This window comes from Amyelois transitella, chromosome 11 (assembly GCF_032362555.1).
Source record: "Amyelois transitella isolate CPQ chromosome 11, ilAmyTran1.1, whole genome shotgun sequence".
NCBI lineage: Eukaryota > Metazoa > Arthropoda > Insecta > Lepidoptera > Pyralidae > Amyelois > Amyelois transitella.
Genome location: NC_083514.1, coordinates 2,587,075 through 2,731,253, shown reverse-complemented (window position 1 = coordinate 2,731,253; position 144,179 = coordinate 2,587,075). Strand labels below are relative to the sequence as shown.

Here is a 144,179-nt window from a genome sequence, read left to right as displayed (position 1 = left end):
CTAGAGGAACTTATTTTAGGGCTACAATACACATACCACTTAATTATTTTCTGTAAAAGATTATTCAGTCATTTTGTTTATCATGTATATAAAAAATCGGGGTCATCTTTGATATGTACCTCTAGTTAATAATTAAATTGGTAATAGTATGCTTCTTTATTATTTATCAATGCTTCTGCTAAGTGAATCGCTGATAAGCGTAAAACTCAAGAACGGCTCAGCCAATTCGGTTAATTTATTTTTAACGTTTTTATTGCGTTTGCTTTAAGTGAAAATAGGACAGAACAATGTCTACCAGGAAGTTAAGTCATAAATATAAATTCGTTTGAATAAACTTCTCGTTGCTTGCCCTTAAGTCAAGCATGCGCGACGCCGTATTCATCTCGCGAAAAACTATCGATGTCCCTATTCACATCATAATAAAAAGCGAAATAGCGATAGCTTTTCTCGTGACAAAAATGGCGTCGCGGCGTGCCATTCTACGGGGCTGGAGTTTCCAGTCGCAGTAACCTAAATCCGGCCCTGATTCTAATAGTATCGTGTGTGCTATAGCCCTAAAGCTACGTCTTGACCTAACTGACCTCGGTTTCTGGGCCGTGGGTGTAAGGTATTTTGGGCATACTTGTTTGGACGATTGAATAGCTTTTGTTATACGATAGACCTCGTGTGTATAGTCAACGACAGAGAAATTTGATCTGTAAAGGTTTTGATTTGTATAACCAGAGGATACTTTCCTTTGCCGTCAACTGTACGCTTGTTTGTAAGGAAGTGCTTTCGCATTAATCATCCCATTATTATCAATTCACATCCAAATTAATAATAATGGGAACAGATTTGTATTTTTGTATGTTTGTAACGAATGAACTCAAAACTACTGAACAGATTTTTATGAAAGTTGACATAGATATAGAATAGACATTCGGTAGTATCTTAGGCGCTGGCATTTCCCACGGGAGCGAAGCCCCACGCAACAGCTTGTCAAAAATATATCAGTATGCCCATTTTCATAAGAGGAAAAAGAATTTCACGCATAAGGCGAGTATAATATTAGATAGAAGGGACATCAATTTGTTTGTTTGTTTGTAAACTCTTTATTGCACATAAAATAAATGAAACTAAAATAAAACGGTTATTGGATATAGAAGAATATGTACAATGGCGGACTTATCCCAATCGGGATATCTTCCAGTCAACCAAAGTAAAAATAAAAATATATTTATCAATTTGTATTGAAAATCCGGAATTTCAGAACGATTGTCTTCCAAAACTGTTTAGTTATCAACTTTTACTATATATCTTTTATTTAGATATTTTGAACTGTAAACTGCAACAGCTGCAGAATCATATGTATTTATTACATTATTATTTCACTCCCGTTATCCCACAGTAGTCTGACGACCAATCAGATCCTATTAAGATCCCAATTAAAGGTACGATTTCCATCATTTCTACAATAAAACAGCCAAAGCCGGTAATTTTGCGCTATTGAGTTAATTTACTGCTTTCGCGTTGAATGTATACGCTTAATAATTGTTTATACCTGCATGGACGCAATTAATGTGCTTATAAACCTACTTATTGTATAAATATTATTAATAAAACTTGGCTGTTAGTTGTAAACATAAATATTATTGTTAAAATAAACAATAAAATGTTTATATATACGGCCTCTGTGGCGCAGCGGTAGTAAACTTGTCTCTGACACTGGAGGTCCCGGGTTCGAATCCCGGCAGGGCATAATGAGAAAAGAACTTTTTCTGATTGGCCTGGGTCTTAGATGTTTATCTATATAAGTATTTTTTATGGAACAGGCTAAGATAGACTTTTTCATTAGCTCAATACATTCATATATATATATATATATATATATATATATATATATATATTTATGTAGCTGTATGATATGGCTAAATGATGGAATTGAGATTCAAATAGTGGCAGGTTGCTAGCTCACCCTAAGAAGAATCCTAAGTTTATAAGCCATAGGTAATCCCTTAGGTGCCATTTACCACACCCATGGGAAAGATATGGAGTGGTCCTTCTCTCGAGGGCCGGGAACCACACGGCACTATTCCGAATTTAAAGTCTGTAGACCCAGCGGTTTAGTCAGTTAGTCATCAGTAACGAATGAGTTTGAAATATATACATAACACAGATTTACTATGCAACTTTGTATATGTTTATTTGCAATTTGTAAATCGTAATGTTATGCGCAATATCTCATAGTAAACGTGTTAGTGGAAGGCACAGGACAAATAAATAATTATTTACACGGTAGATATTATACAACCAGTATTTATAAGGTAGTACCTACTCTCCGTAAATATTAATCATTGTAATTATAAAGAGCTGGAACTTACACGATTTGTTCACGCGTGTACACTCGGTGGCAGATTAACCTGGCCCTCTTCCCGTGGGAATTTCGGTTAATCATTTCTTACATCCCTCTTTATTTTCTAAAGAAATTACATGTCAAAATGCAACTTTATTCTTCCAGTAGTTTCGGCTGATGTCTCTTATGTACGGGATAGGTAGAGTTTATAGAGCCAATACCTACTTACAAGGCTAAAATTGGTGGTATTCCAACGTGGTATATTAGCAAAATGAACATAGTACATGGCAATTGTCTCTCTCAGCTGTTTGAAATCAAAAATTACACACACTCTTCCTCCACTCAATCCCAACTAATTATATAAATGCGAAAGAAAGTTTGTAAGATAGTTTGTGTTTCTCTTCACGCGATAGTTGCTAAACCAATTTTCCTGAAATTTTCCGTGTATTTATTTAAGAGTCTGGAGAAGTTTTGTCTGTCTGTTTCATCTTGCCGAAAACTATAGTTCCCGTAGGATTTACTAAAACCTGTATTATCTTGTAGGCGGCGCTAAATAAGCGCGGGCGTAGCCGCGAATAAAAACTAGTCAGATATATTGTCATTACAAATTCAAACAACAAAATTCACCAAGTCTAGCAGTTATTAATTAATGTTATTATATACCTACTAGAGAGCAGAGAAAATTACAAAATATTACACGAACTAGAGAAATTGATTTGAATGATGTCCTGTCTAGTTGATTTATAATGTTTTATTATTTTAATTGGATATAATCGCTAGTTAGTTGTACATTAGTCCCTCAGAACATAAATAATTCTATGAAATACTTTGCTAGGAAATCTTAACGGTTACTAGATTTTGCGGACATTGCTTAAGCGAGAGTTTCCAATGTTTAAGGTGTCAGACCAATGGCTTATTCTTTTTTTTCTTATATACTTATGTACATCAAGGAAAAAGTTATCTGTCAGACCCAATGGTTGACTGGTAGATAATGCTTCCAGCATTAAGTCCGCCAATTGTGCTATTCATTTGTATTTTGTGCAATGAAGTTTAAATAAATAAATAAAAAGTAAGAATAGTACTTAAACTAAAGAGAAATTTAGTACAAGGGCACTACTTATTTTAAGAGAAATTTCTTCCTATAGTTCTTGTAACTTCAACAAATATTTGCCAAAAGTTGGGAAATTCTTTAAATTTATAAGTCTTTTATTGGCTGATCATAAAGAGAACAAATAAAGTACAAAAGAATGCCTTAAGACATACATACAGTCATGTCTATATTCCTTGTAGGGTAGACAAAGCCAAGAGCCTTGTAAAGACTGACAGGCCACGTTTAGCTGTTTGGCTTAATGATAGAATTGAGATTCAAATAGTGACAGTTTGCTAGTCCATTGCCTAAAAAGGAATATCATTTTTTTTTTTTATTTAGGTATACATACATACATACATATGGTCACGTCTATATCCCTTGTGGGGTAGACAGAGCCACCAGTCTTGAAAAGACTGATAGGCCACGTTCAGCTATTTGGCTTATTGATAGTATTGAGATGCAAATAGTGACAGGTTGCTAGCCCATCGCCTAAAAAAAGAATCCCAAGTTTGTAAGCCTATCCTTTAGTCGCCTTTTACGACATCCACGAGAAAAAGATGGAGTGGTTCAATCCTTTTTTCAATTGGGGCCGGATACCACACGGCTTTAAGACATCCTTAATATAAACCGAAGAAGGCAGGTCAAAACTCTTGCCCCTGAAAGTTCTAACTGTAACTCCTTGCATTGCAATGCACGGATTTAGAAGTTATAATCAAAAATATTCAGCTCATTAAGCAAACACCTTAACTGCTATAGTGGTGTTAAGTCATAAATTCATTCAACAACTTGCACATTCAACAACAGTTATAAGCTCACCAATTTATGACCGCACATTCTGCATTCAAGTTCAACGGTTCCCAATAAAACAGGCGATAATCCAAAGACATCATTTATCAGCTCTCCATCTGTGAATATAGAGCCATTACAAACCATACAGCGTCGTGTTATCTCTTATTTAGTGGCGTATAAACTATGACAACACGAGGCCTTTATAGAGTTAACTATTTATCCCCCATAAATGTTGGCGAAGCAATCTCTATACATTTCCATGATAATTAGATTCTTAATAGCATACACTTCTTGGGCGGTAGAAAGGTAAAAAGGGGTTTTCATCAATGTAAATGCATTCGAGTACAATCTAGACCGTGTGGTTCCCGGCACCAAAAGAAAAAAGAATTGGACTAGGTACTCCATCTCTTTTTCTCACGGATGTCGTAAAAGGCGACTAAGGGATTGGTATATAAACTTGGGATTCTTATTTTAGGCGATGGGCTAGCAACCTGTTACTATTTGAATCTCTATTCTAAAAATAAGCCAAACAGCTGAACGTGGCCTTTCAGTCTTTTCAAGACTGTTGGCTCTGTTTACCCCGCAAGGGATATAGACGTGATGATATGTATGTATGTACAATCTAGACGATTTAACCGAAGTTTTTTGACGGTAAGAAACAGTGGCAGAAAGTAAATAGCAATAAAGTTATGATTTTGCGACTCATTGGCCTAAAAAAGCACTAGAAAAATGATACATCATTTCGTGATATATATGTTATTTTCACGTAATTACACACATAAAGACTCGTGTTTTACTTTATCGTGATAAAAATAAATATCATTTGGTGTAAGTATTTATTTCTAAGGTTGGTGAATAGTAAATCCTTCATCAATGTAAGTATTGGGTAAAACATATGTACTTTATAACTACTATTATAATTTTCTATGCTTGGACTTATCAGTAACATACTGGAGAAACATGGTCAAATATGCTGATGAATGAGTCTTCATACAAAAACAAAACTAAGCGTATAAAAAAACACAGGCAATCGAAAAGAAACGTTGTTCCCAAGCGAAAATTGATCGTGGCGCGTTCACACTGGACTTAATTACAAGATTTCCCGACAAAAGCGTACTACAGGAGCTTTTCACCTTAATTGATGTGAGCGTAACACCACACGCTTATTCTGATGAGGAAGTGAACTGAGCGGGGAATGCTACGTCGATGTGAAAAGAGGCTTTTTCTTTCTTGTATCGGACATTCTTGAACTGTTTCAGTACGGCTTAGAACACTAAAGATCTCTCAAATTCCAAATACGTACGCGACTTTTAACGCGAAGTGCGTAGATTTTCTCTGATCTGTAAAGGTTACTGACTTATTTGGCGAAGCACTGTGAATGGTATAAAGTTTAGATAAAGGCCACTTTAAGAATGGATGCCATTAAGTGCTATAGTGCCTGTTAATTAGATAGTTATGGTTACAAAGCTTATATCCAGTAATGTCACTACTTGAAATTTAAGTAAAGATTTCATAAATACACGGCTAATCAGCTTTGTTTATACGTATATGTCTTTAAAGGAATCATAGGGTATTAATGTAATGGTAATCATTTGGTTATGTGAAAATAAAATTTAAAAAAAAAGTCTATTTTTTACAAGATCTTTAAACCTTCCGCTAAAAACGAACCTAGCAAAAGCTAAAGATTTTTTTCACAAACTTTCATAACAGTGAATCTTTTTGACCTTTGAAAGCTAGTATAATATAAATTAGCACCCAAATTATCTTTTTATTTTGAAAACTGTTGTAATACTTAAATGCACCCTTCAGTGGTGATGAGGAAGCGCCAGTCATTCATGCGCAGGCGCAGCATGGCAATTAAAACCAATAATTGCTATCGTGTGATGGACAGTTTAAGAGCAAGTTTACTAGTTGAGACGGTTAGAGAGTCGTGGTTGATTTAAGCAATTATTATTGCATTGATATTAATATTACCTTATTACTTTTAATAGAGTACGCTCGTTCCTTTTTAAAATCCTGTTTTATTTCCGTCTCGCGGGAATTTTGGTAGTCTTCTCCTGTTGATCCCAAGTTTGTAAGCCCATCCCTTATTCACCTTTTACGACATCCATTGGAAAGATATGAAGTGGTCCTATTCTTTTTTCTATTGGCACCGGGAACCACACGGCACAAACTAAATACACTTAGTAAGTATAAATAGTTAACGTCAAAATGTTAACTGGGAATCTAAAGTGGGCGTTTGACGAGTAAATCATTTTGTTTATTTGAAAGTATTTGCATTTAACCAGACAATAGAAAACACGAAGCTTTCTTTCAACAAAATAAAAGTTCGTTAGCAAACATACAGTGTTACTACAACACTATTTGTCTGTTTGTCCGTTCGTGGGCTTAATGAAAGAGTCTCTCACGTCATGGGCATTGAGTCTTACATGTAGTTATTCTTTGACAAAATAAATTTTCAACCATATGCCCTGTGTAATAAAGTTCATGAAAACAAATGCGATTGGGTATAGGCAATATTGGAATGATGTTTGCCATCCAAGTTTCAAGTCAATTGACTGTACAAATAGAAAGGTTCTGAGTAGTGATGTGCCACATTAGGGAAGTTACGATTGTCATACGATCTTTCTAGGGATTGGAAACCAAGGAGAAAGCGTATAAGAAAGACTTGAATCAGTCGATTCAAGTCTTTCAAAATTCAGTTATTGTTTCCAAGATAATATAATAATTTGATAATTGAAATATAAATATGCAGTTACTGGGATGCTTGGTTGGTTAGAATAGGCCCACTCCATATCTTTCCTACGGATGTCGTAAAAGGCGACTAAGGGATAGGCTTATAAACTTGGGATTCCCCTTGTAGGCTATGGGCTAGCAACCAGTCACTATTTGAATCTCAATTCCATCTTAAAGCCGTACAGCTGAACGTGGCCTTTCAGAATGTTGGCTCTGTCTACCCCGCAAGGGATATAGACGTGACTGTATGTATATATGAATGTTATTGTATCTATTACTATAAACATATTCTCTTTATGTATTATGTAGTTAGAAGGTTTTGGTTCTACCTGACCTTCCACCAAAACATCCCCGATTTGATTAAGGTACGTTTGTCTAGACCTTCCCATTCCAACGTTTGCATTCAAGCAATGACAACACACACATAAATACTGGTTCCAACACTAGTGATGTGTCGTGGGCGCGACCTTTACGAGTGATTTTGAGCCCTTCAAAGTTGTGAAACCAGTGCCGTGAATGTTCCATAGTAACCTAATAGTGCAGTATGATTCAGTTATGTAGGGCTTGGAACGATTAGTGTTACGCTCATGGGGTTTTTACGATTGGCGACTCGCATATGTGTTATTCTTTTTTCAAATTTGAGGTAAATAGATAAAGGGTACTTGTTATTGAATGCCTTATCACCGTTTGTGAAAGACCTTAATATTGGTAAGAATAAGGCTGCTTAGGACTCTTATCTGGGAACACCACACTTTGGTTCAACTGTTATTTTTATAAATATAGAAAAATCTAAAAAATCTACACTAACACAATATACATACTAACATACATATAATAAAATAGGTCGCATTACTGAATAAAGATTTAAATAGTAGTAGGGTTTCTAGTTCAAATTCCAAGTGTTTACATTACTTGATTTAAAAAAAAAATCCATTTGAATGGTCCTAAATATTTTATTATGCGATGATACGGGTCTTTCAGAAAAGGTTGAAGCGGTTCTAACCCTAACAATACAGTGCAATCTAACACACAAATAGGTTGACGGATCTGAATGTATGTAACGTAATGTTTCAATTGAGGTCTCAAGGTTTTCTGCGGATGTGGTATAGCAGTAATGTTTCGCAATTAGAATTATTATAGTTCCTTGAAATGTTAACTGTTATTTTGTAGGTTCGCGTGTTATAAAGTGCTGTTCTGTGGATATAATACCTCTATGTATGCCATTAGGACTTGGTGCCTTATCTTTGTAGAGATAATTTAGAAGTAAAACTAATGATTAATTAGCATGATATGTAACTTCTTTTTAAAAGTCGGTTATAATAAATGGGTAATTCCTCCTAGCTCAAAATTTATAATATATTTATTTGATAAATTATTACCTACGATGCATTCGTATACATAAGGTATACGAATTCTGTGTTACAATGTGATTTCTATAAGTATAATATAGGTACTATACTTATTAATTTAACTCTTAAAGAAAATGATAAAAATGGCCTAGACTAGAACAATAACGGCTTTTCATTACCATTTAATAACACGAGTCTGTTATTAAATGGTAACAAACAATCTATAAATAATCGTACTAACTATACATGAATACGTAATTTTATGAGATACATTGCAAAAACAAATATAAACCGACAAGCTGCCTTCATGTTAAAATCATTCGTCAGTTTATGTCAAATTAAGGTGATAGTATAGCGGCTATAGCTAACAAGCCAGGGTTGAGAAGGGCCCCTTAAATGGACGAACTAGTGGGTAATTGCAAAAACTTTGCCGCCATTAACATACGATCGTTTCATATCATTATCTATGATGTTTCATAAATATAGATACGTTGACATAATAATATAATCTTGTCTTTAGACAATTTAGTAGTAAGTTTACCTGTTGAATGAGTAAAAGGCTCAATAAAGTTTTAAATAAATTCATTTATCTCTTATTTAAAGAACGTATATAAGAGTCATCCATAATTTTATTATAAAGAGGAAATAATTGTATTCTTGCATTTTTGTATTTTTGTTTGTAACGAAATAACTCACAAACTAGTTTACTGACTTTGAAGTAAATTTGGCAAAGATAAGTATATATTAGACTTTCAGAAGTAACATCAGCTACTTTTACTCCAGGAAATTTCTAAGCTTCCGAAGGCTCGAGTCGAGGCTTGCCTTCGTCTTCTTTTTTACTTACTTTTTCTCTACCTTCGCATTTTATTAAAAATGTTTTGCTGACGGTACGTGTCATTGGAGTTAACAGCGTATCTAAAGTAAAAACATCTCTCTTTCCTTTGTTTTGGCACGGCGAAAATAATATTGAAGAAAGGGCTAATAGTGTATTGATAGGAGTGCTATTATAGACTTGGCTGATTAAGTGGTAGCATTTTGATGACTTTATTTTTGTAATTCAAGGCTGTAGCTTACAGAAACTACAGTTACAATGTATAAAATTATATTCTTGACATCTTTGTCATTCAAGGCATAGACAAAGTCTACTTTAATCAAGAAGGCACATACCTAAATCCGTGAAATACCAGCATCAAAATTACGTTATGCCTGGTTTGCTAACCAATGCAATGCTCTCACAGTGAGGATAATCATCGTGAGGAAACCTAAACATTCAGACAACTGAATGTGTAAACATAATACAATACGGGTTAGGTTCCCATGCAAAGGAGCTGATGTCAGATGGGAGTCGCTTCGTGTAAAAACTGACTCACTCAAATGTCACCTCTTCTAGAGAGTTGAGTATAATGCGAGGAGGAAGAAGAATCACAGAGATCGTGGCAAATGGAAATATCTCCCTGCTTGCCCCTCTAGGTCTACTCGGCTACATATACATACGTATGTTGTTCTATAAAATAACACGTTTTTTCGCGTACGGCAGAATGGCATAAATGTGCGATACATCGCAAGTAGCGGTGTAAGGGCCGAGTCTATAATTGGTCACTTGACGGAGGTTTGACTGCGACTGATGGGTTAAACCCCCCATTTGCCGGTTGATTGCAATGCTCTGTAGCCTTTTTGTTCAATTAGCAATATTTGTTTGTCCATTTTAGTAATTATGGCGGGGCAGTGGCCATAATACAGTTATGATAATTGCCGGTCTAGTGGGGCGTGAATAATTTAAAGTATCGCATCGTTTATTCCATTGTTTCAGGTTTTTTATGGAAGCTTCTGGTATATTTACTTTTGTCTTGGTAGATATTAAAAGCATTGTACACTTCTCTCGTTATATCGCGGTCATGTGCCTACCAATGTCTGTTTTCTGAGTTCTGTTTTATAGTGTGATTGCTAGCCGCTGCTCTCATAGTGAGGGAAAGCATCGTGAGGAAACCCACACATTCAGGAAACTGGATATGTCTTCAGGATCCATCATGGGTTTAGTATGGGTTATGTTTCCCTGCAGCAAGGTTGCGAAGGTCAGACGGGACGGGAGTCGCTTCTAATAAAAACCTGTCTTACCCAATCCAGGATCGAAGTTCTGGCCAGTCCACTCCAGGTCCCTCTCCAGGGAAGCGTGAATGTAATCAGGACTACGTCAGACGGATGAGAGTAAACTTAGTAAAATGTATAATACACTTTATACAGTTATAACAAAGAACACTGCGTACGTAAACAAATTCGTTATTAAAAAATAACATAATTATAAAACAGCACCTGTGCATGTTTGCAAAAACGGTGCAAAACAAAATTGATGGTACACAGAATGGGCCGCGCCGCCTCTATTTTATGAATAACCCGCGTTGTCACTGGTGCATTTTAATTAACCATTAAAGAATACCGTTCCCGCATAAAGAATACTTGACGTGGAAATATTTCGTGATGATTGATAACACACATTGTCCTGTGGTCATTAGGCAGCCATCTCACACGAATTTGATAGAATCCACTTGGGACCGAATGAAAAATAGAGAGAGACACGAATGACAAATAGAGGATGAGGTAAATGTCATCTTCTTTTTCTTTTGCTCCCGTTGCTAAAAGGCAAAGTCCGTGCCGATAATTGTATTAAAGTATTATTCTTTTTATAACAATAAGTTCATTATTCGAAATTATAAAAAAAGGAAAAAAAATGTTATGTCCTTTTTGTTTCGCGTAAGCAGGGACATTAATTAATTAGCGGACCTGAAAGAGATTCATTAATAAGATAAGCCTTTAATTACCTTGTAACTGCAATCTCTTTTCGGTGGAACACGGATTTTTGAGTTAGCTATAGTATTCTTTCATATTTTTTTTCATATTTTGTTAATGTTTTGCAAAGACAAATTATATTTACTTTAAACTGATATAAATCATTTATTTGATTGACAAATTTATCATAACTTTCGTCTTTGATTTTTTTTACTTGCCAAACAAAGGAATCTGATAATTACAGTACTGTGGATCCAACGTACAAACTCCAAGTGGAATAAACCGCGAATTCCTCAATGAATACATTAGGGCTGTGCCTAAATGGGCATTATTCGCTAACGGGTCGTAATACAGCCTTATCTAGGATCTGAAGGTATGACCACATCTTCCCATAATGAGCGGACGGTATAGCCGCACCCCGAGGTTAAAAGTTAAGCGAAACACTAGCTGATAGAAAATTATGTGTTGAGATAAAGCAAATTGCGTTTGGCGGTAATCTCTCGGTTGTACGTTTATTATGCGAATTATTGGTTTTTGATAATTTTTAGAAGTTATGTAGTCTGCGTACGGGAATTTTAGAACAAAATGTTTTATATTTATGTCTACGGCAATTTTGTAACCTTTAATGCATTTCCTGTGGCCACGGCGTTCGCCTGTGACTGATCCAAGAATCGGGTTTTCTAGTTGCTGGTACAGATATAAAAATTCCATCTAGTAGAAAACATATAAATCTTCTTTTATTTATCCTAGTGGGAAAGCGTCATGGTTGAAGCATGAAGATACTTACGATTCTGAATGCAGCGAAAGAATTATGCAGGTATTGTGTGACAAGTGGAAAGACGTAGTCTCTAATCTATCCCAAAAAAGGTGTGATTTTATGTATGTATTTCTGATTCTAAATTCTATCATAAATCACTCAGAGAGTATAAGAGACATACATACATAAAGTCACGTCTATATCTGTCCCTTGCGGGATAAACACAGCCAACAGTCTTGAAAAGACTGATAGGCCACGTTAAGCTTTTTAGCTTGATGATAGAATTGAGATTCAAATATTGACAGGTTGCTAACCCATCACCTAAAAGAAGAATCCCAAGTTTATAAGCCTATCCCTTAGTCGCCTTTTACGACATCCATGGGAACGAGATGGAGTGGTCTTGGTCTTTTTTTTAATTGGTGCCGGGAACCACACGGCACCGATATAAGAGACAGCCGGACAGAACCGCGGGCTTATTCTAGTTTAAAATAGTTCACATCACATGCATTATCATCGTCTATAGGTTCCAATTCTGAAACAGGTTTAAATTGCGGAGTCAATCAAAGTGACGGTCTATTAAAGTTCATATTAACCCTTCAATGTCTGTCTTTGTGAGCAGGACTTTGAGACCTATCATACATATTGCTGTATCAGCCTGGAACTTAATTATTATCTATGTTGCCAGCTGAAGACAACATGTTATTTAGTTTTTTATTATGACGGGTGATGGTGATGCATAAGAATGAATTTAGTGATAATAAAGGCATTATTTTTTTCCAGAAGAATTAAGTATTTTTTTTTTATTTACATCTTGAATGTGTACTGTGTAAGTTCGCATTTTCAAAAACAGCGATTGGCTAAGTCAACTTTTTTGTTATCTTTTAAATTTTACGTTTATAAATCACTGCAAAAATCGTGTTCAAACACAGTTTTTTCTTCCGACGAAATTAAAAAAAAAAATTATGTAAATTTACATTTATATAACGTTCACTTTTTGTTTAAAACCGGGACGATAATCTCCGTGTGGTTCCCGGCACCAATACAAAAAAAAAGGATCAATCCATCTCTTTCCCATGGATTTCGTAAAAGGCGACTAAGGGATAGGCTTACATACTTGGGATTCTTTTTTAGGCGATGGTTAGCAACCTGTCACTATTTGAATCTCAATTCTATCATCACGCAAAAAGGCTGAACGTGGCCTATCAGTCTTTTCAAGACTGTTGGCCCTGTCTACCCCACAAGGGATATAGACGTGACCATATGTATGTATGTACGATAATCTCGTATAATCACAGAATATAATTGGCTTATTATCGCGTCTAGAGAAGAGTTAGTACTTACATTCAGGGACCTTTACCACTACATGTATACAATTTCCACTCGGCATAACTCATTCACTGGTCCACTCATAAAGTTGTAACCTCTGACCGAGAGGTCCCGGGTTCGATGCTCGTCACATAAAATACTTACAAATGAACTTGCTCAGCATCATTAAAGAACAAGTATTGAATAAGTTTAGATTTTCTTGTTGATGGTAGAGCGCGCTTTACATGAATGTTTCAATCATACATACATATAATCACGCGGGGTAGACAGATCCAGCGGTCTTGAAAATATTGATAAGCCTCGTTCAGCTGTTTGGCTTAATGATAGAATTGAGATTTAAATAGTGACAAGTTACTAGCCCTTTACCTAAAATAAGAATCCCAAGTTAATGAGCCTTTCTCTTAGTCGCCTTTTACGACATCCATAGGAAAGACATGGAGTGATCCTATTCTTTTTTCTATTGATGCCGGGAACCACACGGCACGTTTCAATTATTTTAATGCAATCAGCACGTTTATGTTATATTGGTGTGTTTATTATGATAATTAGTTAATTAATTAATCTTATTACGAGTATTATCCCACCCATGAGATCTTTCAGTGTTTTAAGTCTCTTTATGTTCATAAAACTAATATCGAAGAATTTTTTGTCTTTAAATAACTCCTAATCTTCACACAAACTGTAGGTAATTTTTTTCTCTACGTGTGCACTTATTTAAGGCAAATTAAATAAATAAAATATTATTTTCTTGAGTGCTTTTATGAGACGTGCAATATGCGCTCTATAAACAATTGTTCCTCTAAGGGTTTTACGTTTCGTTTATTATTTATCTTTGACTATAGTTTCGCTAGACATAGTAAGTAGGTATATGTTCACGTTGTGAATTATGATATTGTCATACTTAGTTTTGTAGCCATTAGTTATTTTTACGATAGTTGAAATAAACATAAATGGCCATAATGAAAAGTAATGATACAACATACATGATTAATTATTATTTATGCCTCATGGTAGGCGGTTACCGTTGTCTATGGATTCTCGCCACATAGGTATATGTTGTATAAAAGCTATATGTAAAACAGAAGGTCTCGTATGTAATGCTAGTATATTTTATTTAGAAATATAAATTAAAAAAATAGTAGATAGTGTTACTAGATCAATACCGAATGTGATATTTTTTTTGTCTGTGTGTATTGTATACTCAAGCATTACGCAAGAACTACATACATGCATATAGTCACGTCCATATCCCTTGCGGGGTGGACAGAGCCCACAGTCTTGAAAAAACTGGAAAGACACGTTCAGCTGTATAGCTGAATGCTGTAATTGAGATTAAAATAGTGACAGGTCGCTAGTCCGTCGCCTAGAAGAAGAATCCCAAGTTTATAAGCCTATCCGTTAGTCGCCTTTTATACGACATCCATGGGAAAGAAATGGAGTGGTCCAATTCTTTTTTTTTAATTGGTGCCGGGAACCATACGGCACTAATACCAGAAGGATTACGATTTAACTTGGTAAATTTATACTTTAGCATCCTGGGCCCAAAAAAGTAATGTCACTGCGGTATTTGCCATAAAAGAATGGAGTCGCGGGTGAAATATAGTCATCCTATTATCTTACTAACATTATAATTGCTAAAGTTTGTTACGATATGTGTATTTTTATTATTTTTTCACGCAAAAACTACATAACACTTTTCACGAAACTTTGCAGCAAAGGCATTAGAATAACATAAGTAATAAGATAAAATTTAAAGTTAGGCGAAGAAGTCGCGGCATCAGCTAGTAATAAAGCTTTTTATAGTTTACGATGATGGAAACTGCAGTAAATTCGTGTTAAATTACACGGTATTATTCTTACCGCACCATTTTTAGGTGTAACTAGTAGCCGTGGCTGGTAAAATTGCTTGTAATAGGGTCCCGAGTGTTAATGCTAGACTTTGTTCGTTGAAGAATTAATTTATAGTTTGGAGCCGTGGCGAATTGATAACTCTATGGTTTTATGTCGCTCTAGGAATATCTTTGTTTATGGTCTTCTACGTATGTTATTAGCGGAGTCTTGATGCGATATAGTCTATAGATTTTTAAATTTAATAAATTAAATAATGTATAATTAATTAATTTTTTTAACATTAAATACTTCATTATTTATTCACTTGGGATTCTTTTTTTAGGCGACAGGCTTACAACCTGTCACTATTTGAATCTCAATTTTATCATTAAGCCAAACAGCTGAACGGCTTAACGGAACTGGCCTATCAGTCTATCTAAGACTGTTGGATCTGTCTACCCCGCAAGGGATATAGACGTGACGTGATATGTATGTATTATTTATTTTGAATTAAGGGTAATTTTGAAATTGCGCTTTCTTTTTATAGAAAAAATTATAGTTAATTGGTAACAAGATCACTTCGGTAATTCATAAAAACTTATAAACTTATGGTACATATTGTAAACATAAACTGTAAGTGTTTAATCAATTTCTAAGGTGCAATAATTGATATCCACCATCATTTCATTTTCACAGTAATGATAACGGTATGTTTTTGCTATTAAATTTACCTGGCAATGTAGTTGTAAACTAATGTTTATATTACACTATAATTGCATGGTATTAAGCATACTGTCTGGCAGAATAAATAAAGTGTTAGCCTGTTACTTCTCTTCCCGCGCAGAATGTAAAAGTCATATACACATACTTACATACACATTATCACGTCTATATAGACGCCCTGTCTACCCCGTAAGGGATATCCCTTACGGGGTAGACAGGGCCAACAGTCTTGGAAAGACTGATAGGCCACCTTCAGCTGTATAGCTTTATTAAAGAATTGAGATTTAAATTGGGACAGGTTGCTAGCCTATCGCCTTAAAGAAGAATACCGCAATTTTATAAGTCCATCCTAAGGGATCGCCTTTTACGAAATCGTCATATAAATTAATGCAAAACGTGGCTGATGAGTTTTATCTATTGAATACTACGTATACGTTATGTGTGTATGTTATGAATGTTAACTATTCAAACTAAAATACATAACTTCCCGAAACTAATGCATTGATATGTCGAGCCATTTCTAAACGTAAAAATGAAATTGAAATTTTAGGTCAGTTTTACACACAGCCCTGTATTTTTTTTTGTTAAAAATACGTTCGTTTTCAACGCTGACGATGACTGCAAATCGCTTTAGAAAGTGAAAGTGTGGTGCATTTTCACGCCGTTATAGATTTATAAGAATTGATCTGATTTATGTGGTAGAAGATTTCAAAAAATCCTGTAGGTCGTCTTGGTTCATCTTTATGTAGAAATGGAGTGATCCTATGAGACGACTAAATCACACATACAAAAACACTCGTCTTTATCCCTTAAGGGGTACAGGATAGAGTCAACAATCTTGAAGAGACTGAAAGACCACGTTCTGCCGTATGGCCTAATACTGAAATTGAGATTCAAATAGTGACAAGTTGCTAGCCCATTGCCTAAATAAGAAACCCAAGTTTATATGCCCTTCCCTTGACGAGCTTGAGAAGTTTCGTAATGTGATCCTTAATAGATATGTAGATAGACAAAATGTTTATTCGACAATGCTACAAACATAAAGAAATATAACAATAACAAATCCTTATAACTAGCACAGGTGTGCTGTAGCAAGTCGAAATGGTCATAACTCAGTGACTTTTTTGCACTGAAAGAGTACAAATATGCTGATTTTCAGTTATTACAAATTGATGTAGATGCGGGTACTAAAACAAATATGTGCCGTGTGGTTCCCGGCACCAATACAAAAAATAATGGGACCAATCCACCTCTTTCCCATGGATGTCGTAAAAGGCGACTAAGGGATAGGCTTATTAACTTGGGATTCCTTTTCAGGCGATGGGCTAGCAACCTGTCACTATTTGAATCTCAATTATATCTTAAAGCCAAATAGCTGAACGTGGCCTATCAGTCTTTACAAGACTGTTTTCTCTGTCTACCCCGCAAGGGATATAGACGTGATTATATGTATGCATGTATGTACTAAAACAAATAGTAACTTAGTGCACAATGCAATCCTCGAATGATGATACACAACAGGAACACACCGTAGAGCACGACAGCTACGCTCACGAGAAGAAGCCCCGCTGGTAACATTTCGTTATGCCGATATTCTGATTTTCAAGTAGCAAGAATTTTAGGTGCTTTTTGAAGGTGTGGCGCAAACTAAGCAATCTTATCGGCGGTGGCATATTGTTCCAGCATTTCTCGCCTGGAAGCTGAAACTTCCCTTGAATGCTACCGTCTTATGCATCTTAATCATTAATGGATCGGGAGATGCTAGTTAAACGAATAAGACACGTTGTTTTGTTCAATAATTTCTCGCCTGCCTTTGTTAGCAGTCATCGTTAAATGTCGCCATTATTAAAATAATTATGCACACCTCATTTGCCCCGGGGGGAAATAAGGTGCGACTTAATATCATTTTGTACTAATAACTACATTTCGCCCGCGGCGTCGCCCGCGTGTTATGGATGTAAGTTTAACATTGTAAATAGGTTATGTTAAGCAACCGCGCATTTTTTTACAACCTATTTTGAATACGTTTGAAGGAATATTAATTTTTAATTTTATTTTTCAGTTATCCCATTTTGCTCCCATTTTTTCTTTACTCTAATCGCGACAAGCATGGATTTTTATTATGGGATTTTTCTCAGAGTTTTTGATTCATATTCATATGATCACGCCTCTTTCTGGAGGGATAGGCAGATATTTAACTTGCCACGATCCTAGTATAAATATTTGGCGTTATCAAGATTCATCTACCTTCTCTCACAGGTTTGTCGATTTTGTTAACTTTTACCAGACTGTCTCTTATTTGATCAAGGTTTCGTCCCTTCAACGTTCCCATCTATCCTTTTATTTACTTGCCTTGTACTTATCTGCTTAGATAGATAGATAAAGCTTAATTCACTATCGTAATTCATTTGTTGATGTGTACATACACAATTAACAGTAATACATATGTTCATACACAATTAACAGTAATAACAAAGTTGAATGTGTAATGTCTATGTATGTACCATGAACAGTGAAAAGGCCCTTAGTTAATACATTTAAATAAATAAATATATACGGGACAAATTACACTGATTGAGTTAGCCTTGAAGTAAGTTCGAGACTTGTGTTACGAGATACTAACTCAACGATACTATATTTTATAATAAATACTTATATATAATACATTTTACTATATTTTATATACTATTTACTATATTTTATATGTATATAATACATTTTCATTCATCCTATCGATATGACATCTAATCATTTTGGGACATTAAACTTGATTATTGTCGTAAAATGCCAGTCATCTAGGGTAAGATTCTGTGCCGGTCTGGAAAAAAAAGATAGTGTGAGCCAGCTGCTTCGCTTTCCGTGCAGATTGTAAAGACAATCAAGGGAAATTCTTATAAACTGCGGCGGGGAAGAAGCAGCCTGTCACTATTATCACCTTTCAGTATTTTCGAGACAGTTGTCTACGCCTTAAGAGATAAAAATTACATGTAAGTATGTAAACTTGAGTAAATCCTCACTATTAATACGCGGCAGCCTACAAAAGTATTGTTAATACTTGACGCCTTACAAAATAACTTTGATGAATAGTGCGAGCCCTAGGCCCGGCCTCCAGGGGACTGTGTCCAGCTGAGTATTATAAATTAGTCTGAACAGAGCCCCATAAACCAGCTGCCGCCGCCGGCTACATTCCGTTTGTAACAAACATTTACAAACTAACATCATATTCACATAATTTACTATTAACACTAACAGTGGTTCCTGAAATGCATTAGATGTTTTCTGAACGTTAAATTTTTAGACATAGAAACATATAATGTCGTTTTGGTTAATCTCTTACGGGGTAGATAGAGCCAGCATGATGTTGAGATTTGAATAGTATAAGGTTGCTAGCCCATCGCTAAAAATTGAAATTTCAAAGGCAAATCGTATGAGAGTTTTCTAAGATTGATCAATTTAATCAAATTACCTACAAAATTTGAATATTGTTTGTAAATTAACTCAATATTATCCTAGCATTTTCTCGATACGCAAGAAAGTTTTATAACTTTTGAACTGGGCTTCGCTTTCGTGGGAATTTCCAGACAAAATAGGCCTTCATTACTTGTAAACCTTTTGTTTCTGGTACCAAATACCTAAAATCGAATCGCTCTAGCATTTTTTCAGTTTATTCGTTACAAACTTTTAATAACAAAAAACCACGAGAATAATAATATATCTTAATTTGTTATCGATGTAAAAATATTTTTTTATTCATATTAGCTCTGTTAATATGCATAAGGACTTAAAAGTCAAGTTACGCCAAGAGCCAAAGTTAGCATGTCAATTCCCTACTATTATTTAAAAAAAAACCATGAAAATGTTATCTGCAATTACTGACAACCGCGTATTAAACCGAGTTACAAATTAATAATAAGTATAATCGTAGGTACAGAAAAGTGCATAAAACTTTCTTTGTCGTGGATTGAAAGGTGCGTATGCGTCGCTCTTAGGGCTGTGAGAGGCGTAAAAATAACTGCGAGCACATATTATAACAATAGTTGAGTTGGACAAATCACGAACGAGGAAACTAAATAAGTACATATATCTTTTAGCAAACGATAGGAAATTGATTTACAAACATTATTCCACATTTCAACTAATGCATATAACATATGTATCTTTGTCAATATTTATGGCGTTTATTTTCAGAAAAAATGTCACTAAGTTTGTGAAGCAGCTGTTGTTTTATGAATTACAATTTTTAAACCATATAGCTTCTATTCAAAAACCCTTTGAAGGTGAAGTTTTGCCTTTGGAAAGTTAAAGTAGGTACTTTTATTAAGGCTGGAACCGCCTAGCCTAAAAATTACCAGTATAATTATGTTTTTTTTTGTTTGTGTTTTGTAGGAGATTAATAACTTTGTCGTGTCAGGTTTGAATCAATGCCAAACATATTCTTGTGTTGCTTGATACAAATTGTCGATTTAAAACAAATTTACAGACGAAAAAATGAAGAGAGTGACGAAAACTTTGGTGATTTTTTAAATGCCTGTATTAAATTTAAATTCATATATATTATAGTTTCTGGTTTTTGACTTAAAGTTATGCGCGCCTTTATTATTTATAGGCTGACCGCTCCGAACAATAGACACATTTATTTAAAATCATAGTAGCACTGCTCTAATATTTTATCACAATAGTCAGCGCCAACCATTGTTTTTGCGCGTCAATTTCATAAATACCAAAATGGCGGCAATAAAGAAAAGTACCGTCCATTGCAAGTCACACGTCCATGCTATCAGTCAAGCAACGCAGCTGCAAGGCACCGAGTTTGTGACAACCCTATCTCACTTAAGCCTACTATAAACAGAAAAGGAATTCTTACATTATTCCAATAGAAATAAGACTTAATTTCGTTTAACATCATAATGGTTTATAAGCTGTTTTTTATCAATGGTTGCCAATATTTTATAGCTACATAGACTCCGCAATTGCGGTAGTCACTACCGATAGTAAAGAATACTAAACCGGTGAGTATTTTATATAATTAACCGCTAAACAGTGGCTAACTATGACAGTAGCATCCTGCGCATATTCAATATACGGCTTTGATGCTTATCGATGCAAATCACTCTTTTGTATGCAGTGTTTTGTTTTTTTTTTATGTGTTGTTAGAAGTATGGTTTTATTATCTTATTGTAGGTGAATAGGTAGTGATAAAAACATTAATTTGCTATTTAAATATGCAATATTCAGTATAAAAACTTGCTTGCTTTGTTGCATTATGTCTGAAGTTAGAATAATTTTGTATTTTGTTAAAATTTCTTATGAACAACATGACAATTTTTTACACAGATTTTGGGTATTGTTTTGTATGAATAGACTTAAATTGATTAGATACACAATAAATACGTGTAATAACCCTTACGGTGGCGAAGAGGGCCACATTAAGGTGGACCGTTTAATTATTATGCATTTGATATTCAGATAAAACACTTTTCATAATACGGGTTGGTTTCAGGTTCAGACAGGCTCCTAAACATAAATCCTGTGACAGCATGTAAAGATACAAAATTACACATGCCTATTGATATGATAATTCGCAATCACTTGATGTTAAAGAATACTACTAGATAATAATTAGTTAAACTCGACCTGACTTATCCTCAGATCTACTATGTTCCAAGTATGCATTGTTTGGATAGGACCAAAATCAATTTATACATACATACATATAATCACGGCTATATCCCTTGCGGGGTAGACAGAGCCAACAGTCTTGTAAAGACTTATAGGCCACGTTCAGCTGTTTGGCTTTAAGATAAAATCAATTTATATTAACATCATACTATCTAACGCTAAAACAAGAAATACGTACTTGGCTACTTTTGTTATTAAAATTGCTAAACCATTCCGAAACGAGACAGTTGCGTTATTAAATTTAACAATAAATCTATGTTGCTATTCTGGTACTAAATTAGTGCTATCTACTAAATTGGTACTACCTCTTGTACGTAATTATTTTGAGTATGCCAGAAATGCGGAACAATTGTGTTGTAGAAATGGCCAACTAGTTTTGGCATCGTTACTGTCAGTTTCGTAAGATCCGATACACAGACAAAGATTTACCTAGACCTAACTCCACCTAGACTAAAGTGACTTAGCTCGAAAACAATGTAAAGGATGGGATATCGAATGGTGTTCAACATTGTCGTGAGTTTCCAATAAATAATTGCTAGCTCAAGTATTAAATTTGCTTGTTCTTACTTAAATTGCACACTTTTTAAGAATATCAAAAATATCCAAGTCATGATCCAGAACTTTCTTGCTGTCGGTGCGATATGTTTTACAAAACCTCATTCGTCATTTGTTAAATGCATTTTCGTCCTTTTTCTGCAGCAGATAAATCCATCAAAAAGTGTTCGAAATGAAAGACTTTGTCCTTTTTTTCGTCCTGTTGCCAGTAGGCAGAATTAATTTTATTTCCAGAAAAATTGGTTCAATGGTGGTATCTAGCTTGATATATGTCTATTATCCGATCATTATCCTTATATCCCATTGACGTGAAGTAATGTATACCCTAGTGATCTAGCATTTGCCTGTAACTTCGTCTGAATTCTTAGTTTTCACTAATGTTAGTTTGTAGTTTTGTTATTTCGTTCGTTTAATGCAATAAATTACTTTTTTATTTTATGAATTTTTTTTATTTGATTTTCTTTGCTATTTTTGTTATTCGTTGGTACATATGTTGATTCGTTTATTTTTCCTTTATTTGATCTCAATATTAAATTTTTAGTCTTCCTCTTCCTCTCTTTCCATTAATTAATTTCACTATGTTCCAGAAAATTAAAAAAATAAAGTTCGTTAGAAACACGAGTAAAATAAATTAGTAAGATCCTGTGTCATTGCAATGATCCCTGGATCCGGCCCTGCCGTGCACGCCATCTACCGACGATTTCCATACGTAATTGCGGTGGCCCTGTGCGCCCGCGCCGATCGTCTGCGTAACTTATTTAGTGTGAAATGAGAACGAATTCACTCGGCCAAGATTTACGGCCTGAGATAATGATTCACAAACTCCAAATTGTTTTGTTTATTACGCTGGAATTACGTGTGGTAACCGGTATACTTTGTATCCTTATTAACTTTTATATTGTTTTGATCGCCCGTTGAATTATTTATGCGGTTAATTAGTAATTCAATTATTACTCTGAGCCGTTAAAACTTTGATGGGTAATTTGGCATACATTTGGTAAATGTTTTGCAATAAAATTGCTAACTTTTGGAGTAATTTGCATGGAGGCGATTCTTAGGACTGAATTATTTACTTTTTATGGAACTAAGTGTATTTGTTCATAAAATGAGTACTTGTATGCAGATAAGAATAATTGGGTTTATTTATTTTTGTTAAACAGACAGTAATTTAGGCATTATATGAATTCCAGCCCAACTGTCGTGGGGATCACTGTATATATAAAATTTTTATCTTTTCTTTTTCTACAGTAAGTAAAAAAGTAGTCTGTATTTAGCCTAGGTTTGTTTGTATTTGTGCCAAGATATAAAAATCGGTCTAGTAGTTTTTATACATAACAAACGAGTGATTAGTTTCTCTTATAACTATGTACTATTTTCTTGTTAATGTGTTAATTTCTATGCAATAAAGATATTACAAACAAACAAAACAAAAACCCGACTCACCCAATTCAAGATCCATGGCTGAATGCATACCCCGGGCTCTTCTCCAGAGTGATGAGGATGCAACCGGGACTAAAGCCATGAGGAGGAAGACAAATAAAAAGAAAATTAAACATATTTTCTGTTAATATGGAGGAATGGATTTTACCCATATTCTGAGTTACTGCATTAATTCTAAGTATAGCCATAAACCGATATACTCAGGTATCAACATCAGGCGTATCACTCTGACATATTTATTGGCCATTACTAATTCACTGCGCTAAGTTGCAAATGGCCGTGTATAAATGGTAACATTACAATATTGATACAATTAGTGCTTGCCGTCCTCTCGCTGTTAACACGAGTGCATCCGGCTTCTTGAATAATAAACAGATGCAATAAATAATACATAGATATGTTATCATTATGCCGTGTGATTAATATCTTTCCCATGGGTGTCGTAAAAGGTGACTAAGGGATAGTATTATTAACTTGGGATACTTCTTTAAGCGATGGACTAGCAACCTGTCACTATTTGAATCTCACTTCTATCATTAAGCCTAACAGCTGAACGTGGCCTATCAGTCTTTTGAAGACAGCTCGGTAAAGCCCGCCAGGGAAACAGACGTGACTATATTAACGAATGAACAATTCGTATTTAAACACAATAACGATTTGTAATAATACCAATTGAACAAACATACAATGATGAGAATTTTCAAGGTAATAAACTGTGATATTTACAAAAGCATCTGAATATTGTATTGATTGAAGTGTGCACGCCCTATGACAGACTGACACGAGTACAATCAGTTCGTGAGGTACATACATACATATCACGTCACGTGATCACGTCTTTATCCCTTACGGGGTAGACAGAGCCAACAGTCTTGAAAAGACTGAATGGCCACGTTCAGCTATTTGGCTTAATGATAGAATTGAGATTCAAATAGTGACGGGTTGCTAGCCCATCGCCTAAAAGAAGAATCCCAAGTTTATGAGCCTATCCCTTAGTCGCCTTTTACGACATCCATGGGAACGAGATGGAGTGGTCCTATTCTTTTTTTTTTATTATTGGTGCCAGAAACCACACGGCACTGAGTGAGGTATCATAAAGTTAATTGTATGGTTATCATACATAAGTATATATATATATGAATGATCAAATCTGGGACGTCCTAGCGATAGGTTAGGTCTTGAGTTGTCTAAACCGACGAGCTTGCATGAAGATAGATTATGACTGTGAATGAAGCGAATGAAGTATGAAGGGATCTCGTGGCAAGTGGAAAGATGTGATTTTATCCTGGAAACGAGAAATGTTCCTATGGGATTAATGATGATAATAAGACGAAACGAATAACGGATGATAAAAATATATATTCTAACTTAAAATTTTGCAAAGAATATTACAACGTCCATACTAACTTTATGAATGTGAAAGTGTGTTTGTTTGTCTGTCTATCACGTCAAAACCACTAAACCGATCTCCATGAAATTCATGACACTTTTAACGCGAAAGCTAGAACGTAATACAAAACAGATGAAGAATCCTGTCACTATTTGAATATCAATATCATCATTGGGCCATACAGCTGATCGTGGCTTTCCAGTCTCTTCCAGACTTTTGTCTAGTCCACAATGGATAAAGACGTGATAACATATATGTATGTAAGAAAAGTTCCAAATTACCACTATGATGATGGACGCCTATAACCATTCAATTTTCTAATAACACAACATCTACACACGACTGCAGCCGGCAAACCCTTCATTCTATTGATTCCCGTGGTTCAGCTGTAATCAGCAAAGTGAAAGCAAAAATTGAAGTGTCGAAAGCAGCGACCTTTGCTCCTAAAGGTACAAGAGACACCATTGTAGATGTGTTCCTTTTGGTTCCAATTAGAAATACTACTTAAGGTCTATTCGAGAAGTGTGAAGTGTAAGAGAGAGCCGTGTTTAGAATAGGATCACTTTATATCTATTTCCCATGGATGTCGTAAAACGTGACTAAGGGAATAGGCACATTCACCTAGAGCAGCTTTTACCATCAACCATGTGGGTTAGCTGCAAAGGTTGCGGAGGTCAGTCGGAAATCGCTTCGTGTTAAAACCTGACTTATCCAATCCAGGATCATGTTCAAATGGCGCACCCTGGGCTCTTCCCTGCATAGGTAAGGATTAGTGCCGTGTGGTTCCCGGCACCAACACAAAAAAGAATAGGACCACTCCATCTCTTTCCCATGGATGTCGTCAAAGCCGACTAACGGATAGGCTTATAAAATTGCGATCCTTTTTTAGGCGATGGGCTAGCAACCTGTCACTGTTTGGATCTCAATTCCATCATCAAGCCGAGCAGCTAAACGTGGTCATTCAGTCTTTTCGGGACTGTTGGCTCTGTCTACCCCGTAAGGGATATAGACGTGACTATATGTATGTATTTAAGGATAAGATCAAGCTTGCAATATGTGGGGCCACGTTAGAGCGTCAAACAGGTACACAGCACAGAATTATCTGATTTCCCATTTATTTTAACCTATCATTGACCAGCGGGTCAGCGGTAATAGTGCATTAGGGAACGGCTGTTTACACAACGCCCGACAGAATTGTGTGTTGCGTTCAGGGTTGCCAGGTGCAAAATAAAATGAATACCAGGAAAAAAGAAAAAGCAAAATTATATTATTTAGTTTTACATACATATAATCACGTCTATATCCCTTGCGGGGTAGACAGGCCAACAGTCTTGTAAAGACTGATAGGCCACGTTCAGCTATTTGGCTTTAAGATAGAATTGAGATTCAAATAGTGACAGGTTGCTAGCCCATCGCCTAAAAAAGAATCCCAAGTATGTAAGCCTATCCCTTAGTCGCCTTTTACGACATCAATCGGAAAGAGATGGAGTGGTCACATTCTTTTTTGTGTTGGTGCCGGGAACCACACGGCACTTAATTTTCACTTTTATTTTTCTAAGAAATTATAATTTAGTAACTTTTTGACGACTAAAATTTACATGTGCGCACCAACTGCGTCGGCATTTTTTTTATGTATATTTAAGCTTTTCTGTGTATTTCTTTTATTTTTGCAAATGAATAATAAACAATTCATACCTATTTCGAACAATTATCAGATTCCTCGTACTTTTCTTAAATACAGAAAGTAAAACATTGACTTACCTAAGTACAATTTCTACAAAAAATCATCGTAATAATCGCGGAATGCAAGGAATTAAAAACAAATGGAAGTGTGTAATTTCATTTGTCATATCTCGAAGCAGATTTATTCTTATTATTAAGGGTAACCAATAAAGCGTTTTTCTAAAATGTTTTTATTATTATTTTTGTTTAAATCCGCCCCTGTTTGATACTTTTTCTCTAGGTTGTCCTTTTAAAACTCGCAAATCTTTGTTTGTCTAACCCTAGTTGTAGGCCGTTCTGCGTTTAAGGGTTACTGGATAATTTCCTGACGTTCTATCTAAAGATTTGAATTAAGTTTAATGCTACTTAATGTTTATCTTGTGCTGCATCTATCGAGGAGAGGATCCTGTATTTTAGTTGTGTTTCAAGCGTTAATGAAGTTTATATCTAATGCCTATTTTCTACATCGCAACGTTAACTGTTATCGTATGTCAATCGTATGTTTATTATTTAAAATAATTGCAAGAATTTAATATTTATGCCAAGAAAATAGACATATTTTGAAGTTATTTTAAAAAAAGTTAAAAATATTTAAAATAAACAAATCATTATAAGAATTTTACTGAAATCTGGCAGAGAGGGTTTTTGAAAGTTCAGTAAAAAGTTTTTTTTTTTTAACTTTTTCGAGACTGTTGGTACTGTTTAACCCGTAAGGAATGAAGACGTATTACACGTATTCTTCTGAAATTTCTATTGCATGCCTAACTTGGCTCAATCATAACTTCTTTGTGAACTGTTAATCATGCGTTACTATCTAAATATACAACACCATACATCAACCATTTGAATGGTATTAATATTTAGCGTGATCTTGCATCCAATTCACGGATCATCTAGCAAGGATGGTGACGGCGCTAGCAAGAAGTCGCTACTTTGGGCAGCATATATTCCTCTTATGTACTTAAATCTTGTAGTTTTAGAAACTATTATATCTATCATAAATAAATAAACTCTGGTGTATATAACGTTTACTTGTGATTTGGTGTCGTAATTTGAAAAAGAATGTTTGCCTAAATTTCTACAATTTGGTTAAATGTGTAACAATATGCACAAAATGGGTTTCAATGATTCACTTCACATGAAAGTAATTTTGTTTTCGTTATTCATATATTCAAAATATTTGTATTTTTGTTTGTAACGAAAAAACTTGCACGAACGGGAGCCAAGTCCCACGCGCAATCTATTACATAATGCTGTAGCTACATAATGTCTAGGTCCGGCACTTCAGAGTCATTTGTGTCGAGCAACGCAAGACCAACGGAATAAACAATACACCTCTATGTTCAAATGGGACTGAAGCTAATGATGGCAAAATGGAACATGAAATGGACTGGTGCGAGCGAAATTATTGGTTCCAACACGTGCTCGTGATCGCTCAAAGTAGGCCTTCCTACTGCGAGATACTTTTAGACTAGAGACATAAACCTAGCTAGACCCTGCTAGTGTTTTATCTAATTTGCGTGCCATATTTGTATCGCGATGCACTAGCAACCCCAAAACTCAATTTTTCCAAACTTGTATCGTGCAAATGTGTTACTGTCTATACGGTATAAACACTTTTTAAAATCGATTGCACATACATTTACAAAAACACGTGCAATGAGCAGATACACTAGCATTAAGCTGCTAGCGTATTGTTTATAGTGCAATACATAGTAAATCAAGTATTGATGTATACATATATCGCTTACGAAGATAACAGGCTATTTTAAGCTGTATCGGAAAAAAATCATAAAAGCTAACAAAAATCAAAATCAGTGTAAAAATTATTTCGTCAAGTCTTTTCAGTTCTGACATGATAAGTATCCATCGTGTCAAGTTTTCGTCTGATTGATAAATTGGTGGTATCTAGCTAGATCTATGTCTGTGTTGTTTATTTGGAATGCCAGTTCCATCAGCTTATTAGCTCGCTGGCTCTTCAGCTCTAAAATTTTATGACGAATTCGGACCGATATTTTCAACGATGCAAACACATTCGATAAACGTGCTGACGCGAAATCGAATTTACGTTTCGTGTTCATATGATTTGCAGCATTCACAACTATATTTTCCCGCCGAACTAACCATAAATTTTGAACATTAGCGCAGCAGGGCCGGTGTGCAATAATTTAAATACATATCCATCCATACATACAATATAATAGTAGCAGACCGATGTCTGTACTTGAAAGATATTGGCAAAAAATCAATATGTGAGATCTATTTAAAACCAACAGAAGCAAAAAATTTGATTTTTGGAATTTCTGTCTGTCCGTATGTCAAATATATTTATTGTGCAACACAGGTTAAAGGCTGTTACATATTTGTGATTATATGTGTATGTTTGCAGTCGTATCACGTGAAAACTATTGCTCCGATTTGGATGCGGTTTTCTGAGATGTATTAGGATTGGTTCAACTTAAAAACTGGTACCCGATATTTTTTTCCCCCACACGATACGGGGCATCGCAGGGGATCAGCTTTCTCAGTGAACTTTTACGGCGAACAAAGATGCGGGCAATAGCTAGTCTACAATAAGACGTCAAAACACGTTACTGTACATGGTAGTTACTGCGTGTCTGTACATCTGGTCGCAGGTGATAAAATGATTTATGGTAATATAATCGCTGATACATTGTGTTAATATTGTTTTAATTGCGTTTGCTTATTAAATAGAAAGTCGTGATTATAATGGGGTTTATCTTTTTAAACATATTTAAGAGGACACTGACTGACATATCATCGCACAGTTTAATCCAAACTGCCTATGAGTGATTTTAAATTTGAGACGCAGGTTCAAGGGTTGCTATAAGAGAGATTTACTCAATGTTTCCGTGAGAACAAAGCTAACAGAATTAAATGTTTTACTGATTTCCTCTAGTTGCGCATAAACTTACTTGTTATTGGTAAGTAATAATCAAAGATAGGTCGCCAAAGCGACTGTCATCGCGCATGACATTTAAATTTAACCCTTCCTGATTTCATAGAAAACGTATTAACTAAGAACAAATCTTTATTCCTTTATACTCTAGGTGTTTAGATTCATTATTACGCGGCCCTTTACTAAAAGAGTACCGCCGTCGAGTACAAGGGAACGCAGCACGAAACTTCGTGTTGTAAAATACCAATTTAGTTTAACAATATAGCGATTTACTTGTAGCCTTTTAAGGCGTTTGCTTTTAAGGCCAGCGTCTCTGGTAATGCCCTAGGCAGTTACTATGAGTTGCGAGTTACTTTCGTACGCAGCTACGTTTTAAATTACATACATACATACAAATAATCACGTCCATATCCCTCGCTGGGTAGACTGAGCCAACAGCCTTGAAAAGACTGAAATACCACGTTCAGCTGTTTGGCTTAATGATAGAATTGAGATTCAAATAGTGACAGGTTGCTAGCCTGTCGCTTAAACGAAGAATCCCAAATTTATAATCCTATCAATTAGCCTTTCAAATAACGATTAACATTATTCTGTCGTTAGCCCTGTTTACATCCTCACCTCTCTAGGGAGTAGTGCCAATGTTTTAGGATTGGGTAAGTCAGGTGATTATGCGAAGCGACTCCCGTCTGACCTTTGTCACATTTGTAAGAACTCAAATACCTGCAGGTTTCCTTACTGATGTAGACCGCCGCGGTATCAAAGTAACTTTACCTTACCTTCTACATACATAAAATGACGCTTCTTTCTCTGAAGAATAGACAGATCAGACACTACATATATCCGTTTGCCGATCCCTGCATACTTATTTTGCTTCATTTACATTTATACAAACTCATCGGTTTTAAGTTCTTTTGACCTGACCTGACCAATTATTTAAATTTGAAATTCAGAGTCTATTTTCTCTTTACGACGTAAGTGATTAACTTTCGTACGAAGATCGTTAAGAGCCCATAGTAAGGGCCTGGTCTGGTTGAAATTAACAATATCAGGGGTCAAGCCAAGTGTTGACCTGGCTATTTGTCTAATACTTCGTTAGGTATAATATAAGGTACGATAAACTATTTTCCATATTGACTTTTAAACTTGTGCAACGGTAAATAGGGTTTAAAATCTTTATTACATTTTTTTTACCTATGAGTCACACTCTTGAAGATTTACCTGGTGTTTCTCTGCGTGATTGTATCATGAATGAGCATTCCATAGCAAGTATAGTTTCACTAAGTCATGCTGCCTTTAACGGATCTTTTGAACTGAATATAAATTTGAACCTAGGACTTATAGATTTGTAATGAATACAAATTTGTAGTAACAATTGGCACTAAGCCAGTAGCGGTCACATTACATATTGTTGTATCGGTGATGCATCTTTCCGACGTATAATTTGCGAGTATGAACCAAACGATGTTTATTCTTGACGCAAATAAAAACCCTGCTGGTTGAATACAGTTTCTTATCTGCTTATTATTCTTCTCGGGATTCTTCTTGTAGGCTATAGGCTAGCAACATGTAACTATTTGAATTTCGATACCATTTTGAAGCCAAACAGCTAGACTTGGCCTTTACTTTTAGAATTGAGTGACAGGTTGTTAGCCCATCGTCTAAAAAAGAATGCCAAGTTTATAATCTTAGTTGTCTTTTACAACATCCATGGGGAAGATATAGAGTCGTCCTTTTATTTTTCTATTGGTGCCGGGAACCACACGGCAATTACTTTACAACCATTATTAAACTCCAATTGTATAATTAACATCCCTATTATATCTTTTTCTATTGGTGCCGGGAACCACACGGCAATTACTTTACAACCATTATTAAACTCCAATTGTATAATTAACATCCCTATTCTAATATAAGATAGAGTAAAACTTTACAGTTGAGCAAGATGATGATCCGTGATTGGTGACACATAACGTTTAATGTTGACGCACGCATATTTATCATTTCATTGGTCAGATGTTTGCAATACTGAGGCGTATTTTCCACAATTTGCATCATGTAATGTAGAATATTCTACCATCAAGTGATCACTTAATGTTAGTCACATTATCCAATTTCTAGGCGCCGATTTAAGTAGGAAGACGATTTGTTTGATATGTTGAAATTTACGAAAGTATTTTTTTTGCCTATAGGCTTGTGATTGAAGTTTTGGTTATGGTGATAAGTTTAGGTAAATATATTCTTTCTTTTATTTAAGACAAATATCATTTATATATAACAATAGCGATCCGCCCCGTCACATAAAACCTCCCCTTGAATTTAAAAAAAAAAAACTTCATTTATATCCGTCTCGTTGCTTAAAGACCTAAGTATACAAACATATAGAGGAACATACGAGGGAAGCGACTTTATACTATGTAATGATATTTTTACTGCAATATTATATGTATTGATGATCATGAAAACTCTTTATATAAATAAAACTTGAATTAATAAATTGGGGAGAAGCCTATATAAACCAATATCCAAAAACAAATAAACCGATATTTCATTCAGTTACGAGTACATCAAATCGATTAGTTAAAGTATGTTCTCACTTTGCACACTCATTACAAAAATCGACGCTCTTAAATTGGATAGTGTAATCACTGTTTCTATGTGAAAGATATTTTTAGCAAACACGATATTAAAATCGATTATTTATGCCGAGGTATCGGATGAATCGGATGGTTATGGTGCATCAAGAACGTAAGATGATACTTTAATATATTCTGATCTTGTTCAGATTTTAATAGATAGGTGTAAATAATTCCAATTTATTTTCTTAATATGATATTAAAACAGTGGTCGATCGCAGCTATTAAAGCTTTTATAAGTCAAAAGTTATGGACAGTTAAAACACTTATTGGGTGTTCAAACTGAACTATTTTACTTCTTAATAGTGCCTCACATTTTGTAAGACCATTATATTCAAACTGATTATTATGAAAGTGACTTAATTAGTCTGAATGTAAGTAAATAAGTAATATAAGTAAGTAATAAAAGTTAAAGAAATACATTTAATAAGTTATGTTAAATTATTGAATTGATTGCGATTTCGTATATAAAATCACGTCTTTACCCTTAACGGGGAAGACTTTGCCAACAGTCTCGAAAATACTGAAAGACCACTTTAGCTGGACAGCATTATGATGAAATCGAGATTCAGATAGAAAATATAGCACATTGCCTTAAAAGAGAAGAGAAAATAAATTGTTGATTAATGATAAAGTTCATTGCGATTACTTACATGTCAGAGAATTACTCACTATTCATTATTTTTTTAAAAATTTAAATAAAACTGGCAAATAAAAATAAACTCTCTACAACTCGATATTCGTATTTCGATCACCTCATTAAATTAATTTTATGATACAAAATTGAAAGAACCTAAATTATTTAGTCACTTTTTATGACGAGAAAATGGCAATGAAATGGATCATTAATACGTTAGTTGCTAGTTTGCTGCTCAAGTTAAACAGTATTACAGACGACAAATTAATTATGAGAACTGTGAAAGGGTATCTTTGATGTCCCCGTATGAGATATCATGTGGAACTTCAAAGTAGTTTCGCCTGGACTCGTTTTAGTACGTCGCTGGCTTTTGATCGCATTGTAACTGAAAATGGATATCTATCAATCAAATAATTTATATGTCAATTAGATTACAACGAATTAATTTTATCGGCTAAAATGCTATGCCGTAAGTAAGTACTTATAAAATTGTAAATTTCAAAGAGGCCTATAAAGTACAGTCACGTGCAGAGTCACGACTGCATTATCTCACTACATTCATATGCGTCACGGAGCTCCAACAGTTATTGATATTCAAAATCAGAATAAACAATACTATCGCCTTTGCATTCGATATAACTTTAACGAGTTACTATTCAGCGCGCAATCGAACCGAATCTGCTATACAATCGATAATCGCCAGCACTGATACAAAGCATCGAGATATCGATCTCAATCGTCCGATGCATCGGTACGCATTGCGAGCTGACATTGACAAATTGCATCTTTAAGCATTTTATGGCCGACAAATTGTGGCTACCCGTATTTGTGGAAGAACATCCTACTATAAATTAAAGAGACTATAAATTGCGCACTTGGTATTGTACTAAAATTACGGCAATTAATGAACGCGCAAAAATAATTATCCCGAGAGTTTTACCCATCTTTAACTAAAAAAAAATGTAGGAGTAAGAGGAAAGCTCTTTCTCTAATCTTAGCGTTTTCCCAGATGCACTCTCCCTACAGTTAATTCAGGGCCTGGGGTCCGCTTTAAGAAACTCTTCTCTCCTCTTGTATATATATGCTCACGCCATTTCTTTCGCGACGACGAATTTTTGAATTTCTCGGCCTGCCCCTTCTGCCTGTGCCCTGGCGCAGGCTGTACGATGCCCACATAGTTTACAGAGATGAAAATTAGACATTAATTGTTGAAGAAATAAAATAAATTCAACTGAGTTCTGAAGATTTGTTATTCATATTTCTTATTGATTTTTAAACACAAAAATATGTCAGATTACAACATTTACACATAGCCAGTAATTCTAACATGAATAAACCTAGAAAAAAACTAAACTGTTGGCTTTTTTCTAGGTTTATTCATGTTAGTTTGAAAATCTGTCACTATTGGTTTTACTTCTCTAAAGTAAAACAAAAAAAAAAAATTATGAACACAAACACACTCCTACTCATTACAAAAGCTATCCTTCTGCAACCTCGTCAAACCAACTTATAGCGAATTAATTCCACAGACAAGGCGAGCTTTTAATCGATAACCTTTTTAGAACACACCAGAGTAATCGATTATAAACTTTATGGTTTAAATTAACGCACATAAAACGTCTGTGGTTGAAACTAATTAGGCAAAATTCTCTGCGATAATTGTAGAACTTGAATATTCCGAAGGCAGGTTTCCGTTTTATCTATCTGTCAGATGGATCTTTGATTGTTTAATTTTACAGTTTATATCTGCGGAGAGAATAAAGTTAAACTTATTTTAAAGAGGATTATTTTCATCAGGTAGTACTAAAATTGTCTAAATCAGCAGCAGGGAATTTTGTGAATTTTTTTGATGATTAACATAAATCTCCGAGTTTATCATTCCAATACAGCTTAAACATTTGTGAAATTTTGCAGCAAAATAAAAAAAAAATCACCTCTGGTTTTGTAATGTTTGTAATAAATTACCGCCATCTGTAAAAGTAAAGACGTTATAGGTAAAATTTTAACCAGTCCCATAAACTTCCTTAAAAGTTTATTTAAAGATAGTTATTGGCCTTTTAGCTATAAGGTGAAAAGTGACGTAAACATCAGATATTGTCCCGGGACGAATGCGTTATGTGAAAAAACTCTAAAAGTGGTTAGACTAGTGTCAACAACACCGTCTTTAGGCTTCCTATATACTTTAAGTCGTACAATTTAGAATCGAGTCACTGATGTGATGTGCCATACACCAGATACCGTCAGATGATCATTTAAGTTTATAGATTTAAAAAATCATGATGCAGTCTTTAGGATCCGTTCATATATATGACTACTAACCGATGCTCACTTGAATCACGCAACTGTGATGTGATCTAATACAGGTGAGGTGAGGTTTTGCATAACCTGGAACTAATATTTTGTTTTTCTTTTCGCTTTCAGACCAGCATTTTGCGAATCCGTGTGTTAATATGTTACAGTCACATGCAATATATACTACGAAGTACGCCCCCGGGTTTTGCTCTCGTGAGAATTTCGTGATACAACATACCCTATATGTTATTCTATTATACCCTATCCGCGTACTACTGACAGAGTAGAAAACTCACGTCCTTACAAACTTTTCGTAACAATCTTTCGGATACTCTACACTTTTCGAATTTCTACTTTATTATTATGTTCAAACATAGCTCGCCAACGCGTTTCAATTGCTCAGTGTGTGAACCGCCTTATTCACACCGTCGGACTGGTTAAGAGACTCCTATCCGCCGCGTTTGGAGCGTGCGGACTACACAGAGCCCGCTATCTCACATCAAAGAAGCCGCCTTCTTTTGCTCGCCGCTGAAGAGGCTAGAATAGTGTTGTTGAATTATCGATAGTTTGACTATCGCTATATTGGGAGGGCAATGATAGTATCACGGTTTGAAACTATACATATCTTATATTGTTTATTTTTTATTCGTTATTGTAATAATTACAATTTGTAAAGTACAATAGGCGGACTTAATGTTTACAGCATTATCTGTCAACAAACCATTCAACCAACAGTCAACCATTGGTTAAGCTGAGAACCTTTGTGTGGGTGATAATAATTTGCAGCAGATTACATACAGAGATAATTTACTCTGTAATAACTCTGAAAAGTTGTAGTCTCTGCCTACTCCTCCGGTGAAAAGGCGTGATTTTATGTATGTATGTATTATTTACTCTCTAATAATAATATAATAAAAATAAAAAATAATAACTCTCTCATGACTAAGAGAAGAGAACTCTCTCAGAAACAACTGGACCACATGCGACTTAAAACTTGTTCTTACCGAATAGTATTGTATCTAGTAATAGTACGGATATTCGGTTCATAGTTTGTCATGCCATTGTTTCTCCACAATCTGTCGATAGTTGACTATCGATAGTTTGACCAGCGGCAACACTAGTCGAGAAACAGCCGCACTGCTTTATTGGCGATGTAACTTAATCGTGCTGAAATGTTGATTTGAAGATATAATAAAGTTAGCTTGGTTTACTTGCAGGCTTCTTGTAGTAAGATGATAACTCATAAATTGATTGGTGCTATCTCGATTTGTTCCGTTAAGTTGTCAAGCACGAAAACACAAATTGTACGGAATTGTAAGAATTTTGAATTTACTGCGGGACAAGATGATTTCGTAGTATTTAATATGGAGAAATTTAATTTAATAAGTACCAACGGAGAAGTTAACATAATTCTACCAAAGAAAAAGTACAATTTGAGGTGCGTGAATAGGTACCTACTAATCTCTGCAGATGTCATCGTTATCCTATGTTATTTAAATTGTACTTGTTCTTGCTTCCAAATAAAATATTTTTCATTTACATTTTCAATTAATGTACAGTTAAACTTGGAATTCTTCTTTTAGGCGATGGGCGAGCAACCTGTCATCATGTATTTAAATCCGAATTCCATCATAAAAACCATACATGTGAATGTGACCTGTCAGCCTTTTTGAGACTTTTGCCTCTGACTACCCCGTAAGGGTTAATCTATACTAATATTATAAAGCTGAAGAGTTTGTTTTGTTTGTTTGTTTGTTTAAACGCGGTAATCTCAGAAACTACTGAACCGATTTGAATAATTCTTTCACTGTTAGATAGTCTATTTATCGAGGAAGGCTATAGGCTACATTTTATCCCGGATTTCCTACGGGAAACGTCAACAATGCAGGTGAAAGTTGAATGAGTCAGCCATCTGCGAGCTTTCCACGCGAACGCTGCGCAAACCAACAAAGATATAGTAAAACAATGTACTAAAGATGTGAAGTACTCATTTTTTTCCACAAAAAAGTCCGCGAGAGCATATATCTATCTCTTAAGGTTTACTTACAATAACCACTTTTATGTTCATTTTTTAAGATTATTTTTTCATTATAAACATAAGTTATTTTGAAACCAATTTTCTTTAATTCAGTATTAATCCTTATCCAAATAAATATGTTTATTACTTTCGGCTTTTCATGTAGACTAAAATTGCCATTTACAGTATATAAATCAGACGAATAGGTTTTGAGATATAGTCGTTATAAGCAATTTGCAGCGAAACATTTAATACGGCGAACCAGCGTTCTTTCTAATACGCGTGACCGCCTGACCGCCAAGTCGCATAACAATTAGCAGCTATAATTGATAAAGCCGAGGAGGATGTTTGCAAAAATAAATATGATACCCAAAATAACTATTCCACGCGGACGAAGTCGCGGGCACAGCTAGTGACATTATATGTATCTACTCATGTTTCCGTATTATGCGGGCAGAGTCGCGGACGTAGATATAGTTTTTGTTTTGAACAATTTCACACAGCTCGTTTCAAATCACACGATTCAAGATTCAAGGAATATGTTTCAAGGAACGGCTAATGTTGAGTTCTCAACGGTAATAGTTCGTAGAAGTTGTGGCCAATTGACTCCTTGCCGGTTCATTATAAATAGACACGGCGAGGGAACAAACGTGTTCTTTCTTGACTATTTAATTAACCAATTCTATACGAGTACAAGAAACTACAGACTTAGAACAACGGAAAAAAATGATGCTGAGCGAATAATAAATAAATAGGGATAAGAGGGAACAACAATATTTATTTTTTATCAAAAAAGAAAAACAGTAGTTAAAACTGTCATGGCTTTGAAAACCAAAAGAATAAACTTAAAAATTAATTTAAAAAAATTCAGATTTAAGTTCCCCTTAAAAATTAACTTGCACATTCAACTGAATGTGCAGGTTAATTTTTAAGGGTTGTTGTGTGCTTTACGACGTTTTCTCTCACCGTAAGAGCATCGCAAAATTCAAAACTAACTTATATTATTGTATACAAGTCATATAATCCAAAAAATAGGGTGTTTTATTTATTTTAAGATAATTATTATCATCTAAGAGCAAATGCATAAAATATTCAACCATTTTAACATAATCTCACTGAAAACTATTTATTTGATATATTTTACTATTCTTTTATTACTTAAGCGACTATCACGTTAAAATTTATGGTTTACTAACAAAATAAAATCAGTGAAGTATGAGAAGAGTAGATACCTGGTGACTTGACTTGTAACCCCTTTTATGGGATCAGGCTAGGTCCACCAATATAGATTAGAAGGCTGTAAACACTGTAATTATCGTTTTATGAGCAAACATGAGCATCTAAATATTAAAATTAACCTTAAGACTTCCCATATTCATTTAAGTAAATGAACATTTTACGGTAAATACTAAACATACATACATAAAACATACATAAAATCACGCCTCTTTCCCGGAGGGGTAGGCAGAGACTACCTCTTTCCACTTGCCACGATCTCTGCATACTTCTTTCGCTTCGTCCACATTCATAACTCTCTTCATACAAGCTCGGCGGTTTCGGGTACTTTTGACCTGACCCTTTACCAGGACGTCCTTAATTTGATCAAGATACGTTCGTCTAGGTCTTCCCACTCCGACCTTTCCCTCCACACTCTCCTTGTATATCTGCTTAGTCAACCTGCTTTCATTCATCCTCTCCACATGACCGAACCATCTTAACATACCCTTTTCTATTCCTGTAACTACATCTTCTTTCACATCACAACATTCCCTTATCACGCTGTTCCTTATCCTGTCACTCAATTTCACACCCATCATACTCCTTAACGCTCTCATTTCCACTGCATTTATTCTGCTTTCATGCTTCTTTTGCCATACCCAACTTTCACTCCCATACATTAATGTCGGGACCAACACGCCCCTGTGCACAGCCAGTCGAGCCTTTTTGGATAGTTTCTGACTGCTCATAAAGGCATGCAAAGCTCCATTCACCATGTTCCCCGCGTTCACTCTCCTTTCAATATCACTATCATACTTGCCATCTGATGTAAACTTTGATCCTAGATATACAAACTCTTTCACTTGCTCCACTTTTTCTCCTCCAATCAAAATATTACATGCTGTCATTTCTTTCTCCATTTCAAAAACCAGTGTTTTAGTTTTACTTACGTTCACTTTCATTCCTTTCTCTTTTAAAGCTTCATGCATACAGTTTACCATCTCCTGTAACTCCTCCTCTGATGACGCCAGTATAACCTGATCGTCGGCATAGAGCAGACATTTGACGAGTAACTCATTCATCCTTAATCCACTTTTAGACTCTTTCAAATCTGTCAAACAGCTATCCATAAATAGGTTGAACAGCCACTAGTAAATACTAAACAATAATTATAAATAAAATTTTATAAAAATTTAAGTTTTATTTCCTTCACATAAAGGGTAAATGAAATCAATAGGAAAATAACACGCACATTACGTCTTCATCCGTGACAGGGTAAACAGAGCCAATAAAAGTCTTCAGTCAGCAGCAGAATAAAAAAAATCTGATATATTGTCATGATACTAACTATCGTCTACAAGACCAATGAATGAAGTTTATAACCCTTTCATTCGATTCAATTTTTACAATCTTGAAATGGTTCACATTAATTAGGTTGATAAAAAAACAGACTGTTATTTTAGTAAGGCAGCACCTATTTTAGAAAGGATTTTATGGATATGAACATAACACGGTCTATAACGCATCAAATTCCCATTCGGATACATTTATAAGCGTCTTATTAGTCTAAAAGTATTCACCGGGTTTATGACATCACATCTTAAGCTTAACTTGGTCTTACCACTATAAAAATAAAGTTCAAAATTATCAAGTTAAAGATAAAATAAATAACCCTTAATGGACAACAATTCGTTTCGGAAAGCAAATGACATAATAAACAACGCGAGTGCGTTCCAAAAATATCCGAATGTAAGTGTGCGCTGGCAACACTCTGGGGAAATAACTCGAGTGTTGCCAGTCGCCACACCTTGGGTGGCGGCTATCTGTAATTTATTAGCAGGTTAAATTTCTAATTAAGCCCCGCCTATGTTTTTAATATCTAGCCTCGGATCCGCTAATGTTCCGGTTGATATTCTGTACTGTCGGCATAAATTATAGAGATTTCAGAGTTAACCCGATTGGATAAGTTTGACATTTTCTATATATAATCGAAGTTGAGATGTATGGACAGTCATGGTAACTGCAACTATGTGGTCAACATTTCTTCTGCCACCTCGCGCAAATTTTACTTAACCGGTGACCAGTGCGACTTTGACCATGATCATGGATTGGGTTAGTTAAATTTTTACGCCGAGTGACTCCCGTCTGAACTCCGTAAACTTGTGCACTAATCTAATCATATTGGATCACGGTTACACATCGAGTTCTCTGAAGGAGCAGATTACATCGTGATATTTTCCACCGCTATATGAAAGTCGCATCGGTATGTTTTCTAATCTTATTACGCACACTATAGTGTGCTTGCGCACTTCGAGCTCCACTGCAGAGAGTTGAGGACGCAACCGGGACGCAAACGCCAAGAAGATACATACATACATATTATGGTCACGTCTATATCCCTTGTGGGGTAGACAGAGCCAACAAAGTCATTAAGCCAACAAAGTCATTAAGCCAAATAGCTGAACGTGGCCAAACAGTCTTGAAAAGATGGAATGGCCACGTTCAGCTATTTGGCTTAATGATAGAATTGAGATTCAAATAGTGACAGGTTGCTAGCCCATCGCCTAAAAAAGAAGGCTATATCCCTTGCGGGGTAGGCAGAGCTAGCAGTCTTGAAAGACTGACAGGCCACGTTCAGCTATTAGGGTTAATAATAGAATTGCGATTGCTCAATCATGCTCAAAAACTTTTAGTCATAGGTTCATAGTCTGCCGTATAAAACACTTATTGAATCGGCATACTTTCTGACTGTGTGTATGTCACAGAAATGTGCAACTTGCCCGTTTCTCTTCTGTGACCCTCGTTATTTTGTGTTGCCAGGCAGTATGAGGGTTGGTAATTGGACGTTATTATTTGACTTAGTCGTGTTTGTTTGATGTCTCGCATTTGGATTCCTTTTGGAAATGGACTGTTATTAATTTTCGCTTCTGTTATTTCATATTGTTTGGACTAGAGAAATTAAAATAGCTATTTTTAATCGCTGTACCGCATTTTGTCAAGTACTTAGTTGTCTGACGAGGTGGCTTTCATATTAATATTATAAAAGCGAAAGTGTGTCTGTTAAATGAATAAATATAGTACATTCGAGGTCAAACAAAGGCAACTTTTAAAAATATTTAACAGGAAATCAGTTTCTTCAGATTCACTAGATTTTTTTTTACTTTTGCGCGATTTGGCACATTGCCACATTGCTAGATTTTCAAAAAAGTGAACTTTTCTTTTATAGTAAATTTTCACTTGAACGAAACACTAGTCAGATATCTAGTACTGTATAATAAAATAGTTTCGTTGCAAGGAGTTTTCTTAGATCTTCAATTTATTTGTAGTCCCAGCCTTTGAGTTTTATTTATACTTTTTTGCTGGCGGTACCCAAGCCCAGTACTCACACGGTCTGTTATCGCATCATTATCTAGCGTGGTGTGTAATTACCTTTATAGCTGAATTGTCCACGGAGAGGAGCCATAAGATCTACGTGTGAAACTATCTTTAAATATTTATCTACGAGTATAGCTTCTCATAATGTGAAAAAAATGGAGGCGAAAGGTAACGGTTGTGGGAAAGTTAATTATTTTTTAAAAGCTTTTATCTAATGAAATATAGTGCGTGGGCGGGTTTACCTAACCGATATTAATAGAATCATTTAAATTTATTTTTGATTTAAAATTGCTTCGAGTAAGAGGTCCATGTTGATCTGGTGGTGAAGTGTGAAGAAACTGTGTGCCAGCTGCTTCTCATCCTTTGTAGATAAAGCTAACCAAGGGAAATGTTTATATACTTGGAATTCTTTTTTGTATAATGTCTCAATGCCGAGTGGTTCCCAGCACCAATAAAAAAAAGAATAGGAGCACTCCATCTCTTTCCCATGGAAAAGGCTTACAAACTTGGGATTCTTTTTTAGGCGATGGGTTAGCAACCTGCCACTATTTGAATCTCAATTCTATCATTAAGCCAAATAGCTGAACGTGGCCATTCAGTCTTTTCAAGACTGTTGGCTCTGTTTACCCTGCAAAGGGATATAGACGTGATCATATGTATGTATGTATGTCTCAATTGTATCTCTCGTCTTTGCGTGTTTTGAGTTTCACACTAACTAGTGTTTCTGGGCATTGGGGTCCGCTTTCATTTATTCATTCATAAGACGTGACTGTATCTCTTACAGGGCAGACAGGACCAACAGTCTTAAAAGACTGAAGAGCTACATTCAGCTCTTTGACTGAGTGATGGAATTGAGATTTAAATAGTGACAGGTTTATAGCCATGCCTATAAGAAGAATGACAAACTTACTAGCTAATCTCTTAGTTGCTTCAAACGACATCCAAGCGAAAGAGATAGAGTGGTCCTATACTAAACAGCGAGAAACCTTACGACACCGTTTTCCTACAATCATCTCCATATGTGGAAGAGGTAGTCTCTGCCTACCCCTCCGGAAAGAGGCGTGATTTTATGTATGTATCTCCATATGATCCGTCCAGAAATATATGACTTTTTACAGGCTGTGACGCAATCATGTCGCTAAACTTCCGCAGCCGGTCGATGGCATAACCTCAATAAAGTAATTCCTATTCCGTCAAATGCCCATCCCACACAAATATACGATTTTCAATGAATTGAAATTGATATTTGTAGATACCCTGGCTGCCTAGCTGCAATCAGAGTATGCAAATCGACCAGAGACAATAAAGATAATGCTTACCATAGACACGTATTGGAGTCGTTTGTATGCGTTTGAACTAGATAGTATTTTTGAATTTAGATGTTGGTGGGTGGGTGGTAAGCATAGATAGGAATTATTATTTTCTAAGAACTTCAGAGATTTTAACCAGAGATTTTTAACCAAACTGGAAAAACTATTAAAAGAGATAACAAGTCAAAATGAAAAAAATATATAAATTAAAAATTAATTCACCGCTATAGAAGTGTTGAAGAACCTTACAATTATTAAGGGACACAAGATATCGCTTATAAATGCCACATCGCTTCCTTAATTAGCACTAGATGGGTGGCCGGGGCTTGTTCGCCGTCACAACTATTATCTTTAGTCACGGAAGAGGACCATCGCACGATATGTTTTGAAACGAGGAGAAAATAACCAAGAGTGGTCCAACATTTATTTTATGATTAAGGAGAGTTTTGGTAAGTTAATTTAGAAATCGTATTACATTTTGGTTGACTGGCAGAAATCCCGATTGGGATAAGTCCGCCCTTGTTCATATTCTTCTAAAACCAATGACTATTTTTAAATTTCTTATATTTATTTTTATGTACAATAAACAGTTTACAAACAAACATTTAAGACTGACTAGTTCACCATAAGTTCTTCAATGTACTCCACACTATTCTCATGAAGATCTGTTAAGTGGATTTGACATTAAACAGGAAAAACTAAAACACTTTTACAATAATTTTATTAGTGTACTACTAGATACAGAGGTACCAAATAATTAGGAATCTATAATTTTGTTAGCAAGGAAATCAGGTACTGATTTATTTTGTAAATTAACTTAAAAATACAATGATGATAATGACAAAAAGGCATGCTATACGTTAATGTTTTAATGTCAAAATATCACGTGAAACCGTATTATCATTTAAACTTAAATTAGAAGGAAAAAGGGTAGTACCAAAGAAAAGGTGCTTTAAAAAATTTTGACATACTCGTACTAATAACTTCTTAATATCTATGAAAAATTTAAATAAATGTATATATTATAACTCTCTTTACGTTTTCTTTGAAAACTTCGTGATTAAAAAAAAACATATTCTTGTTTACAAAAATATTTTATAGATTTCACTCTGAAATAAAGACAGTCTATGTATATTAAGAAATTAAATGAGGAAGTTATGTAGTACACTTATTGAAGGTCACTATAAAGCTCATATTATTCAAATTACCTTCTGTAATAGCTTTCGTATTAAATCATCTAATCCAGTTCAGATGACTGGTCGTAAACGGTGCTAAATTATAGTTTACATCCAAGACATGTTCAAATTGGTCAAATCATTCAGAGTCTCCATGTAAATTAGATTAATATAGAGTATAATTTATAGAGAATTAAATATAATTATCAGAGAAATGCTCAGTGGAACATGGCGCTTAATTGAAAAAATGTGGCCGTAATAATATTAAATTGCCGCAATGAAATAGTGAAATAGCAATTTCTGTCAGTCATTTATAGATCAGTTGGATTTGCGGCAAAGAGGAAGGTGCAGAAGGGAAGAAGGCGAACGATTTGATCATTTTGTATATTCGTATGATAATTATAATAGAACTACCAAGTTATTATTTGCGCGAATATACCTAGCTCCACTTACAAAAAGCGACGAATTTATAAAGTTGAGCTTATAAACTTGAGATTCAACTTTTAGGCGACTTTATACACTTTAAATGATTCTCAATTCTATCAGTAAGCCTAAAACAGGGATATAGACGTGATTATATGTATGTTTTATATGTAAGCAGTATGTAGCCTTACAATAATAAAATTGTAATAAAAAAAATTCTTTAACTAATAACAAAACTTAACCGCTTAGTCTATGAACAGAAGTTAGTTTAAAATATGATGGTCTTAATTGTACAAAAAGTGCGTCGGCGCAGCTTAAAGCCTATACTAATGGCGGTACATTCTAGCCGGTGCGTGCAAACGGTAAGCGCAATGTCAAAAATGTACTCGGCCCCAGAGCCAACAGATTTTATGGACTTTAATTGCACAATAAAATTGAATGGTGGTTTGGAATGAAAGGAGGTGGTGTTGTTACTAATTGTGAGCCTGTGTAAATTAAGATTAGTCTGCAAGCGTAAATTTTCATATGTTTATTTATTTAAAACTAGTTACAACCGCGACTTCGTGCTCGTGGAGTAGTTATTTTGGGCATCATTGAAGCCCTCAAGGAAGGACAAAAAGATTTTTTTAATTCGAACTAGTAGTTCCTGAGATTAGCGCGTTCAAACAAACAAACAAACTCTTCGGCTTTATAAGATTAGTATAGATTTATTTTACAAACAATGTTGATATAATGGGCGGACTTAATGCTAAATGCATTATCAGCAATGTAATATAAACCTTTGGGTTAAGCAGAGTAATTCAGCGTGAAAATAGTGTAAGAGTTAAATATTGGAATTCTTCTATATGGCCATATAATAAAGCAAGTGATTTGTTTATTTTATAACTATGTACTTACTATTTTCTTGTTACTGTGTAAATTTCTATGCAATAAAGATATAACAAACAAACAGACAAAGCTATCTGCCATTGAGTAAATTCCAATTTTAAGCCATTCAGTTGGACGTGGCCTTCCAGGCATTCGAGTCTGTTGTCTCCAGTCTACCCCGTAAGTAATACGTCCATACTTGAGCCTTCGAGGGTAATAACGATTGCCGTAAACCAGCATTAAGTCGTATTTTAAAGTTTTAAAACTTACTTTGTAAAGACCAACAAATATTAAATTTACGTTAATGCGCGAATTTGATGGTTTTAGGGTTCGCAATAACAGAGAAGTCTTATTTTCGTTTACTTTGTTGTTTTAATAATACTAAGATGTGTTCAAAATGGGTGACTAAGGGATAAGCGTGGTCACATCGAGCTTTTGCGGCTTAAAATTTGAGAGTTGACGTTATGTTATACATACATACATACATATGGTCACGTCTATATCCCTTGCGGGGTAGACAGAGCCAACAGTCCCGAAAATACTGAATGACCACGTTTAGCTGCTCGGCTTGATGATGGAATTCAGATTCAAATAGTGACAGGTTGCTAGCCCATCGGCTAAAAAATAATCCCAAGTTTGTAAGCCTATCCCTTAGTCGCCTTTTACGACATCCATGGGAACGAGATGGAGTGGTCCCGAGCTGAGAGCTGTCCCGTTTCGCGACGTAATAAAAAGTAGTTTGGATCGTCGATAGTTTATCGCGCGATAAAAACGGCGTAGTGCGTGCAATTCATCCTCAGCTTTAATTCATCCTCCCAACATTAAAACCATCTAATCATTCCCTTCTAAATAATTTAATACAGTCTAAATAATAGCTATAAACTGCGGGCTAATCACGAGTTATCATCAAAGATAAATTAAGCTGCGTTGCATGTCGCAATGCAGTCGCAGTCAGTGGTTCCTCCATTAATATTAATTACAAGCTATTCTGAATATTCTCTGGCATTACTAACATTTCATATTACTACGACATTTTGTTAAATCATTAAACTTCGATAGGTACATTTTTGGGAATGTTCAAGCAAGTCGTTTTTGAACGCTTTTGTAGTAATAAAAACTTCTACAAATTCGTATCTTTATAATTATGTAATTTTTGACGTTTTATAATTCGATTGAGCCGGCTGCACGCACGAAAAACATGACTCATGCGGCGTTACCTCGCTCTGAGGCGTTCCATGTAAGGCTTGAAGTGCAAGCGAGAGCGCGGAACGAGCGACAAAGAGGCACAATCGGCCGTCGCGTTCGGCCGCGTATACCTCCTTCTTTATACACATACAAATCTATTAAACAAATGAAATTAAAATTTTCTTTTGCAAAATGCTACCATTCCATCAGTATTTTCTTAAGACGTTGTCACGTTCAACTATCGTCAGTAAACCGACTTTATAGACCACCGATTTTTTATCTGGGTATTGAACCCAGAATCTTCAGTTTGTGAGGCTGCCGTGTCAAGTATTTGGCCACGGATTTCATCAAATTCGGGATCATTAGGAGAACATCAAATTTTGAAATAACATACATACATACATAAAATCACGCCTCTTTCCCGGAGGGGTAGGCAGAGACTACCTCTTTCCACTTGCCACGATCTCTGCATACTTCCTTCGCTACATCCACATTCATAACTCTCTTCATACAAGCTCGGCGGTTTCGGGTACTTTTGACCTGACCCTTTACCAGGACGTCCTTAATTTGATCAAGATACGTTCGTCTAGGTCTTCCCACTCCGACCTTTCCCTCCACACTCTCCTTGTATATTTGAAATAACATGTTCTTTATTTATCGTGGCGTGTAAGTAGAATAGCGAATTATCGCTAAAAGGATGATTCTGTAACCAGGGGGTTTATGCAGGCGTAAAGATCGCTTACATGGAGGGCGGAAATAAAATTACTAGGCCTACCTCTGACCATTGAACTTTGCTTGTTCATGGTCGTTCAGAGAGGGTGCACTCATGAGTATCGGCGTAACTTACTCGTAGGAACATCGAAGAAATATATATGTGGGAGAAGTTTTGTTTTTGTTTTTATTTAAATCCTTTTTGTTAGCTAACCTCTTACTTATTTTTACGTTGGTAACATTAAGATATAGAATAGAGAGTCTGTGGTACGATGTAAGACGTTATAAGATGTGTTTTTAAGAAGTCCAATAAAATAAGAAGATTAACGATATAATTCCGCACTGTTTTACTTTCATTCTCACATATATGGTTGGACTTGTGTGTGTTTATTTATTAATTTTAATGCACCGTGTGGTTCCCGGCACCAATATAAAAAATAATAGAACCACTCCATCTCTTTCCAATGGATTTCGTTAAAGGCGCCTAAGAGATTATAAACTTGGGATTCTTCTTTTAGGCGATAAGCTAGCAATCTGTTACTATTTGAATCTAGATTCCATCATTTATTAGCCTTTTCTTAGTACTCTTTTATGACATCCATGGGTAAAATATGGAGTGGTCCTATTCTAAAGTCCTGGGAACCGGGAAATGACAACAGGTGGACTTAATGCCACAAGGCATTCTCTGCCAGTCAAACCTTTGGAATTAATTTGATATAACGCAGTAAGTATGAAGTGGAGTGTTAGTGACAATGCAGGAATCTTGGCTTGGTATCGCTTAGAAGGTTATGTGAGCCAATAGACTTAAAACTAAGGAGCCCGAATATCGGACATATTTGAGTTAAAAATTCAGTTTCAATTAGAAAAGATTCATATAGCTATAGTTAAATAACAAAGTAACTGTCTCAGACAATGTTAAACACAATTCGTATCAATCACACAACATTCGTAGCTACCTACGAGTACGAGTTAAAATTAATTTGTATCACTAATCTACCATCGATGGCATATAAATCATACAACAATGAGCTCGGGAGTGCTATAACACACGTTCGGACTGTGGTGTTACATTGTTTCTACTATTATTAATGTTCGCATTAACGATGGCTGCGATCTGAGGAGGTGCGGACCTCCCTGGAGCGACCACGACCCGACCATGTGGGCACAGGGACGTATCAGGGCATGGAACTTGGAAATGACTATTTAAAATTAATAGAATGAGAAGCGTTTAAGAATAGAATGAGAAGGGCCGTGTGGTTCCCGGCACCAATACAAAAAAGAAAAGGACCACTCCATCTCTTTCCCATGGATGTCGTAAAAGGCGACTAAGGGATAGGCTTACAAACTTGGGATTCTTAGGCGATAAACTAGCAACCTGTCACTATTTGAATCTCAATTCTATCATTAGGCCAAATAGCTGAAGGTGGCCATTCAGTCTTTTCAAGACTGTTGGCTCTGTCTACCCCGCCAGGGATATAGACGTGATCAAATGTATGTATGAGAAGCGTTTTGTGGAGTTGTATGTGGGAAGGCTCTTTGGTTAAATGTAGCGGGAGAAGTACGTGCCGCGGTTTGATTTGACCATTTGGATTAGAGCGAACTGAAAAAAAATTACTATTTTGGTCATACCGCTGTGGCAAAGGAATATTAAAAAGTAGGCTTTTGGCTCTATTCGGTTAAGGTGTCATCAAAATGGGCTCTCTTAACCCTATTTGCCTTTGAAATAATATGCAAGCATAATTGTAGATATAAAAAATAATAGTTTAGGATTATTTTGATGTCAAACGAAATGGAAAGACGCTCACTTTATTCCAAAAACGTTATGTCTATACAAGACTTAAATTAAATGGTTACTTTTTCTCAGTAAAGAATAAGTAAATTACCTGAAAATCGCGCTACTTAAATATATGCAGAATTTATTAAAATTGTTACCTGGCTTTTTTAATTAAGTTCGCATAACTGAATAATTTAGCGCGAACAAACCTTTCTTTTTATTTTTTATAACCTCAAAAATTGATGTTCATGAAGGCATAACGCAAGTTAGTACTTAAACAATAATCAATTTCTAAATTGCCGTCATCAATCATTCCTTGCTCACCTGTCATAAATATGGAATATTTAAATAAAACGCCTGCAGCCGGCCCTGTGCGATCTTTATCAGTGCAGCGAAAATCAAAAAGCATAGTCTGGAAAATAATTTGCAAAGGTATTATAATAATTTATAGCTTCATTTTTATGCGTTCCGCAAATATTCATTTCGACATTAAAGTTGTAATGCGATCACGTATAGATTCTGGCCAATGAGTGTTCTTAACGGGGTATAATTGTATGCTTTATTAATTTACTCGATGCTAAGTTATTGGAGATCCATTAAGGTAAGTATATACCTAAGGAGACGAGGCCAGAGATACGCAAAAGATTAATTGAAGTTACATGGCGCTTCAATAAGAACAAAGTATTGTTTGCCGAAGATTAATTAAGAGTTTCGACGGTGTTATTACGAGTAACCAGTTTTTTTTATATTCACTTCTCAAATGTACCTATGTAATTATTGTCTACGTTTTTATAAAATGCACGTTATTTATGTCCCATCTAGATATTGTAGTCGTTTATATAGATTATGGCTTGGCTTCGATGTAGGTTTAATATACCTACTAATTATAAGATGGAACTTGAAAACATTCCACGTCAAAATGAATTATAGGTCTCTCTCATCAAAGCGCATTACCGATTAGCACTTGAATTCAAATAACGTAAAAAAGATTTTTGTTATTTCATAGATCCCATCTCTTGTTTTGGGGGGTAGGCAAGGACTTACATCTTCCACTTGCCAGAATCCCTACATAATTCACATTCATTCATAACTCTCTTCATGAAAGCTCATCTGTTTTTGGTACCCTTGACCCGACTTTTTGCCAGGATGTTCTAGATTTGATCAAGATACGTTCGATTTATGAATTAATTATTAGGATACCAATACACCAATTTTGAAATGTTTATATACATGCTTTTTTAGTGTTTTTGTCAATAAACTACCTTTATAGAGTCAGGAGTTGATAATCTCAAATAGATAGATTTATACCTACATACACTAACATAATTATTAAGTCTTTATTACGAGGTAGACAGGGCCAATTAAGATCACAGATGCAGATAGCTAGCCTGTCGCTTAAAAGAGTGACCTCACTTGAAAGCCATATTCCTTTGATGACTTATACGGGAGAGACCTGGTGACTCGTATTACGAATTATCCGGACACCTAGTATGCGCACCAGTTCTTCAATTACTAAAGAAAGTATAGCAGGTACCAAATAATGTTTTTTAGGGGAAAAAGAATGAATTTTTGTTATAGCTGGCGTGCTGGAACAGAGATTCAGAGATAGTGATAGGCCATACTATCGCTTACAAGAATATCCTAAGCCTTTCCTTGATGACTACTTTCGTTAATCGAATCAAAAAGTCCAAACAAACTCGATTCAGCAAACGAGTCGACGCTATAAATCAGAGGATTCGCTTCAGGCGCCCTAACCGATTAGTAGGTGCGCCGGTTATCTACCGCGAGAAACAATTTCCAAAGCATTGTATAATTTATGACTTCATCGGCGAAGCGAGGTCACGATTCGAGACGAGCGTGAACCGAGAATCGATAGTATGGGCGAGGTGATCGAACTTGTTTGTTGTGGACGCGGGAATATACGGGAACTTTGAGTGGGGAAATTACATTTCTGCCGACAGAGAAAAGAGTCTACAAGTGTTTAAATACTCGTAGGACTCCATTTATTAAAATTAGGTAAACCATAAGTTTATCACCCAATCTTTATTTCTTGTGCCGTGTGGTTCCCGGCACCAATGAAAAAAGAATAGGACCACTTCATCTCGCTCCCATTGGTGTCGTAAAAGGCGACTAAGGGATAGGCTTACAAACTTGGGATCCTTCTTTAGGCGATGGGCTAGCAACCTGCCACTATTTGAATCTCAATTCTATCATCAAACCAAAAAGCTGAACATGGCCGATAGGCCAGAACTGATAAGTCTTTTCAAGACTGTTGGCTCTGTCTACCCCGCAAGGGATATAGACGTGACCATATGTATGTATGTATGTTTATTTCTTCTAAACCCATCACAAGACTTGAAAATTAGTGAAGAGTTTAATTAGAACGAATCTAAACAACGGCTTCTTATATGTCTAATTGCGTTTAGTTAATAGCTCTCATGGCTAATGGGCCGTCTGCGGTGTCGTGGGACGGGAAGCTAGCCATATTTTTGTCTTCAAATGGTGATGGATCGTATCCTCATGTTGCAACGCATTTTTATAGGCTATTATTGTAGTAACAAAGTAATTTAGTGCAGATGTTTGGGATTAAATATGGCGTTAATATTTAGGTTTCTTCTTCTTCAAAGTCAGAGTGTTGTTTTGAATGTGATAAAAAGATTTTAATTTTTTTCTGACAATGCCCATTTAATCACTAACTATTAGTAACAACAAATCTAAGCATTTGTTCATTAGTCGCGTTCTACAACATCCGCATGAAGAGTAAGAGTCGTATTATACTTCTGTTTGGGAAAATAAATTGTAAATATGTTGGAATTTGTAATATAAATCTAGTTATAAATATATCACAAACAAAACAATAAATAAATCTAAAGCAGGAAAAAAATTACATCGTGGTTGTTTTGAAAAAATTAGTCTAAATATTTACTTTTATCCCTTACGGGGTATATAATATGCATTAAACGTTGCCTTGCGGAAATACCAGAAAACAATGAGGCGTCACGTTATTACCAAAATTTTATTATTTTTTATCACGTAGATTCAGATGCGAGTGCAAGTGCTAAGCATTGAGTAAGAGTAGAGAGAAACATCATATAGAGTGCGTACGACTCAAAGCCCAAACGAGTAGGTATTTTAAGTAATATTCAATATTCAAGAGTCTGAACAGAATTGAGTCGGAACTGTAGGAGTTCAAAATTATACGCAACATATACATACATATAATCACGTCTATATCCCTTGCGGGATAGATAGAGCCTACAGTCTTACAAAGACTGACAGGCCACGTTCAGCTATTTGGCCTTAAGATAGGATTGAGATTCAAATAGTGACAGGTTGCTAGCCCATCGCCTAAAAGAAGAATCCCAAGTTTATAAGCCTACCCCTTAGTCGCCTTTTACGACATCCATGGGAAAGAGATGGAGTGGTCCTATTCTTTTTTTGTATTGGTGCCGGGAACCACACGGCACGCTTTATACGCAACTCAAAACAAAATTATCTACTTAACTCATTTGTAACTCTCACTAAGATGTAAGCCCCTTATACAATAAAATAACTCTTAATGACACCATAATAATTTAAACTCTTTCCCATGGATGTCATAAAACGCGACTAAAGGATATAAATTTGCGATTAATTTACGCAACAGGCTAGCAACATGTCACTATTTGAATCTCAATTCTTTCATTAAGCCAAACAGTTGAACGTGGTCTATCAATTTTTTAAGACTGTTGGCTCTGTCTATCCAAGGGATATAGACGTGCCTATATGTATGTACGTACAACACATTGCAGCAATAGGCGACCTGATCACAAAAAATGATCTCTTACAAAACTCTCCAATACTCGTAGTTACAAATAAAATATTTATATTTAAACAGTCTTCCACAGTCTCGATTTTACAGGATTTTCTGCGTTTTTCTTTTCTACAGATCCTCCAGTTCTTTTCCTAGATACCTTGCAGGACTCCAAAAAATTTCCGTATCATGTGAGCGTAGGCGGTTATTTGTATTTTATAACTGAATGATTTTTGTGCCGTGTGGTTCCCGGCACCAATAAAAAAAAAAGAACAGGACCACTCCATCTCGTTCCCATGGATGTCGTAAAAGGCGACTAAGGGATAGGCTTATAAACACGGGATTCTTCTTTTAGGCGATGGGCTAGCAACCTGTCACTATTTGAATCTCAATACCATCATAAAGCCAAACAGCTGAACGTGGCCTATCAGTCTTTTCAAGACTGTTGGCTCTGTCTACCCCGCAAGGGATATAGACGTGATTATATGTATGTATGTATGTAATGATTTTTGCAATAGCGAACCGCGAACAACGCGAGCGCGCACTCTCGTTGATAAAATAGTCTACCATTACAATTCTGACTTCTGACCCATGAAAATTAATGACCCAGTTCTGCCCAATTTGTGAAATACACACAAATATGTGTAACGCGTCATGTCGTTAACTAGACGTATGATAATATAATTGTAAAGAACTAATTAATGGACAAATGGGGCGAGTTGGTAATAACTCGTGGTTTTATGTACTCGAAAACTATTTTAATTCGGTTTAATAGTTGATGGTGGTCAGTGGTTCTTAAACTTTTAGAACTTTATATTAAATAATACGGTAAGTGTCCTGTCTGTGCATACATTTATCATACTAACTAATATGGCATAAAATATTTCTTTTTATGGGTCGTAGCTATCAAAAACCCTTTTAAAAAATATATGCATGGTTGAGATTCTAGAAGAAGATATACTCTAATCTTTTGATCCTATACAGTTTATGAAACGGTGACCAAGGTATGATAAGAGAGGTCGTAGATTAAAAGTAACGTACGCATAATAACAGGTATGGTTTGACGTGCATGCAAGCTGCCGAACAATGTGAAGTTTCGTAAAAACGGTCAAGCATGATATTGATCAGTTGATTAAACATACATACATATGGTCACGTCTATATCCCTTGCGGAGTAGACAGACCCAACAGTCTTGAAAAGACCGAATGGCATGGAATTGAGGTTCAAATAGTGACAGGTTGCTAGCCCATCGCCTAGAAAAGAATCCCAAGTTTGTAAGCCTATCGCTTAGCCGCCTTTTACGACATCCATGGGAAAGAGATCGAGTGGTCCAATTCTTTTTTGTATTGGTGCCGGGAACCACACGGCACACATTATTGATTAAACATTATTTATTAAATCCTTACTGTGCTGTACTTTGGGCATCAACGAGTTTTTTTAACTGTTTTAGATACATGAACACATTCTGTCGCTATAATCACATCCGATATTAGGAAAAGTAATCCTCAACTGTGGTCCATATTGTATCGGAGACCATTAAAATACTATCACTATTTTGTTGACCTTAAGTTTTGCAAATAAGAAATGAAAGTGAAATCTGAACCATATCAATACGTACATGTTTTTACATCGGATTTTTACCGGAGAGGTAGACAGTGACTAAATATTTCCATTTAACAACATCGTCAAAAATTTCAAGCCGGAAACCCTAAAAAGACCTAATTTGTTTCAAATTAGTTTGTAAGTGCGTCGCGGCCGCAGTAATAAACTCCAATAAGTCATTATTACAAATTTTGCACCTTGCGGCGAATAAAAACCTAAAGTGTTTAATAGGCGGGCTCACTTCACACAGGGCGAGTAACTTCGCGAGTTGATTTCCTTAAGACACAGCTCGATAGGTATGGATCTATCTCGCTTTGTTGAAGCCACATGCGTTTTGTCCGTGGTTGAGCACACACCTTTATTGTTCCTCGGATGTAGTCAATTCGCAACTCACTCTTTTCTCTACGGCGGCCTGGTGCCGGCTGAAAAGAAGTTAGTGTTCACCAAACTGTTCAACATACATACATACATACATATGGTCACGTCAATATCCATTGTGGTGTAGGCCAAGCCAATAGTCTTGAGAAGGCTGATTGGCCACGTTCAGCTATTTGGCTTCATGATAGAATTTATATTCAAGCAGGTTTAATAAAGGCAAGAAAACTTGAGGCAGGCGATCGCGTTGCCGCGGACGATCCATCGTAACTAACCGAGCAGTAATTTACACCCGAGTTTGCTCGCACAGTGTGAACCCGAGTAATGACGCGCTTTTACGACCTCAAAATAACACTTTTTCGTCCCATTTCGTTGGATGTGCTGGGATAGTGTCGTACGCACGTAACTACAATAAATAAAGCGGTTCCCTTTGAGGTGCCGAAACTTGCAAAGTAAATTGAATTGAAGACTTCGTTTCTAAGAAAAAATCTGTCGATGAGACGTTTTGCACCTGAAAATGTTTGTTTGACAAATTCGTTGAAGTACTATTATATGATTGGAATGTGTTTTATGCGTATATAATTGCACAGTTCTGTGGTCAACACATACAACTAACGTTTTCAGTACGAGTATTATATACCAATATTTTCAATAACAGTTTTCATTGGAAAAATTGCAGTCTAGACGACAATTGGTATCATTTGGAATCCGAGAGAGGTCGAAGTGTCCTCAGGGTGGGTGCGAAAGAGACAGCACTACTGTGCAATGTTCATTAGAAAGGGTCAGCGTAGGCATTGGGGGGACCCCCGCACCCCGGGCGATCTGTGGTCGTCTTTTTAATTTGCTCTTAAATTTTAGGGTTGCGGATTTTTAAGAACGGCTACTGTTTTTTACGCGAAAAATATAATATTGTACTTATCCTCTCTTCCAGCTGTCTGTTCGTCCGTCTGGGAACGAAGAACATAGTGGGGTCAGCTGCTTCTATTTCCGCGGAGATTGTAGTGTACAAGACAATTAAGGAAAACGCTGAACTTTGTATACTTATTATTAGTTAATAAGCAACGTGCCATTATTTTTGAATTTTAATTCAATCTAAGGCATCTTACTAAAAGTGACTTCCGAGTTGTGTAGAAAGAAGGATGGTTAATGAAATAGAAGATAAAACATTAAAAAAATGGCTAGGTGTTATGCCTTCCCCAGGCACCGCGGCTGCAAAGGTTTTATTTATACTTCTTTGCGTGGAAACTTTGTTTGCGTAGTTTCACACACTCGTTTTTATTGGCTAATGGCGTAGCATACTTCGTTGTTATTGGCTTATGTCGTGTGACGTAGATATGTCAATAGCATAGAAACAAAGATTTAATAAGACCGAGACCAACAGAGAGAGTTGGCTGGTGAAAAATAAATTTCCACAATTTAGAAAAATTGTCAACCCTGGCATCTCAAGACGTAGCCGGGAGGCGCGGCGTCTTATCAACGAATTAATTCTAGACTAACGAAGACCGGGGCGGCCCCGCGATTAACACAACCACCCCTTGGACGTAGAGTTGGGAAGATAACAGAAGTGGTTGAAGTTAATATTACAAGCACTTATCTTTTGAATGTTAGAAACAGATGGCCAAATGAGTGGAGAAATGACTCAATAGAAAGACAGAACATATTGAAGCAAGAGAATGTCAGGGAAAAATATCAATAATAATATGTACGTATACATACATAACATCACGCATCTTTCCTGGAGAAGCAAACAATAATAGGTGTGTAAACTTTTCTTCTTAAAGGATAAATTTTGAAAATTTACTACGAACGTCATATGATATTTTGTAGGTGCTGCTCATAAGGTAACAACAACAACAACTGTATGTTACTGTAAAGTACAGCATGACGCGCGTAAAGCTAGCTTTTTTATTAACTTAGCAAATTAGGAGGCTACAAAAAAAAAAAAATTGTAGATAACAGGTTATTAACATCTCAAAATTTAAATAAAATCAAATGTCAAGAAAAAATGTCTTAAAGTATTTAAGTAAAAAAAATAATAATTATGTAATGAGCTGTGCCGCTTCTGCGAGACTCCAACGCCGCTGTCGCAAGGTCCGAGCGGGTGGCATATTAAGACGAAGTTGGAAGTAAAAAAAGGCGAAAAAGAGTTTTATATTCTCTCTCGAATGGGAAGAAATAGGAGAAATCTTTCTCATTTAGCCCACCAGTCCCGGCTGGGGTGCTGCCGGGGACAGACAGCTAGGCGATTTAATTACATTACCTGTGATATATTTAGGCAAATTACTAATATCATTACGAAGATTGTGAAGTTTAATGTTGCTTTACTAAGTGCAAGTGGAAATTGTTGTTGTCAGTGTCCAATCAGTATAGTGACAGTGCCTATTTGGGAAGTGATAAAAGTGACGAAAGGATAAACGGTGCTGCGTAAAACGGAATAAAGAAACTAAAATGTATAACGATTCTGGGCTAGAGAGGTAGGTTTCTAATTTGTTTTTCTTTTTATATTTCCTGTCATTACGAAATGTAATTACTATAATTTAGAAAAAGGTCTCTCCATTGATTTAATTTATATTTGTAAGTTATGGATTTAAAATGTATATGGATAATAATCTTCACAAAGTAGGACTCTCCCACAAAGTAGGACCTCTTTCCAATGTCAAGTCGTAAATAAAATTGCTATCAGGTTGAGATTCTTCTTGTAGGCTAGCAACCACTATTTAAATCTCAATTCTATCATTGAGCCATATAGCTGAACGTGGTTTTCAGTCTTCAAGGTTGTGGGCACTGCATACCCCGTGAGGGATAAAGTCGTGATTATATCTATGTATGTGTATGTTCACATATATTAAATATGGTTTTGGTAGTTTTATGCTCCTTAATTTGTGATAATGTGCATAGGACGTGTGACATAGATTTCTTTGGGTATTGTATGAGAAATTAATTTTGATTTTATGTTTTAAACGTTCACTTAGACAACATACACATTCTCGACTGTATCTCTTGCGGAGTAGACGGAATCAACAGTCTTGAAATGACTGGAAGGGTAATGCAGCTGTATGGCTTAATTTTGTATTGAGATTAAAATCGTGACATGTTGCAAGCCGTGCGGTTCCCGGCACCAATACAAAAAAGAATTGGACCACTCCATCTCTTTCCCATGGATGTCGTAAAAGGCGACTAAGGACTAAATTCTTTTTAGGCAATGGGCTAGCAACCTCTCATTATTTGGATCTCAATTCCATCATTAAGCCGAGCAGCTGAACGTGGCCATTCAGTCTTTATTGGCTCTGTCTATCCAGTAAGGGATATAGACGTGTCTATATGTATGTATGTATGTACATGTTGCTAGCCTATCCCCTACAAGAAGAATTCCAAACTTATTAGCCTCTCCCAGTTAATCATAAAAAATGATTTATATAATGTGTGATTAAACTCAGCCTTAACTTACTGATCTTCTAATTTATCTCTTCAGGATATGTTTAATGAGTTTCTAAGTCACAAACAAGTTTACGCGCAACTTTGTTTGAATGATAGACTTATATGATATAGGTCTAGTGGAACGTACTTTGATCAATTCGAGAACGTTCTAGTGAAAGGTCAGGTCAAGGATGCTCTTGCGTAAAGCGAGTGATGGATGTGGATGAAGCGAAAGATGTATGCAAGGATCGTGACAAGTGCAAAGATGTTCTCTCGGCGTGATGTATATTTTTTGTTAGATTTGAAGTTTTAAATAAAAAATATTTACGGGAAAAATTACACAGATTTAGTTAGCCTCGAAGTAAGTTCAGGACTTGTGTTACGAGATACTACCTCAGCGATTTTATAATAAGTAATTATTAAAGATGAACATCCAAGACCCAGGCAAATCCGAAAAAGTTCGTTTCTCTTCATAACTGGCCGGGAATCAAACTTGAGACCTACTGTGTCACAGACAAGCAAACTACCGTAGCACCAAAGGCCGTCAAACAAAGTGGGGTTTAATTTTTTTTGCAGAATTGACGGACTAGAACTTTGACAGACAAACACTTTAAAACTAAACTGTAAATGACAACCAGTTGTGAAACCGCATCGTAACTATAAAGCGTTAACTGCTGTTACTTACGGTAACCACAGTACAGTACCGGTAATAACTCGAAAACATCATTTTAGGTGAGTATCGAAAACATCGCTGGGAAATCTTCACATTCAGGTAAATAAAATTACTTACATACAAACATATGTAATCACGTCTCTACGGGGTAGACAGCAACAACAAGCCATTCGGTCTTTTCGAGGTCGTGTTCATTTAAATGGTTGGCATAATGGTACAATAGTATTAATTCAAATAGTGACAGGTTTTTAGGCAAGTCAATAAAACTGATAAGGCATTGTTCTACAAGTTGACTATTGAATCACTAATCAATTTTTATTTTATGTTGCTGCCTAGCTGATCTGTCATAAGGCCCCGTTTATCCCGTAAGGCATGAAGACGTGATATGTTTGTATGATATATTAACTTTTAGTATGAAATCCGGCCATATTGTTGTGTAAACAATTGCATTTTATTATTAAATATAAATTTAATAATGAAATGATTATTTGGCCAACATGTTCGCCCGCATTCAAAACAGTCGATGAGAAAGAACATTATTAAAAAGTACTAGAAATAATCCCGAAACTCGGAAGGGTCACATTTTTATCCAACAGCGATCCGAGGGTTATAAAGTACAAACATGGGTCTACATTATCCGAAAACTCCGTATAGCGGAAAATTTCATTTCAATACCAATAGCTACCTCTTTGCAAATACCTCTGGACCCGGCTTAATATGCATTAAGGGTAGTCCCGAATTTTCTTCAGTAAAAATGTATGAGAGTAACCCGACCGTGGCGTATAAGTGGATTATGGTTCGCTGTCTCGCTCTTACTCAGACTTCTGTTTCAGTTGCGCGCGGTCCGATGAAAATTGCTCAGTTGTTGTGGAGTCGGATTTTTCTATAAAATGAGGTTCGTTACAGATTTTTAATACATTAAAATCTATGTTTTCCTAAAAATAATTCTTCCGTTTGGTAGCGATGAAATCGTTATCATCGACTCTTCCTGTGCAGATTGTCGAAATCAATACAGGGGTTATAATGTTGAGATTTCTACCAACTGCGTAGCTACATTCTTCTATTAAGCCATTAAACTTAACATGGCATCCAAATCGTGACTATTACTGACTCAGTTCATGTACACATATATAAATTCAGTCCTCTATTCCCGGAGGCGTAGGCAGAATCTACATCGGGCCATTTGTCACGATCCCTGCATACTTCCCTCGCTACATCCACATTCATACAAACTCTTCGGTATGAGGTACTCTTGACCTGACTTACAATTACAATAATATGTCCCAAATGTACAAATTTTAATGCTGTGTGTATTCCAGCACTTTATAATAGGACCACTAAGCCATTAGCGACTAAGGGATAGGCTAATAAACTTGGCATTCTTCTTTTAGGCGATAGGCTAGCAACCTATCACTATTTGAAACCATTAAACCATACAGCTGAATGTGGACTTCCAGTTTTTTCAATACTTGGCTTCCCCGTAAGGGATGAAGACGTGGTATGTATGTATTTATCATTTTAATCTATTATGTACAGTTTTTAGTTAATATTTTAGGAGGCTGTAAATGATTACCTTCGACTATTGGATTTAGGTTTAGCTACGCGTGTGATTATTGCAGATTTTATAATGCTATTACCGTAAAAGTGATTGTTAATCTAATCATTATAATTTTAAATTTATTGCGACAAGTCACGTTTTCATCTTGATTCTGATTTTATTTCGTCATAATTTTCATTGAACCAATAAATGTCTTAGATTTTAACGCCAATAATGCCGGATTATGCATTTAATATGTCAATAAATTTTAATTATTTGTGTATTGCCACAGCTGAGTATTAAATAAAATTAATAGAACCTTTTCTTCTTTTGTTTTATTTTTATATACATGTTTCTGATATGTTCTTAGATGAAATATATATTTTTTCTTTATCTTTTAACGTCTTCCTTTTGCGTAACAAATTTTTAAAATACTTTAGGTTAGAATGAGGTATTATTTCTATCTCTTTTCCATCATCGCCCTACAGCTTAACGTGGCTTTTCCGTCTTTTCAAGACTGCAGGCTCTGTCTGCCCCGCAAGGGATACAGGCACGATGTAGGTTCGTATGTATTTATATAATTAATAATCCTCTCTTGGAATCCGTTCCATACTTGCCCAACCTTTAGCCATCGCGAGACAAAAGCAGTGTGATGTAAGCATATTTTTCTGCGACAGTTTCCCCGAATCAATACTTTCTGTCGGCAAAATTCACACTTTAATAAATATCGTGATAGTCTAGCCTTCTTTTGTTTTCATGAAAAAAATTTCAACAGACCTCATATACCTATAGGTGGGGAAAGGTAAAATTGTAGTGTCAATGTATCACTTTTATGAACACCCACAAAAAAGGGTGATATTATAACATACTCGTATTTATACTTACATAAATGGTCTATTCAACGCAAAAAGAATTGTTCAATTCGAACCAGTAGTGTCTGAGATTAGCGCGTTCAAACAAACAAACAAACTCTTCAGCTTTATAATATTAGTATAGATATCATAGCACTGATTTTGGCAAAGATAATAACATAACCAGCTGTTTCTAAAATTTGAAAGTACAATCAAGGGAAAGGCTCGTAAATATGTTTTTTTTTACATACATACATATAATCACGTCTATATGCCTTGCGGGGTAGACAGACCCAACAATCTTGATAAGACTGATAGGCCACGATTAGCTGTGTGACTGAATGATAGAATTGAGATTCAAATAGTGACAGGTTGCTAGCCCATCGCCTAAAAAATAATCTCAAGTTTGTAAGCCTATCCCTTAGTCGCCTTTTGTCGTAAAAGGTGACTAAGGGATAGGCTTATCCATGGGAAAGAGATGGAGTGGTCCTATTCTCTGTTGTATTGATGCCGGGAACCACACGGTATTATTTAAAAATAGCGAAAACGCGAAAGTTTAAAATCAATCATGTCGCTAACTGTACTTCACAGTACTAACAGCATTTAAAATTTTATTTCGTATCGTTTTTGTACCTCGATTTTATTGACAAGCATCGAAGAAGTTACATCAAAAGCGAGAAAATACTGTAATCTGGTTATAGGAAATTTCAGTTTCAGCGAGTTAGGATTGGATAAATTTAACTGGTTGAAAATAGTCGGGACTTATATTCTATTTTATTATTTATTTATTATATATATTTTAGAACGATTAAAACTAAAGAAAAATGAAAATTCTCGCTCTCGTGGGAATCTCAGGATATCTCATTTTGATTCCTTACACTTCCAAGGAAAATACATGCAAAATTTCAGCTTTCTACAGTCAGTAGTCGAGACTTGGATTTTCCTTCTCTACCAGATTAGCTTAGAACGTTGCACTAGAATATTTATTCCCTTTTACCACATCTAAGGTATAGAGCTTGAGTGGTCCTATTCTAATGTGCCGGGAACCACAAGGCATTGTTGGTTATGATTATTAAATTATTTTTCTCAAAATACTCTTGATTGCTAAGCGGATCCCCGACTCACGAAATATGAAATCTCGCAGTCCTTTCTAATTTTCCTGAATGTGGCGAAATTATCAAGTTTGCCGCGAGCGAAGAAGGGGTATTGTGCTAGCGAGCGCCGTATATTTCCCTAGAGTGGTTGTGTCGCGGAATATAAAGAAATATCTCTCCAAGTGCGTTTCGCTCGTCTTGAAATATACTGACTGACAGATTTTGATACTTTTCTGTTTTTAAAGATTAAGTATAAAAAGTAAAACTACGTTGAAGAGAACATGAGAATCTTTATTGTAAGATCCTCTTTATTATTAGTGTGGATAACACGTGAGTGGCAGATTCTGATGCTTTAACTTTTTTAAATGTTAAGTTAATAGCTGAATGAAGCGTTTCGAGACTTTTAGTTTTGTCTACTGTGAAAGGGATAACGATGTTATATTTGGATGTTCTGTAGCACAAAAAAGGCGTTAAGGGAGTAGGAAGACCAAAGAATATATTAACCGTGTAAAAGCAAAGGACAGGGAAGCCAAAAAAACCACACAATAATAAAACGATGTTTCTATATATCTGACACTGCAAACAGTGAGTATTAAATAAGTACGTCCATTGGCATTCAAGAATACATTTCAATACATTGGGACAACCGTGAACGTTTTAACTCCATAAACGTCAGAAATCAGGTGGTCAGTGTTAACTTTTTTTGGAACATGTACAAAAATAGTTGGTAATATCCCCTTTTAGAGTAAAGTATCAGTTTCAGATTCTTGGGGAATAAACATTTTTAAACAAAAAGGTGAATAATTGTTTGAAAAAAGGTAGCTGCGAGTTGTTTATGGAAATCGGTTGAACAATGTCTGTTTTTATTGACTTCTCAAAAGGAGAGTAGAGTTATGTTTTTTGTATTTTTTTGGCATGCTTCGTGGCCTTTTGCTATTTATAAACGGTGACGGATTTCAGTTTCTAGTCAATTTAAATTAAAATAATTATATGTACTTGTACCTATACTTACAAACGAATTATACATAATGTAACGTAATTTAACCCATAATATCCATATTATTATTTAGTTTGTTTTCAACTTTGTTTTCGTCTTCCATCCTAGGTTGCACACTTATTGCATTTTAAGTTAATTAAATAAATAGACAATTGTTTGGAGTTTAGAAGACTTCATAGCTTTAGCGGTATAACATATTTATTTGAGTCACACATGAAAAAAATTGAAATGATCAAAACCGGTTGAGCAACACACATTAGAAAAAATCCATTTCAGCTGAGCCACGACTCGCTATAAGTAGGATTTGGCGCTTGGAAATCCAAAGAAAGAGTGCGCAAATGTGCTAGACAGAGAAAGGAGATCGAGTAAATGGAATGCATGTACATAAAGACTATGTATATAGATTGAGCATTAAATAGAAATGGGCCACAGATAAGATTTAGTCGAGAGATGAAAATGAGCGGGAAAAAATAACCGAAGGAAGGCTGTCTATGAATACAAATGCGTTTGGAGCACGTTGGATTTGCCTTGTTTATTTTTATTTGGATTCGCTTAAGTGGATTGGAACTACTGGCTTCGGAAATGTCTGTCGATGAGTTCGATAAGTGACTTTTTAGTGAAGCGGTTTGGTTTTTCTACTGTAGATAAACCAAATGATTAATATTATCTTTTTCTGACTGACTTAAGTTTTGGTTGAGCCCACCCCTGAAGAGCCTGGGGTCTGACTTAGACCATGATCAGTAAGTCAAGTTTTTACACGAAAAGACACGGCTACAATCATGCTGGGAAATCTGACCTAGCTTGGTTTATGGTAGCACATCCAATCGCTTCAATGTGCAGGTCAGGAATGCCTATTATCGACTATTCTCCTGTACAAATCGATAATCGATATGGGTTTTACCAAGATTTAACAGAGTTTGCCATGTTGATAATATCACAAAATATCACACACATACCTATGCTATGAATTGAACTTTTATAAGAATTAGCTTATAAGTGCAACCAAAATACGGTTTGCTTAATACTTTTGCTCTTAAGAAATTAAAAGTAACATACATTTGTAATAAAAGTCTAAGTTCTTTAATAAACGAAAACACCGGTTATAATTCCTTAAGAGCAAACTTATTTAGCAAGCACTATGAAGTAGTTTCCCGAGGTTCGCGCACACAAACAGTTTCAGAAAGGAGTGGCGATGTAACAAAGAAGATCCTTTGCCATAAATAAAAAGTTCAGGGAACTTTAGCAATATTGCTGTAGCCTCAACCCCCATTCATACGAAGTCACGGAACTAAGTTTTACTTTTTTTTTTTACTTTTACACTTTTTTCTTGCCATTTTATGAGAGCTCCCTCGAACCTGTGTACCCGTGTTTTAGCTGCTGCCTTTTAACTATATCGCACCCATACACCTTTAAGAACGTTTATCTTTTAAACATGAAAGATACCATATAAATTATTTTGCTTTAATTACTTTAAATTTCAAAACGAGTTTGTGACCATATTATAATACATTAAAAAAAATATTTGCATCAATTGTGTCGTACATAACAAGCCTCATGGCAATGGCGCTGTGTCAATATGTAAAAGAGTACATTTATTGCCAAAAATAATATATTGACAAAAGGATAACTTACAAAATGTACTTATATAAATAATTATCTACGATGATGAAGACGTACCTAAAACAATTAGAAATGGTAACTAGATTGATATATGGTAACAAATTGATTCTTAAAAATTTAATCAATTGTAGCTTTAAAATTTCTAAAGCTAGCTCAAATTTGAATTTTGTATTTTACAGCGATGAGTTCCAAAGAGCTCATGGGTGCGCGCCCTTTTCCCTTGAGTTGTAATCGAGGATCGCGCGATATTAAAAATGTTGCATGCACTGACTTTTAAGTCTGAAGCCTTTTTGAACTTTTCTAGATCACTCATATTTTGTTTAGAAAAAAATGTACAAAATTTGAAGGACGGTATAACTTTTAAAAGTATTTTATTATGAGAGCTTATTCTTCTATTAAATTGAACGAATTTAGAAAAGTAATAATATTATGTCTCTGTCAAGATCGATGAAAGTAAAGTTTAAACACAAAAACTGTTGACTTTGTTTATATTTTTTGCGCAGATTATATACATTTGTTTTAAACAATTGTAAAGTTCAAGTTTTGTTATCCAAATAAAAATCATTTTTATCATAGTATGATTCAAAGGTTTACAATAGTGTGATAATAAATCATGATTTCGGAAAAAATACTGTAATATCAGCCAGTATTTTATGATTTAAGTTATCAAAAAGAAGAATAACAATGTATCAAGAATAATAATCTCAATTAGTGTACGTCACAAAGACAATGCAAGTAAACTATAAGAAATTCCTTAACCATCTTCACAATTGCCGTCTCGAGTTCATCCAATCGCGTCCTACCCTTACTCACATACGCCCAACTCTTTTCCCTCAGGATTATGTATCCCATTTTCACATTTTTCCTATACGCCAATGGTACATAAGCATGTGTGGGGGCGTGGGGCGTTTTATTAAGAATTCTTTGCCGATTTCTCCTTAAACGTATCACGTTCTTACAAGCGTTAGTGCCTTTTTGTTCAGGTTTAAATTAACTTTTAATTCGTCGGTATGTCTCTTCGTTGTTTGAATCTAAATTATTAGTTGAGAGGTGTTCACATAGAAATAAAGTATTAATTATTATGAATTCTTGTATCTTTAACATTTATTTAAAACTTTATTCAACCTTTTAACTTCAAAAGAAGTTGATGTTTACATATCTTCATATTAGTACTTAAAAGTGACTCTTTACATAATGTTACAATATTTGGTAAAGTTTTGAAGGTCTGTAGCCTACTGGAGGTCTTGGAAATCTTCTGATGTGTTTTTGTTCATTATCATGATGTAGTGATTATAATTTCTGCGATTATTTTTTCGGTCGTACGGTCATAATAAAAGTCTTGATAAAAGCTATGTGGTTAATTATTTCTATAGTGACGGCTAAGCTAAAAGCTGGAACAGATGTAAGACTTTGAGTTTAGTACACATGTCTTTACAGTTTTCTTCTGTGAATTCATTTTAAAATATAAAACAAGTGACTAATTAGGCCTAATATGTTTTAATGTGACAATATATTATCTGTATAATAATTTATGCAGCTAAGTTTATCAATAAAAAAAAATAAGAAACATTAAATTTTTAACTTGTATAGTCTTTGTAAATAGTTCGCCCACGGCAACGTGCTCAGAAGGCTGGTAGCATTGCCATGTTTAAATGCAATGCTTATTCTTTGACCTGAAAGAAAAAAGCCACGGGATACCTCTATCAGCCTCTTTGAGAGCACGATAAATAAATATTTTCAAACTATAAAATTCCAGTGTAAACCCACCTTTACTCCGTCGTGTTTTCTTTACGTTTTCTCACAACCCCGAAGGCGAACTTATGAGAAATTCTTTCTTTGAGCTCGTCAGTGCGCGTATCGATTTTGGCGCCAACTTTACTGATATTAGAATTGGCTGGATATCTTTCCAGTCTGAAGCTAAATTAGAAATATATGTATATCTTTCTGTTTTTTGTAAGATTTAAATAGGAAGTCGCAACTTCTAGTGTTTTGTAGGTTTTTATAAGGTTACAAATGAATCTATGTCTCTGACTAAATACTATTTCTACGTATGATACCTGCACAGACGGTCACCATTACAGGAACCAAATTTTTACTGCAATTGGCAGTCTGACAAACTTGTGTTTCTTTTTTTAGTTGATGGGTTAGTACTGTCACTATCTCATTCCATTCTATCATTATTGGTGAAAGTCTGTGTCTAGTGGCACTGTCTACCCTTTCTTCTCACCTCTCTAGGGAGGAGTCCATGGTTGGATATGTCAGGTTTTTCACGAAGCGATTCAAGGCTGATCGCCGCAATGTTTTTCAAGACAACCTAACATCAGGACTAGTTGAATGTGCTTGTTCCCTTAGTCGCTTTTTTGACATACATGGGAAAGGGATGCAGTGAACCACTCCAAATTACACGGAACATACACAATTACGTGTTATGTGGGTTGGGAGTCTTACTACCAGTAATGCAATACGTAGGTCGGAAGTCAAATGGATTTCAATAAATCCGATACGACTGCACAATTATGGCGGAACACCATTACAAATAGCAGTTAATTATCTAGCATTATACCATAGAAGCCTTGTATGGTTAATGAGCTGGCATGCAAACGCGTGGACAATATGCTTCTGAACTTAAGGCTAAGTGACTTCTGATTTGCAATTACTCAAAGAGCGTTGCCAAGAATGGCTCAGAAGTTAGAGGTTACCTAATGCGGTCGATTCGAGCCTTTCGGGTCAAAATTGGTTTCTCATAGCTAATAAAGGTAATATTTATTCAAACTTCAGTCTCAATAGACTGAAGGTGGTCGGTTCGAGTTCCAGATTAAAGCGCGATTGTGACCAATGACTATACTTCTTTCTCTTAGAGTGAGAAAACACAATGCGGCCATTAATTTTGACGGCCTCTGTGGCGCAGCGGTAGTGCGCTTATCTGTGACCCCGGAGGACCCGGGTTCGAATCCCGGTCAGGGCATGATGAGAAAATAACTTTTTCTGATTGGCCTGGGTCTTGGATGATTATCTTTATAAGTATTTATTATAAAATATAGTATCGTTGAGTAAGTATATCGTAACACAAGTCTCGAACTTACTTGGAGGCTAACTCAATCTGTGTAATTTGTCTAGTAGGTATATATTTATTTATTTATTTTGAAAATTTACTCTTGCAGACTAATCTTAATTCACACAGGCTCACAATTAGTAACAGCAGCACCTCCTTTCATGCCCAATTAATTATTATTAATGCACATTTCAGCAACTCCAATTGAAACCATAACTTCGGAGGTCAGACGGGAGTCGCTTCGTGTAAAGACTTAACTCATACAAGATCCTGATCATAGTTGTACACCGGATACATTTTTCGAAAGGATATTCTGATGATTTTATATCTACGATTCGATCAAAACAAGGCAAATATCTATGGATGATTTCTCACCGGTATCTGATTAACTGACCAAACAGTGGGTCAATTCAATAAACATAGCTGTCCCGAGTCATTATCGGCTAACCGATTGATTGCGTATATCGTAATCATTTGCGTGATGTCGAGTAGGGAATTTTGAGGTAATAATATACGGTCTGCAAAAAAAGAAAAAAAAATATAATATAAAGACTTACGATTAACTATTATATTTAGGTACTTACCTACTTACTTGACGTGTTTTTTTTTGTTTTATTAGGTATGCAGTTGTTACACTTATTGTGGACTTTTTTTTTCAAATTGTCACTCACTTTTGCAATTTTTTCTCATGAAGCTCATGAAACAACATCAATGATTTTGTGTGTAAGCATTATCATTTCGGCAGTTTCTACGATTACAGTCAATTGATGCAGGCACACTACCGCTAAGCTGCAGAAGTCAACATTTTTTTTTAAATGCCCATCCTTTAAATTTTTCTGTTAATCAAAAATTTTCGATGAAAAATTATTCAATTAATCAATTCTGTTGACGGTACCATCGAAACACGGGGCTTCACGCGGTGTTTGACCCGAGTATTTGCGCAGCTACCGCATTCCGCCTCGAGCAAACAGCGTGAGTGCGCTTCTGCTTACGCTTTTTTGCTGGCCGTACACGGTTGGCGTACGAGTGGATAAACGACAAGAGGAACTGTCAATAGTGGAATTCTTTAATGTGGGATTATCGACTGGGTGTACTAGACATCACGATTTCTATTTATTTATTAGAGTTTATTACGAAACATGTGAACGGCGGATTTATTACTAGTCAACCGAGCCGGTGATGTAAATTCGGGTACAAGGAAAATCTATTGCACATCTGAAATTACTTCTTGTAAGTCATCTGGGGGTATAAGTTTAGAACATAAGTAATAAGGATTATAGGTATGTATCTGAAAACAAAGTCGCTTTAAAATACTAAGTACTAACTCTAGTTCTAATAACACCTCATTTTGTAACCATATTTTTGCGAGTAAACTTTATTTAGAAACCTTCGAATCTTTGCATTACCTATTCCAGTAAGACTCATCTATTTGTCATCCAAAGATATGAAGAGTTCATTCACCTCCGAAAACCACGACTGAAAACGTCGAATCATCCTCATTCCCTAATTACAATGCCGTGCAATCGATTCAGCCCGAACCTACCCCAAAATCGATACCCCAAATATAATTACGCCAGGCGTAAATTTAAAGTATTGATTACTCCGACCTTGTTGAAAATATTAAGTCGCCTGACCCAATTTCGCCCCCCATTGCCAAGTTTAAAGAAAGCGGCCATTAACAGTGGGACCAGCGTCGCTTAGTTGAGAAAAAGGTCTTTAATGAGTTGAGGAAGCTGGAGCGTTTAAGATTTGTAGCGCGGTCAAGTATTTTGATACTTGTATGGATTTTGATTTATTATAATGATAAAGTTATTTTTATTTGAAATCGTGAACAGATTTAGAATTTATGGGACCATAGAAGAAAACTTTTGAAAACTAAGATTTATATGGATACTAAATAAAACTAACATTTAGAAATGACTTTTCAAGTGACATCTTAAGTTTGTGAACCATTTTCTCGATTGATGCTGAAATTGATTTCAGTTAAAATCTATTCCTCTTGATAAGGAAATACTTATGAGGAGAATTGGGCAAGTGGAAAGCGAAAGAAGCATGCTAGGATCGTGGTAAATGGAAAGATGTAGTGTTTTTCTAATCCTCCGGGAAAGTGGCGTGATTTTATTTATGTATATTCTGTATGTTTATGAATATCTTAAACACAAGTCGTGAACTCCCATTAGGGCTACCTTATTTTTTTTATTAATTATCATCTATTAACAGGCTGCCTTAGGCATAACGGTTTGATTATCAGGAATACATCATTGTAAGAGAGAAATTTCATGTCCAAAGTTCGAGATGACTCGGTCGCAGTATAATTAATAAAAAAGAATTAAAAGGAGTTTGAATCAACGGTCGCGTGCCCCGGAGGCCAATGTCCTTTAGACAAGATCGCCCCCTTGATCTTCCCTCTCGCTCTCTTTAAGTATTTAATCCATTTCACTGTCCTTTTCCAATTGAGGGATGCTAATATCGTGTTACTTAATATCCCACTGGGACATTGTTCGTTTAATAATTTGGGGAATATTCAGATAGCCGATTTTTGGCAATTCTTCTACATTTCTTCATATTGTAGTTTTAGTACAAGCTAGAGGACTAATTCCTTCTACTTTAAATATAGAATCAATAAAACGTTTTCCTTGAGATATTCCTACGTAGGTTTTTTTTAAATACGTGCCGAATGCCGGAATCGCGTTCTTTTTTTGATATACGACAAACGGGTATCCGATATCAGAGCCGTGAGCTGGCAATAAAAGTAAAGCATGTCGAAAAATATCATTAAGTAGCACACGCCCCCCTTAATATCTTCCACGCGGGCACACCCGGCGCCGTATCGGAGAATTTTCATCTGAATATTTTCCTTTCTCATTGTCGTTATCTAAAAAATATGTTTTTCGTACAGTCCACGCTCGCTCGGGAGATTCGCTAAACGACGTTTCCGAACGTACCAACTACCATAGACACAACTCTTCCAAATTCAAATGTGTTCCTTTGAATTCAAAGTTCGAATTCTTTCCCGAGCGAGAAAGTGTCATGTCGCCGTCGGAAAAATAATGTGATTACTAGCATTGGAATTTAATACTTAGTTGTTTATTTTAGGGTTGCGTTTTGTTTGTGATATTTGGGCGGTCGCGACGGGGGGTAGGCGGAATATGGAAACCGGAAGCGGGAGAGGGTGGAGGGGTAAATGGACGGAAGAGAAGCGAAGGCAAATAAGTTCGCCCTACTCTACATGTATAGGGCCTTGCTAAGGGCGCACAAAAATGCTCGAAGCGCCGTTCCCAAGTTTCACAATGAAACGTTGAGTATTTTTGTCATTTGTCGTCATAAAATCTCTCATCTAAAGAAAAATTCTCCGTGAAATGTTTTCGCGTACTTCAGTTACGGGGGATATGTTAAAAACTCAACAGCAAATGATGGAAGTAGCATTTAGCTTGTTACAGTTTGTATGTATCTTCTAAGTATAAAGTCAAAATGGTTTTTAAGTTTAGGTGCATTTTGTCTGGAGATTCTATAGAATGATATAAACAATAATTATTATAAGATAGAAACTTTTTGATAAACAAAATTTAAGTGAAAAATAACAAAAATAAATGCCAATAAATTATAAGTCACCTGTATATTTTAGTTTTAGTTTAGAAATTTTGGGGCAATATCAAGTAAACTAATCCAGTATCGAAATACTGCCACCACCAACCAGATAATAATAATAATTTAAAAAAAAAAACATTATTCTCATATTCCCGCCAAAAAGTCTTGACTTAATTGGTACGCTTCCAACAACTCATTCTTGAAATCAATTGCCAGCATTTACGATTAAAAAGTTACAAATGAGTTCGCATGTTACCAACCTTAATTTGTAAACAGCAAATCGAACCAATTTACCTTATAAGGCGCCTACGTTGTTTTATCGCCAGCAAAATCTCCATTTGACATTGTATTGGAAACACAATATTGTAAGTGACAAGAAAAGTGAGTTTTTACGGCATTTAAGGTACATGCTGTCATTTAGATTTGAACCAAAAAGGCGAAAATACATACAGATATTATATCTTTATCTATTGCGGGGTAGAGAGAGCCGGCAGTCTTGAAAATACGGCTGGATGACTTGAAATTGGACGTTTTGTATCATGTTACAATGTTACGTCCGAGTTAAAATAAAGGTACGTTACGTGCGCGTTGAATACTTACCTGTATATATAATATATATGTTATACAACGTGTAAGTTTAAAATCAGTTATTGCTTCGTAACTGTGTCATCAAGGTAACCTTTTGTAACCACGGAAATTCCTTTACGTTCGCGAAAATCAAAGCTTAGTGAAAGTTAGGCGTCCTTTGAGCTTTCCTGTTATTATTTTCTTGAGATCCTCTTCTATATAAAAGAACGCTTGAGATGGCGAGGGTGGTAAAGGGAAAATATGAGTGCTTGGGTACTTCTCTTTCTTTTTTTGCGGGGGGAAGCGAGAGGGGTGAAGTCGAGGGCTTTCGTTCTAAGGGCCCCCATACACGGCACTCGTTACGGCGTGGCCCGCGGCTCGTGGGTGGTATTTCGTACAAGTATTCTATAAAAAATGTAGCTTTGTGAGATTGCTTGAAGCGTGAGGCCGTATGTGCAGGATTGCGGTGGCATTCTGTTTTTAAAATCAGTATCGTGATCCAATTGAAGATTCTTGGTAATAAATAGTACGTTTTGTGTAATAGATCTGTGAGAAAACATATTACGAATAAGGACATAAAAATCCACGAGAAAAATGCAAAAGCCTGATGCCTTTCCCTTAATTAACTTTTTTACTTGAACGGGAAAGGTCGCAGTCACTATGTTTTTACTTCGCTTCACCAGACCAGCATAGAAGCTGAAAATATATGTTAGAAAATTGAAAAAGAGATAATATATTACCTACTTGTTACTCATAAAAACTATTAGTAAGTAACTAGTTATTCTTCAGACTGATCACTCTCTCTTAAGCAATATGTTTGTACAATAACGACATGAAAGTTGCCACTGGTTTTCTGATGTAACTGTGTGGGCTCTGTTTGTGGGACAACCCACGTGATGGCGTACCGGAAAGTGCCCAATGGGCTGAAACCTGTTTTTGGAAGCTTCCCATTCTCACTAGTTTGAGGTTATCTCCTCAATTCGTAATAAATACGTTGCATTTGTCCCCTACGACCTATCCAATAGAATGTTTCCAACATGAGGTTTTTTCCCTAAATTTAGGGACTAGAAAAGTCAAAAAAGACATTTTTAGTTGCCATTGTTACAGCACAGACTTTAACTTATCACAAATTTATACAATTATTACTAAAACTATCGCCTTTTTGCGGCTGGGACTTAACAATTTCTACCCGGACCAGCCCCAGTAACAGCGAATGGGCGACGCCAGTTTTATCACGCTAAGAACTAATGCTGTCCCGTTTCACGTCATAATAAAAAGCGAAATAGCTATAGTTTTCAAGCGATAAAAGCCGCGTCTCGCGTGCCATGCTACGCGTCTCGGCTGCACATATCAGGTATATCTTTTGTATAAGCGCATATAATCAGTTTGTCATAAAATTTCTAAGTAATATAAATGTTCTTTTAAATGAATTCGAACATGCGAGTAATATAATATAAAGTAAGGCAAAGAAATCTGTTTGACGTATGGAAGCAATAATAGCAATAATAAACTCCGGAAGGACGATGTTTTCCTCTACATAGATGTAGCTTTTTCTAGATGATCTTATCTGTTTTGATCTATGTACAATTTCCACTCGGTTTCCATTTCATGCTATCAGAACACGAAAAACTTTCGTGATCTGATAGCATTAAAAACATAGTATATGTCAGCTGTTTTTTTTCCGCGACTGTGGAAGTAAATACCGAGAAATACTCACAAAATTGGGGACTTTTTAGACGACGGGTTTGACCTTGCCACTATTTATTTATATCAATTCTATCAATGAATAAAAATACAAGACAATTCCATCATACACACATTTATACAACATTACACTTCACAACACACACATTTATTCTTTGCTACTTGCTACTAGACTAGAGCATGAAAACTATGACAATCCTAATTTCCTTAGTCGCCTTTAAAACTATTAGTGGGAATGGGATAAAGTGGCTCTATTACAAAGTGCTTTTATAAATCACACAGGCGATTAGCTAGCAACCTGCCACCATTTAAATATCAATTCCATCATTAAGGCATACATCTGAACATTGCCAATCTTTACAAGACTGTTAGCTTTGTTTACCCCGTAGGGGATAAAGACGTGATTACATGTATGTCTTTAATCATATCTAGAAAAGTTTTGTCCACGGTTTTCCTCTCAGAATATTACTCGCGCGACTCTCATTATGGGCAAATCATTACAGAGTGAAATCGTACGGAATCGTACCGGGGGATTGTTACCACCCACGACCTCTTATACACCTTAACGCCACGCCGTAAGACATAAATTTGTACATCATCAAACTTAGATACGATTCGTTATATGATATCAGCGGTATGAAAATATGGAACATTGAAAATAAAATCAGTGAGAGGTTTTTAATATCGTTCGGATGTTGGGAGATTATAGCCATGCGTATGATTCCTGTTTTTTTTTTCAGGGAAAAAGTTGAATTCTGCGAATGTGTTCCGGGATTATAAAAAAAAATGTGTTATTATAAAATTTTTAATAGAATTAAATTTTGTTAAAATATTTCAATTTAAAAAGAAGAATATTTTTTTGGGGTAAAATGTTTACTTAACATACCATGTATGGCATGCGGTTTCCAGCATTTGGAATAGGGACGTTCCATCTTTCGTAATATACATACATTCTGTCAGAAAAGTATCGGGAATGGATTATTTATTTATGGTTCCAAATTCAAATTTTTGTTTTTTTTGTTGTTGTTAGATTGGCACAACTGTTTTCCATTTTGGCGCGGAGTTTGAGTTGCATCTGTTGTTTACATTAAATACAGTGCTATTTTTAGTTATATCATATCTAGTGTGTATTGCTAATTTCATAATGGATAAAAACATCGAACAAAGAGTTTGTCTTAAATTTTGCATTGCCAATGGAATATCGTGTTCGGAGTCACTGAAAATGTTACAGAAGGCTTACGGTGAATCGACTTTATCAAAAACTCGTGCTTATGAGTGGTACAAAGCGTTCAAAAGCGGTCGAGATGTGATGGAAGATTTGCCTCGCTCTGGTAGGCCATCAACGTCTGCAACTGAAGTTAACATCGCAAAAGTGAAGGAAATAGTGACTGAAAATCCTCATTCAACTTTGAGAGAGATAGCCACCGAACTTTCTGTATCTCACGAGTCGATCCGTACCATTTTAACTAATAATTTGGGTATGAAACATGTTGCCGCTCGGCTAGTCCCAAAAGACCTGAATTTTTTTCAAAAACTCAATCGCATGAGAGTCGCTGAGGACATGCTAGAACGAGTCAATTCCGACCCAACATTCATGAAACGCATTGTTACTGGTGATGAGACGTGGGTTTACGAGTTTGACATGCAAACTAGTCAACAAGCTTCGGAGTGGCGCCTTCCAACTGAACCGAAACCGAAAAAACCACGCCAAAGTCGTTCAAAAGTCAAAGTCATGTTGACTGTTTTCTTTGACTATCGCGGTGTTGTGCACTCGGAATTCTTGCCGGAAGGTCAAACGGTAAATAAGGAATATTATTTGAGTGTTATGCGGCGTTTAAGAGAGCAAATCCGACGAAAAAGGCCAGATTTGTGGAAAGAAAATTCTTGGATTTTGCACCATGATAATGCACCTTCGCACAAGGCCATCATTGTGAACGAATTTTTAACCAAACACTCAACAAATACCATCGAGCAACCACCATATTCACCAGATATGGCTCCAGCCGACTTTTTTCTTTTTCCTAAACTCAAATTACCACTTCGTGGCACCCGTTTTCAATCGGTAGAAGACATAAAAGAGAATTCGCGGCGAGAACTGACCTCAATTCCGGAAACAGCGTTTAAAAAATGTTTTGATGATTGGATTATTCGTTGGCGTAAGTGTATCGTTTCTAAAGGAGCATATTTTGAAGGTGATAAAATAAATTTGGATGAATAACAAACAGTTTGTGTATTATTGATCTTTTCCTGCTACTTTCTTGACAGAGTAGTATATAGGACCCAGGTTCGAATCTCGGCCAATGAACGATGAGAAACGAACTTTTTCAATAGGCCTTGGTCTTGAATGTATCCCATTACTCAAGTCTCGAACCTACTTCGAGGCTATCTTAATCTGGGTAAACTGGGTAAACGTGTATTTATTTATTGGCTAGGTTCCTGATAGTTTATTAATTATTCCTGACAATTTGGTCTGTTCAAGATTGTTGGCTCTGTTTACTCCGCTTAATGATAGAATTGTGATTAAAATAGTGACAGGTTGCTAGCCCTTTGTAAGCCTATCCCTTATTCGCCTTTTACGACATCCATGAAAAAGAGATGGATTTGTCCTATTCTTTTTCCTATTAGTGCCGGGAACCACACGGTACCAATATTACATAGAATTTATTTTTATCGCTAAATATTGTACAAAATCAGGCGAAAAATACTCTTCTGAGACGCACCGAATTTCACCAATAGTGAGCCGCGAAAAATCGCGACTTTTCTTTATTCCCGCCTCCTTCAAACCCTTATCACATATGTTCCCCTGTCTCGTATCCTTTGCTGATGAAAAATATATCAAAATAAGTATCATGCAAATCTGTGTCGCAAACACTTAACGATAGGGTTCGAATTCCTTTGTAGAATTAATCTTGACATTTACAAGTACAGTCAATAGCACGTCAACCTGTCCAAATTTACAGCAGGTTAACTCGACGGGCAACGTGATATGCGGTTGACTGTACATGTTTTTCGTAAGATTTAGTACGTGACTAAATATTTTTACGATGTAACGTATAAATGTCGCTCGGGAGAGGTCAGATTACCACTGAATGGGTACGTGGTGTTGTAGAAATGTATTGTGTGACTTGTAAGTACCTGTACCTTCTAGGCGTGTCATAAACATTAAGTTGTTCGTACTTTTTAGGGTACCGTTTCTAAAAGAAAAAACCATGAATTATTTAAAAATGAAAAGTTTATTTGTTTCAAAATAAAATTGTACAGTCAACAGCATAGTGACAGGCGAAGTTGTAGTGAATTTGGGTAGGTTGATGTACTGTAGACTGTCTTAGTGGTGGTTAGTGGAACTAGGTATTCCCACGTCCATCGACGACCTATGAGTGCACACACATACCGTATAATTTAATTCCTCGAAAACTATAATTTCACGACATAACCTATTCTAATTACTGAATGATACTTAGTATTCTATGATACTGTGATCAATTTAATACAAAGTGCAACTGTCCTACCGCTCTAATTATTGTATGTCACGGCAACTTCGCCATTTGTCGGTGTTGCCATAAAAAGGATCGATTGCTTTTGTTGCTACCTATTGATTGGCCATTTAAAATATTTTAGAAGTAATTTATCCAATTGCATTGTCACGAAGTCACGAGTTGTGAATACACAGAGGTTCAATTCATTTTTCTGTCTGAGTCTGTGCGGGGCAGACAGAGCCTCAAAAAGACTGATAGGCCACATTCAGCTGTTTGGCTTAATGATAGAATTGGGACTCATATACTGACTGACAGGTTGTTAGCACGTCGCCTAAAAGAATCCCAAGTTTACAAACCGATCCCTTAGTCGCCTTTTACGTCATCCATGGGAAAGAGATGGTCCTATTCTTTTTTCTACTGGTGCCGAGAACCACACGGCACATAAATACGGTGTACATAAATTTTAAAGATCAAATCGATTGCAGCTGCCTATCGTTTAATTTTTATGGCCAACAAATGTGCTAGTTGTTGCCTTTGGCGCCTCTCGTGTGCTCATTTGTAAGCGAAACATCAAATTATTTTAGAAATTTATAGCGGCTATTATAACACTAATATTTTGCCTTAAGGCTCTATTACTAATTCATACCATAAAGTCGTAGGCAACGAGTAAAGAACAAAGGCATTAAAACCTAGAGCAATAATAAACCTTTAGTTCTCGTTCGAAGCTGATCTTTGACAACCAGATACGAATATGATTTTTTTTTCTTGTTTGAAAATAAACGTGTTTTTTCTTGTGAGGACCCCAGAGTCTCTCTATGACCACGATTCTGGAGTAAGTAAGTCAGTAAGAGGCTCTCGTTTGAGGTGCGCAATCGCACAGAAATTAATTCATCTTTGATCATTGTACAGTGGGCCACATAATAACGTCTTTTTCCCTAACGGAGTAGACATAGCTGAAAGTAGTAGACACATAGACATAGAAATAGTCTCGCAATGACTGGAAGGCCACGTTCAGCTATTTGGCTTAATGATAGAATTGAGATTCAAATAGTGACAGGTTGTTAGCCCATCGCCTTAAAAAGAATCCCAAGTTTGTAAGCCTATCCCTTTAGTCGCCTTTTACGACGTCCATGGGAAATAGATGGAGTGGTCCTATTCTTTTTTGTAGTGGTTCTGGGTACCACACGGCACTGTATTGGTACCGGGAACCACACGGCAAACCTTTCCTTGACACGAGGAGCTAAATACAGTTGTTATAAACAAGTAATAAATTGCAGATTTCCCTAATGAAGTAATCTAGGTAACTTGTCTTGAACCTTTGTTGTTAAAACCATAAACTTTATAACTACTAGACTGGAGGTTATCCGTTATATTTCCCTTTCTCTTAGTATATTCATTATTTCTATACTAGCAACACTACCCGGCTTCGCACGGGTAGCATTTATAGATACATACATAAAGAAATAAAACCTTCATACATATAAACGTTGGTGTTGTTCTCGTGTGGATCCCAGCACCAATACAAAAAAGTCCATTTCTTTCCCATGGATGTCGTAAAAGGCGACTAAGGGATAGGCTTACTTACATACTTGGGATTCTTTTTTAGGTGATAGGCTAGCAACCTGTCACTATTTGAATCTCAATTCTATCTTAAAGCCAAATAGCTGAACGTGGCCTATCAGTCTTTACAAGACTGTTGGCTCTGTCTACCCCGCAAGGGATATAGACGTGATTATATGTACATACATACATATGTATGTACATATAAATAACACACTTCCTCACTATGTCATTTTAGAAGATTTTGAATAAAAGTCTATAGACAGTTTTCTGCTCAGGTTCAGTCGAAACGGTAGTATTTTTTTTGAAGACGCGAACAAAACCAACTCAAGAGTGCCAATATAAGGGGGTAGAACATAATCAACGGTTTTATGATGCTGAGTTGCGACCTTAAGACCTTTGGACCTAACTGGAACCTTGCTATGAAAACTAGCAACCATTTGTTTGAGATAGTGCGAGTTTATAACCAGTCATATCGCTTTACTGTTATTATCGATTAGAGTTCATTTTATTGCATTCATCTAAGTAGGTTTTGAGATTTCCTGATCAGTGAGTGAAATAATGAATGAGTGTTTTTCGGTTTTTATATACTTAGTCCATTTTTTTCATATAAACTTGAGATTCTTCTTTAAGGCGATGGGCTAGCAAACTGTCACTGTTTGAATCTCAATTCCATTTTAAAGCCAAATAGCTGAACGTAACCTATCAGTCTTTTCAAGACTTTTGGCTCTGTCTAACCCGCACGGGAAATAGACGTGATATGTATGTATGTTTGTTTCATCTTGGAAAGTAGTGGATGGATTAAGTTTTTATTTGAAATGTTGGAAAGAGGGTTTTCTGAGGAAGGTTTATATCTATATATGCAACTCATGCAATGTTAATATTTAAAGATTGTGTCCTTTTCTCCTGTAGTACAAATTGTAACAGGGAACGTTTTCCTATTTATCCGATTCAGAGAGGATGGGGTAAATCGTAAAAACTGCTATTGGTAGAAAGGGTGCCTCACATGTCAATGCGATGTGTGGGCGGGGTGCACCCCGACCTACCCCTTGTGGAGTCTCAAGACATGCGCGAAAAGAAATCTTTCTTTTCTTAGCTACATGTATTATATCCATACTACCATACACAGCTTATATCATAAATAAAAAGTCTGAATATCTATTGGTAACGTTTTAACAGTTCCTTTAAAACAATATGAAAATGGCTGCAACGCAGGCCGCTAAGAAAAAAAAAAAGAAACAAAAATAGAATTGTGAAAAAACTTATTTAAAAACATGTCAACGCGCATGTTATAATGTTGAATGTATCTGATTTAGTTACACTTTGTATAACGTCACGGATGTTAATAGATACCTAATGTATACCAAGTGAGTTATTTCAGAAAGTGCAGTTTTAATTTCTATCAAATCAAGTTCCAACAAACATCAACAAATAGTTCCTGTATTAAACAGTTCCACTGCACCAGAAATTATAAAATTTTGTATGTTGGTTAGGGTGTCCCAAAAAAATCAAAGTTGTTTTTTTATAACGCATACCATCTAATTTTGTTCGAATGATGTCAAAACTACCGTATATAAAATTTCATCTCCTTAGAACCACGGCAACCCGTGCCGACTTACATCCGGACATGTGGGTACTGGTTTACTAGGCGCGCGGCAGCGAGCGTACCGACATTCATGCAATTACTTGTTTGTTTTATGAGTGAACGCATTGTTTTCTTTTAATCAAGATGTCGGTGGAGTAACGCAGTTCAAAAAAGGATATTTTCTTAATAGGGAACGTAAAACATCAAATTACTGGTTCAAAACTTCCCTCAAATGGACAAATACAAATACTCGCAGTTCTATTCTACAATATTCGTGAAGTGAATTTAAGTGTAAATGAAAGTGCAAATTTAGCTATTTCTAACTGCGTTAAGAAATTAGTTAATTTATACCAAATTTGGAGGGATTTACAAAAAAAATCTAAAAAGACGCAAAATGTGTTTCAGCAGCGTTGACAAGATTTTGTTACGAACTTAGACAACTTATTTGATATTGCACATGCCGATGCGCTTCAATTAATAAAGATTGACGAAGATAGGATCTTCTTACAGCGACAGAGAGATCCAGGTCGGCCTGGTCACTTAACTGGAGTAGACAAAAAACTGGCCGAAGAAAAGGCTCGAGTCCTGCATTGCAGAGCAAAAACGGCGTGCTAAACACTTTTCAACTCTGTTGCCTTCAACTTCATCTCATGTTCCTCTAGAAGATTCATCATCTGATTCTGAAAAAAAAACAGTACCTACACAAGAAATAATTCCTATATCCGTTGAGAGCACACGACCCGAGTCTAATATTTCTGTAAGGACAAGTTTCATAACTCCAAAATTGGTTGCTGCATTAGATCGGTGTCAGATAAGTATGAGGAATTTCTGTTTTTATAATACAAGCAACAATTGAAGCTCTTGGGCATAACATTGACGAATTTCTAATAAGTAAGTCAACAATTCAAAGAGTTCGTACGGAAAAGCGAACAGAGCGCGCAGAAGCAATTGAAGTTGATTTCCAGAACAAGGTACCAGATACTGTAACCGTCCACTGGGATGGGAAGCTGTTGCCCGCTTTAGATTCACGCAAATGTAAAGAAGAACGTCTTCCGATACTTATTACATATGATGGTAAAGAACAACTACTTGCTGTACCTAAATAGGACAACTCTTCAGGTCGTGAACAGGCAGAAGCTGTTTGGAATGCTCTTTTAGACGGAAATCTTGAAGACAAAGTGCAGATGCTGTGCTGTGATACTACTGCTTCAAACACAGGTCGCATTAATGGCGTCTGTATGCTCCTGGAACAGAAATAAGACAGGGAAATGCTTATATTTGCATGTCGCCATCATGTATACGAATTAGTATTGAAAGGTGTATTCGAAACTAAAATCAACCAAATTACGACGAGCCCTGACATCAAATTGTTCAAAAAATTCCAAGAAAACTGGAAAAACATAAACTCTGAGAAAATAGAGAATCATAAAGAAAAGCTTTCTTGTCTGAGTGATGATAATATTAATGAACTGCTAGAGTTTTACCGGAGTGAGTTAACTAAAGATATTGTTAGAGACGACTATCGCGAATTAATAGAGCTTTCAATAAAGTTTCTTGGCGGTGATACAGAAAATAAATTTGCTGCAATGTATTTTGGCAGTGAATGCTCCTTACCAGGACCTGCTTTTTAAAAGCCATGAAGGCTTACGAGGCAATTGACAAAAGTATCTCAAAGGCAGCTTTACAGAAATTCTGTCAGCACTTGTGGTATTTGACCGACGAGGTGTCTATCTTGTCTCTCTTTGATGATAGTGTAGACCAAGAGCCTAATCTAGGTTACTAACTTGTCCAAAACGATTCCATCAGCTCTTGGGAAACGGTACATGCCATCAAAAGAAGAACTGTGGCCCACTCTATGAAAAAAAAACTCGAAGACTTCGTTTCCGCCAAAAGCAAATCTTTGTTCACTCGGCTGAAACTTGACGACAGCTTTCTCAACGAGTCTCCTTCTTTGTGGTCAAATAATGCTTCATTTCAACAAGCTAAAATGAAGGTACAGAACTTAAGAGCAGTAAACGATACCGCCGAAAGAGCAGTCAAGTTGATGCAAGACTTTCATGGCTTGATCACTGTCGAAGAGGAACAGAAACAATTTTTATTACGTTGCATACAAGAACACAGGCAGATATATCCAGACTGTAAAAAGCAAACTCTGAAAAGGAAATATGAAAAATAAAGCCCTTATTACTATTTACTGATGTTACTATGTTTTATTTATTGAATTGAAATTAAGTTCTTAAATCTCCCTTATGGGGATAAGGGAGATTTTTATTTCTCCATACTAGCTTTCAGATTCAAACTTTGAAGCTAAGTCGGCACGGGTTACTATTATCAGATTGCAATAATACTTCATATTTAAGACTTATTGGTCAAATCGAAAAAAAATAGAGGGTATGCGTACCCAAATTCCCAAAAAAAAAAATCGCCCTTATAGCCTGGGACACCCTAATTGGTCCATTAAGACCACATAAGGACCTACATGTCATATATCAATTTAAAAGATCCAGCGGTTTGTTTATAAAAAAATTACAACAACCAAACAAAGACTCGACTGACTGACCAACTTAAGGCTGTACATTGATATGTCAATCAGTCAGTCTCTGTCAGTATTTTTAGATTATCCGTCCGGTCAAATTGTCTACTTTCTGGAAATTACTTCAGGACCAAAGTCCTAGGGAGAAGCTAGTTATATTAGCAATTGAACTGACTCTTAGATCAAATCTTAGACAAAAGGATGGAAAGTACTCTAAAAAAATATCAACATTATCATTTAAAAGCATTACCGTTGCTTTTCCATTAATACGATGTTAATGCTACTTACAAAACTATTATCAATCAATTTCAACAATGGCCACAAAACTCAGTATTGTGCAACGTTTTATCATCTGCGTTTACGACTGGACACTATTTGGGCCCACGCGTGTTTTGTACTGAGATGGAGCGTTTGAACGGTCACTGGGGCTTAGTCTAAGTATTTAGTTAGATACAACTTTTATTAGCAGCTCAAGTTTAGGAATGCACTTAGATTTAGTTGAAAGGGTAAGATGAGACTAAAATTCATTCCAAAAAGTTAAATGAAGTAAAAAGGTTTTGCCCTTATTTGAGCTTTGTATTTAGAGAACTAATAAGGTCTTATTATTTTTAAACAGCCATATTGGATTATATTAGACAAGCGACCTGCCCCGGCTTCGCACGGGCATCATTTATAGATATAAATCTTCCTGATAAAACCCTCTTTGCAACATTTTAAACAGCAACAAAATCCATCCACATCTTTCCGAGATTAGCACATACATATATTACAGAGAAAATAGGGAGACTTTTCTTTATAATATGAAATGATAGTGATGTAATAGTAAACAAAATTGTTAATATCGTTATTTACGTGGAAGACACTGAATAATTAAATTGATATATCACGACTTTATTTAGTAGTCTCGTAGTCTCTAAAAATGTCTAAAAATGTTATTAGCCCATCGCCTAAAGAATATTAATTACTTGCATCTAATACTTAGTTCATCGAGCAATTTCAAACGAGGCTCGAGAAGTGCGAAGAGAGACGGCTTTCCTACCGATTATCGCTAAATGTGGGCGAAACCTCATCCAATATGCTTATCGATGTTCCAAACATTCACACCTTAGGTGAGTCGTTTCGTAATATGTATCTTTAGAAGGAGTTTGTATGCCATTTATGAATAAGTCAGTGTAAAAGTCAAGGCTTTAAGGGGCCGGCACAAGTGACTTTCTGTATATGCGTTAATATTCGTTAAGAAAGCTGAAAAATATTAGAGAAACCTCTAATTAATGGCTGAGTTTGTGAAAATGATAATTTTAGAAGGAATTTTAAGTACAGATATTTTGTAAAAGGAACATTATTTATTTTTGTGAACCACACCAATTAGTTAGTTAGTCGATTTTAGCGTTATCTTTGTAACTAGGCTAGGATAAACATTATCTGCAGGGCCCGAGCAAGCCATATTATTACGAGTATTATCATTAGAAGCTAATGTCAAATAATATTTTCGTAAGTTTCACGTGTTTTTGTCTCTTTTTGGTATAGTGTGGTCTATAATCGAGACGATTTGAAACGTGTTCCCGATTTGTCTAAGATCACATCTCAATTTCTAACTACATAGCTTATAGTGTAATTATGTTTTATGACGTTCTGTGGTGAATATGTACAGGTTCGAATGTACATTTTTAAAGTTACGTACAATCGCCTGTCGAGAAATATAGGTCCAGTTTCCTTGCAGGCGTCTGTACATTAGTTTGACTGCTAACCAAATGACGCGATTTCGACATCCTATCTGGTTCAAATTATCTAAATCTACAGAACTCGGTGAAGTCATAATTTTAGGCTAAATTATAGTTTCCATTGTTTGCAGCTCAAACTGGCGGTGACAAGGATTGCCGCCCACGCACACAGCAACAGTGGCCCTCCATTAAATTTAATTGATAAATATATTTTATATATATTTTATATATATACATGCTTATATGTATGCTTATACTTATGCAGGCGATGGGCTAGCAACCTGACACTATTTGAATCTCAATTCTATCACTAAGCCAACAGCTGAGCGTGGCCTATTAGACTTTTCAAGACTGGTGACTCTGTCTACCCCGCTGGGGATATAGACGTGATTATATGTATGACTATATATTCTTACTATTCAAACATATTCTAGTAAACATTTTACACTTTATAACTAATGCATTGCCCTGGTGTTTTTTTCTGATTGAAAATATATATTCCTGAAATGGTTAATCAAGTCAAGTAAAAGAAATGATGAGATTATAAGTAGTTTTCTTCATTTTGTTTTATTTAATTTATACAAAAGTAATTTGTAAACTTTATTTAGTAACAGTAAGCCAGACCATTTTTAGCCCACATTGGCATAAAATTTCTTTAATTATTCCACACTTTGTCCAAATATATGTGAATCTTGTACATAAAATATACAGAATCGTAAAGTAACCCTTACAAGTAAGCTCACTGAACTTAATCAGTATTAAACATCACCGTTCACTGGTCATCATCTAGCCTGTAAATTCCATAAATATGGTCAAAGACCTACCCCGGGCTCTTCTCCAGAGAAGTGAGGATGCAACCGGGACTAAAGCCAGGATTAAGAAGTAGGTTCGATAAATAAGAGAGCTTAAAAGAGAAGAAACTAAAGCCACAGCTATTACTCGACCATTAAAAGGTGTTCTGTTAACTGTTTGACCATTATAAAATACTAGAGGCCGCCCGCGACTTCGTCCGCATGGAAACCCTATCAATACTGCGGGAACTCCGGGATAAAAAGTAGCATAGGTATATATATTCTGGGTCTTCAGCTACCTACATACCAAATTTCATCGTAGTCGGTCAGTAGTTTTTGTGTGGAAGAGTAACAAACATCCATACTGACATCCAGACAAACTCAACTTTCGCATTTATAATATTAGTAGGATAGGATATATAGAGAAGATTGACTGACTTATCGTTACATCTCTTTCCCATGGATATCGTTAAAGACGACTAAAGGACAGGCTTATAAATTTAATTTATTTATGGGAATTTCTTGAAATTGACTTTGTTATTGAGTGAAAACATACCGAGTTATTTAACAGTTTTAACTCGTATATAAAAAAAATGAATTAATAATAGACATTTTTCTTAAGTTTAATCTGTATGCGTTCACCTTTATACCATAGAGTAGTAACGAGTGTTGTCTCCACCCACGTGGTACATGCAAACTCGATAAATCACGAAACCGTGAGAACCTGGTAACTACCAATCGGGAACATTCATTAGCTTGTAACACACTATACTGATGTAGGGGAATATTGTAGAGTGTTTGTTTGGTCATGAACTCTTTATACATATAATCATGTATTTATACCTTCCGGGGTAGACAGAGCCAACAGTCTTGAAAGACTGATAAGCCACGTTCAGCTGTTTGGCTTAATGATAGAATTGAGATTGTAATAGTGACAGGTTGCTAGCCCATCGCCTAAAAGAAAAATCCCGAGTTAACGTGTAAATTTATGTATGTATATGTTCTAGCGGTACTGGACTTTTTGAAATTCCTGCGGGAACATAATTTCATTTTAAGCGGGTGGAGCCACTAACGTACGATTAACATTTATAATCCTAACTAATTTTATGAATGTGAATGAAAGTTTGTGTGAGTCTCTTGAACCAATACAACAGAATATAATAAATTATTTTTCAAAATTGGATACAAGGTATCATTTATTGACGTCACATTACTTAAATTTAATTTTATCTTCTACCGCTTCCAAAGCGTATGTGCAAAAGATGCTGCGGAACAAACTACACTGCAGCATTATTTTCTTGAAATTTCGCGTATACATAGAGAATTAATACTCTGGAGAAGGACATAGGGTACAACATCCCAGTAAAAAATATAATTCCCGTGGGATTTGCGAATCTGCATTCTTTTGTATGAAGCGCGAAATTAGCGCGGGCGAAGCTGCGGACAAAAGCTAGTAGCGCATAAATGTATATATGTATGATGTATGTATGATGTACGTATGATGTATGTATGTATGATGTACTGAGAAACTTATAACGAGACAAACTTGCTAATGTCATAAAATACAGTAATTGTAAATTCGTGGCAACGACACTACGGGGGGTCTGCTATTCTAATAATATTTCCCACAATAATCGATACACCCGTCGATTGATTTATTTCTCGACGTTACGAAAACTCGATTTTTAGGAATATTGACGTTAATCGATTTGGGAAACTATCACTTTATCGTTTCAATGTCGCCTTTTACTTTTGTACAAGTACTTACATAATTTTAACAAGCCGTTATTAAATTTTCTTTATTATTACAATAGTATTCATCTATTTTTTCTGCCAGTGATTTTATTCTACTTACGTCTTCCCTTGATAAAGTTCCAAAATTTTATGCATACATTATTATTTAGTCTTTATCCCTTGCAGAGCTAATAGTCTTGATAAAACTGAATGGAAATTTTGCATGGTTTATACAATACCTAATGATATTGAAAAAATATCAAACCAAACAGAATTGCTTTCATGAATTTATCTCACAACTATCATGCAAAGAGATGACTACTTTCTAAACTTTTTTTTATTGACGGGTGAACCTACTTACTAAGTCAGCAAACAGCCAAAAATCAATGCAGACTAATTACGTTCAAATTTAGAACAAAAAAGACTCCTTACACCCACTTTATATCTGAAGTGAAGGCGGGAAATTGGGAACATGCACTATCTTCGGATCTCGGAGCCTAGCACCGGATTCGCTGTCACCTCGAGAGGCGGTGAGAACCGGGCGAGTACCGCGTGAGTATTGCGCATTGAGTTTAACGTACTAGAGAAGGCAACCAAATAAAAAAATAAAAAAAGATTTCAGGCAGATAATTAGATTATGGGTTCATGTAGGTTATATCGCAGAAGTGTGGTGTGGCGGCGTTGTACTAAAATTTTTCATAATCAGAACTATAAGTTGCTAGCTACATGCTGTTGTAGTGGCGTAAACAACATTGTGTGTACCAGCTGCTTACCTTCCAGTGCAAAATGTGAAAGTTAATCAAGAGAATGGCCTATAATTTCTTTGGCATTTGGCTCTGTCTAGTTCACCCCATGATTTGTACATGTCTTTGTTTACATCATCTTGTTAGTTATGATATCCTGGCCTTAGTCCCGGTTGATATTCAACTCTCTGTTGAAAGTCCGGGGTTCAGTTCGCTGGACCATGATCCTAGAGTGGGTATCCAGTTTTTTATTCATTTGTCCGCAACTTTGCAAAGCAACATGACTTATGTTGAATCATGGTTACAGTTACCTGAATATACGAATATTATGTTTTTCATCCTAGCGGTGCCTGTTTTAGCATATACATACAGTATTATCACTGCTACATCCCTTGCGCAGTAGACAAAGCTTACTGTCTCGAAAAGGCCCTCGTTCAGCTGCTTGGCTATGGTTTTTACATATATGCATAAAAATCCATCTTTTCCGCGATCTCTGCATACATCTTTCATTCGTATATATCTCTTTTCATGCAATGTTCGATATAGGCTACTCTATACCTGACCTATTCCGTGTCTGTTCTATTCTCTAGTAATATTAGTTCATTGGCACCGCGTGAGTATTGGCGAGTGCAAGGGCTCACAAGAACGGTCGAGAAGCCCTCCAGTCTAGCGATAGCCGAGTAGTGATTTTTGAACATCTTGAGCTGAAATATGTTTTGAAGTAGGTTTTAGTCGTAAGCGCATTTGGGTCGATGTGAAAGAGAATGCAAATTTTTGATGTTTTCGTGTTTTCAAATTTTAATATTCGAGTTCAATAAGCTTGGTTTAGAAGTTTAAATTCTCATACTTACCTACATAAACTCACGCTGCTTTCTCGAAGGGCTAAGCAGAGCACATCTTTCCACTTCATCATGATCCCTGCATACTTCTTTTCCTTCGCTCTCTTCATGTAATCATGTCGGCTAAAACCACTCTTAACCTTAACTTTTGCAAGAATCAATTGGATCAACTCACGATCTTCTAGTCTACACCCTTGCCTTTCTAATGAGGGTAACGTTGACAAAGGCAGAAAAGACCTAGACGAACAAATACACACATCCTTGTCAATTCAGTTAATTGAGAAACTGTAAAAATGTCTCCTTGCTTTCTTTTACCAGTCAGTCAGTCATTAACTTTAACTAAAATAATTAAAACCTCAATAAAAACATGAAAAAGTCTCTCTAAGAACATATAACTCAAGCATACATCCAGGTTCATACGGTTTTTCTTGCAAATTAACTACAACAATATTGACGGCTTATGCGCTGTCACGCGCGCGCCTGACTGTGCACTCATCACGCTACCGTGGCTCCCTCTACGCTTTTAAATGAGTTAGGTGAGCTTTTGAATGTATGGTTTTAATATAACCGTTATTAAAATTACCTTAAAGAATTGAATTTTACTAGTATAAACTCTGCCGCTTTAGACATTTTATTTAAATTCGTATATTTTAATTAATCATAACATTGTATTCTCGCATCCACATTTCTATTATAAGTGTGGATAATTGTGATGTTGACGTTGTCGAAGAAAATGCTGCAGTGTAGTTTGTTATCACTTCTACTGCATTCACGCTTTGGAAGCGGTAGTAAACTTACTTTTAAGTAATATGACGTCAACTAATGTTGTGAAACCAAAATATATCACAAATATTAATTGATATCTATTGAAATGTCCCATATTAATGAATAAAACAGTTTAATTTGAATTCATAAAAAAAAATACCGCTAATTCCCATTCCGAAATATAAATGTTAAATTTCCTATCTCTAGGCCCAGCGGCAGCGGCTGGTTTATAAGTCAGTCAATTAGTCGGTCAGTGTTCATATTGATAGATATAAGTACTTTATCAAAATATGTGAAGCCGGACGGTCTTCAAAACACGATAGTTGCTTAATCACAGTTTCCTGCTCTCAGCACGAATGTACTACTTTCGACCACTTAATTACAAGAAATTAAAGTGATTAGCTTCAATGGCGGTAAATGGGTTTTAATTTTCGACGACAGGCCTTCCTGTCGGTTTTTGTGGTTGGTTATGAGTAACTTGCTTAATGGTGATGACATGACCGGTTGTTTAGTTGTATAATGGAATTTATGTGTGGTTCCCGGCACCAATGGAAACAACAATAGGACCACTCCATGTCTTTCCCATGGATGTCGTAAAAGGCGACTAAGGGATAGGCTTATAAACTTGAGATTCTTCTTTTAGGCGACGACGGGCTAGCAATCTGTCACTTTATATGAATCTCAATTCTATCAGTAAGCCAAACAGCTGAACGTGGCCTATCAGTATTTTCAATACTGTTGGCTCTGTCTACCCCGTAAGGGATATAGACGTGTTGATACATAAATATGTACCTAAATAGGTATGTATGGAAGTTAAATTAATATAAAAGCTACTACGAGTATTATGCCCATGGCTCTGCCCGCTTAAAATTAGGTTTCCCGATGTATACATATGTATATAGAATTCATAGATTAAACAATTTTTAGTAGCACATAAACTTGAATAATAACGGATGAAAAATAAGAAATTTGCAATGATCGTGGCAAGAAGAATGAATTTATAAAAGCTACAAAAAAAGTTAGTTAGTTAGCCGAACGAAAGAGTCGCCAACAGAAAAATACCAAAACTCTTTTTGTATCACATAGGTACTAAAAATAACATTACTTATAAAAAGTTTGATATAAAAATTAATGCCTCCAAAAATTTTTCCGTCATCATTTTGACGAAAAATGAGTTCAATTTAAAAAAAAATCGCAAATTTCAATTACAAGAATACAATAAACGACTATAACAATTTCATCCCGTACCATTATTCTTTCATCTCAACCCCAGCTCAAGGGGTAACGCGCACTCCCGGCGGATTCCCGGTTTTCCGGGATTCGTAGGGATGAAAGTAATCCCTGTCTTGCTGCGTGAAATTTGTCGGATATATTTCAAAATGAAAAATAATTACGTGTCTCACAGGAAATATGAAATCACATTTATTTAACTGACTCTCGATTTATTGATGTAGTTTGTTCTTGTTCCAGTTATTTAGTCATTTTTCTAGATTTTTCTCGTAAGTATTTCAGAAAATCTTTTTTAAACTTTAAAAAAAATATAAATATTAATTAAATGGTTTCGGACCGTTTTCTTGTAACGCAGAATTTGATTATTTATAAAGTACTAATCACGGTATTTTAAACAGACCTTGAAATAACTTAGCCAAAGGATAAGCATGTTTTCCGCGGGATCTGAATTTAGGACCACAAAAGACAGAAAGCAAATACCTAAAAGCACTGAATTTTTTGCGACTGGTAAAGCTATAAAGACCAGATTGTCATAAAAAATCGTAACACAAACAGAAAAGAAAAGCAATCTGCATTCTGCCATTCCAGCATCGTCATGTTCACATTTAGTAATTTCGCGAGACGTCGTCCCCTGTGTGAAATAAAAGGTTGCAGGTACACCCAGCACAATAAAATGATAAGAGAGTTCTTAAGACTAAAAATTAAGACTGAGGTTCGTGAACGCAAAATTATTAACTTACGACTTAATTCAAACTTCTGAATATAATGATTATGTGTACTCTTTACTTTGTGTAATTTTATTGGAATAAATTTTGTAAAAATAGTAAGATAAATTTACAAAGACAGTCTCTGTTAACGCTACCCTAGCTCTACTCCAAGCGTAATGAAAAAAAATTAATTATATTCTTGGACAAAAAAAAGCGTCATTTTATTTTAAAATAAAATATATACCTATATAATATTTACTATGTCTCTACTAATCAACCTTCAATGTTAGATAGAACTTAACGGCGTCTTTATTTATTATGCAATCTTAACCCCTCGACGCACTAGCAAAGGATTCCCAGGCAAAGGTTGTATTGTTATTTTGGGAAATAGTTTTTGGTGTTCTTTACACGACATTTTTATTTTAAGGGATATTGTTCTGTTAAGAAAAAGATATGACTAAGATTTTGTTGTTTTTATACAGATAATACAAACATATTTACATTATAATCACATATATCCCCTGCGGGGTAGACAGAGAACTTGAATAAGAAGAATCCCTAGTTCATAAATCCATCCCCTATTAGTCGTCTTTTACGATATCCATGGGTAAGATGGAGTGGTTCTCTTCTTTTTCAATTGGTGCCGAGAACCATAAAAATTATATATAGAAAATACGACTTCAGACAAGGCGACAGAAACTAAAAGGATAATTTGTTATACCATATAGAGAAATGGATACTATGCATAATTTATCTTAAACAATTACCACACTGCTTACCACTTAACAGTCGTCCATTAGAATATAATATAAAGAACATAAACTACGGAAAGGTACGTGCATTAATGAAACTACGGCATAGAAAATTATAAGAACAGAAGATGAAAGTACGCCATTCTTGTATGACTGTCTTCGTATTCAGGTATTGTGAAATGTTTAATTCTTATTAAAACAACATATAGACGTCTAAACCTATTGATATGATGGTGCATGGGCAATAGTTAATTTGGAGAAAAAATCTATGGCGTTCCACCACTTTGGCTCAATTTTATCTTCTCGGTCCAAAATTTTCTTTTTCGTTCAATATTGCAAACATACATATAGTCACGTCTATATCCCTTGCGGGGTGGACAGAGCCAGCAGTCTTGGAAAGACTGATAGGCCACGTTCAGCTGATTGGCTTAATGATAGAATTGAAATTCAAATACTATCACAAGTTTCTAGCCCATCGCCTAAAAATATCGCAAGTTCATAAGCTTATCCCTTAGTCGCCTTTAAGACATCTATGGGAAAGAGATGGAGTGGACCTATTCTTTTTAGTTTTGGTGCCTGCTCGTTCAAAATTAAAACGATATATTGTGGGTATGTTTACTTATAAATGTAATGAAGACTCGTTGGTGTCTTTTGACAATAATTTTTAATTCAACTACGGTTTAAGATAGTTTACCCTTTTAGCGCGCGATAAACTATCGCTGTCCCTTTTCACGTCACAATAAAAAGAGAAACAGCGAAAACAACACTGTCTTGCTCCCGGACTGGAGTTTTACATTACCTTCTAACATCTACTTTATACTACGACTCCTCACAGCGCCAATTGCAAAACATACGCATCTAATGCGATTCTCTTGTGCGTTTTACATTCTGTAGTAAAAGCTTTAGCACAACAATCGTCTAAATAAGGAAGCCGTGTTTATGTTAACTAGTGGTTGAAATATAGGGTATTTTACAATTAGCAAGATATAATTTTATGGTGTTTTGATAAGTTATCTGATAGATAGATACTAAATAATCATAGGTGGACCCCGGGCTACGAAACACTTCTGTTGAGGGTACAACCGGGAACACGCAGAGATGAGAGAGAGAGACAGAGAGAGAGATAATTAAGGAATCACTACACATCATTAAGTCCCCCTAGTTTCTCTGTCTGTATGTATGCGCTAATCTCGGAAAGTTATTAACAGATTTTGTTTGTGTTTGATATGTTTAAAAGAGGGTTTTCTGAGGCAAGTTATTCAAGTTCAATAAGGCAAATCAAATGACAATTCATTACAAAACACAATGGCTGACACTTGCTATTGTACGATCAAATCAGCTGACCACAGAGCAAGGACTACGGTCACCTAGCTTCCTTGCTCTGTGCCGCTAACGAACGCCATTGTACTGGGCACACAATGCACCACAATATTTACTTCATACACCTGCTATTTTATTTATTAATGTTTTATACTAGTTAAGAGTATTGTCGGCGATACTGTGTGGTCTGTTATTGTTTTCGCATCCTCTAACTCAATTAAGAGCCACAGAAATTGAAATAAGAAGCATTTAGACTTCTGTTGATCTAAGTATATTCATAAACTAGCTGTGCCCGCGACTTCGTCCGCGTGGAATAGTTATTTTGGGCATCATTGAAGCCTCAAGGATGAATAATTTTCCAGGTTTTTTTTTCACATTTTCCATTATATCTTTGCTCCTTATAGTTGCAGCGTGATGTAACATACATACATACATACATATGGTCACGTCTATATCCCTTGCGGGGTAGACAGACCCCACAGTCTCGAATAGACTGAATGGCCACGTTCAGCTATTTGGCTTAATGATAGAATTGAGATTCAAATAGTGACAGGTTGCTAGCCCATCGCCTAAAAAAGAATCCCAAGTTTATAAGCCTATCCCTTATTTATCCCAGCGTGATGTTATATAGCCTAAAGCCTTCCTCGATAAATGAACTATTCAGCGCAAAAAGATTTTTTCAATTCGTTCCTGAGATTAGCGCGTTCAAACAAACAAACAAACAAACTCTTCAGCTTTATAATATTAATATAGATAGTAAATTACTCACGGTTAGAGCGTCGACATACTTAATACTAGGGAACGAATAGAAATCCAACAAAAAGAAAAGTATAATGAATAGGTGCAAATCCCAACGTCGCCATATGTCAATGACTTTTTTTTGTGTAATCCGCCTTGATTGTTTACCAATGCACTTACAGCTGAGTCAGGACCTTTTCACTAGAATTATTCAAATATTAATTTCTGTGCTCTTTATAATTTAATTTATTGTTTTTGTACAGTAGGTATTATTTGCAACTTTGTCAATTGCTAACAGGAATTCAACAGCAACACGCTTCTTCAAAAAATTTGAGGCAAATATCCACAACACAAAACAGTGCCGTGTGGTTCCCGGCACCAATAGAAAGAAGAATAGGACCACTCCATCTCTTTCCCATGGATGTCGTAAAAGGCGACTAAGGAATAGGCTTACATACTTGGGATTCTTAATTAGGCGATGGGCTAGCAACCTGTCACTATTAGAATCTCAATTCTATCATTAAGCCAAATAGCTGAACGTGGCCATTCTGTCTTTTCAAGACTGTTGGCTCTGTCTACCCCGCAAGGGATATAGACGTGACCATATGTATGTATGTATCCACAACGTTTACTAGAATTTGCACAAAGAAATATCCGCAAACACGCTTCGTTCGTTTCTGTGCTAAATAAACCTTCAGGAAATCTTTTATTTTATACCTAGGCAAGAATCCAATGAATGTTTATTTCACAAACACTAGACATTTCCAATTACACGCCACTCTCATCTCCACCTGTACTTACGTGTAGACGTAAAAAAAGCTAAAAAGCGAGACGAAACTTCAGACGTACTTGAGATGGAAAAGGACAAAAAATTTCGACGCGACTATGACGAAATAAAGGCTTGTGGGTTTGTTTTAGTTTTTTTCAGCCCTGTTCTTACTGTAAGGTTTTAAAAGGGTTTCAGACGGGTTTTTGGATAGGTTTAACTCAAAGGTAGTAGGTAGGTTTATATCCTTATGATTCTGAGTAAATGACGACTATAAAAGTGGTAAGTAAGTTCTCTGGTATATCTATACTAATATCATAAAGCTGAAAAGTTTGTTTGTTTGAACGCACTAATCTCAGGAACTACTGGTTCAATTTGAAAAATTATTTTTGTGTTGAATAGACTATTTATCGAGGAAGGCTATACAACATCACACTGCAACTATTAGGAGCGAATAAGTAATGGAAAATGTTTCATTGTTGAAGGCTTCAATGATGCCCAACATAACTGAGGGCTTCAATGATGGCCAAAATAACTATTACACGCGAAGTCGCGGGCACAGCTAGTATTAATATATACGGGATGAATAACAATCTGTTAGGCTTGAAATAAGTTCGAAACTTGTGTTACCATACTAACCCAGCGATACTATTTATAATGAATACTTATAAAGATAAACATTCAAGACCAGGTCAACAGATAAAGTTCTTTTCTCATCATTTCCTGGCCGGGATTCCAACCCGGGGCCTACTGTGTCACAAACAAGCGCACTACCGCTGCGCCACAGAGGCCGTCAATGTTGTTGGTAATCACCACAAATCAATCATTGTTCCAATTTCTATATGATTCAATGAAGATAGACATATACATAGATAGTCTCTGCCTACCCCTATTAAGATAGACGTACTGGGCCTCATTTACTTTTGAAACATCTTTTCAATAGCCAACCATACAATGGTCGACCTTTGAAAACAAAAAAAGTGAATACTTTCAGTTAAATCTGCCATTGTTTTCCGTTGATATCGCGAAGAAAATCAATGGGAAAATATTTCTAACCGAATAAATCACCTTTTTACATCAATAAGTTGTCAGTAAAATGCGATTTATTCGCGGTTCGGTAAAAAGGAAAGCAATATAATAACAAATGGCAATTATTGTCGGCACGAAAAACTAGATGGACGACGACCATAAACTAATGAGTGTACAGATATAATTCTGTCACATAAACTCGTGTGGTTCGTGGAACCAGTAAAAAAAGAATAGGACCACTCTATCTTGTTCCCGTGGATGCCGTTAAAGGCGACTAAGGAATAGCCTTAATAACTTGGGAGTCTTCTTTTAGGCGATGGGCTAGCAACCTGTCCCTATTTGAATCTCAATTATATCATTAAACCAAAAAGCTGAACGTTGCCTATTAGACTTTTAATACTATTGGCTCTGTCTACCCTGCAAGGGATATAGACGTGATTATATGAATGTGTGTAATAGAAATAAGCCGGTGCACGCAAAAACGAAAAACCGCTTGTTTGCGAGCCCCAGGTTTTCCCTAAAGGTTTTTCCATAAACTCCCACATTTCGGGTATAACATCTCGTGGGCCCACTTAACCACATAAGAACCAACAGGTTAATTCCTAGCAGCTTTCCAGCGGTTTTGAACTGTAGGTACGTTTAAAATTTAGTCAGTCAATCAGTCAGTTCTTCTTTTAATATAACAAAAAAAAAATCACATGACAAATGAATCCGTAGTTTGTAGAGAGGTTTATTATGTCGATTGTACGTTGGTCTAAACCATGATGAGCAATTCAAAAATCTCGGTCTTTGTTTTTTGTTTTTTTTTTATCATCATTTGCGCCGTTCGCAGCGTCACTTCTGTCACCTGAATGTTTTTCGTCACGGCTCTGTCACGAATTATTGCTATTATGTGTGTTTTTATCAGATATCCCATCAGTCATACCGCGGCGACGTGGCAAGATTTGTTATTGCTTATTTATTTAACAATTCTTTTGTCGAAGAACTTGAGTGTCTTCGTAAAAGTATCTATAGGTTGTTAAGGTTCTTAACGATATTTGTCGTCATCAGTTTCCGAGATTCTTTTGAAGACAGAGCCAACAGTCTTGACCGAAGTGAAGTCTGTATGGAAAAATGACAGAATCGAGATTCAAATAGTGACAGGTAGATAGCCCATCGCCTACAAGAAGAATTCCATGTTTCTTAGCCTTTCCTTTAGTCGCCTTTTACGACATCCATGGGAAAGATACCCTTCTCTCTCCTATTCCATTGTAGTTTGATCGCAAACTGATGCTTTTAAGGTGAAGTCATCTAAAACTCTTACATTCCGGCAACTTTAAAGGCTGTAAAGATTGCGGAGGTCAGGCGGGAATTGCGGTCCCGTTGTATAAAAAAATTACTAATCCAATTTCAAATCAAGGCGAACCCTGGCTTCCTTTCCATTGAGGTGAGGACGCAACCGAGGATGAAGTCAGGAGAATGGTGAAAAAGGTTTCAGATTTACTTTTTTTTGTTTCAGAATCTATGCAGAGCACACGGAATGAGAACGACAGCCTGGCTTGAGGAACAATGCCCCAAAAAAGATGCTTGCCACAAAGAAAATACGGAAATGAAAATAATCCTTAACCCTTTGGAATAGGCATTATTTGAGCTTGCATGCACCGCCTAAGGCCTCATCTTGTTAACCACCAGGCAGATTGAGGTCAAACGCACTCAAATTATTATAAAAAAAATAATAAAACTAATATTTTTTTAAAACTTGTTTGATTTTATAAATAAAGTTAAGGATTATTCGTATATCTATTTCCAGTTATATCCTCTAGTTTAGAAAATTCAATCAAGACTCAATTTAATTCTCATCCATTTCATCTGTGACGTCGTGTCGTTTTGGTCTCCCCGGCGCCCCTCTTCACAGCCCGGGAGCCCTAAAAAAGCGTACTTGGATAGTAGTAGTAGTACTTAGTCCAAGTGCGCTTTTTTAGGGCTCCCGGGTTCTGTAGGCTGTAGGGTTTGTTCACCAAGTTAAGTAGTACGCTATCCCCAGCCGGCTACTTGCTGGATCTCGCGTCTATAGCTAAACCCACGACCTCTTTTAACTTGTAAGACTACTCCAAATAAAGATTGTCTTTATTCTATCAATTTTCAAATTATCTCTCATTTCTCTTACCTGCGACGTTTTACTAAAACGCCATACATCATATACTATGCCTATTAAATCTATCTCATAAAGGTAGAGGCAGGAAAAAGGTATAAATAAGTGACTATATGTATAAATAATACGCAGATATTATACTTCTTTTATGTGCCCTATTTGCACATACAATAAAAGGGCAACTTACGAAACGTACAATTTGAAATGCACCCGCTCATTACGATTTTGATAACATCATCGCTCTATTGCCCCAGAATACGAGTTAGTACAATTATCACGGAATTAAAAACCATAAAAAAATAGCATTCGAATGAAAATTAAGACATTTCCGAGTTTAACCACCATTCAAAACCATTGGGCTTGTATATAATTAAAGAATCCACTTGTTTGCGATAATTATATGACGAATAAAATGAACTGTACAACGGATCAATTATAAAAGTTAATCGTGCATTCATCAAGGTATTTTAAACCGTATTTTGGATTAAAAAGACTTCAAAATACTGGCAGATGTTTTTGTAAATTGAGTTTGCGATCGATGACAGTTTAATTTTTTCATGTTTACCTGTTGTGTACAATGAGTATCAAAAGTTATTAGTGCTCACCTGCCCGGAGAGGAGCCCGGGTTCCACCTGTGAAAACGATCTTGAATAGGTAAGTAAGATTTTTAAACAAAGCCACCTGATCTCCGCAACTTTGGCAGGGGGACCCAATAATCCTCTAGTCTCGTAAAAAGGATATTGACATAAACAAAATTAATTTTGTCAGTTTCACTCAACTTTTGACCTGCTCCTAAAAAGGTAATGATTGTTAATGAATTTTAATGTTTATAAATTTTTAAGGGTAAAATTTTGTGATTTGCTTTGTTTTTAAATATTATAAATGTACCTAAATAAAATTATTCATATAACGATTCTTCTTAACTGTACTTAAGCTGTAGATTTCGTTTAACGGAATTAAGAAAATATAGGTTAGAATTCATTTTTACCATCTGCTGCTTTAAGTATTGTTTATTATATACATTTATAACTTTTCAATGGGATGATTCAGTTTTCTCCTTAACGCTTAAGTAAGTTTGCCTTTAAACTATTTACCCGTACTGGGAATTGAACTCAGGAACTCCAGTGGAGAATGGCCTTTTGTAATGTAATACATATAAATAAAAATATCACAATGTCCCTCACGGGATAGACAAGTCGAGAACGTTGGCTCTCATTCTCGGAGATAATGAAAGGTCAACTTAACGATGGAATTGAGAATAAGCTCGTGTCAGGTTGCCAGCTAATCGAGAAGAATTCCAAATTAACTAATAACCTCCTAAGTAAAATAAAATAGAGTACGAATAAAATAACTACTTCAATTTTATACCAAATCAGGTTTTAAAGATAAACGTCTCGTGCCTAGAGACCGCTGACGTTAGTCCGCCTGTGAAATTATCTGTTTAAGAGGATAATATCTCGGACATGCGATAAAATCTTAAATATAAGCCTGCTTTTACACACTTAAAGTTATCTAAATGTTATTTCATGCTAGTTAAACATTGAAGAAAAAAGAAAAATGTTCTCTTTTCTTTTCGTGGAGACTACTATAATATGGATGGATATCATATATTTAGGTGCGCAACTAAGTTCTCGCTGTTTATCGATAGATGGCTTCAAAAGTGAAGTGAAGCCAATTTTTACTCATCAAAGTGTCATGGCGGTAGCTTAGACATTCAGTGAACAAGTGGCTACAACAAAATCGTGATTCCATTGCGGCGTCATATTCTTATATTTGAATGAACATGTCCGATTTTTTACCGAAAAATGGTAATTTGCGGGAAGTGTTACTTTTCTTATTTCATTCAAAGAAAACAGCAGCTGAAGCACATCGAGAGCTGCAAAAAGTTTACGGGAACGGAGTTATAAGTGAGACAACGTGCCGTGACTGGTTTCGTCGCTTCAAAGACGGTGATTTTGATGTTGAGGACAGTCCACGTGAAGGAAGGCCAAAAACTTTTGAAGACGCTGAATTGATGAAACTGCTCGACGAGGATGCATGTCAAACGCAACAAGAGCTTGCTTTAGCATTAGGAGTAACTCGCCAAGCCATTTCGAAGCGATTGCATACGTTGGGAATGATTCAAAAGCAAGGAACATGGGTTCCTTATGATTTGAAGCCAAGGGACGTCAAGCGTCGTTATTTCGCCTGCGAACAACTGCTCCAGAGGCAAAAAAGGAAAGGTTTTGTTCACCGAATCGTGACGGGCGATGAAAAGTGGATTCACTACAGCAATCCAAAGGAAAGAAAGTCGTGGGGACTGCCTGGTCATGCGTCCACGTCATTGGCTTGGCCGAATATAAACGCTGCGAAGGTTATGCTGTGTATTTGGTGGGACCAGTTAGGCGTTATTTATTATGAATTATTGAAACCAAGTGAAACTATTACTGGGGAACGATATCGAACTCAATTAATGCGATTGAGTCGAACACTACGCGAAAAACGGCCACAATACCAGCAAAGGCACAAAAAAGTTATTTTACTCCATGACAACGCTCGGCCTCATGTTGCAAAACCTGTTAAAACCTACTTAGAAACGCTCAAATGGGACGTCCTACCCCACCCGCCATATTCCCCAGATATCGCGCCTTCAGATTATTACTTGTTTCGCTCGATGGCACATGGTCTCGCTAATCAGGAGTTCCGCTCACATGAAGAAATCAAAAAATGCCTTGATTCGTGGATAGAATCAAAAGACGAACAATTTTATCGTGAAGGTATTCGTGCTTTGCCAGAAAGATGGAAGAAAGTTGTGGCAAGCGATGGAAAAAAAATCGAATAGTTTGTATGTATATTTTTTTGTAGAATAAAATTCAACTTTTAAAGAAAAACAGCGAGAACTTAGTTGCGCACCACTATATAAAAGACCAATTTGACGATACCAGCTATATGTAAGTTAGTTTCAATACTAACCGATGCTCTTACGGTGAGGGAAAACATCGTGAGGAAACCTGTACATTTAGGCATTTGGATCTGCAATCATACGGGTTAGGTTCCTCTGCAAAGGTTGCGGAGGTAAGACGGGAGTCGCTTCGTGTTAAATCCTGACTCACCCAATCCAGGATCCATGGTCAAGGGCTTACCCCGGGCTTCTCCAGAGGGGTGAGGATGCAACCGGGACTAAAGCCTGGAGCAAGAAGAAGTCTTTAACATGACGATAGTACCTATATAAAGTTAAGTTTCTGCCGGTTCGCTGCGGAATCCTAAAAAGATATTAGATAATTTTCTATGAATATATTACCTACGCGTATAATCGCGATGACAAACAATCAGAAAAAAATATTTGGACAAAATGTATAAATCACTTATTACGATTACATATGCGTGTAGTTTCGAAAAGACTGAAAGGTGGATTTGAGATTAAGGCAATGACATGTTGCTAGCCCATCGCCTATACGAAAAACCCCAAGTTTATTAGCCTTTCCATTGATTGACTTTCCATTTGTTTATTTGAGAAATAATATGAAAGCTGATGAAAAATGTAAATGTTGGAGGTACCATACGCAAATAAAGTCGCAGCCAAAAGCTACACATTCATATAACCCGGAGCGGTCACGCCAGTGAGTATCCAGCCTTACCGGTGTCCATTTCTTCGTAACCAGTCTCCGGGATTCGTAGAAACAATCAGACAGACATTCAACCCTTGCCAATTAGGGCTGCTCCACACGTGATACTTTTAAAGAGACTTAAAAAAGAAGTGAATGTAAACTGACATTCAATTCCTTTTTTTAAGTACGAATGTGCATATTTATTTATTGATTCATAAATACATAAAACCCAGCTTCTGTCCCGGAGGGGTAGGCACAGACTAAATCCTTTCACTAGCCACGATCCCTATATACTTCTTTCGCTTCATCCACATTCATAAGTCTCATCATGCCAAGCCCGTCGGTTTACGGTATTTTTGACTGGACACACATGCACACATATATTCACGTCTATATCCCTTTCAGGTTCAACAGAGCCAACATCCTTGAAAAGACTGAAAGACCATGTTTAGTTTAATGCCTTCTAATCGAATTGAGATTGCTAGCTTATCGCCTACAAGAGGAATCCCAATTTTCCAAGTTTAACATTAGACCACTTCATATCTTTCTGGAATTATAGATGTGACTGTTTGTTTGTCATGGTAGCCCGTCTGCCAAGACTACACAAATCGCGAAGCTGGAAAGAGTGAGAAAAACACAGATATTATACCTAGCCTTTGAGCTCAGTTAATGAGGAGTTGTTTAAATACTAGCGGATGTAGGAATGTTAGGCTGTATGTACGTAGCATACAAAATTAATGATAAAGATAAGTTATAGAATGACGGCCTCTCTGGGGCAGCGGTACGCTTGTCTGTGACACCGGAGGTCCCGGGTTCGAATCTCGGCCAGGGCATGATGTGAAAAGAACTTTTTCTGATTGGCCTGGGTATTGGATGTTTATCTTTATAATTATTTATAATTTATAATAAAATATAGTATCGTTGAGTTAGTATCTCGTAACATAAGTCCCGAACTTACTTCGATGCTAACTCAATCTGTGTAATTTGTCTTGTATATATTTTATAGAATGGGCTAGAGTTAGTTGTCCCGTTGTTGTACGCAAATAAAATCTCAAGAATTAGCTTGGGGGTCAGCGGTCGAATGGTTAAGGTGGCCGATTACAAAAAGGGCAACACAGGTTCGGTTCCTACCGCGGCCATTTCTTAACGACTCTTTTTTGTGGTATATTACAATAACAAGCAATACTAACCTGTCACAATTAAAATCTCAATTCCAGCTGTATAGCTGAAAGTGGCCTTTCGGTATTTTCGAGACTGTTGGCTTTGTCTAACCCGTAAGGGTTAAAGACGTGATTATATGTATGTAAACAACCTCTTGATGCTCGCTCGCCATGATCCGTTAAAATGAGGCAGCTATTTACTTCTGACATACAATTCTGAAATACACTCATTGACCTAGTGCCTAATGGCCAGAGACCTGCATTACGCGCCAAAGAACATGGTCTAAGAACACCTTAGGTATGTAGGCCGAAGTTATATGGTCAGTCGTTTTTAACTTATATTTTATTTAGAACTCATTTAATATGTAGGATTGTTATAAGAATTTAAATTGTTTGTTTAAGAAATGCTTAAGTAGTAGTAAGCGTGTAATCTTTTAAATCCTAATTATTATTATAAGTTTGTTTATTTGTTGTCTCTACACGCGTCATTTACTGGACCAATCTTCTTGCGTATAAATAATTGACTATTATTATCATTTTCATAGAAGAGTTAAATAAAGAAATTTAAGTTTATTCTGCTATCTTCTCTTGTTTCTATACCACACTCTTCTTCCTCCTGGTTTCATCCTCTCCTCTCTGAAGACGAGCCAGGGTTATGTCTTCAGTCAGAGTCAGATTTTAACACGAAACGAATCCCGTCTGACCTCCGCAACCTTTGCAGGGGAACCTAAGTCATAAATGTACAAAAAAATTGTACATACATACATACGGTCACGTCTATATCCCTCGCGGGTTAGACAGAGCCAACAGTCTTGAAAAGACTGAATGGCCACGTTCAGCTATTTGGCTTAATGATAGAATTGAGATTCAAATAGTGACAGGTTGCTAGCCCATCGCCTTAATAATTCCAAGTTTGTAAGCCTATACCTTAGTCGCCTTTTACGACATCCATGGGAAAGAGATGGAGTGGTCCTATTCTTTTTTTTATTGGTGCCGGGAACCACACGGCATGGTTAAAAATTTGTAGTACAATGATATTCTGGGCGAGGCTTGTGGTTACTTCAAAATTGCTACTTTCAAGCGCTTTCCAATACTTACTACGTTACACTTTATTTACAATGAAATCTTTACTTTAGCATACCAATTTTACAATTCAAAATCATGTGGCAAAATTTACTATATCTTCACAATGTCACTACTGTTTTCCCACGACAGTCAACCATGTGTGTTTGTCGCCAAGACGAAACTTCAAAACATTTTGTACTCTATAATAAAAGTAATAGAGTTTATTTCTATAATGTGGTTACGGCTTTATTGGCTTACTCTTCGGTCAGTTCTTGAAGATGCATTTCTAGAACCCTTGTATGGTTGTTGGTAATTAATGGTTGCAGCATAGCATTTCATGGTTGGTTTGATGGGAAGCTAAAGAAACTGTCACTTTGTATGAAAAAAGCGTTTTGCTAGCGGGAATTGCGAATTTGTTTTGCAAAATATTTAAAGTAACATACATACATACAGATAATTACGTCTGTATCCCATGTGGAGTAGACAGGGCCAGTATCAGTCTTGAAAAGACTGATAGGTTTAGCTGTTTGGCTTTACGATAGAATTGAGACTCAAATAGTGGCAGGTTGCTAGCTAATCGCCTAAGAATCCCAAGTTTATGATCCCTTAGTCGCCTTTTACGACGTCCATGGGAAAGAGATGAAGTATTCCTATTCTTTTATAATTGATGCCGTTGAAACACACGGCACTTTCGGATTTTTCATATTAATTGCTTTGGAAATAGTTAATACTAGAGGCCGCCCGCGACTTCGTCCGCATGGAAACCCTATCAATCCCGCGGGAACTCTGGGATAAAAAGTAGCCTATGTGTTATTCTGGGTCTTCAGCTACCTACATACCAAATTTCATGGTAATCGGTTCAGTAGTTTTTGCGTGAAAGAGTAACAAACATCCATACATCCATACAAACTTTCGCCTTTATAAAAGTAGTAGGATACCGACATAATCTAAACCCACCATCAATCAGTGAAACCCAAAAACGCCATCTGTAAATAGTTTCACCATAGTTTAACCCTTAAGTGATATTGAACGCCACTTAAGGGGCGGTGCACACTAATCCCTGGTTATTGAGTGTGCGCCCTGCCTATAGAGTGATTGATCAACTGTTTATAGGAGGATTTGTTCGATTATTGAAATGCACTTGAGCTGATCACCCTTGATCGTCATGTCAAGTTGAGGTTTTATGCTGGTAAGTGTATAAATTGCTTTATTTTTTAATTTATTTAAACTTTATGCACGTAAAATGTTAATCTAACAAAATATATATTTAGGAAATTATCAATTTCGTAATGAAATTAGTAAGTAAGTACGTAATTAGTAAGTTCGCCAGAACGACCCCGATTTTTAACAATGGCGGAAAAATCGACTGCCAATTACAGCCTTATAAAGTTACATCAGCATAAAATAAATACAGGCATCATTTCTCAAACTTAATGCATTTATCATAAAAGGACAAACTTGATTTGAATTTCGTAATTCAATCTGTGTACTTATCGATATGTCGATGCCTACCCAGCCCTGCCCACGGGCTTAGTCGATAAATTGCACTGTATGCAGAATGTTTTGACATCACTAATAATTTAGTGGCAGCCCCGACTAACTTGCTACTTCATGTATAAGTAATGACAAAAGAGTTGTAAAAAATAATGTAAAATATAATATTGTCATTTTATTTATAAAAGTTTAATAATCTTCTAAATATATTCAGAGAGTAAAGTCTACCAATCAACTTGGGGCGAAAATTTTATGCTATGTATGTTTGTCTGTAACGCGATTATTTACGAACCGTTGGTTTAAAAAAAAAAAAAAAAATGAAAGTGAAAGTGTTCGCGGGGTCTAAGTTCATAGCGAACAACTAGTAAAAACATAACATATTCTGTAATGTTGCATTAACATCAGGCCAGTTTTAATATTAGATTTATTATTTTAAATTTATAATAATAATTATTTAAAAATAATAATATTTATAATGGTTCTGTCCATGGTTATACCGAAACGCATGAAGGCGGCTGGCAACGATAACATCAGTTCACTTGATTATTTCATATCATTTATAGCGCGTGCGCACACTTCAACAATTTTGCGTGTTTATTGCTTTATGTATTAACACGTATACTTCATTATACAAATATAATGGAAATGACAACTATTTCGAGGAATGTTCTGTTTTGTTTTTTGAGAAACTAAATATTTTGCTACTACGAGAATGTGTCCCGTATTTCAAGGATCGAGGTCTGTTTTATACTTTACTATAATACATTTTAGATAATTCAAACCTGTTTTTACAAATAAATATGTATTGTTATTGTACTTTTTATGCCGAAATCGAATCCCCGGGGCGTAGCTTGTTTTTGATATAGATCATAATAACAGTAGTAAGCCAACGAAGCTTCGAAATAAGTTTTTGCAGTGACAGATAGACATATCAAGACTTAGTAGAGAACCAATTAGTAACAAGATTTAAAAGAAATCTATAGTAATGACCCCAAATATCCATAATCCCACTTAGTGATACGTCCGTCATTGTGCATATTTATTGTTTTAAATAAATAAAAACAGAAACAATAAATAATACATTCTTTTTTGGTCATACTATGTTTTAATATTCTGTTTTGTGCAATAAAGTTGTAAACAAATAACAAAGTTTATAAAACTTTGAAGTTTCCAGTTAAGTTATGAGTAATTATTTAATAAATTTATGTATGAAATATTGAAATTCTAATACAAAGACATCAGAAATGTCCTAAGATAATCCTCTAACTATGTCTGCCTGCAATTTTAGAGTTCCAACTTAGGTTTTTATGTTGGTAATAACATAACGGATATCGGAAAATGACGCTTTTGAATGAAAATAGACACACATTCTCATTTTACTATCAAAATGTAAGATATTTAACAAGTTCCTGTGTTTATAGCGTGTGTTTTACTATAGTCGTATTGTTATTGTTATTTGTTACGAAAACATACAGATTTGTACCTTTTTTATTGAACATCTTATGTACACATGGTATTTAGGTATTGTTCTTTTGAAATGTTATTTGTCTTTACATTTTTACACTTTTTACGCAGGGTCGGTTCAGTATGTTAGTTTTTTTTCACTTTTTCTTCTCATACTTTACTTCATGGTATCTCTCCATCTCTTCCATTTCTAAAACCTTTCACTTTTATATTAAAGGTCTTCTTAGTAATATCACTTTCATATATTTTTGTGATGTGTCTGTTATATAAGAATTAGTCATTCATTCAAAAGTCATCTTTATTTAGATGGAATTGAGTTGAAAGCGTATCGCCTAAAATAATGATCTCATATGATCGCTAAAAACGCTCATAACAGACTGGCTTAACAGATTGAAGACTTATAGAAAATCAGCAATTTTCGGGAAAAGTTATTTTCGTAGTCGTTATTTATGTGAATCACTTATCAGTACATTTTGAAGTTAAGGCCTAAGGGGTATTTAAAAAAAATAAGAGAGTGAAATTTAGATTCCAAATACAAACTGATAGAAGATAGAGAGGGAGAGAGAGAGATGGAAATAGAAAATTCCTATTTCCGCTGCTATATTAGGTACACAACAAAAAAAAAAATAAGCCATGGCAAATAATGGATAATGTAACACGAGAACTACTGCGTCTTTAACTCCCTGTCACGGCCAGAGGGTATTATTATATGTAGGCTTTAGGTTACTTATTGTGTTATAAGACCTTTTTATTTTTGATCGTATCAGTTCGTGTATGGAGACATTTAAGACTAGAGGTCGCCCGCGGCTCTACCTGTTTGAATAAGACAGCTCGCTTATGTTCGTCCCCGTGTTCATTTCGGAAAAAGCTCTCTTAGTGAGTGCCTAGGTCATATATGGAACCTATTTATCATTTTGTGCCTTGTGGTTCCCGACACCAATAAAAAAAAATATAGGACCATCTGTCTCATTCCCATGGATGCCGTAACAGGCCACTAAGGGATATGCTTATAAACTTGGGATTCATATTTTAGGCGATGGGCTAGCAACCTGCCACTATTTGAATCTCAATTCTATCATTAAACCAAAAAGCTGAACGTGGCCATTCAGTCTTTTCAAGACTGTTGGCTCTGTCTACCCCGCAAGGGATATTGACGTGTATGTATGTATGTATGTATGTATGTTGAATAGTGGACGTAATTTCGCACCTAACCATACAATATACTGGTGTAACATGATATGTCTGTAAACCATTGCAGGCCACGTTTTGTGGAGATCGAAGTGCAGCCGAAATGCCGGGGCGCGCCGATGATTGGAAAACGAAAGGTGATACTGTACGTTCAGAGGATTGGGTTACTGTAAGTGTACGGTATACGCATAATTTTCAGATTATACCACAGATTTTTTTTATTGTACTAATGTAAAGATGTATACTTCACCCGCCCGTTTAGTAAAACGTGTGCAATCGTTTACAAATTGTATTATATTTTGTCTATTTTGTTTATTGCTGTATATTTTTTTTCTTACCAATTTACTGTATTTTTGTGTGCTTTAGTATGTAGGTACATACAATAAAGATATTACAAACAAATAAAACGAAATGTACCTAGTCAGTACTAGAATCAGTATTCTGTTTAACTCTATACATACATACATACATACATACATAAAATCACGCCTCTTTCCCGGAGGGGTAGGCAGAGACTACCTCTTTCCACTTGCCACGATCTCTGCATACTTCTTTCGCTTCGTCCACATTCATAACTCTCTTCATACAAGCTCGGCGGTTTCGGGTACTTTTGACCTGACCCTTTACCAGGACGTCCTTAATTTGATCAAGATACGTTCGTCTAGGTCTTCCCACTCCGACCTTTCCCTCCACACTCTCCTTGTATATCTGCTTAGTCAACCTGCTTTCATTCATCCTCTCCACATGACCGAACCATCTTAACATACCCTTTTCTATTCCTGTAACTACATCTTCTTTCACATCACAACATTCCCTTATCACGCTGTTCCTTATCCTGTCACTCAATTTCACACCCATCATACTCCTTAACGCTCTCATTTCCACTGCATTTATTCTGCTTTCATGCTTCTTTTGCCATACCCAACTTTCACTCCCATACATTAATGTCGGGACCAACACGCCCCTGTGCACAGCCAGTCGAGCCTTTTTGGATAGTTTCTGACTGCTCATAAAGGCATGCAAAGCTCCATTCACCATGTTCCCCGCGTTCACTCTCCTTTCAATATCACTATCATACTTGCCATCTGATGTAAACTTTGATCCTAGATATACAAACTCTTTCACTTGCTCCACTTTTTCTCCTCCAATCAAAATATTACATGCTGTCATTTCTTTCTCCATTTCAAAAACCAGTGTTTTAGTTTTACTTACGTTCACTTTCATTCCTTTCTCTTTTAAAGCTTCATACATACAGTTTACCATCTCCTGTAACTCCTCCGCTGATGACGCCAGTATAACCTGATCGTCGGCATAGAGCAGACATTTGACGAGTAACTCATTCATCCTTAATCCACTTTTAGACTCTTTCAAATCTGTCAAACAGCTATCCATAAATAGGTTGAACAGCCACGGTGACGCAACAAATCCTTGCCTAACGCCTTTCTCAATCTTAAACCACTCAGTGTGCGCTCCGTTTATCCTGACACAAGCACTCGAATCCTCATATAAGGATTTCAGTGCTCGTATTAAGAGACTGCTCACCCCATGCATAGAAAGTGCTGACCACAATTCATTCCTCTCAACTCTGTCATAGGCCTTTTCCAGATCTACGAATGTGCAATAGACTTTTTGACTCTTGGCCAAAAACTTTTCGGCTATGCACCGCAAGGAAAAGACCTGATCAGTACATCCCATTCCCTTTCGAAATCCCGCTTGAGCATCCCATATTTTGTCATCAGTTTAACTCTATCTCGTAATTTAACATGCCTCTTTGGCATAGCATTAGTGTGCTTGCCTATCTAAGGTCCCAGGTTCGATCACTGGCTATGGTATAGTAAAAAAACTTTTTTAATTGATCTTGACCTTAATTTATATGTATAAGTACTAGTTAACCGTATCAATTTCATGCCTAATATAATAAAAATGCATGTACTCACAGAATTAGTGAACTAAGCTTCATATTTAACCTTACTGGTTAATTTATGGAATTTAGGTCAAAAGCTTTCACATTTATAATAAAACAGACGGATAGGACACAACCGGGCAAACGCTACAAGAATTATAAGGCATCCTTTGACATAAAAAAAATATATTTATCTGATAATTATCGGTATACTGTAATTCAAGATAATCCTACATGCGCGTCGCTCGCTGGGCGCTGTCCGCTCACCGCATCGATTTTGTGTCTATTCCAATTACCATGCATATACCATCTTAACTCATAAACTTGGCTTAATATTTAACCTCACTGGGTTAATATGTGAAGTAGGGTTAATTGTTATTTTCGTTTATTTATGGTAGAAAGGTTTCGTGCACTTTAGAAATAGAATAACTCCATCGTGTTTCTGAAAATGTACAAATCGTTCGATTAGCTGATCTAGCCGTGTATTTAAAAGATAAAAAAAATATTTTTTCTATTTTAATATTTATTTTTATTTATATATTTTTATGGAAATAATGGAAACTCGTTCAGTTTCATTGTATCAACGTCATGTAGTTAATGTGAAAAATACACATGTTTGGTCCATTTTTACACATTAGCTACCTACCACATTTATGATTTTTTTTTACTTTCAACGATTTTCACTAATGTATCATTTGGTCCATGAAGTCGAGACGCATCTTTACATAAATTTTCCTTTATACTTAGATGTTAAAGGCTTTAGTTATAAAGATAAGTGAAGTGAGAGGAACCGCCGGTGTGTGCTCCAGTGGTCTACCTCAAAAGGGTTGGATTCCAACATAAGGTGTAAAAAATATTACACCTAAAAAAATTGCACTTAAATTTCCAATAAAAAATGTGCTTTTCACACCATGAATGCCAGTATGTGGGGGATATATTATATCCCCCACACTATACACACGCACCACACACATAAGTGTGTGATGAATGACATTTCACGACTTATAAATTCTTCTTGTCGGTTACGGGGTAGTAGTAACCTGTCACTATTTGAAACTCGATTCCATCATTGAGCTATTATACAGCTGAACGTGGTCTTGCAGTTTTTACAAGACTATTAGCTCTGTCTAGCCCGCAAGGGATATAGATGTGGTTATATATGTATGTATCAAGATTTCATCCCTTATTGGGACAGAGCAAAACTGAACAATACTTTCTTTGAAACGTTTTCTGAAGTTAGCCCATCGCTTAAAAGTTGATTGATTTTTTATCGTTATTTACATTACTGTTAGGCATTGCCCGCGACTTAACCCGCGTGAATATAAGACCGAGATACGCCTATTTTCGATAGCCGTTCGCGCGGTATTACTTTAAATTAATTACTTGCACGGCCAAGGTGCTAACAATCTACCTTAAAGTAAAAACTCACTTACGTTAATTACACGCGCCGGCGCACCGTGTAAGGTGTCGCTACGGTCGCCATGGAACAATGACATTTTCGAGGTTCCGTACCGAGGTATTTCATTGGTAAAATACCTTTTAACCAATGGAATAGCAGGAATTTTTTGTGTAAATTATCGAACGCGTATCGAATGTCTTAAAAGTCAGAGGTCGGTGTAAAGTCAGTCGAGTATAATTAAATTGACAGGTCGCATTTTGCACAGACTTTTTACGTTCTTTCATATCACGTCTTCATTGCTTACGGGGTAGAAAAGTAAATTGTCACATGACTCGAAGGCAATGTTTAACTGGATGTCTTAGTGATGGAATTAAGATTCAGTGAGAGATAGTGACAGGCGTATCGCTTATAAAAAATGACTTTCTACATCATTCCCTGTTGCCTTTCTTTAATTGAGATGTGTAATTGATTGATTTTTACGAATTTTTCTTATCATCTAAGATGATCAAAAAGACCAGCATGGAAAATTACACTAGATGAGTCTTTGAGCAAAGAACCCTTTCTTTACGGTACCCCAAAATGTAAAGAATACCGCTGTGATTTACAAGGTTTTCGGGACAAACAAAGAATATTTTGCTTCTGCCAGTCCCGGCTTTGGGTTGCCATAAATTAAAGTTTTTATACTTTATTACAGTTTTGAACTCTCAGAATGGGCAATTAGCTTGATTGTTGCGAAATAATTAAGGATTTTATGAATTTTATTGGGGCAACTTAAAAGAAATCAAAATTTGTCATTAACTCTGAATGCCATTATTTGGATGCTTTTCTTGAATTATGCTTAAATTTCAAGGTTTGTCAAATATTTTAGGAAATTGTTTCTATACAATGTTACGTGTTTTCTGGATATCTTTTTATATTTTTTGTTTATTTATTTTTGTTGATTATTTTTTTCACTTATGATACTCATCTTGCTTATGGATATTTATATATGAATAGTGTAAATAATCATTAACTTGGGACACTTATCAATATATCAGGTTTCAACCTGATCTTAAATTAAAAATTCTAGACAAAGTTATTATATAAATACCCAACCAACGTTGTCACAGTATTCCATACATACATAAACTCATGACAATATCACTTGCGGGGTAAACAGAGCCAACAGTCTCCAAAAGACTGAAAGGTCACGTTGAGATGTATGGCTTAATAATGGAAGTTAGTTTCAAATAGTGGTAAATGATAGATACTCTTGAACACCACTTCGTCCGCCTTAAATTTTTATAAATTTTAACTTATTATTTTGTTATTCCAATGTCTATGACATGACTGCAATTTAATGAAAATCCGTTCAGTAGATTATTGCGTAAAAGGGTAATAAAAACATATACTTATAAACTTTTCCATTTATATGATATCTATGTATATATATCTTAATCGTTTAGTGTGAAACAGACCTTAAAATCAACGTATCATCAGCCATTGAAATTACTCAGAAATAATCTTCTCTAGTCGCAAAAAGAATGACCAATTTAAGGATAACCTGAGATTCATCAAAAATCGATTATTTACAACAAATTGCAATTTAACAGCTAGTGTAGTTTTACTTTTGTTTCTAAGAGTAAATAAATTCTTATAGTAGAGTACCCGTATAATTGTTAGGTAGGTACTTTATTTGTAAATTCTTTATTTCGCATAAAAAATAAATATAACAAAATACAAAACAGTCATTACATTTAGATAAATATGTATGATGGCGGAATTATTCCAAAACAAAAACAAAACCATAATCAATATCATAATTTTAAATAAGAACTTTAATACTTTGGTGATTTTGCGCGTTATTCATCTTTCATTCTCTTTCGAGAGTTTAAAAGACTTCTTAACTTAATAATAAAAAGACAGACATACACGTGACTCTAAATACCTTTCTTAGCAAATGGTCAAAAGTGATATTAGATTTTAACTTATCGTTCAAAACGTTACGTATTCGTTCATACGACCCTATTTGTTTTAGACTGAAAAAATTTGATTAGATTCGTGAATTAAACTTACTCAGAAAATTGGGATGGTGTTGAAATTAAGAGTGAAAAGTCTTCAAGTTTCATAGGATAGGAAATAATTATTCATTTGTTTTTTTTTGCGAGATGAGTATTTCATTTTTCTCCGGTTGCGCGCTCTACTTTTAAACTCAGGATATATACACTCTATGCATGAGAAGGCATGGCTTGATTAGCGATCGCCTCAGGGTTTACTCTTCTTGGAAACATACCTAGATGTTGTTTTGCAACTGAAAATTGTTTTGTTTACATCACTAGATGTAACTTGTGGTTTGCATGGTAATCTCCTAGGAATTTTATGATTAATTTCCGGAACAATGGTTTTAGTTTGGGACATAACGATGTTGGCTCTGTTTATTCTGTATATCTGTTTATTTATTCTTTTAATTTAATTTGGAGCCTCTACAAAATGCTACACTCGAACGTGTTTAAAAATTGTAATGGTTATGAAAATTTCTAGCTGGCTCAATTGTGTAATTTAGATAGATTTATGTACGAGTAGTCTATGGCATAGCACAATGAGCGAATTTTCCGAAATGAAATTTCCCGTGGTGATTAATAGTGAAAATTTTCATTTTATATTATTTAATGAGTGATACCCGTAATTATATTGTTAACTATCCTGATGCGTAGTCATCAGGAAATCAGATCAAAATTAGCAGGCTGCAGAAGGTCGCAATTGCGCCGGCGCCGACAATTGGTGTCATTTCTAGTAATTATGCCACGGCCCGGGATTAATTGTAAGGATGGGCGGATACTAAGGAGAAGCTATGACATCAAAGAACAAAAAAGATAAATTTTGCTCAAACGTAACATACTTATAACGTCATGCCCCTGGAAGGAACTCTGTAAAAGCGTGCGCACCTGCCCCGTCTCTTTAGCTCCAGACAGATATGCACGATATGTCTTATATAAATGCACGATATCTTGAAAATTGTATAACTAGTGCAATAAATATTGTTGTAATCCTATGAATTTATAAATATAAATTATATCGCATCACCCTTACCTGCGACATTTTACCAAAAATGTCACAGTGGCGCCCAACGTGGGGCATTTTGCCTCACTTAACCTTAACTTTACTTACAAATCCTTTAAGCTTTCCAGTTACAAGTAGCCTACGAATATTGTCGTTACGTGATAGGTGAATAAATGGGCTCAAATAATAATTAGCCTTTGAAAACTCGTAGACACGTGCTGACGTGGTTGTAAATGTCTGGTGTTTTTGTCACTCAACCTGGCCCGAAATGAACGTTGAAGGTTTCTAGTCGTAGTAAGTAGTGATTGAAGAGTTGACTTACACTTTGAATAAATATTGGTCAAAACACGGACACATCATAAGTCTCTGGCAGAAGGTACATACACTAAATTATTTCACGCGATTTAAAGTCACACTTCTACAGATAAATTTAATCACACGAACTATAAATAAACGCCAAATAATCACTCTAACATAACTCTTCATTTTAATAGTGATGTAAATGTTAAATGTAGTCCAAACAATGGGCCGTGGATGTCAGTATGAATTAACGAGATTAGGTCTGTCCGCCATTAGCCTAGCTGACACCGCGTCAGCGGCGCGTTTGTGATGATTATTGAAATCCGATTTCAATTCAGGAAATGTATGAGTATTATTTGTTATTCAAATAACATTTTTATTATATTATTGTTTTTACACATTACATGTATCACGTCTGTATTGCGTACGGGGTTGACAACTTTAAGATCTGTCCCTTTTTTTTAGTTTAACTAGGATTACTTCCACCACCCCGTTAAAAGTACCTTTACAGTTCATATTAAGTCAGTCATTGCGTGCGTGAATCTTGTGACTTATAAGTCACAATCATTGTGTATGTCAGGTTTTTAGACGAAGTAAATTCCATTTGGCCACCTTTACCCCAACCTTTGCAAGGGAACATCCTATATTTGATCGTGGTTATAAATCCAATTCCCTGTATGTGGGAAACCTATATTGCAAACAATGATGTATTCTCTGACGGCAAGACCTCGATTAGCAATGACAGTAACGTACACTACTTAAAAATTTGTATAAATAACTAAAAATAGAATACCAACCAAGACAGAAAAGTAATTACAACTATACATTTTCTATTCCAGCCAATTTCTCTCCCAAGAGACACGAAACGCATCCACAGAAACTCGAAACTGTACATGAAACTGCAGCTCATTTCCTTCGCTCACTGAACGTCAGCCCTGAGATTCTTTGAAGTGAATTGAACTAATCCATTACTGTGTTGACGACCCCTACAAATTGCACCGAGCCAAATGAGCGTTGTTACTAAAACACCAATTTCATAAAACACCTCTAAAAAAACATCAAAAGCTATTTTAACATCTATTTCTGAAGCTTTAGGAGTGTCGATACTGTTAACAGTAATTTCACCGACGGTAGTTGTAAGTTTGTATGGATTTACGCAGGGCAACGTGTTAGCGCCAAATAGTTTTGTGTTGATGCCTGAGCACAATGAAACTGTCACTTACATAGGTATTTGCAAATGACTGTTAGTATCAGTAGGCAAATTGATTAGCTTTTAGGTTTCCATTAACGTTGCTTTGACAAATTGTAGTAGTTAATTTAAACATCATGTATTAGAGACCTATTCATTGATCGGTTTTGGCTCGGTCCATCCTAATCTATCTAAGCTCTTTACCTTCAAATACTAGATTAGAGGCGCAGTTTTGCTCGCGTAAAATGGAAAATGTAGTTAAAAAATGTATGTTATCTCTTCCTACGTGGTTTTATGTATATATGTGTGAAAATGAAAAATCTCTTAGAGCTGTATACAGCAAAATCGACCAGTGGATTAAAATTTTCCATAAAAATAAGATTTATAAGATTATTTGATAGATATAGTAGATATTTCATTCTGGCTGTTGGGCGAAAAATGCGATGGCCACGTCGAATATTAAATTTCATCAAATAATTCTATTGTGGTTTTCCTTAAAGTTTTTCTCGGACTTTCAGGAAAACCAACGTTTATAACAATACTTTGAAGTATCCAAGTCCAAATGCTCAAGACGTTGAAAGACAAATCGGGGTCTTCATTTTTTAAATGATACGGGCTTTAAAAGCCGTTAAGCCAATTCCGGCCCGTATAATAAAGTTTGACCCGTCGTCGCCTGCGCTTCGTAATCTACGTAATAGCGTATCACTTGACCCTGCGTCTAAATCCATTTGTCTCGTTTGGTCGTGAGTGGTTCACTGTAAGCGATAAGCGATTTTGTCTAAATTTTTGTTTCAGTGAGATTTGAATATAAAAAAATTCAAATTAAAAAATATATATAACGCATATGTATTTGTTTTGCTGGAGTTAATGTTTTTACTATTTAAACTAAAAACATGTGAACATAGAATATTATATGATTAACAAAGTATTAATCCATACTAAGAGTTGCATCTTTGTGTAACAACTTGTCTCATATATTACACGATTGACTCTTTGGCGCACTGGTTTTTGCATCTAAATCATATGTACCAGGTTCGATCTCCGGTGATGCCATGATAGAAAGCGAATTTGTTTTGATAGTATTAATTACAAAAATAAATATAAATATAGCTAGTATCACATAACGCATTTTGCAATTCTTACTCTAAGGCTAATAAAATAAAAAATAAAAAATGCGTTTTATTTTCAGTATTCCGCTGTCTCCTAACACTTGGGGCAAACCCTTATAGTGGTTAGGATCACTTAGTTGACCTTGGTGCCTGTTGCTCATTTAGCTATCGACTCTTGAATGATTTGCTGTGCTTATTCCTCCATTATCTCATTAGGGGGATTTAAATTTACTAACAGGGTTTCTTTGGATAGGTCTTTAAGGCCGACACTAATTTATGTTAAGAGAAATTGTGTAAATTTATCATTGATTTATTCTGTTTTATAAGGATGTTCAGCCATATTCCATAAAAAAAAAATACATTCAAACTACGGGTTAAGGTTAGGTTTTTTTATAGCACAGAGTAAAAAAATTGATTAAAGAGGATAGCAAACCGAAAGAAGATAGAACGAATTTGAAAAACAGATTTTCACATCGATCATTTTCGAATGAAAACGAATTTTCTTCCAAATACCAACGCTAAGGAAATCCGAATAATTTAAGACAACAATTATTCCGATTTGTAAAACGGACTAAAAAACTTGAATATTATTATTATTATACTTACGCTTATCTAAAAACATTAACAATTTCACGATTATAACTTTAAAGTTTATCTTTGACGGTAGATGTTAATTTTTTGGAACAATGGAACAATTGCTGGAAACTCGGTAGTGTAGATAACCACTCTCAATTAAGATTGATTAAAACGTTATTTTTGATGCAGTTAATTGGTACGGCTTTGAGAATGTAGAATTACTGGCCACAGCGCTGTTAACTCGTGCGTATTTTCATAATAGTCTTTATCGGTACAAACACAATAAAAGCGAAATATATTGCGTATTATCGTAGCGGTCTGTTAGTCATTGTCTATTGGCACTTTCTACTCCGTAAAAGATAAAGTCGCATGTATGGATCTTGTCTTATTCAATATTTCGTATTCGTTTTATCTGTCATATAACACTGATCAAGATAACATTTTTAATTTTGCTATATTTAATTTACGTCGATTATATTATGGTTATCACACTAGTAGGGTAATCCTAAAATCATGGATCCTCAATTCCTGCATAAATATTGACATAATTTAATAAATTTTGTTTTCAGTTCGAATGTTTGCACCGTTATTACGAATCGTTTGTCCATTTCATCCACTTAAGTAAGTAGGTATGCCTTATTCTGCCATCTCCACTTACTCGTTCATTATTACTCTGCGAAACGCAAGACAAGTTGCCGTAAAGGTAATAGTTACGGTCTAAATTAACAGCTTCACAGCACGTCTGAGTAATCATAACATTAGGCCTCATTTAACAATTTACTGGACAGAAACAAAAACCTCGCTCCACCTTGTGGCCTAACAATGTTGCACAATTTATGGCCTTCACAGCTCAACTCAATGCAATTATCTCCTATTTATCGTTTTTCAGAATGACAGACGTACATATTTTCGTTTGCGTCCTGGCCCGGTTTGTCTTGTCCCGAATTGTTAGTAAAATATTTGGTATCACTTAAAATAATATTGGTATTACAAATATGCACAGAACAACAAAACATAACATGCAACTTAAGATTTTTATAGATATTTCTTCCTTTTTTATTACTTACATAACGTTTTTTCAAGTAAAATTGTACTTACTGCTCTGGCCCTGTAAGGTCTGATGTAAAATAAACAAATATAAATACTGTATTTGTGAATTTTTGCAAATCTCTCGATGATGAAAAATTATGTCGTCGAACCGTTTTTAGGTCAAGCGACCGTCGTAGGACAAATTCAGACTGAATATACTCTTATACCGATGTATGAAAAAAGCACTCCTTGGACAACTAGAAATATATATTTTTAAATTAAAAAAGAATTATTAGTAGAAAATCAACAGAATTTCGGGCCAAGAAGTAAAATCGCCTAGTCAAGTGGCCAGCAATCTTGGACAAGTAATAATTGTATACTAGCCTCTCTGACAGATGAATATGAGCTTATACTGTGTTAAATTGCGTTTGTGAGGTGAATAATCTATACAAGCATCTAGTTTTGTTTGTTTTAGCTATTATTTCAGCTATTTCTGTTGACAGGCGAGCCTGTTGGGCTTCAGTTAGAGGTTATATTGTAATAAGAAGGCGTGAAAATTAATAAACATTATTTCTTTTTATGCAGTAGTTACTATTTTTGCCTATTTAATGAACTGAGAACAAACAAATTTATAATTCAGAGGATATATTATTTTTCAGACAAAAATGGACTAATTTTTACTCTTAATAACTATATAACACACAATTAAGACACCAAACAATTTTTTTAAATGGCTTCGTTGATTTGAAATAATGATTTTCTTTTTAGTATCGGATTACAATCAAAAATAAAAAAAAACACTTTTCACTGCAAGTGAAACACTTGCACATTCCATATTGGTTTTAAATATAAATTACTGCTATTCATAATATTACCATAAAAATTTATTGCATTTATTCTATGTAGCAGACGTAAAAGAATTTAAAATCTATGCACACACCTTTATATTAGGATAGTATGAAATAAATGCAACAATGTATCTAATTCAAGATTTCTCATCATAGACATAAGCCAAATTCTGGCCGTCATTAGTCGTTCTGACGTGACTAATGCTGACTTATTTATAAACTTATCTAAATTAGACTCTACTTTGTACAACGACCAAAGGAATTCTGCTATCATCGAATGGTGTTTGAACTCTATATCGAAAGTCAAGAGGGTTAGTTTAAGCTTTGAGTAATGTAAATGAAAGTTACCACATTGTAGTACATTGTTTGTATTGGGATAAATTAATATGGACTATCTGATAGAATATGTCATGTTCGTGTGTTAGAATTCAATCATAATCTTTTTTGTCCTATCGTGGCTTAAGATTTGGTGAATTCCGTGGAGAAACGTTAGATGAAGGCAACAGAGCGAGGCCGAAGTCATTGGTAGATCTACGAGTATGTTCATCTGTTAACGTACTACGGCTGATATGATGATGTTTCGGGTTACATCATCAGCCGTTGAAAATTAGTCATTCTGCGCTGATTTTAACTTAACTTGCAATTTGATAGTTTCAACTCTATCATCTGTTAATTTACTTACTTGCCTACCGTAGTAGATTTGGCCCTTCAACTCTAGATGATACTAAGGTGATATTTTAGATGTTCTTGTCTTCTAGAGTTACTATGTAGCCTCCTAGCCTCTAAACAGCTGTCACTATTTGTGAACTGCTTGTAGCGGGAGCGAATTAGCGAAGGCTCGACCGACACCAAAAAGAAGATCTTCCGCCAGGCTAGGTGTATTTATTCTCCAATTCGTGAAATCTTTGCGATCGCGATTTAGATTCTTCGCTGCTATTGGCTGAGCGCATCACATTCTTCGCCGTGATTGACAGCTGGAGTGTGTCACTAGTGATGTCGCCACATCCTTCATCTGTATCAAGAGCGTCATCTGGTTGGTCTACTAGGTCGACCCACGCAGATTCCGTTCACAGTGCGCTTCTCTCCATCTCAACTTACAAATTGACTTTAAATGAATAATGTAATTCTAACGAGATACCACGGGCAATGGATGGATTTCATTAATTTGCTGACAACGCTATAGTGTACTTGAAAGTGGTAAATTTATGAATTTGAAAGCCTTTCGATTAAAAACTTAAATTACTTAACAACGTTACTAGATTAGTGACATTTAAATAAAAAGCTCCATTTCAGGCCTACAGTTTTACCTGGTGTTAACTGAAAAAACGACACGTGATACACACAATCATGTAATCATTGAATCAAAAAGTCGGTTAAAAACAAGATCATTAACAGTTATTACAGGTGAGAAAGGTCAAAAAAGGTATTAAATCATTATATTGCTAATCAATTTGATGACTTCTGAAACACAACACGAAGTTAAAGGGAAAGTGAACTTTACTTCGTTTGCTATAGAATCTATTGTTGAAATTTCGGTGTTGTTACGAGTATGGTGAAACATTGTTGCTAACTCATGTGGCAATTATGAGGTAGTGGTCATTTCACGGCGAATTTTATTGATCCCCTAATTATAACACTTGCAGTTATGCGAGGGCTATAAAACTGGCAAGTGCGTGATGAATTAGAAATGAAATTTCTTTTTGTCCACAATCCAGCCGTCCATACTTTTTTGTGAGATTTAAACTCGAATTGACGCACAAAATACACCGAGAAACGGGCAAATTATATAAGTGAATCTAATATAGTAAAGATAAATGTTGCAAAGTATGTTTATAAAGTATTTATATAAAAAGTATATACAATAAGTGTTATAGTATAAGTATGTAAATAATAAAGTAATTAATGTTACAATAAAGAATAAATAATAAAATTCTTGCCGAAGTTTGTATCATTTAGTCACCCCTTCAACTACAAGGCAAAGATCATTGGTATTAAGTTTTTCCCGGATTTCACTGCAGAGAAGAGTTATTTGCCAGACCTCCGCAGAGAGGGCGTATTCCTCATTTTCAGATTTTTTTTTGTTTTGTACAAATTGCACGGATTGAGTTAGCCTCGAAGTAAGTTCGAGACTTGTGTTACGAGGTACTCACTCAACGATACTATATTTTATAATAAACACTTACATAGATAAACATCCAAGACCCAAGCCAATCAGAGAAAGTTGGTTCCTCATCATTTATAACCAGTATACAACATTGTTGCCAGAATCACCAGCGTCGCACTGTGGACATCTTAAACCAACAAATGTAATGTAATAGTGAATAAAGCTTTTATCTATTTTATCTAGCTTTTTTACGCTGAGCTTGCGAGTGAATGTTTTGCAAAGCCTCGATGAAGATTACCGAGAACTTTTTAATTACCGTTTGAAATTCCGTAATTAGTGAATGGCCAAGAATAGTATCAATTTTGGATTGGTTCGCCATCGCAAGCAAAAATATAAAGATAGAAATTACATTAATTGGAAACCTAAAAATCAATTAAGCAATAAAATACATAGCTCGAGGCAACCATCAATTATTTGCGAAGATTTCCCAATCGGTTTCATAAGAGGCACATGTCGTCGGGGCATTGTACCGTAATTGTACCAATAAATAATTATGATTCTATTAAATGCGGACCGCATAAATCTTGTCCGTTTGTTACTAGGACCGTTAGCAAAAGAAGATTTTGATACTATCAAATATATAGGTTCGATCGAATAATACAAAGATTTGATTTGACATACTGACTGATCTACGATCTTTTTGATCCGCGCGTACATACTTTGTTTTCATTACACACAAAGTTAAGTTAACGTCAGTTTAAATATGTCAATTCAAAAAAACTCGTCCCCGGTTGAATAAACGTATACTTAATACGTTTGATTAACGATATAGTAAGAACGAGATTTTAAACGCGAAACAAATTATAGAGAGTAGCTACATTTATGAATAACGGCACACAAAAAAAAATAGTTTACAAGAAGATAAAAATAAAATTTTTGTTCCATATAAAGTAATACCAAAGAAGAGCTAGTAAATAAAAATGTTTTTGTGAACATTCAAATGGACGGTACATTTCTTTTTAAAATACTCACAAACAATTATATACGCGTAAAAACTTATTCCGTTATCTGACCTATCAAAATTAAAGATCATCATTATATAAAATTTCTGTGCTGACTGTATCTTATAATTTAACTGTCAAATTTCAAGTGATCTATCTCTTGCTTGTCAACTTAGACCTATTGTGCAATGGTGATTACTCTCATAGCAATACCATTAAACGAATTATCCAATTTTCACTGTGAATTATTGCAATCGACAAAATATGTGATCGTCGGACGTTTTTGCGACCACTTACGGTTTGAAGACTCAATTAATTACTTTCGAATAATTAATTTTTAATAAAAAAATAAATGATTGAAGCTTACAGATACTGGCCAGTATTTTCTCATTTATTTTACACTAGATCTTATCTAGCCGGATACAGAATTTCCGCAAATCCTACGGGTACTTAAGTTTTTACCGGGATGATTTTTTCTTTATTTTCTTACAAATTCATGTGCCCAAGTACCTTCACAGAAAACATAAAGGAATAATGAACACAAAAAATAGTACTGCATAGTTTTATGACCGAAATAAGGCTAATTAAATGAAGTATTCACTGTTTATGTGGTCCTATGGTGAAGGCGTTTCTTGATCAGTAGTTATGGGTTACCTGGCCTGTATAGCGCGTTAATTAACACGGTTAAGGTTTAAATTTAACCAAATAGTTCATTAAGGTTCATGCCGAGGAGTTAAGGTTCCACAGCAAAGCTTTCAAAGGTCAGACGGGAGTCGCTGCGTGTAAAACCTGACTTTTATCTAATCCAAGCTCGTGGTAACTGGTAAGGATGTTACTAGGACTTACGCCAGGAGGATACTGGATAGTAGTTGTATATGGTTCTAGGCTATACTCTCATAAAAAATAACCTATATCTATTTTCTAAAACGAATGCACGATATACTTGTTAAAAGTAGTGAACACGTCCAATTTATCAGATCGAACGCTATATTTTCATTGCCGCTAGCCTCCAGCGGATCATGACTAGTCTGTCATACAAGATCTACTATAACACCATATATTTACTCAAGATTCAATGAAGTATTTGTTATAGAGATGACATCATCAATTTTCATAGAAATAACCACAATCGTCAATAAAAAGGATAGTCGAATTAATTGAACCGAGTGGACAATGAACAGAAAAATGCAGAAGTACGGAAAGGAATGCTTTGAGAAAAAGATCCCTCGTCTTAATGTTTCACGACTTATATTAATTTCAAGCTGATGTCAGTTCTGTACGTTAAATCTCAATGTCGACAATAATTCACCATCCACCGCTTAAGGTCCCAAGTTGTGGGCAATTGGCCCAATGGTGGGTCATTAAAGAGCATGGAATTGGTGATTGCAAGTCGGTTCATCGTAATGAATACACCTGAATCACCGCTCCTAGGTTTAGCTTGGCATAGAATGAGATGTCTTGAATTCATAGCTCATCGTCAGTGCTTGCGTAGTCAGTAACTGTAACATTTATGTTGTTGTCAGTAATAAAATTTCTACATTGCGCTGACTTTCACTGATAAGAAGAGCATGCGAAAAATAAGACGACATAAATTACTCTATTGTACGTCGTCGTGTAAATATAAATATGACTTATTATTTTTCATGGGAAAATTTTAGTCCTAGCAGCCAACTGCAACACAACACCAGTAATTCAAATTTATTAAAAATAAACACAAAAATAGCATCTTCACTTTTGAGTTTTGCGCTGACTTTCACTGATAAGAAGAGCATGCGAAAAATAAGACGACATAAATTACTCTATTGTACGTCGTCGTGTAAATATAAATATGACTTATTATTTTTCATGGGAAAATTTTAGTCCTAGCAGCCAACTGCAACACAACACCAGTAATTCAAATTTATTAAAAATAAACACAAAAATAGCATCTTCACTTTTGAGTTTTGAGAGAAACCAGGAGAAACTAAGTAAGTACTCTTACATATAAGTATAATCACAACTGATATTAAAAATGTGTAGGTAAATTTGTTTGTTTGTTATTTCGTCACGCGTTATCAACTGAACCAGTCTTCTTGAAATTACATATAATTAGGAATCTGGAAAAGGACATAGGGTCCCTTTCATCCGGGTAGAAAGTAATGTTCCGCGTAATTTTTGTAGGTGGCGCAAAAATGAGGCAGGCGAAGTTGCGGACAAAAGCTAGTAGAAAATAAACTTATATCTCCTTTCGTCATGTTTAAAATCAATTTCAAAATAGAGACGTCTCTTCAACTCTTTAATTAGAACAGACTTGACAGCGGTATTCTTGTCCCTTTCTTGAATTTCATGTCAAAGAATATTTATGTGTAGAAGATCTTCTTCCTCTTGGCATTAGTCCAGGTTGCATCCTCATCACTCTTGAGAGGAGTCCGGGGCATGCATTTGACAATGGATCCTGGATTGGGTGAGTCAGGGGTTTTTACACAAAGCAACTCTTATCTGACCTCCGTAACCTTTGCAGTTAAACCTAACCCGTATTGGATCTATCATGGTTACACATCCAGTTGCCTGATGTACAGATTTCCTCACGATGTTTTCCCTCACTGTTAGAACATCGGTTAGTATTTAAACTAATGTACATAACTTAGAAAATAGCCATTGGTACATGACTGAGGTGAGATTCGATCCTGTGCCTTTCTCCGGGCGCCTTACCGATTCGACTACCGAAGTTCTATGGGTAGAAAGCAGCTGGAACACACTATGTTTTTACCATACCAGCAAGCAAACTAAATCTGCCCCTGTAGACGTGACACGTGCGACGCTATTTTTAAGTCTAATGCTGTCTCGCTTTGTGTTATGACGGGAAATGTGACAGTGATAGGTTTTCGCGCGATATAAACGGCGTCGCGCGTGCCATGATACAGGGGCTGGTGATAGGTATTAAAATGAAATATAACTCGTCTCAAAGGTACTCTGTACGGTAACTCTTTAAGATTCACTTAACACCAATTATTATCGTATGATTAATGAGACGGTTTGTATTTTTAATTAAACACGACATGTCACTGACGTGTTGAACGTTCGTGGATTTCTTTGTTTTTTTGAACGAAAAGATGTAAATCGGAATTTTTAAGTTTAATATTGGTATTTATTTATTTATAACAACATAGTATAAAAATAAAGTGGCTATCCAATGTCTGACCCGTGTCTGATAAGAACGTAGGCATAAATCTTTAAACCTACTATTCCTTTCTACTACTTATTTTCTTGTGGGTTTTTCAATAGATTATTATTATTTATTTATTAATACACTATCAGCTTAAACCTGATGCGTGTATTGCACTGCAAAAGTTTGGTTCTGAAAGTCGTTCTACATAGGTTTTATCTTTAAGACACAAAATAATTTTAGTAGGTCTTCGTTGTAGCTTTTTTGATGGAGCAATTTAAGAGGAACAAGGGAGGTAACATCAGAACTGTACCTGTGAGAAGTCGGGGCGGATCGCTAGTACAGAATTAAAATGATCTCCATGAAATATTAATATCTATAAATGTAAGTACTTATTGAAAATCATTATCCGGCCCGTTCTATCAAAATAAATGTGTGTGTTTGTGTTTTTTACAACCACACAAATCACGTCTTGCCGGCGACTTCTTTCGCTATGTAATTTGTTATGTGGCTAATGTTCACTGACAATCTCGATACAAAAATCTGACCCCCAGTTTTGACACCTTTAGAGGGATGGGGGAGAAAAAAACTATATAACTATCTTAACACATTATTCTATTCTATCGTTTTTACCAATAATCATCTCAAGTACAGACATCGGTCAGTTGCAATTCTTAATATATGGATTTATTTAGTCAGAAGTCTTGTTGTAGCGAAACAAACATATTTTTTTTTGGTAAGTAATTTTTTTTACATACATACATACATATGGTCACGTCTATATCCCTTGTGGGGTAGACAGAGCCAACAGTCTTGAAAAGACTGATCGGCCACGTTCAGCTCTTTGGCTTACTGATAGTATTGAGATCCAAATAGTGACAGGTTGCTAGCCCATCGCCTAAAAAAAGAATCCCAAGTTTGTAAGCCTATCCCTTAGTCGCCTTTTACGACATCCGTGGGAAAATGATGGAGTGGTCCTATTCTTTTTCGTAATGGTGCCGGGAACCACACGGCACAATTTATGATTTTTATTTATTTATGCTTTGAGTTGCGGTGCCAACGGGAGCAAACCTGACCTGGCCGGTGAGTGGTCACGCGACGTTGTCATCGGCTCGGGCGTGCCTTTATGATTAATTGCATTTGACCTTATCATACTGCTTGCAAAATAATTAAAGCACAGAAAAACATACATACACACATATCATGACTATCACTTACAGGGTAGGCAGAGTTAATAGTTAGGAGACTATCTTTTTCATGAGATCATGATGATGATCAGATTTTCATGGTAAGAGTGAAAAGGTATTATTTGATGATTTTGCAAAATCGGTTCGTAAGCAACATTAAACATTATTTTTTAACAAAAGAACACAATTACACATAGACCGATTCTGATAAAAAATTTCTGTTGTAATATAGCAAATCACCTGTTTAATTTGTTTTATTAACCTGTGTTATTTATTTGAAACATTACTAATGCCAAACAGAAAACGTACAATTCTTATAAACTAATTAATATGACAGTCTAATGTTTTTTTAATAACCACACACCATGGGAGTTGTCCAATGCAATTATTCTAATGCATACGAGTCCCTGATAAAAAGTACTAAGCAATTTTCAACCATATTAACTAAGGTTTAAGTGCGTAATGCGGTGACATACAATAATAAGTAAATACCTCTCAGGTTATTTCATTTTCTAATTTGTGGAGTAACATCGTATTTTTACATTGAATGATATGATATACATGTATAGAGTCGACTTATTTTTTAATAGTACAATATCTGAACTTAATGCGTATGGAATTCTTTACCAGTCAACCTTCAGAAAATAACAAACAGATTTAGAGAATTAGTCGTTAATTTGATATTTCCGCCGTACATTTATTTATTTTTACAAAAGTACATTCTCTCCTCATTCAAAGTAATAAGTAAAAAATTTACAGTTCTCAAATTTGATACAGACATATTATTATGTAAATGAAAGTTTTCCTACAGGTACATTATTTAAGAAGTTGTCGTCTCTATATTATATAATATTTCAATGTTCTTTTGTCCGAATCATGATCCCAACATTAATGGACGCAGAATAACGTCTCGCTATTTGTTTAACTTCCAAATGTGCTTAATTGATCAGAATAATGTTAGAAACGGTGTTTTAACTTAATTTGAAGGGCTTTATATCATTCTATATAAAACAATTGTAATTTTATGTTACGCGTACTAAGGTAATCCCCACGTATTTGTTCTCTCATCGTCATTGGGAGAACCTTTCTAAAGAGTAAATGAAATAATGAGAAAAGAATATAAAGGCCATCTGGCGACCAATACTGGGACAACTTCTTCTGTTGGTGCGTCTTACTCACCGGAGGTCGATTTGTTTGGAGCAGAGCAAGTACCAGCACCCGTTTTTGGAGGGTGTCCATTTTGAAGAGCGTTTCATTCTGTTCTTTAAAAGAAACGCCAGGCTAAAGGTTAAGTGTTAAGGTAGTTAGTAGCTTTTTGACATATACTAACAATACATTAGACATAACTTAAATTTAAATCGTTTAAATGTTAAAAGACATGAATAAAGTGCCTGCGGAGGCCTTTTTCTGAATAAAATATTGATTTTGATTGGCCTACATATCTGTACGTCAAATTTCAGTCTGATGTCGTAGTGTTGTGTTGTGCGTTGACAGATCAGTCAGTCACATTTGGGTTAGTTTGTTAGAATGTGGGTATTCAAGTCTATTTTATGATGCAATTTAAGTATTGAGTAGCTATGGTTTGGTAGCGAAGTAATAGCTAAGTGTGTTCCAACTGTTCTGCTTCTTTTTTGTGCCTGAAACCTAAATTTACCTGATGCTAAGCAAGATGATACTAATGTACCAACCTAAGTTGTAGACCCACTTACAGTAAAATGTCTATTGCCATTAAACGCACGGTCTGCGGGTGCAAACCGCTGGTTATTCCGTATCTCGCTTTATGGCGCTTGTAAAGAAACATCTAATTTTCAGATTTTCACATGAGGTTTACTTACGGGAGAGAAAATGATCTTCTAAAGTGATCTTGTAAACATACATACATATGGTCATGTCTATATCCCTTGTGGGGTAGATAGTCGGCTTTTACGACATCCATGGGAAAGAGATGTAATGGTCCTATTCTTTTTATGGACGATCGGAAATTTAAATGATAATTAGTATTATAAGCATTTTTATAGTAAGGTTATGCATACATTCATACATACATATAATCACGTCACCATTCTGGAGAGGAGACCGGAGCATTCCGTTGACCATGGACCCTGCATTGGGTGAGTCAGGTTTTTACACGAAGCGACTCCCGTCTGACATCCGCAACCTTGCGACGAGTGGTAATTTTATATATGTATGTAAGTATAACTTTATAGTAGACTTTTTAATGTAGTGATTAAGCAATATCATTTTAATTCACCATGTACATCAGTACTACAGAAACTGATAAAAATATAAATTTTTATCAGTTTCTGTTTCTCATCATCAGCTTTAGTCTCGGTCTCATCCTCAACTTTCTAGAGAGGAACCCGGGCTTCCATCTTTGGTCACGACCCGGGTGGGTAAGTCAGATTAAATTAATCAGTACACTATTGTTTAATTTTTGCAGAATCGATGCTCTGATGTTTCATACATTTCTTTCGAATAAGTGGCATATTTCTCTTCATACTCTGCTGGTGCCTGTGGTTCCCGGCACCAATACAAAAATGAATAGGACCACTCCATCTCTTTCCCATATATGTCGTAAAAGGCGACTTAAGGATAAGCTTACAAACTTGGGATTCTTTTTTAGGCGATGGGTTAGCAACCTGTCACTAGTTGAATCTCAATTCTATCGTTAAGCCAAATAGCTGAACGTGGCCATTCAGTCTTTTCAAGACAGTTGGCTCTGTCTACCCCGCAAGGTATAAAGACGTAACCGGTATGTATGTACTCTGCTGGAAACCTCATAGTTAATGTGTATAACATTTCAGCAAGTAACAAAGAATGCGATCATCTATAAGAAAAATATATACGAACGTAAACACCTGCATTAAATACACATTAAATCCTTTGACAACGCGAAATACAAACCCGTGAGTATCCAAAGTTGTTACGTGTCCAACCACAATGGATCTCAGACTCCTAGTTACTACCTATTATATAGAGGTCAAATTGTATTGGTTTTCAAAATATATTTATTACATAGGAAGAGCCTGACCGACAGTTTGTGGTGAGACCTGATGGGATTCTGGTATTTACTACCATGACAAAGATATTTGTTTCCTGTATTAACACGAGGTTATCTGTGGTTATGACCTACAAGTTTAGGAGTAAAGATACTTGAGGTTTGGCTCCATATGTGGAAATGTCTTTTAAGGAGGTAAAATAGCGAGTTTAAACCATACGTAGACTTTTGAAATGCGTATTTTAAAAGCTAGGCTCGGACCTATGATCGAATTATCAGTCCAATTCGTAGATGGTTCATTCGAGATTGAGACATGAATTATATCCATTGGAATAGAAATGAATAGTTGCTAAAAAAAGTTTGAATTTTGTTTACAAAATTCGTGGTTTCTTGCCATTAGGAAACCCTATAAAAAGCTGAATTAGCGAATTCGATATACTTAAAAAACAACGTAAAAGCGATAATTAAAATAACGTACGAACAGCGAAATATAACGTTGATGATTCACATGCCTAGCACTTCAATTAAACTGTGATTTATAACGCTATATTTTATTATGCTATTGATGATAAGTCTGGAAAATTAAACGATCGACCACACACGATCAAAAATTTGACGTAACGAATTCATGATAAAATAAATTTACATACATATACCACTTACTACTTTATCCGTTACGGGGTAACAGAGTCAAGTCTCGAAAAGATTCGAAGGCCGTTAAGCTGCATAGACTTGATAAAAAAACTACGATACTGATAAAAAGTATAATGACTGATTGGCTTAAATACTAGAGTCTAAGGGTTCGTGCAGCGTGCCGCCGACTTCGTCCGACTTAAGTCTGACCGACTCGGACAGTCTGGATAAACGTTTGTAATTAAACGGTGCAGTGCAGAGTGCTTCCGACCGACGACTAGCGGTCGCTAACACGCTGCACGGGCCTTAAGCCATTGGGTCTAGGGTTTTCAAATTGAGCATGTCCTTGTGTTATGTGTACTAAGAGGGGGTTCTCAGAATTACCTCGGGAAGGGAAATTAACTTCTTAGCTTTACGCGGGTAAAACCGCGGTCGTGCTCTTGTCCACACTAATAATAAATAGAAAAGATTTGTATGTTTATATCTAACGAATAAACTCAATAACTACTGAATCGATTTTGATGACATTTGGTACACAGATAGAATACACCTTAATTAATAACATAAGATACTTATATTTTTCTGGAAATTACCACGAAGCCCCGTGCAAAAGCTAGTTAATAAATGCATACATATAATAAACTAAATAAACCTGAAATGTAAAATGATCATGGAATTATTTAGCGTTTTATCATAGAAACGATATGAAACTGTTATAACTATGCGTTATAAATAGGTCACTTCTTTGGTGGCACATAATATCGCCTATAAAATTTATAACGCTAGAGTTGTTTAGTGCCGTTAAATTTTAAGTGCCTCGATCTTGTGCGACATTCACAGATTGGTTGTGAATGTAAAAATACTTGTTTTGTACTAAAAATAATGCAATGTCACTGAGAATTGATGATTCTGTTTGTAATTTTGTTCTTTTCTTCGTTGTGGCAATAAAACTTCTTCATGAAGTATTTCATTACCAGTGCCGGATTTTAGACAATCCTCGTTATAGAATATTCATCTTATAATGGTCGAGTAATAGCTGTAGGTATGGCCCTATCACTAAATCTCTACATTAGTATAGGGAACTATTAAAATGTGCGAAACTTAAAAAAGAGTCGTTGGTAATTAGGCGGTAGGATTTGAACGTGTGTTAATGTAATTTCGACATCATATGCTCTAGTCAGTCAAGGTTGAATGAATGAATAAATCTTTTTATTCAGATAACTTAAAGCTAATTACTCTTATAAATAAATAAATAAATATATACGGGACAAATTACACAGATTGAGTTAGCCTCGATGTAAGTTCGAAACTTGTGTTACGAGATACTAACTCAACGATACTATGTTTTATAATAAATACGTATATAGATAAACATCCAAGACCCAGGCCAATCAGAGAAAGTTCGTTTCTCATCATGCCCTGGCCGGGATTCGAACCCGGGACCTCCGGTGACACAGACAAGCGCACTACCGCTGCGCCACAGAGGCCGTCAAAATAAATGCTTTCTAACTTAATATTAGTTGTTTATTTAATTCAGTTCAATTGGCAAGGACCTCCTCCAATCTTTCCATTCTCCACTATCTTGAGTCATTCTGTTTCACATCACTCCCGTTTTTTTCCTGGTCCTCAATCATCTTCCCACCTTTTACGTGATTTACCTCTCTTCCGTTTGACTTCTCTAGGGAACCACGAGTCAAGAGTAATGCTTATAAAATGATTATTCTTTTAGGCGATGGTCTAGCAACCTGTCACTATTTGAATCTCATTTCCATCATTAAGCTTTACAGCTGAACGTGTTTTGGAGACTGTTGGGGAGTTCTCTCCGGTTGGAGACGTATTATATGTTTGCATGATTCCAAGTTTGTAAAGGTATAGGAAAAGAATAGAATAGATTTATTATTAAAATTGGATACAAAGTATCACTTATTGACGTCACATAATTTAAATCTAATTATATCGACAACCGCTTCCAATGCGCATGTGTAGAAGAAGCGACGGAACAAATGTATAAGTGTCACTTAAACCTTTCTGAGTGTTCGTCCGTTAATCTAGAATCACATAATCCATGGTCAAGTAATCAAGTCATGAACAATTTATTATAAGCGACAACTACCTCTGAATAATGTTCGAATTTCCTGGACTCGCTACCAGGCGCGGATGCAAGGCGTATCGTGGATTATCATACAATGGTAGTCGTGCCTAGGCGACTTCTATCATTGAGGTCAATAGAAATAGATAAATCATTAGCAAATTAATAAGGAGACATTAATCATGTGGTGTTTTACTATTCATACATACATACATATGGTCACGTCTATATCCCTTGCGGGGCAGATAGAGCCAACAGTCTTGAAAAGACTGAATGGCCACGTTCAGCTATTTGGATTAATGATAGAATTGAGATTCAAATAGTGACAGGTTGCTAGCCCATCGCCTAAAAAAGAATCCCAAGTTTGTGCCTATTCCTTATTAATCTTTTAGGCGATGGGCTAGCAAATTGTCACTATTTGAATGTCAATTCTATTATTATGCGTGGCGTTATAAAAGACTGAAAGGCAGTCTTTTGATGACTGTTGGCTCTGTTCGCAGGGGATATAGACGTTATTATATGAATTTTTAATATTTTTTTTAATTCTATCATTAAGCCAAATAGCTGAACGTGGCCACTCAGTCTTTTCAAGACCGTTGGCTCTGTCTACCCCGCAAGGGATATAGACGTGACCATATGTATGTATGTGTGTATGTTTTTTTAATAAACAAATTTTCAAGTGTCTATGGTATAAGATGTCTATGCTGGTGTCTAGGCTGGCTATCGAGTACGTATCCGTCAATCCGCTACTGGTTTTGACTCGATTGTTCATTGCCTGAATATCTCAATCCATCGACCAGTTTGCTAAACTATTAAGCTGTCAATGAACTATAATGCCATTCTTTTGAACATAAATATACATGTTTATATCCTTTGTTTTGATAGATTGGTAGGCCACGTTTAGCTGTGGCTTCATGATAGAATTGAGATTCAAATAGTGGAAGGTTGCTAGCCTAGGTTTTTTAAACCTTTCCCTTATTCGCCTTTGATGACTTCCGTGGGAGAGAAATCAAGTGGTCCTATTCTTTTTTATATTGGTGCCGGGAGCCACACTGTATATCGGGAACTTTTCTAATATTTTACATTTAAAGTAAAACAAATGAAGAAAACAGAGCGAGTCATGTTTGCAGTTTTTCATTCAGTTATTTACGTCTATATCTATGTAGTCAGAGCCAGCATTCTTGAAAGACTGATAGGCCACGTTCAGCTGATGGACATATCCAATTGAATTCACAATTTTATTTCACACTATTTTTTATACTTTCTATGTTTTTTTTAAAATAAATATTACTTGTATGTAGGTGTGTATGTTTATAAAATACATATTGATGAGAGGCATATTGAATGTGTAGCCTAAAGCGGCTTCCATACAGAAGGCATCGGATTGTAACTAGTAAGTATTCATAATGCTTGCTACGTTTAGCCGTCAGCAAGATTTTAAATTCATATTTTTCATAAAAAAGTTAAGGCGCACTTCAATAAAGCGCGAAGCGTAAAAATGCGCGACCGTATAGCGTAGTGTACACGTGATGTATACTAAAGCTGAAGAGTTTTTTTGTTTGAACGCTCTAATCTCAGGAACTACTGGTTCGAATAGAAAAATTCATTTTGTGTCGAATCGACCATTTATCGAGGAAGGCTTTAGGCTATCATCACGCTGCAAGTATTAGGAGCGAAGTAATAATGGAGAATGTGAAAAAAAAACGGGGAATTATTCATCCTTGAGGGCGTCAATGATTTTTTTTTATTTTTATATTTGGTTCACAAAACTGACATGACACAGTAACAAAACAAAACATAAAAGTACAAAATACACGTACAAAAGTGGCAAGTCTTCTAGATGTGAACACATCGTGCATACAAAAAATACAAATTTCTGTTAAAAATAACAGTCCCAAATGATGTCCAAAATAACTTTTCCACGGACGACGCGGACGAAGTCGCGGGCACAGCTAGTTAGTAATAAAGACTGTTAAGAAAACTCATTTAACCTACATACATACATACATACATATGATCACGTCTATATCCCTTGCGGGGTAGACAGAGCCAACAGTCTTGAAAAGACTGAATGGCCACGTTCAGCTATTTGGCTTAATGATAGAACCGAGATTCAAATAGTGACAGGTTGCTAGCCCATCGCCTAAAAGAGGAATCCTAAGTTTATAAGCCTATCCCTTAGTCGCCTTTTACGACATCCATGGGAAAGAGATGGAGTGGTCCTATTCTTTTTTGTAATAGTGCCGGGAACCACACGGCAACCTAACCTATATAACTGTAAAAGTGCCCATGGCGATGCCTGACAAGGTGTCAATGTGTCTTCAATTATTTTGAAGCATGTATGTAATGCAATGAAATTATGAATAAACAAATAAAGTGTAAATTGTGTTCAATGAAAAAGTTATCGGCACCATTAAAAAATAAGATTGGGATCACATCATCTCTTTCCCACGAATGTCGTAAAAGGCGACTAAGGGATAGGCTTATAAACTTGGGATTATTCTTTATGGCGATATTACAAAGGGTATGGACGTGACTTTATGTATATATAACTTGTTCATCCTTCCCTGCGCGGCGTCTTATTATTTTCGATGGATTCAGATTATCATAATGTGCCGCTCAATATTCGATGTTTGCTCCACGGAGTGAGATCAACATTTACATGCTGATTGCATACCGTCATGGACGCAGTGTGTCACACACTTTATTAGGGCGACCAACTTTTTATACGGACAACAACAAATGTATTTTACGATCCAATTATAATAGAGTTGTATAAATAAGTTATTGGTTTTAGCATGACACAGATAAAATGTGTGAATTGAAATATTTCTTTATTGCATTGCAGAATATGTATATTAGGTATTATTTTTATTGTAGTTCAGTTTTTTTGTCTCTTCGTTCGCGTATTTTTGTAGTATTGATGAAAAGTCCCACGATATTATCCTCTCTAAATACACGCATTCAACATTCACATTATAATCGCTTTCAGGGAAGACAAAGCTAATATTATCAAGACCTAAGACCACTTTTAGCTCATAGAATTGAGATATGGACTAGGAGATAGCCTGATAAAAGAATCCTTCATATATAAACCTTCAAATCGATTTTACACGAAGTGGAAACTAACTTATGTTGGGTTATACATACATACATTCAGTCTATATCCCATGCGGGGTAGATAGAGTGAACAGTCTGTTGGATCATGGTTACACAATAAGAGAAGGTTTTAATATGTTTTCCATCACAGCAAGAATATCGGCTAGCTATCAAACTCGTAATAATATTTATATCTAGAAATAAAACCTGACTGGTCATATCACCATAAATATCACAGCATGGTCACTATATTTTAAAACTATTATTAAATATAATGTCACCGGTTTGTACGTTTGTACATTTTAATTCTAGTTCTCATATGAGGGCGATGGCCAAACCAGTGACAATTAACGCAACACGACTAATAATTAAGAAAGATATAGCTACGATATACATAATTTTATATGTCGGTATCTTTAGAAATAACCATCTTTGGTGTTTTGAAAATATCTTTGAGCTCGACCGACTTAGGTACAAAATCAGGTACCTAAATGAGAAAACTTTAATGGTTTCGCAACTTCTGTATAAAAGTATGAATTTGCAGATTTTCTTCTTTGTATGTTCTTTAGGAAATTTACCTACGATTGCCAAAATCTGTACATTTTCTTCCGCTTCATGTACATTTCTTAATCTTTATTTACAAGCTCTTTACTTTAGGATAATATTCGTATTGACCTAACCTTTCGCTAGATTTTTTATCCCCCTTCCAAATTGGTCAAATATGCAGTTGAAATGAGACACCACCTCATTGGTTAGGAGGTAGTACTGGCAGGAAAACAAATGAAATTAAGAAAAAGGAACAAAAAATGGATAATTAGCGCCAATCCGAATTTCGTGTTCGTTCGAAGTTCGTGTTAATTGTTTAGTTCAACTTATTGATTATAAGTTTTTGCAGTGCATATTGTTAAAGTGTAAATATACCTACTTAAAAGTGTTGCGTTAATACATTGCAGTTTACATAGCTTATTCTGCAGTATTCTTCGACACGCCTCCAAATCGTTCTCTTTGCTCATAATTCAAGAAATACATATATATGTATGTTTTATGAGTTCAATAAACACAAATACACAATATATACAATCATGTTTTTATCTCTTACAGAAAATATCGAATTGTTATAATTCAATAAATACTCCTTCTACATTATCCCATACCCATCTACGGTAAAATTCTTTAATGATTCGGACATTTCCAGGAAATCATAACACTCCCCCACATGAAAGGTCTTCACGTAATGAGACTAAACAAAACCTCGTTAAACCATGTAAACGTGTAGAAGAAATAATTTTCGCACGCGCTTCAACCATCTCCGAGTACTCGTAAAGAAGACAGGTAGCAACAGCGGTAAAAGTTATTCAAGCATTCATCAAATCAAATTAAAGTAAGTGTAGAAGTGACGCTTTAGTCATAAATGCGTATATTTTGTGAAGATTTGTGGCATTATACTTATTAGTGCCACAACTTATCAGAATATAATTATATTATAGCACCAGCGATTACAATGATTTTGTAATATGGAAAGGAAAAATTTATAATTATGTCAACAAAAATTTAAAAATCTTCAAAATAAGTTGATATCTAGTCTTGAATTCCCGATAATAAGATATAGTCTCATTCAACGTCTGAATTGATATAGTATACATACATATATATCCGTACCTTATATATTTTATGCACGCACTCACAAAACCATTTTCTAAAGAACAAACAATCATTTACATAAGAACATACTCGCAGATAAAGACAGCTAGCCATCAGTTAAGTAATGCTTTAGGTTAAGTTTATGCTGAGTGAGCTACAGACGACTAACACTAACAAATTGTGCACATACACTTAAATACAGTTAGAAAAGTAACCTACCTACAGTTTTAATTATATAAGTAAGCAGAGTATAGAATAGTATAGTTTTCCAATTCAAGTCATTCCATCCTATCACACACATACACACACACATATCATGTATTTATCTCTCAACGGGGTCGACAGAAAAGTCTCAAAAATATTGTAATTACGGTTAGCTATATTGCTTATTGATAGAACTAAGATTCAGAGTGTGGCAGGATGCTAGCTAATCTCCTAGAAGAATTCCAAGTTTCCTTTGATAGACTTTTGCAATCTGCGTGAGAATAACATACACACACACACACACTAATTATGTTTTCTTTCGCAGCTAGACCATCATGGAATTTTGATTATAGTTTGTAAAATTCGTCAATACATAAAAAATATATATAAATAATGTAGTGCCGTGTGTTGCCCGGCACCAATACAAAAAAGAATAGGACCACTCCATCTCTTTCCCATGGATGTCGTAAAAGGCGACTAAGGGATACCCTTACAAACATGAGATTCTTTTTTAGGCGATGGGTAAGCAACCTGTCACTATTTGAATCTCAATTCTATCATAAGGCCATATAGCTGAACGTGGCCATTCAGTCTTTTCAAGACTGTTTGGCTCTGTCTATCCCGCAAGGGATATAGACGTGACCATATGTACACCTATTTATATATATATTTATAAATAAAATCGACGACCCACACAAAGCACAGAAGTTCACCTAACAGAACGGGAGTTCTGAGCTCTGTGTACCCATCCGGTAGACTTACGTTTCGAAACAAAAGTTTTAACCTATTCCCAGGTAAATAGCGGTCCAAAAATGGCGTTTAGGAATTCAGATAGGTCTGAAGATAGACTATCACAACTGTCAAAGATAGATCTGGCTTACGAATGGAATGCGGTGTCAGGAATGCTAGCTTGGGAAAACTTGTAGGTAGATTTGTAGTCTGATATTACAACATACCTACCTAACTTGTGGCAAAAGTTTGATAAATAGTTGCATTGCAAATCTGAAGTAATGGCGACTGCGATTGGGCAATAGTTTTAGATTAGAATTCCTTAAATGTTAGCACAGTGAGTGAAGCCGTTTGAAGCTTCATAAACCTCCTGGGGTTTGTAACGGTCTCATTTGATAGAGCCTGATTTAAGCACATACAGACTTAAATATAAGCAAATTTACGCCTTACGGGATAGACAGAGCCAATAGACTCGAAAAGACTGAAAGGCCACGTTCAGCTGTATATCCTAATGATGGAATTAAGATTCAAATAGTGACCGGTTGCTTGCCCATCGCCTAAAGGAACTCAAGTTTTTAGCTATTCCCTTGATTGAAAATTGAAAATTCAAATTTTTATTTTTATTCATTATTATAGGATATTTCATATCGCTTAATATTTGTCAAAACTTTTAGTTTCACGAAATTGGTTGACGTCAAATTGACTTTAATAAATCTGCGCATGAGCAGAAGCAGTTGGCACTTTTTATTTATATTGTGCAGTGTGGTTTCTTCCGCCGCTTCTTCTACACATGCGCATTACGTCAATAAGTGATACCTTGTATCCAATTTTGAAAATAAATCTATTCTATTCTATACGCTACAAACCCAGCATGCAGTCTAAAAAGAGCGGTGAAACTATGTAGTTTTTTTTTTAACTTAACCATCTGAATATTAATATGGCGCCGATGCTAACATGTCTTCTTAAAATGTCCACTTTTATTATATTTACTTTGCATATACGCAAACGGAGCCGGAAGGGGGAGCAATGACCTTTTGTGTCAATAGACAGACAAACAGACAAGGCGTGTGTGAACGACGGTAAGCGATTTGGAGCTTAGTATTAATTTTTGTATCATCTCTTTCCCATGGATGTCGTAAAAGGCGACTTAGGGAAAGGCTTACAAACTTGGGATTCTTTTTTAGGCGATGGGCGAGCAACCTATCACTTTTTGAATCTCAATTCTATCATTAAGCCAAATAGATGAACGTGGTCATTCAGTCTTTTCTAGCCTGTTGGCTCTGTCTACCCCGCAAGGGATATAGACGTGACCATATGTATGTATGTATGTATTAATTTTTGTGATGATGGACACCTTGAAACCTTCACGCCGATAATTTTATTTGATGCAATTTGGCAAGTTCAAAGGAAACATTACATAATATATCAATACAATATATCCTACTAATATTATAAATGCGAAAGTTTGTGAGTATATCAGTATGGATGTTTGTTACTCTTACTCGCAAAAAGTACCGAACCGATTATGATGAAATTTGGTATTTAGGTAGCTGAAGACCCAGAATTACATATAGGCTATAGGTTTATCCCGGAGTTCCCGCGGGATTGATAGGGTTTCCATGCGGACGAAGTCGCGGGCGGCCTCTAGTACTTACATTTATACATATGTATAATCACGTATTTATTCCTTACGGGGTAGACAAAGCCAACTTAGCTTAGAGGCCATTTAGCTGTATGCCTCAATGATGGAATTGAGATTCAAATAGTGAACTATGTACTTATGCATATACATAAAATACTTATACCTAAAATAAAGCCTATTTCTCGGAGGGCTAGGCAGAGTATATGTATTTGTACCTATAGGCAATGAATCACTTCAATCCATTGATAAATACTTATGATAAAATAATAACTTAACGATGCCTTTTTTTTAAGATATTGCCTAAATATTAATAAATGGGAAATCTATATGAGATAGTCGTCTGTCTGTACGTTTATACTCACAGAACGCCAAAACTTATTCCCTCGATTTGGGTGCGGGTTTTTTCAAATATATAAGGCTTTTTCCGATATTATATGCATACATTTAATAAAATAGTAACTGATCGCGATGTCTATATTTGTAAGATAAAAAATCCATATGGGGATCTATTTAAAACCAATAGAAGCCAAAAATATTATTTTTAAATTTCTGTCTGTCTGTATGTTTAAGCTCGCAAAAAAGATATGTTAGGCTTGGTCCGACATAAAAAATTGGTATTCAAAAATACCTCCCCAAACTCCTCTCCCCCCATCCTTCTAAGGGGCTATACAGGAGGTTAGTTTTTTCAGTGAACTTTTACAGCGAACGGATTCGCGGGCAGTAGCTAGTATCTTATAATTTAATCGATACTATAAAGAGAAAATAATATATAATAAAGGTTAACTGATAGATAATGCTTCTAGCATTAAGTCCGCCAATTGTGCTATACGTTTGTATTTTGTACAATAAAGTTTAAATAAATAAATATATAAATGTAGCAGTTTATGCATATTTTTTTATATATTTTTTCTTCAAATGCATAAGCAAACGACGCTTATTCTATGCCAGAACCTTTTCATTGAATACTGTAAGTCGTAAAACTATTGACCCTTCACGTGTCTATACAAAGGAACGCAAAATAACGAGATTACAGGAGACTTACTACATAAATATTCATTCATTTATTCATATAATCACGTCTCTATCCCTTGCGGGGTAGACAAAACTAGAAGTCTTGAAAGGCTGACAGGCCACGTTCAGCTGTTTGGCTTAATGATAGAATTGTGATTCAAATAGTGACAGCCGTGTGGTCCAGGCACATTAGAATGTGGCTTTTCTAATGTGCCTGGGACCACACGGCACATCTTGACAATAACAACAAAGAACATGTCAAGTGACTTCTGTATTTTTTCTATTTTGTGTCTCTAAGGTCTATTGAAACCTTGTGAATGAGACGTGTGATAGAATTTGTATATACTTCAATGACACGGCCGGATGTGAAAATTTAGCGACATGCGGTAAAAAGCTGGGTAAAAGAAAAGTTATGTTGATTCTTAACTTTTTTGTCTGTAATATACTTTTATAACTGTCTATGCTCCATAGTTACCGGCACTTAAGGCAAGAACCACTACATTTTATTCCCATGGATGTCGTAAAAGCCGACTAAGGGACGCATTCATGTAGTGTTTGATTTTACCACAAATTCAATGCTTTTTAGGTTCCCCTGTAAAGGTTGCGGATGTCAAACGGGAATCGCTTTGTGTAAAAACTAGACCTACCCAATCCCGGATCTACACATGCTCATATATACATACATATACTCACGTCTATATCACTTACGAGGTACTCAGAGCCAGCAGTCTCGATAAGACTGAAAGGCCACGTTCAGCTATTTCACTCAATGATAGAATTGAGAGTCAAATAGTGAAATGTTGCTAGTCTATCGCCTACAAGAGGAATCGCAAGTTTATAAGCCTCTCCCTTAGTCGCTTAAAACATCTATGGAAAAGAAATCGAGTGCTTCTATTCTTAAGTACTTACCGAAAACCAAACTTCCCTTGACACTAAAACAAAGTGAAAGTACTTTTTATAGATAAAAAAATATTATCAGCCTACTGCTAATAATTCTTTCGTCAAACAGAAAGATTGACTCAAAAGCTTGAAAGCTCTTGACTTGGGACTTTGTGGACTGTCAACAGGCTGTGTACATTGACCAAAGACAACAGTGGACTTTCTCACGACGTCACTTCCGGTCGCATCCGATCACTGACCTGGAGATAAATACGCTGGATAGGTTTTTCGATGTATTTATTAGAGTTTCAAGGTCATTTGTGAGTTATGTGAATGGATTTTCGACAAAAATAGTGTTATGCACCACAATTAGATAACGCTTATCAATCTATCAATAAAAATGTTGCTTTACAAGGTGACTAACAGACAACGTATAGCTATTAGGCGTAGAAAGTTAATATTTGCAAGTACGTTCCTTGAAAAATCTATGGGTAAGTATATAAGAATTACTTGAAATTCTTATTGGAAATACTTATTTAATCTCTAAACGCATCTTTAAATTCTGGTCTATCTACTTATATGTAGACTAAATAAGAGATGCGGATTATTAGATCTTTGGTCTGTTAGTGAAATACGTAGGTTTATATACCACCATACAATATCTACATAGTGCCTTGTGGTTCCCGGCATCAATAGAAACAAAAATAGGACCATTCCGTCTCATTCCTATGGATGTCGTAAAAGGCGACTAACGGATAGGCTTATAAACTTGGGATTCTTCTTTTAGCCGATGGGCTAAACTATTTGAATATCAATTCTATCATTAAGCCAAAAAGCTGAACATGGCCTATCAGTCTTTTCAAGACTGTTGGCTCTGTGTACCCCGCAAGGGATATAGACGTGAATATATATATGTATATGTACCTACAAAGTATCACATGATTTTTCACTAGGTCCTAGATTTCCAATACACCTACTGATCTTTCTCGCTACTTCATCTCACATCAATCTCAATGTTACAAAGAAATTAGTAAAAGCAATACGAATGACTTGTTGATTTTTTTACACCTCATGTATTTTTATCATTTAAGTACAGTTCGGACGAATAGCGCCGGCGGGTACAGTCAGGATTAGTTCGCGGTACAGCTTAATTGTAACAATCAGCAAATGCTTAAGGCAAAGTGACATAATTGTTTATTGTCTTAAGTTCATAGCACGGAATGACAGAGTAGTTTGTTTTCTAGCATTTCAGTATCATGTAAACGCGTGCATAGTATAATGTAAAGTCGCGCCCCGCGTCTGTCTCTACGTCTGTATACATATATGTATGTATCTTTAAAACTACACCACGGATTTTGATTCAATTTTATTTTAAAAATAGAATTATTCAAGAGGAAACTTTATAAATGTTTAAATGATTACCGTGCGAGGCCGGGTGGTACGCTAATTTAAAACAAATAGGACTTTATACCCATATACATACCATGGGAGGACCATCCCCTTAATGTCGTTAAAGGCAACTAAGAAAATAAGCACATTCATCTAGTGTAGCTTTCATCAAGATCTACATACATACATATGGTTACGTCTATATCCCTTGCGGGGTAGACAGAGCCACCAGTCTTGAAAAGACTGAATGGCCACGTTCAGCTATTTGGCTTAATGATAGAATTGAGATTCAAATAGTGACAGGTTGCTAGCCCATCGTCTAAAATAGAATCCCAAGTTTGTAAGCCTATTCCTTAGTCACTTTTTACGACATCCATGGGAAGAGATGGCGTGGTCCTATTCTTTTTTGTATTGGTGCCGGGAACCACACGGCAAGCATCAAGATCTAATATAGGTTTAGTTCCCGTGACTTACACAATCCAGAATCTTAGATCTAGTATCAGGTCAAAAGGCACACCGCGGGTTCCTCTCCAGAGAGATGGGGATGTAACCGGGACTATTAAATGTAAATATTCGGGATAAATTACACAGCTTAAGTAAGCTTCGAAGAAAGTTCGAGAATTGTGTTACGAGATACTAACTCAACGATACTATATTTTCTAATAAACACTCATATAGATTGAAGGCCTCTGTGGCGCAGCGGTAATACGCTTGTCTGTGACACCGGAGGTCCCGGGTTCGAACCCTG

At 35.7% G+C, this 144,179-nt stretch overlaps 1 pseudogene; it reads left to right on the top strand.

Annotated features, from left to right (window-relative positions):
- The first annotated feature begins 27,616 nt into the window (after nt 1-27,616).
- On the top strand, nt 27,617-82,772 carry LOC132902262 (uncharacterized; annotated as a pseudogene).
- The last annotated feature ends 61,407 nt before the right edge of the window (nt 82,773-144,179 follow it).